Here is a 141151-nt window from a genome sequence, read left to right as displayed (position 1 = left end):
TTGGCCAGGCTGGTCTTGAACTCCTGACCTTGTGACCCACCCGCCTCGGCCTCCCAAAGTGCTGGGATTTCAGGCGTGAGCCACCACACCCAGCTTACTTTTTGTATTTTTAGTAGAGATGGGGTTTCACCATATTGGCTAGGCTGGTCTCGAACTCCTGACCTAGTGATGTGCCTGCCTGGGCCTCCCAAAGTGCTGGGATTACAGGCACGAGCCACCGCGCCTGACCTATTACCCATATTTAAAAGACTTGTTCAAAAGACAAATTCCCAGGGCCCCTTCCCAGCCCTCTTATGCCAGAATTCCCAGGGGGTTTGCCCTGAGAAACTATAGGCTTAAACAAGGGCCCTCATATGATTCCTATCATCAGGGAAATGGGGAAACATCAGGCCCAGCTCTTCTCTGAGCATGGTGACAGGACTATCAGAATCACCCAGAGGAGCTTCATAAAACGCAGATTCCTGGGCTCTCCCCCCAGGAGCTACTAAATCAGAATTTCTGGGAGGAGGCCCTGGAATATGCATTTTTACAGGCACCAAAGGTGATCTGTATGGGTTGGATGTTTCCTTGCAGGCCCTCCTGCAGTGTGAGCTACTGGTCACAAGGGGCCAGGTCAGAGTGTCTGCTCACAGTAAAGCTTTGGGTGGCAGGGTGGAGGGAGATGATTCAAATCTCTAGCCTCCTTCTTTAGACAGTCAAGCAGCACAGATCCCTTAATTCCACAGCTCTATGTTGTATGGTTCTCCCAAGTTCTTACATATAACTTTCCCTCAGAAGCACTGAAGTTCAGATGGAGGGCATCCTACCATCTCCTGGGGCCTTTTGCACGGTGGAACCAAAGCTTCTCAAAGGCCTTTGGTTCCACATCTCAGTCTCTGCTGCCCTGTTGCTCTGTGCCCTCAGCACACTCCATTACAGGGCCAGCCTTTGGGGCAAGTGATCTAGGCCTAGACCAGGCAGCATAGCTTGAAGGGTGTGAAAATCAACCCATCATGGTTGACATGCTTCTACTTCTGGGATCTCCATATATGACTATCTCAATTTTAGCCATAAGTGGAAGACAAGGCAAAATGCCTAGTAGGGGCAGATCAGTTCTATCAGAAATATATTAATACATAGCAAGGGGGTCACTTTTTTTTTTTTTTTTTTTTTTTTTTTGGAGACAGAGCATTGCTCTGTCACCCAGGCTGGAGTGCAGTGGTGCAATCCCTGCTCACTGCAACCTTGAGCTCTGTGTTCAATGAATCCTTCTACCTTGGCTTCCCAAGCAGCTGGGACCACAGGCATGCTCCACCACACCCAGCTAATTTTTAAATTATTATTATTACTATTATTTGAGACGGAGTCACTCTGTCACCCAGGCTGGAGTGCAGTGGCGCGATCTCAGCTCACTGCAACCTCTCCCTCCTAACCCTTCCCTCCCTCTCCCTCCCTCAGGAGGCAAGCCTCAACCTCCTGAGTGGCTGGGACTACAGGCATGTGATACCACGCCCAGCTAATTTTTTGTATTTTTGTAGAGACAGGGTTCCACTGTGTTAGCCAGAATGGTCTCAATTTCCTGACCGCATGATCAGCCCACCTCCGCCTCCCAAAGTCTGGGATTACAGGCGTAAGCCACCACACCCAGCCTAATTTTTAAATTTTTTGTAGAGACAGGATCTTGCTATGTTGCCCAGGCTGGTCTTGAACCCCTTGCATCAAGGGGTCTTCTCGCCTCAGCCTCTCAAGTAGCTGGGACCACAGGCATGTGCCACCACACCCAGCTAATTTTTAAATTTTTTGTAGAGATTCGGTCTCTCTTATGTTGCCCAGGCTGGTCTCAAACTCATTGGCTCAAGGGATCCTCCTGCCTTGGCCTCCCAAAGTACTGGGATTATAGGCATGAGCCATTGCGGTCAGCCAGGGTCACATTTTGACTAAGTCTTCATTGTCTACTTACCTGTATGTCTTTATCAATCCATCCATCCTCCTACCTATCCAACATTCCAGAAAAACACAGAGCATCTGCCAACGCACCAAATGCATTAAGGGAATATGTGTGGGCCTACCTAGCTCCTCTAACATCCTTTTTGGCCAGAGATCAGGCAATGGCTGTATGCTTCTTGATCCTGCATACACGGGTCCCTCATAGCATTTGTGTGGCTTCTGCAAGGCCTTGGATCCAGTCGGGCTGGAGTAGTAATCACCAGCAGGTCCCTCAGAGTAACATTATAGCTCTGAGGACCCTGCAAGAGGAGGGAGGGCATATCCAGCTGCCTCTTCTCGCCAGAGCTGTCACTGCAGGAGTGGCACTCCCCAGGCAGGGAGGCGTTTTCTGGAAAGGCAAAGTCATAAGCATTAGTGATTTGTGCTGCTGGATTCAGCACAAATTCCTGGCGAAGACCACCTCCCAGTAGGTTTCCATGGCCTATAACTGGCTGAAGCTCTTTGAGCCAGAATCAGCCATTGCTCCTTTGCTCCAAATAGTTTTCCTTCCCCATTTTTTCATACTTAACATCAATAACTGGTGCAGCCTCAGCTGAATGAGCCTCATGTGAATGAGAACTAGGAAATGTTGAAGAAGGGACTTGGACAGCATTCTGTTTTTATCTTCTTTGTCTTCCCAATCAGACTAGAGGCCTCCTAATGGTACCAACTGTGTCTCCACCATCAGACTGGGGTTTCCCTGAGGACAAGGGCTGTCCCCCCTCCAAAGACTGGGAGCTCCCCACAGATTAGGACTGGTTCTATCGGTCTGTCTCCCCTTTAAGCTCCTGGCACATCCCTGAACACACTGGCACTCACGTGACAGGCTATTCATTCCCAGCTTGGGGTTGTAGTGAGCTGGGAAGAAGGAGAGCTTTCCCCTCAGTTGAAGCTTGGTCAGTAGCTCGGATAGCAATTGTGGCTTCTTCATGTCACTCTTCAGCAAACTCCAGTTTGTGTTTGGACTCCCCCAGAAGCTCTTGGGTTTTGTGGGCAGAAGAGGTTTTAACATTTCCTTCTGGATTAACTGTGGAGGGGTCTGCTGCTTCTTGCATTTAAAGGATACCACCCTATCCATCTCTGGGCCACTGTACTCAGAGCTGGTGGTCACGGCCAGGGTTGGTGGAGACTTTGGGGAGATTGAGACTTGGATGGTAGATTCTGGGGCGGTTTCTACTGAGGTTAAGTGCTGGAAGAAAAGACAGTTCAAAATGAGACTGCGGAAAGCTAAGGGTTCCTTCCTATGCTATTCTTTTTTTATTTTTATTTTTTGAGACAAGGTCTTGCTATGCTGCCCAGGCTGGTCTCGAATTGGGCTCAAGTGATCCTCCCGCCTCAGCCTCCCAAGTAGCCGGGACTACATGTGAGTGCCACCATGCCCAGCTCCCATGCTATTCTTGATTAAAATAAACAGATTAAGAGCTGATTCATTAGCAGCAAGAAAGATTAGGTTAGAATAGTCTCCTCACCATGAATTGGTTAAACAGTAGGGCAGAAGATGGTAGAAGACTCTACAGCCTCCTCTAAAAGTCTCTAAACATGAGACAGATTATAAACAACAAAGATTGGCCATCAGAACAATAGGTATTATTATTGTTATTGTTATTGTTATTATTTGAGACAGGGTCTCGCCCTGTCACCCTGGCTGGAGCACAGTGGTGCAATCTTGGCTCACTCTAACCTCCACCTCCTGGGCTCAAGCAATCCTCCCACCTCTGTCTCCCAAGTAGTTGGGACCACAGGCATGCACTGTCACGTCCAGCTTTTGTATTTTTTGTAGAGATGGGGTTTTGCCATGTTGCTCAGGCTGGTCTCAAACTCCTGGGTTCAAGTGATCAGCCCACCTCAGCCTCCCAAAGTGCTGGGATTACAGGCATGAACCTGTAATCTCCTGCCTCCTGGAGGCAGTAGAATCACTTGAACTTGGGAAGTGGAGGTTGCAGTGAGCCAAGATCGCACCATTGCACTCCAGCCTGGGTGACAAGAGTGAAACTCTGTCTCAAAACCAAACAAAAAAAAATCAAACAAACCACTCCTGGCCTAGGTATTATTTTACAGCCATCAAACTGGCAAAAAATAGAAAGTTAGGTAATGCCAGTGTTGTGCAGAGGAAGAGGAACCTCCTGCTGCTGAGAATTTAGGCTGCTATAGGCATTCTGAACCACCTAGAAATATTTGGCAAAGTAAAATTACAAATATTCTGTGACCTAGCAAATCTTCTGCTAGGTATATATAGTTAATAAGTTATTAGACAGCTCTTGAAAAATACATACACTGTGGCCGGTCATGGTGGCTCACATCTGTAATCCCAGCACTTTGGGAGGCTGAGGCAGGCAGATTGCTTGAGTATAGGAGTTTGAGACCAGCCTGGCAGACATGGCAAAATCCTGTCTCTACCAAAAATTAGCTGGGCATGGTGGTGTGCACCTGTGGTCCCAGCTACTTGGGAGGCTGAGGTGAGAGAACTGCTTGAGCCTGGGAGATGGAGATTACAGTGAACCAAGATGGTGCCACTGTACTGCAACCTGAATGACAGAGTGAGACTCTGTCTCAAAAAAGAAAAAAACAGGCTGGGTGCCGTGGCTCATCCCTGTAATCCCAGCACTTTGGGAGGCTGAGGTGGGCGGATCACCTCAGGAGTTCGAGACCAGCCTGGCCAACATGGTGAAACCCCATCTCTACTAAAAATACAAAAACTAGCCAGGCATGGTGGCGGGAGCCCGTAATCCCAGGTACTCGGGAGGCTGAGGCAGGAGAATCACTTGAACCTGGGAGGCAGAGGTTGCAGTGAGCCAAGATCGTGCCACTGCACTCCAGCCTGGGGGAAAAGAGCAAGATTTCATCTCAGGAAAAAAAAAAAGAAAAAAGAAAAAAACATACACCAGTGTTTACAGCAGCATTATTCACAATAGCTAAAAAGTAGAAAACTCAAATGTTCACAACAGATGAAGGGATAAACAAAATGGTATAAACCCTAAATATATATAATGGAATATTATTCGGTCTTCAAAAGGAAGGAAATTCTGACACATGCTGTAACATGACTGAACCTTGAAAACCTTATGCTAAGTGAAATAAGCCAGACGCAAAAGCACAAATACTATATGTTCCACTTATATGAGGTCCCTAGAGTAGTCAAATTCCTAGAGACAGAAAGGAGAACAGGGGTTTCCAGTGGCTGAGGGGAGGGGAGAATGAAGAGTCATGTTTAATGGGTACAGATTTTCTGTTTAGGGTGATGGAAAAATTCTGGAAGTAGATAGCGATGATCACTGCACAAATGTGTGTCTGTCCTTAATGACACTGAATTATACACTTAAAAATAATTAAAATGGTAAGTTTTATGTGATATATATTTTATCATAATAAAAAAACATATAGATGGATGTTCACTGCAGCATTATTTATAGTGAGGGAGAAGCAAAGGCAACCTGTATGTCCCTACCTTGGAGAACTGATAGGGTGAAACGGGCAGTTGAAACCTAGTCTTAAGGCCAGGCAAGGTGGCTCACGCCTGTAATCTCAGCACTTTGGGAGGCTGAGGTGGGCGGATCAGCTGAGATCAGGAATTCGAGACCAGCCTGGCCAACATGGTGAAACCCCATCTCTACTAAAAATACAAAAATTAGCCAGGTGTGCTGGCAGATGCCTGTAATGCCAGCTACTCAGGAGGCTGAGGCAGGAAAATCACTTGAACTTGGGAGGTGGAGGTTGCAGTGAGCTGAGATCACACCATTGCACTCCAGCCTGGGTGACAAAGGTAAAACTCTGTCTCAAAAACAAACAAAAAAACCAACCAACCAAACAAACAAACAAAAGCTAGTGTTGGGGAACAAAAGAAACTGCACTTGATGAGATCTGCGGCTTTGCAGCTTTTTGTCCAAGGACACCCACAATCCACATGGCGTGGGCAGCAGAAAGCCACAGGCTTACTGGCTAGAGGTAAAGTTTGAGACAGTCAGAGAAGCCAGAGATGCAGAGTGTAAATTGTGAAAGTGTGAAATCCTTTTATGTGCAGTTTGGCATGACTGATAAACTACACATGCTGGGGGGTGTGGAATGGGGAGGAAAGGATCTCAGGGAACCCAATAAAAAAAAAGCACTAGAGGCTGAAATAACTAATAAGATTTCGATTGCTGCTGACCACAGTAGATTTAGAATGTGAAGTTAATGGATTGTTCATATAAAAATCACTCTTTAGGCTGGGCAAGGTGGTTCATGCCTGTAATCCCAAGTATTCGGGAGGCAGAGGTGGAAGGATCACTTGAGGCCAAGAGTTTGAGACCAGCCTGAGCAACACAGCAAGATCCTCATCTCTAAAATAATTGTTTAAAAATTAGCCAGGTTGGCCGGGCGCAGTGGCTCAAGCCTGTAATCCCAGCACTTTGGGAGGCCGAGACGGGCGGATCACTAGGTCAGGAGATTGAGACCATCCTGGCTAACACGGTGAAACCCCGTCTCTACTAAAAAATACAAAAAACTAGCCGGGCGAGGTGGCGGGCGCCTGTAGTCCCAGCTACTCAGGAGGCTGAGACAGGAGAATGGCCCGAACCCGGGAGGCGGAGCTTGCAGTGAGCTGAGATCCGGCCACTGCACTCCAGCCTGGGCGACAGAGCGAGACTCCGTCTCAAAAAAAAAAAAAAAAAAAAAAAAAAAAAAAAAAAAAAAAAATTAGCCAGGCATGGTGGTGCACTCCTGTAGTCCTAGATACTCGGGAGGCTGAGGCAGGAGGATCCCTTGAGCCTGAGAGTTTGAGGTCATAGTGAGCTATGATCACACCACTTCACTCCAGCTTGGGTGACAGAGCAAGATGACCTTGACTAAAATATATATATTTATCTAGATAGATAGATAGATAAATAGATAGATAGATAGATAGATAGATAGATAGATAGATAATGCTCTTTAGAACAAACAGAATCCAGAGATTCTACAATGAATCACTGCATCATGCATAATTCGTGATGTCCAGCATCCAAACTTAAAACCACTAGATATAGCCAGGTGCGGTGGCTCACACCTGTAATCCCAGAACTCTGGGAGGACAAGGCAGGAGGATCACTTGAGGTCAGGTGTTTGAGACCAGCCTAGCCAACATGGTGAAACCCCGTCTCTACCAGAAATACAAAAATTAGCCGGGCATGGTGATAGGCACTTGCAATTCCACCTACTCGGGAGGCTGAGGCAGAAGAATCACTTGAACTCGGGTGGCAGAGGTTGTGGTGCACTCCAGCAGCCCGGGTAACAAAGCAAGATTCTATCTGAAAACAAAACAAAACAAAAACCCCCACTAGATATGAAAAAAAAAAAAAAACGGAAAAATATAATCCACATTCAAGAGAAAAAAGTAGTCTACTCTAAGACCAGCTGGCTGCAGTGGCTCACACCTATAATCCCAGCACTTTGGGAAGCCAAGGCGGGTGGATTACTTGAGGTCAGGAGTTCTAAAGATTACAGGCATGCACCACCACATCCAGTTAATTTTGTATTTTTAGTAGAGACGGGGTTTCTCCATGTTGGTCAGGCTAGTCTCAACCTCCCCACCTGAGGTGATCTGCCCGCCTCGGCCTCCCAACGTGTTGGGATTACAGGCATGAGACACTGCACCCAGCCTCATCCATCCATTATTTTTAAAAACTCTCAGCAAACTAGGAACAGAAGTGACCTTTTTCAATCTGATAAAGGGCATCTACAAACACCTGACAACGAACATCATACTTAATAGTAAAAGATGGAATGTTTCCCCACTAACATTGGAAACAAGACAAAGATGTTTGCTGTCTCCACCGCTATTCAACATTGTACCAGAAGTCCTAGCCAGTGCAATAAAGCAAGAAAAATAAAGAGCCTAATGCTTGGAAAGAAGTAAAACTGTTTTTATTTGAAAATGACATATGATGAAAATCCTAAAGAATCAACAAAAAAACTAACTAGAATTCATAAGAAATTTAAGTCTCAAAATTCAGGATAGTATACATTAATCATTATTTCTATATGCTAAGAACAAACAACTGGAAATTTAAATCTAAATAAATCATTCCATTTACAATATTGTCAAAAAACAAATAGGAATAAATTTAACAAAAGATGTGCAGAATGTCTACATTAAAAACTATAAAACTTTGTTGAGGAAATGAGAGAATATCTAAATAAATGGAAAGATAAATCATGTTGGAAGATTGGAAGATTCACTATTTTGTTTTGTTTTATTTTGATTTCTTGCTGCATAATACCAAAGATTCACTATTGTTAAAGAAATTGTTTCTCCTCAAAATTTTCTGCAGATTCAGCACAATGCCAATCAGAATCCCAGCGTGCTTCTTTGCAAAAATTGATAATTTAAGTGGAAATGCAAAGGACCTAGAAGACCCAAAACAGTCTTGAAAAAGAACAGCAAAAGTGGAGGACTTATATTATCTGATTCCAAGATTTTCTATATAGGGTTCAGTAATCAAGACAATGTGGTATTGGCATAAGGATAGACACACACACACACACACACACACACACCCCTAAAAAATCAAAGGAACAGATTAGAGTACAAAAATAGATCTACATTTACATAGTCAATCACTTTTCAGTCAAGTTACCAAAGCAATTCAATGATAAAGGAAAGTCTTTACAATAAATAGTTTTGGTACTACTGAACATATATATGGCAAAAACAAACCTTGGATCTCGTCATCTAACATACTTAAAAATTAATTTGATGTGAATCATGAACCTGAAACACAAAGCTAAAGTTATAAAACTTCTAGAAAAAACATAGGAGTGGCTGGGTGCAGTGGTTCAGGCCTGTAATCCCAGCACTTTGGGAGGCTGAGGCGGGAGGATCACCTGAGGTCAGGAGTTCGAGACCAGCCTGACCAATATGGTGAAACCTCATCTCTACTAAAAATACAAAAATTAACCAGGAATGGTGGTGGGTGCCTGTAGTCCCAGCTACTCAGGAGGCTGAGACAGGAGAATTGCTTGAACCTGGGAGGCAGAGGTTGCAGTGAGCCGTGACTGTGCCACCACACACCAGCCTGGGAACAGAGTGAGACGGTCTCAAAAAAGAAAAAACATAGGAGAATATATTTGTGACCTGAGGTACATAAAAATCTCTTAGATAGGATATAGAAAGCAACAGTCATGCTGGGCACGGTGGCTCACGCCTTTAATCCCAACACTTTGGGAGGCCCAGGCGGACAGGTCACTTGAGATCAGGGGTTCAAGACCAGCCTGATCAACATGACGAAACCACGTCTCTACTAAAAATACAAAAAGTAGCCAGGTGTGGTGGTGTGTACCTGTAGTCCCAGCTGCTCGGGAGGCTGAGGCAGGAAAATCACTTGAACCCGGGAGGCAAAGGTTGCAGTGAGCCAAGATCATGCCACTGCGCTCCAGTCTGGGCTACAGAGCGAGACTCCATCTCAAAAAAAAAAAAAAAAAAGACAAGAAAGAAATAAAGAAAGAGGGAGGGAGGAAGGAAGGAAGGAAGGAAGGAAGACATATACAAGAAAAATTGATAAACTTTATCAAAATTAAAATTTTTCACTAATCAAAAAACACTATTAGGAAAAAAACAGGCAAATTTCCAGAATATATAAATTAAGTAATTCCCATAATGGAATATCAAAAGACAAACAATCCTACCCAAAAAGGGGATCAGGCACAGTGGCTTGTGCCTGTAATCCCAGCACATTGGGAGGCTGAGGTGGGAGGATTGCTTGAGCCCAGGAATTTGAAACCTGCCTGGGCAACAAAGCAAGACTCAGTCTCTTAAAAAAAAAAAAAAAAAAAAAAAATTGCCAGACGTAGTGGCTCACACCTATAATCCCAGCACTTTGGGAGGCTGAGGCGGGCTGATCACAAAGCCAGGAGTTTGAGACCAGCCTGACCAACATAGTGAAACCCCGTCTCTACTAAAAATACAAAAATTAGCTGGGGGTGGTGGTGCTCATCTGTAATCCTGGCTACTCAGGAGGCTGAGGCAGGAGAATCTCTTGAACACGGGAGTTGGAGGTTGCAGTGAGCTGAGACCACACCATTGCACTCCAGCCTGGGTAACAGAGTGAGACTCCATCTCAACAACAACAACAACAAAAAGATTAGCCAGGAACAGTGGTGAGGGCCTGTAGTCTCAGCTACTCAGGAGGCTGAGGTGAAAGGGAAGATCCCTTGAGCTCAGGAATTTGAGGTTGCAGTGAGCTATGATAGTGCCACTGCATTCCAACCTGGGTGACAGAGTGAGGTTCTGTCTCAGAGGCTGGGGAAAAAAGAGAGGGGATGAAAACTTGAACATACTTGACAAAGAAAGATAAATAACCAGTAAACATCGGAAATACAAAGTAAAACTACAATGAGATATCAAAACATAGCCATTAGAGTGGTTCAAATTTAAAAGCTGAGGCATGAGAATTGCTTGAACCCTGGAGGCTGAGGTTGCAGTGAGCCAAGACTGTGCCACTGCACTCTAGCCTGGGCAACAGAGCGAGACTCTATCTCAAAAAAAAAAAGACAGATAACACCAAAACGTTAACAAAGATATGGAGCTATGGAGCAACTGGAACTCTCATAAATTGCTAGTTAAAATGTACAATAATACAGTCACTTTGGAGTTTCTTGTAAAGTTACATATAGATTTACCTTTTGATCCAATGATCTTTCTCCTAGGTAGTTATACAAGGAAATGAAAACATTTGTCCACAAAAAGCTGTTTACAAAAATGTTCACAGGAGCTTTAATGACCATAAAATGAACAACCAAACAAAAAACTGGGAACAACCCAAAAGTCTGTCAATAGGTGAATGGATAAACAAACTGTAGTATGTCTGTACAGTGAAATACAATTTAGCAAACTACTGATTAGCTCAACAACATGGATTTATCTCAGGGATATGGTACTGAGCCAAAGAAGCCATACACAAAAGAATATATACTATATTATTCCATGTACGTAAAATTCTAGAACAGGCAAAACTAAGGTGAAAAAGTCAAAGAAGTCAGAGTTAGGGTAGCAGATGCCTTGAGGAGGGATGAGGGGGGGGAAATTGCTTGGGAAGAAACAGGAGGAAACTTTCTGGAGATATCAAAATGTTCTGTATCATGATATATCATTATAGCCTGTAGGTTATAGGGTACATTTATTTGCCGAAATTGTACAGTTAAGATTTGAGGGCCGGGCGCGGTGGCTCAAGCCTGTAATCCCAGCACTTTGGGAGGCCGAGACGGGTGGATCACGAGGTCAGGAGATCGAGACCATCCTGGCTAACACGGTGAAACCCCGTCTCTACTAAAAAATACAAAAAACTAGCCGGGCGAGGTGGCGGGCGCCTGTAGTCCCAGCTACTCCGGAGGCTGAGGCAGGAGAATGGCGTGAACCCGGGAGGCGGAGCTTGTAGTGAGCTGAGATCCGGCCACTGCACTCCAGCCTGGGCGACAGAGCGAGACTCCATCTCAAAAAAAAAAAAAAAAAGATTTGAGTAAATGTAATCTTAGGAAAAAAACAGGGCTCAGAAAAAAAAAAAAAAAAAAAAGAGGACATAGAATGAGATGTATAATCAAATTATATTTAAATACATTTTGTTTATTTATTTTGAGATGGAGTTTGGTTCTTGTCGCCCAGGCTGGCGTGCAATGGCACAATCTCAGCTCACTGCAATCTCTCCCTCCGGGTCCAAGCGATTCTCCTGCCTCAGCGAACTCCTGACCTCAAATGATCTGCCCACCTCAGCCTCCCAAAATGCTGGCATTACAGATGTGAGCCACTGCGCCCAGACTCTATTTTTAAAAATCCATTCTTTAAATGGGAAAACCGAGGCTTAGAGAATTTAAAGTGACTAAAAGGAAGTTCCGTATCTACTAAAAGGAGACTCCAGGATCCAATCGAAGGCAGCCAGATCTCCAAAGCATAAACTCTATTTCAAATTGTGGTTAAAATAAATAAATAAATAAATAAATAAATAAATAAATAAATAACATAAAATCTACCATCTTAGTCATTTTAAAGTGTTCTATATGTAGTAGTGTTAACTATATGCACATTTGTTGTGCAAGAGATCTCTAGAACTTCTGCACCTTGTGAAACTTAACTTCTGTATTTATTAGACAATTCCCCTTTCTCTCCCTCCGCCCAGTTCCTGGCAACCATGATTCCACTTTGTAAGAGTGGCTACTCTAGATACTTCACAGAAGTGGAATCATAACAGTATTTATCTTTCTGTGACTAGCTTCTTTCACTTAGCATAAACATCCTCAAGGTTAAGTCCCATTGCAGCATTTGACAGGATTACTCTTTTTTAAGGCTGAATAATATTTCATTATATGTATATACCACATTTTCTTTATTCATTTATCTGCGGTTGATGGACATTTTAGGTTGCTTCTACCTCTTGGCTATTATGAAAAATGCTGCAATGAACATGGGTGTGCAAATATCTTTTTGAGATCCTGTTTTCAATTATTTTGGATATATACACAGGAGTGGGATGGTTAGTGGGATGGTAATTCTATTTTTAATTTTTTTTTTTTTTTTAGACAAGAGTCTCACTATATTGCCCAGGCTGGAGTGCAGTGGCGTGATCTTGGCTCACTGTAAACCCGCCTCCCGGGTTGAAGCAATTCTCCTGCCTCAGCCTCCTGAGGAGCTGGCATTACATGTGTGTGCCACCACACCTGGCTAATTTTTGTATTTTTAGTAGAGATGGGGTTTCACGATGTTGGCTAGGCTGGTCTTCAACTCTTGGCCTTAAGTGATCTGCCTGCCTCAGCCTCCCAAAGTGCTGGGATTACAGGCATGAGCCACCGCACCTGGCCCTATTTTTAATTTTTTGAGGAAGCTCTGCATTGTTTTCTTAGAGGCTGCAGCATTTTACACTCCCATCAAGAGTGCAGAAAGATTCCAATTTCTAGGCCGGGCACGGTGGCTCATGCCTGTAATCCCAGCACTTTGGGAGGCCGAGGCGGGCGGATCACAAGGTCAGGAGATTGAGACCATCCTGGCTAACACGGTGAAACCCCGTATCTACTAAAAATACAAAAAATTAGCCGGGCGCGGTGGCGGGCGCCTGTAGTCCCAGCTACTTGGGAGACTGAGGCAGGAGAATGGCAGGAACCTGGGAGGCGGAGCTTGCAGTGAGCCGAGATCGCACCACTGCACTCCAGCCAGGGGGACAGAGCGAGACTCCGTCTCAAAAAAAAAAAAAAAAAAAAAAAAAGATTCCAATTTCTCCACATCCTCACCAAGGCTTATTTTCTGGTTTGTTGTTGTTGTTGTTGTTTTTGAGGCACAGTCTCGTTCTGTTGCCCAGGCTGGAATGCAGTGGTGCGATCTTGGCTCACTGTAAGCTCCACCTCCTGGGTTCACGCCATTCTCCTGCCTTAGCCTCCCAAGTAGCTGGGACTACAGGCGCCTGCCACCATGCCCAGCTAATTTTTTGTATTTTTAGTAGAGATAGGGTTTCACCGTGTTCGCCAGGATGGTCTCGATCTCCTGACCTCGTGATTCACCCATCTCAGCCTCCAAAGTGCTGGGATTACAGGCGTGAGGCACTGCGCCCGGCCCCTCTGTTTTTCATTTTTTTTAAAGTAATGACTATCCTAACAGCTATGAGGTGATATTTCATGGTTTTGATGTGCATTTCCCCGATGACTAGTGATGTTGAGCATCTTTTCATGCTATTGGCCATTTGTTTATCTTCTTTAGAAAAATGTTCGTTCAAGTCCTTTGTCTATTTTTAAATTGTATTTTTGTTGCTGTTGAGATGTAGGAATTCTTCATATATGCTGGATATTAAGCCTGCTATGGTGTGAATGTTGATATTCCCCCAAAATTCATGTTGAAGTCCTAACCCCCAAGGGGATGATAGTAAGAGGTGGGGCCTTTGGGAGATGACTAGGTGATAAGGGCAGAACCCTCATGAATGGATTTGGTACCCTTATAAAACAGGCCTCAGAGAGTTAGCTAGCTCCTTCCACCATGTGAGGACACAGCAAGAAGCTGCCATCTATGAGGGATAGGCCCTCACCAGACATCAAACTTGCCAGCGCCTTGATCTTGGACTTCCCAGCCTCTGGAACTGTAAGAAATAAATTTCTATTGTTTATAAGTTACCCAGTCTAAGGCATTTTGTTATAGTAGCCTGAACAGACTAAGGCAAATCCCTTATCAGACACATGGTTTGTAAATATATATACTTTTTTTCTTTCTTTCTTTTTTGTTTGTTTTGTTTGTTTGTTTGTTTTTGAGACAAAGTCTCACTCTATCACCCAGGCTCGATCTCGGCTCACTGCAACCTCTGCCTCCCAGGTTCAAGCAATTCTCCTGCCTTAGCCCCCCGAGTAGCTAGGATTACAGGCACGCACCACCATGGCTGGCTAGGTTTTGTATTTTTATAGAAATGGGGTTTCACCATGTTGACCAGGCTGGTCTTGAACTCCTGACCTCAGGTGATCCACCCACCTTGGCCTCCTAAAGTGCTGAGATTGCAGGAGTGAGTCACTGTGCCCAGCCTTAACTGGTACTTTTTCAAAGAATAGAACAGACAGAATAGCACGGTATATAAAATGTTAATTGAGGTATCATATGTAGTATGCCTAAGCACTGTTTTAGAAACTTTTTTCCAGGTGTGTGCGTGGGAGGTGGGGCAGGGTGATGGATTGTGAAATAAAGTGGATTTCTTACTGTGGCCTATGGCTAAAATTTTGAAAAACATTGCCCTACTCTCTACTGCACTTGGTCCAAATGAAGGCCCAACAATGCTGAAGATTTTCCAGTAATTACAGCAGAGTCAGCCCTTGGTGGGCTTCAGCGGGAGGAACACAAAGAGATCTGTGCTAGGGCACTTAGTACCATATTCATGTGGCAACTTTGTTTCTGCAAAAATAGAAAGTCAGCTGTCACCTTAAGTGAATATTTTTTATTTGATCTTTTTTTTTTTTTTTTGAGATAGAGTCTCACTCTGTTGCCCGGGCTGGAGTGCAGTGGCATGATCTGGGCTCACTGCAACCTCCGCCTCCCGGGCAAGCAATTCTCTTGTCTCAGCCTCCCAAGTAGCTGAAATGACAGGCATGCACCACCACACCTAGCTAATTTTTGTATTTTAGTAGAGACGGGGTTTCACCATGTTGGCCAAGCTGGTCTCAAACTCCTGACCTCCAGTGATCCACCTGCTTCGGCCTCCCAAAGTGCTGGGATAACAGGCATGAGCCACTGCGCCCAGCTTTTATTTGAATTTCATTGGTGCTATTTGTTTTGGTTTGGTTCTATGGTTGCCTAAGTGCTCTAAGTATAAATATTTTATATCTGGTTTTATGCTTGTATATATTCATAAAAATAATTTAAGTCTACCATGGGGGTCTGAGAGAGTTTTCTTTCCTTCAAAACAAGGTGTCTGTATATCAACAGAGTTTGAGAAATACTGTTAAGGCTGTGCTGAGTTCAAAGGTGTACTACCAAAACCTTATTTGGAGACAGGGTCTTCACAGGTATGATTAGTCAAGTTAAGATGAGATCACACTGGATTAGGGTAGGCCCTAAATCCAATGACTGGTGTCCTTATAAGAAGACCATGTAAAGATACACAGAGGAAGGCCAGGCGTGGTGGCTCACATCTGTAATCTCAACACTTTGGGAGGCTTGAGCTCATGAGTTCAAGACCAGCATGGGCAACATGGTGAAATCTTCTCGACAAAAAATACAAAAATTAGCCGGGCGTGGTGGTGTGTGCCTGTAGTCCCAGCTACTTGGGAGGCTGAGGTGGGAGGATGGCTTGAGCGTGGGAGGCAGAGGTTGCAGTGAACAGAGATTACACCACTGCACTCCAGCCTGGGTAACAGAGCCAGACCTTGTCTCAAAAAAAAAAAAAGAAAGAAAGAAAGAAAGAAAGAAAAAAGAAAAGATACACAGAGGAGAAGCACAGAGAAGAAAGTCACGTGACACCAGAGGTAGAGATTGGAGTTATGCTGCCACAAACCAAGGACTGCCAAGCACTCAGCATGCACCAGACAGAATCCAGCAAGAAGCAAGGAAGGATCTTCCCCCTAGAGCCCTGAGATGGAGCATGGTCCTGCCAACACCTTGGTTTCAGACTTCCAGCCTCAAGAACTGTGAGAGAATAAACGGTGTTGCCTCCACCAAGTTGGAGGCAATTTGCCACAGCAGCTCTAGGAACCACTCCAGAGGATAACCTGCTTCCCAAGAGGGGACTCACAAAAGCGCCTTCCTAAATGCCCGTCCTCCCAGCAGCTATGCCATTCCACAGTGTGGGCTTCTCAAGGGGAGACACCAAGGCCCAGAGAGGCTCAGTGGCCTACTCAAAGGGTCACAGCAAGTTGGGGGTAGAAAAAGGACCAGTAAGCGAGACTCCCACCACTCCCTCCCAGAGCTCGGCTCACTACTTACCACAGTGCCAGCGAAAACGTTCACTGCAGAGGCAGACTTGGCCTCCTTTACGCTGAAGTTGGGTTTACTGGGCTCCAACTCGGAGCTGCTGAGACTGATATTCCTCAGGTCTGGTACAGAACTGGAGGGCCTCGCAGACGTCGGCTTGGCGGAAACAGGGCCGGCCTCCTTCATGGGGGCTTTCTCATTGAAGCTGCTGTCTGTTTCATTTTTCCTTTCATCTCTGACACTCGAGAGCAAGTCAGGTGCGTAGGACACTAATGTCAATGGCTGGATGTACTGGGGAGGAGGAAACCACAACACACAGCCCATGGGAACCCAGCTCTATCCACTTCCAGATTCATCTGCACCCAGGGGTAGGTGCAAAGGAAATGAGGAGAAGGAAAGCAGTGGATAGCAAAATTTCTCTAACATGGGGCTCTCAACCTGGAATTCTGGGACTCTTACAGGACTCGTGGATAGCTTCACAGGGTCTGAAATTGCACTTTTAAAAAGTGCAAATTTTTTCCACTTGAAATTGCAGTTTAAAAACTGTGCATTTTGTACTTTCTGGCAAGAGATTCCATAGCTTTTATCAAATTCTTAAAGGGTCTGTGACCCTAACAAAGTTAAATAATATGAAACAAAAATCTCTAATCCAGGTGAGTCTTTGAGACAAAGGAGATGGATTGAAAACTCAGCTGAATCTTCCCACTGAGCTAGAAGAGAGTGCTAAGCAGAGAAGGCGAAGACAGACCACAGGCCAACTGGACAGCTGACCCACAGCCAAGACTGGTCCACGCTTTGCATAGAGGATAGACCCAGCCATGATCAGCATCCCATGTAATGTTCTGAGAGTCCTGCTCCCAGAAGCTCTTCCCCATAGCCTGCTCTCTCCACTGTGCCCTGGCCTACTAGAGGGGAGCATTCCAACCCAAGCTGCAGTTGAGGACCAGGAGTATATGCACTCCTGAAGCCCTGAATAAGGTTCCCTAAATAAGGTTCGTGCTCAGCCTCCCAGCATGGCCTGGCTGCTCTTACTCCTACTGGAGGAGGCAAGCAGGACAGACCGGTGAGAGTCCTCTGTTGCCTGGATGGAGGGATTCTCTAAAAGATGCCAGCTCTTGTGTGCCTTCAGGGCTCCCCGCACCACCCCATCATTGCCAAGCCCTCTGTGCAGCCCTTCAGTGTGTCTGGGCTCTGAGCAGTGGTCTCCTCAGCACCCTCCACAGATCAGGCCCAGGTGGGGAAAGGTGCTGGCTACGTGTGTTCCCCATGATCCGGGTTTACCTGTTTGGAGGCTTGGGTGGCAGCCTTGTCTTTCTGCTGCTGTTTCTGTTGCCAGCCCCTCACGCCCTTCTTTCTCACTTGCTCGCCTGCCGATTCCCCCTGCATCTCTACCTTCTTCTTCATTTGGAAGGGCTTTTTTTCCCGTTTTAGTCTCAGCTCCTGGATCAGCTGCCTGCCCATGAAGAACAAGTGAATGTCATGGGGGTTATGGATGCGCTGCGCAGGCAAGCATTCTCCTTGAGGGATGGACATGACTGGGCGAAGAGGTAGCAAGTTCCACATTCCCTCCTCCAACATATCCAGTCTGCACAAGTGATTGAAGGTTAAGGAGCAGGGTGTGGAGGAAAGCATCATTCTGCCAAGCATACCATCCCCCGTGTGGGAACAGCATCCAAGGAGAGATGTGCAGTAAGGGGGCTATTCCCTAGTCCACCACACCCCTATCTGTTCCCCACTTCCCAGCAGGCCAGTTCCCATCCATGGCAGGTACCAGGAAGAGGGTCTGGGTAGGAGGCTAAAGCCAAAGGCTCTCATATTGGGCCATTTCATGTGCTGGGCCTCTGTAGCCAATGGATGCTGAGAGTGGACAAAAGGTGACATAATATAGCAGAAATAACTCAGTCTCATGAGTCAGGACACAGGGGAGTTCTGGTCCCTCTTCCGTCATCATCTTTATATGTGATCACTCCTCTGCTCTGCCCTCTCTTTCCATAAAATGAGCTGGTAGGAGAGGACTGCACTCAGTGGATGACTCCCTCCAGCTCCTGGAGTTTATGCCTGTGTGAATCCATGAGGCAGCTTTGAGGGGGTGGCTATCCTCGGGAGTCAGTTTCTAGAAAGAGTTACCTCTCTCCACTTCACACAGGGAATCTTCCAATTCCTTGTCCTTGTGAGACCAGGGCAGATGTTCATCTGGCAACTTTCTGTTTTTGCTTTTCTTTGAGACAAGGTCTGACTCTGACACCCAGGCTGGAGTGCAGGGGTGCAGTCACAACTCACTGCAGCCTCCACCCCTCTGCCCTGAGCTCAGGTGATTCTCCTACCTCAGCCTCCTGAGTAGCTGGGAGTATAGGCACAGGCAACCATGCCTGGCTAATTTTCCTTTTTGTTTTTTTGCAGAGATGGGGTTTCGCCATGTTGTCCAGGCTGGTCTTGAACTCCTGGGTTCATGCCATCCACCTGCTTTGGCCTCCTAAAGTGCTAGGACTACAGGCATGAGCCACGGTGCCTGGCTGCTCTGGCAACTTCCATGGTTGGGGACTCTCCCTGCCACTCCAGGCCAGTCAGCCAATAGATCACAAACAATCCCCAGAACCCCCCACCAACCTCATCCCGGATGCCTTCCTACCGGGCATACTCCTCCCGAGCCCTGGAAGCAACAGTATTTTGGAAGAGGGAGTTGTTGTCCTGGAAAAACTTCTCATACTTCTCCGAATTCAGACTGGGATAAATCAGTCGGAACCCTCCACAGTTTTCCTTCTCATATGTTTCAGTTTTCTTTAACTGCATGGCCCGGAAACCCTTGACTTCCTCAATCCTGTTGGGAAGCAGAACATGGGGCTGCTGTCAGGTTTTCTTGGGACAAAGCCTGGAAGGGACATGTCCAAGCTGGAGGTCGTCTAGGGCCCGATGGAGGCCTTGCACATAATGGTGGTCAATCAGGGTTTGCTGAATAAATGCATGACTGTTTCCCTGAAAGGAGATTCTAGCCCTCCTGGGACAGCCAACGTCATATGCACTAAGAGCTGGTTAGCACAGTCTTTTTGACAACTCACCAAATTCTGTCCTGTTCCAAGTAAAACCCATTTTCCACTCGGCTTAGTTCTGACTAGGCAGACTGTCACCACCTTCCCATTCACAGTCCTGATTACCCTTCTCTACAGAATAGCCGCTGTACTTTTGCTGAATTTGAGGGCTTCCTGGATGACCTTGATGACCGTTTATGAGCTGCAATGATCTCATTCTTCCTCACAGCCCCCTGGGGAAGTGGGGGTCAGGTAGGGAGAAATGATAAGCCCCCTTTTACAGCAGGGAAACCCAGAGCCACAGAAATATCCAAGGAAAAATAATGAGGAGACTGATTCAGAGAAGGCCCTTAACCTGACAGCTGCTCCTCAACAGGACACTGCCTCCTTCTCGGGGAGTATAGAGATGGCAGGACATGGCGAAAGGCATCCTGGAATCCCAGGCAGCAGACCCACTGGGCATTGGGTCCAGAGCTGTCATTTACCAGCAGGGTGACCTTGTACAAGTCAGTTCCCTTTCTGGCGTCTTGGTTTCCTTGGCTTCCAGAACAAGGCCACATGGCACTCCACCCTACCTAGCTGCCCACTCCTTACAGGGAAGACAGTGCAAGTGCCTGAGAAACATGGTGCTTTCCAAACATAAATGCTATTTATGGCATCAGTTCCAGAAACTCAACCCCAAAAGATTAGACTGGCTCTGCCCATGAGGAGTGCAGGGGGCTGTAGTGGGGTCTGAAAAGCAACAAAGAATCCCCTTGACTAGGCTCAGAGTCTCCGGACACTACAATCTCTCTACAGAATGGAAGCCCCAGTTACAAGGCAAGTGCTGCCCAGCAGGAAGCAGGGGACGTTAGCTCCTGGCAACATGGGAACATGGAGAAGGACAGACACATCTTTCTTTATAGTAAAAATAAAGGAATGGTCTTATTTTTATGCTGGTAATTCCTAAAGCTTCACATAATATTAATTAATTTCTATCCATTATATATAGCTATATATCTGTAACTTAATCTCCTATTTCTAGGAACAAAGGAATATTCCAAGTAAAACTATTCAAACTGCTACATTCTGCCAGTATAAGCTCATTTTCCAAATGGGATTATCATTTGTTAAAATGACCCCCTCCAACTCCAGGCAAGATTATAATAGCCTTCGATATGTATTATAGTGCCAAGTGCTTTGCTAAGCCTTTTATATGCATTATCTCATTTCATTCACCCAACAACCTTATGTATCATAGCTCCATTTCATAGAAAGATCACTGAGGCTCAGAGAAGTGACAGAAAGGCCACATAACTAGTAGGCTGTCGAGTCATAATTTGGACCAAGACAGACCGTTATTTTATTTATTTATGTATTTATTTATTTACTTGAGATGGAGTTTCACTCTGTCACCCAGGCTGGAGTGCAGTGGTGTGATCTCGGCTCACTGCAACCTCCGTCTCCCAGGTTCAAGCAATTCTCCTGCCTCAGCCTCCTGAGTAGCTGGGATTACAGGCGTGTGCCACCACGGCCAGCTAATTTTTTTGTATTTTTAGTAGAGACGGAGTTTCACCAGGCCAGGCTGGTCTTGAACTCCTGACCTCAGGTGATCCTCCCGCCTCAGCCTCCCAAAGTGCTGGGATTACAGGCGTGAACCACTGCACCCGGCCCGGGACAGACCATTCTTACTGGGAGCAGGGGAGTCAGAGAGAGAGAGAGACCCCCAAGGCTGGGGAGTGCTACTGTACCTCATCTCCCGAGAACAACACTGCTGCAGGAACTGCCCCCGTTGTCTCTCCTCCTCCAAGACTTTCTTCTTGTCACAGCTTTCCAGGTTGATCAGGACCAAAGTGTCATACAGCAGACCATCTTTCACCTCTTTATCCAACCGAGAGTCGGTGGAGAAGCTTGGAGAGTGGTTGACCTGTGAGGGCAAGATGGGCAACTGGTGACAAAGCCATCCAAAGCGAAAACAGAGAGTGAGGCCGAGATGCCACCTCCAGGGTGCTACCACAGCCCACCTCAGGGCCTGACTACCAAGATGAGAGGAAGGGAGGGGAGAGCATCTGGACTGGAGCCGTGGTGAAAAAAGGAGGAAGCATAACTCCCTGTAGTTAAACCAGCTTTTATCTCAGGCCTTTCTTCTTTGGGAGCATCAGGGCTACCCTCTCTTTGGTGTGTGTGTTCCACTCCATCTGGGGTGCATGTGTTCCCTCATGTGCACTGGGCATCCAGAGAGCAGAATGGAAGGGGTACTGCCCAAAGGGACAGGCTCGGACACAGGAGGTAGAGAGGAGTGGCATTCAGGAGCCTGGCCAGGGTGGAGGGGAGACAGTGGGAGGAGGGAAGGACTTATTCCTGCACACTGAAAAGTCTGTATTGTTTGGAGGCACCATGTGACATTTGCAGATTTCTAGAAGTTTCTGAAGGGCTTGCTCCTGGTGGCTCATTCTGCTCTTTGGGTAAGGGCTGCAAACAGGCACATCCCTCTTCCTCCCGCCATACCTGGAAACAAGGACTGGGAATGAAAGCAGGGCAAAGCTGCAGGAATCTGACCTGTAGTCCTGGGTTCTCCACCCCAAAGTCTGACCTGTGTCACCGAACCTGGCACTAGCACCCTTTGCTCCTCACGACGCTCCCTGAAGGGCCATGTGAGAGGGCTCCTGGGGACAATTCTTTCAGGAAGAGAGGCAGCTGCCAGGAAAGCTTCTCCTCCTCCTCTCACCACCCATGGGTCTCAGGGAGGCAGGAAACTCACTGCATGGCCCCCTACCCATTTCAGTGGCAGTAAGCCCCAGGACACTCTCTGCTGGTGTGTGTGAACTGAGTAGTCCAGGCCCCTAAGAGTGGGGCACAGTCGCTCCTGTCTGATACTGAACGTTGCCAACCCAGCTTTGACGAAGAACGCCCCTTTCTGGGAGACAACTCTGTTACAAAAGGTCGAGCTGTCTTTAGAATCACTCTGTGCCTGAGATCAGCACTTCCTTGTCTGAGAGGACCTCAAGAAGGCAAAGGAATTATCTAATTCCCAGCTGTCTACCCCCCTCTGGTGGCCACTTCTCAGCTAAGAGAGAAGCCCCATGCAGCAGGCACCATAGGAGGAAGTGGCCTGGGAAGTTGAAACAATTCAGGTAAGCCAGGAGGACAGGACGGAATCCTTGAAGCGAGCTGGCCCCAATAACAAGAGTCCGTTTTCGCCCCTCGCCCAAACTTCCCTACCTCCAGCAGCCAGGGTTTGAGTCTGCGGTCCAACAAAATGTCGAAGCCCAGGACCTCAAAGCAGGCGCTGCTGAGTGTGTGGCTGGGGAAGCAGGTGTGGTAGTTATGCCTGACGATGGGGTGCGCCGAGATGAGGGTCTTGATGATGACGTCCTCAATATCTCTCCATATCTGCTCCACATTGTAGCTGTGGTCCTCCATGTATGCATTGAAGGTGGAGAGTTTCCTGGAAGGGAACCACAGGCCAGGAGGCAGTGTAGCTGACCTCTGGTCACCCGAGGCCATGGCATGCCGGAAACCAGAAACTCCTGGTGGAGACAAGGCTCCAGAGCCAGCAGGGACGAACACCCAGGAGCCAGGGTGACACCTGGGCTGTGTCAGAGCCAGAGGAGGTCCCAGGAATCCCAGGACTACCCCCTCCAAGTCTCCAGAGCCCTGGGGTGGGTGCGGATGCAGTCACATAAGACATGGTCGGGACACTCTCACTGTGACCCACAAAACATCTATCCGCAGGGGAAGGGATGAGTCAAGAAAACCCCCCGACACCATGGTTTTACTTTGGCAGCAATGATTCCTCAGCCTCTGGGGTTTATTAGAAGCATGTGGGCAGCCTTTTAAGAACGCTGATGCCTGGGTCCCACCTCAGCCATCTGAGGGGATTCTGGGGATATTAATGACACAGAAGTCTTGTTTTAGGGCTGCCCACAAGGAAAAGGCACCCCAGGGCATGTCCACAGATAAGGTTACCAACTGTGCCAGGCAAACCGGACTGTCCCAGTTTTAGAACTGCAAGTCCTGAATTCTAGGAAACCCCTCAGTCATGGGCAAACAGAGACAGCTGGGGGTCGCCTGATCACAGAGGAACTCAGAGATGTCTACCTCATGTGGAACAGTTCATGAAGAAATACCTGAGTGGGTGCTCAGCCAGCTCTGAGCTGGGCATTACCGAGAGAGGACGGATCTCACAAATCCAAGAGGCAGTGGTGGGGACAGACATTTGCCCCCTCACATGTATATACATGTGCACAGAGAGCCAAAGTGGAAGTGGCAATGTGGAAGGAGGAGGTGCAGGGGAGTGAACAGCAGAAATAATGAAAAAGACAAGAGACACGGCTCATCCAGGCCGTTTCAAAAGCTCACTAGACCCCAACCCAAGGGGTCAAGGAGGAGGAAGCAGGGTCGGCCAGACAATGTGCATTTGATAAGGGCCTTTGGTGCATGCAAAGCCTCATGCAAGGAGGGGACACTAGAAACTGTCACCTCTGTCATGGGAAGCCTCAGGACCATTCAGGGAGTCAACACACATGTGAAACAACCAAGGATGCATTTATATAAAGACAGATAAGCCAAGGCTACTCAATATACAGGCCACCTCCTCCACCTGCCATTGTCAGAAAACAGTATTGCACATAAATGGATTTTCCAGATCGCTTTAAGCCAATTTTTTTCAAGCGGAAAAAAATGTATTTAATTTGCCTAATTGGGAAATAAATTTTCCTGAAATAGATTATATAATTCCCCGACAACATATAACATAACCTTTTCTTGATGACTCAGGACTCATCACAATGAATATACTTTATTGTATAATTTCATAATGCCCAGTGGCGAGTCAATTCAATTTAATACCAGCCATGTGCTGAGCACACTGAAAGATGAAGATGGCTTGGTGTCTGCCAGAGAATCCTGCCAGGTTTTCAGGTTTCCTGTCTTCTCCTTCACTGTGACTGCAGCACTACTCCTGAGTTTGTGCCCCAGTGGGGTATTGACAGGGACGGCAGTTGACCTCAACTGCCAACTTTGGGACAGATGAGACAGTCAGTATGAGAAGCAGATTGTCTCAAAAGATGGAGAGGAGGAAGAGGAAAGGAGAAACAAAACGGGAGGGAAAGGAGGAGATAAGAACTCTGCCCAGCACTATAGGAAGAACCCCAAAGGCCAGGGCACCATTGTAACCCTCAAGGAGCAAAGTACAACTAGGGACAAAAGACAAATGTGCCCTGGTAAAGAACAGCTATGGGCAATGGCTGATATTGACCGTGAGGGTTGTAAAAATACAAAAAAATAGCCAGGCGTGGTGGCAGGAGCCTGTAATCCCAGCTACTCGGGAGGCTGAGGCAAGAGAATCGCTTGAATCTAGGAGTCAAAGGTTGCAGTGAGCCGGGATTGCACCACTGCAATCCAGTCTGGGTGACAAGAGCAAGACTCCGTCTCAAGAAAAAAAAAAAAAACGACAGTGTCCTGCCCATGGAGTGGATGGCACGGGCAGCATGGCTTAGTGGGTAAGGGCACCAGCTCGGGGGTTAGACAGCCCTGGTTTCAATCCCAGCTTCCTAGCTGTGCCACCCAGGGTAAGTTACTTAACTTTTTCACACCTCAGTTTCCTAATATGCAGAATAGGGACGATAATAATGCTGACTTCATAGTGTTGTTTTGAGGAGGATTAAGTGGTTTCAAGTATGTAAATTATCACTAGGAAAAGAAATGTCCAAGCTCTCCAGCCCTGGAGATGAGAAGGTAGAGATGAGGAAGTTGGGCAGGGAGACCAATTTGGAGTGCTGGGGTGGAGGCAAGGAGAGAGAACACACCCACACTGGGAAATGCTGAGTTGAAGACGTCCAGGTGGAAATGAGGAGAGATGGACCTGGAGCCCAAGGGAGACAGGCTGAGCCCAGCAAGGGCAGGCGGAGGCCACGGGGGCAGGCAGCTGCTCCAGGAGAGAGTGGATGGAGAAGCACCGTGGGGTGAGAGGGAGATGAACAGAGGAAGAAGGAAATGGAAGAGGCAGAACAACACTTGAAGCCTTTGCAACCTCACCTTAGTTCTGCTACCCCAAGACACTCCTCCATCACAGCCGAGGGCCCAGAGCCTGCTGTTGGGGTGCCAGTTCTCATTGGAGGAGGGAAATGAGAACCTTTCCATTCTGTGCCCTTAGGCTAATGAAAAATGACAGTAACCACGCACACTGTCTGTGTTGCCATCACAAGTCATTTGAACCTCACAGAGACCCTGTGAGGTGTCAGGGCATGGCAGGGAGTCTCATCACATTCATCCTCCAGACCAAGAAGTGCAGGCTCAGAGAGATGAAGTAACTCGTCCAAGCTTAGTTGGCAAGTGTCAGAGCCGGGACTACAAGCTAGACCTCCCAGAGTGCCAACACTCAGAACGCAGCAATGCAACAGGCCCAGCTGGTGCCCATAGCCCAGGTGGGGAGGAGAGGAGGAAGTGGCAGAGCTTCAGGCAGCACAGGTGGCTGACATCTCTTGAAAATGGGGAGACTGCGTCCCACCAGTCTTCCACATCCCCTTTAAGCAGCCTTAACTTAGTGATTTTCCGTGTGCTTTTTGGAATGCTGCCACTGGGGGGGTCATGAAATGTCACATGCCTCTCTGATGGTCTGAAGCCAAACTGATAGCCTGTTCAGTGGTCCTTTGAAGCTTGGTGCGTTAGAAAAGAGAATGAGCTCTGGGGTCTTACAGACCTCGCTTCTCCACCCAATCTAGCAGTCACAGCTGTGGGACCTGGGGTAACTCACGCAACCTCTGAGACTCAGTTTCCTCATCTATAAGATGGAGATGGCACCTAACTCACAGTTCTCCACCTACAGAGAGCAGATAGCAATGCCTTTGCCATAGTGTTGCTGTGAAAAATTCAAAAACAGGCCAGGCGTGGTGGCTCACGCCTGTAATCCCAGCACTTTGGGAGGCTGAGGCGGGCAGATCACGAGGTCAAGAGCTCAAGACAATCCTGGCCAACATGTTGAAACCCCGTCTCTACTAAAAATACAAAACTTAGCTGGGTGTGGTGGCGCATGCCTATAGTCTCAGCTACTTGGGAGGCTGAGGCAGGAGAATCGCTTGAACCCGGGAGGTGGAGGTTGCAGTGAGCCAAGATCACGCCACTGCATTCCAGCCTGGGTGACAGACCGAGACTCCGTCTAAAAAAAAAGAAAAGAAAAATTCAGCAATAAAAAATGCACAGAAAGCACCAAACACAGACCCCAACACACTTGAAGCCTCAGAAATACTTGCTCCTTTTCCCTTTCCCCCTTCACCTGGTCAAGTTCACATTCTTCAGTCTCCCATTTTCTTAAAACTCAAATGAGACCTGATTAGACAATAACAGGAATGGAAAAGCCTGTCATGAAGATACTGTCGTGAACCGCTCTCAATTTCCCCCCTTCTGAGGAATCTTCAAGCCAGCTAGCCACATGTCAGGGTACTGTGACACATCATTTGGGAATCTCTAATGGAGCAACACCCAGGGGAACACGGGCCAAGCAATGACTGCTTGGCAAGTCCTTCTCACGTGGCAGATCAGTAAATATCTGTTGCTTTGGAAATATCAGAAGGGCCAACTGTAATAAGGGTATGTTTTGGTGTGTGTATATATTCTGCTGGGGAAACAGCTCATGTTTATCTCTCCTCCTCCCAGCCTCCCAGGGTTTACGATGGGGCCTTCTTTTAATGATTAACAGCCAAGAGGGCAGAGACGAAGGAATTTGTTCTGGGTTGCGAAGCAAAGAAGTACTTTCTCAGACCGTGTGACCCAAGATGGAAACACTGATGGGGACTGACAGGGTTTGGGTAGAATCCCAGAAAGCAGTTCTGAGGTTGGTAGGGAAAGGAAAGAAAAATGAAGCCTCTTCCTTACCTCTTACTGCCAGAGTGAGCATCTCGACTGAAATTTGAACTGTGCTTATTAATGGAATAATTAGTCAGGTGCATGCAGATATCATCCTGGGGAAAGAGACACACATCTGTGGGGTCAGCTCAGAAGGGCAGGCCCCCTGCTTCCTCTCTGTGCCCTCCCATGGCCCCTGGAGCTTGAAGGGATGGAAAGAAAAGGAAGTTTTAGGGCTTATTTAGTGTGGCAAAATAGAGGAAGTAAGAAGGGGTGTCCTGCAGCCTCAAGCCTAAGAAACTCCAATTCTGCTGGGCGTGGTGGCTCATGCTTGTAATCCCAGCACTTTGGGAGACTGAGGTGGGCAGATCACGAGGTCAGGAGTTCAAGACCAGCCTGATTAACACAGTGAAACCCCATCTGTACTAAAAATACAATAATTAGCTGGGCCTGGTGGTGCGCACCTGTAATCCCAGCTACTTAGGAGGCTGAGGCAGGAGAATGGCGTGAACCCGGGAGGCAGAGCTTGCAGTGAGCTGAGATTACGCCACTGCACTCTAACCTAGGCGACAGAATGAAACTCCATCTCAAAAAAAAAAAAAAAAAAAAAAAAACTCCAATTCTTTATGAGATTGGGTTGTGCCCAGCCTGAGAAAAACTTCAGGAGTCCTGGGGGTCCAGGAAAGGCGGGGATGGCAGGGTTGCTCACCCATGGCCTTTTCTCCTTGAGTACCCCCGAACTGTGGTTCTGGCTTTGGAGTCAGGCAGACCTGGCCACAAGCCCCAGACTCACCTCTTCCTATCTATGTGACCTTGGACAAGTCCCTTATGCTCTGAGTTTTAATCTCGTCATTCGTAAAATGGGGATAATCATCCCTCTCTCTGAGGGTTCCTGGGAGGGCTAAATGAAACCCGGCACATAGCAAGCGCTCAACAAATGACCCTCACAATGTCTTGAGAATGTGGATTTAACTAGGATTTTTTTTTTTAATCATGCTATGGGGATAGGGTGAGGTAGTGTGTCCCCTTAGCTCACCAGGTTGTCTGTGCAAGGGCGGGAGTAAGAGGTCGTCGCAAAGCGGGCCAGTCCTTCATTGTACACAAAAATCCTGAGAGGGTCACAGGATGTCACCAGTACATAAATCCGTAGGTCAAACTTAAACCCATCAATGATAAAGGGCTGGAAGGAGAGAACAGAAGTCAGACATGCATTAGGGGAGAAATTTACACTTGAAAATCACTAGCTCCTGCCTTGTTTCCATGGAGTTGGCTCCAACATTGCCTAGTGTTGTGGAGGGAAGGCTTGTCCAGGGTCAGAAAGAAGAACAAGGAGACTTGGGCTCTGGGTCCCAACATGTGACCCTGTGGAGGTCACTAAACCACACTGTGCCTTGGTTTCCTGATCTGTCAAGTGACACAAGTAACCACCTCTAAGAGGTATCTTGGCAATTAAACAGAGAAACATTAAACAGTCCTCTGAGGCCGGGCTATAATCCTAGCACTTTGGGAGGCTGAGGCAGATGGATCATCTGAGGAGTTCGAGACCAGCCTGGCCAACATGGTGAAACCCCATCTCTACTAAGAATACAAAAATTCACCAGGCGTGTTGATGGGCACCTATAATCCCAGCTACTCAGGAGGCTGAGGCAGGAGAATCGCTTGAACCCCAGGGGTCAGAGATTGCAGCGAACCAAGATCACGCCACTTCACTCCAGCCTGGGCGAAAGAGCGAAACTCCATCTCAAAAAAAAAAAAAAAGTCCTCTGATGGGCCAGGTGCAGTGGTTTATGTCTATAATCCCAACACTTTGGGAGGCTGAGGAGGGAGGATTGCTTGAGCTCAGGAGTTCAAGAACAGGCTGGGCAACAAAGTGAGACCTTGACTCTACTAAAATTCAAAAAAAATTAGCCAAGTGTGGTGGTGCAAGCCTGTAGTCTTAGCTACTCAGAAGGCTGAGGTGGAAGGATTGCTCCAGCCTAGGAGGTCGAGGCTGCAGTGAGCCCTGATCACACTACTGCACTCTAGCCTGGGTGACAGAGTGAGACCCTGTCTCAAAATAAATAAATAAATAAAAATTCTTTGATAAGCCAGGCACGGTGGCTCACACTGGGAATCCCAGCACTTTGTGAGGCCGAGGCAGGAGGATCTCTTGAGCCTAGGAGTTTAAGACCAGCCTCAGCAACATAGAGACCCTATCTCTACAAATAAAATTTTTTTTAATAAAAAATTAGTCTGGGCACAGTGGTTCACACCTGTAATCCCAGCACTTTGGGAGGCCAAGTCAGGCAGATCACTTGAGGTCAGGAGTTTGAGACCAGCTTGGTCAACATGGTGAAACCCCGTCTCAACTAAAAATACAAAAATTAGCTGGCTGTGCTGGTGGGTGTCAGCTACTTGGGAGGCTAAGGCAGGAGAATCACTTGAACCTGAGAGGCAGAGATTGCAATGAGCCGAGACTGCACCACTGCACTCCAGCCTAGCAGCGGAGTGAGGCTCTGTCTCAAAAAAATAACAATTACAAATTAACCAGATGTGGTGGCGTGTGCCTGTAATCCTAGCTCTACTGGGGAGGCTGAGGTGGGAGGATTGCATGAACTCAGGAGTTTGAGGTTACAATGAGCTATGATTGTGCCACTGCACTCCAGTCAGAGTGACAGAGCAATACCCTATCTCTAAAGAAATAAAAATAAAATATAGTCTTTTGATGCATGGACATATTGTCACCATTCAGGGCTACATATTGTTGCAGTTCTTTTTCTTTTCTTTTCTGTTTTTTTGTTTTGTTTTGTTTTGTTTTTTGAGACCGGGTCTCCAGCATCTCACCCTGTTGCCCAGGCTGGAGTGCAGTGGCACAATCTTGGCTCACTGCAACCTCTGCTTCCTGGGCTCAAGCGATTCTCCAGCCTTAGCCTCTGGAGTAGCTGGAACTACAGGCATGTGCCACCACACCTGGCTAATTTTTGTTGAGAAAGGGTTTCGTCATGTTTCTCAGGCTGGTCTGAAACTCCTAAGCTCAAAGCAATCCACCTACCTTGGCATCCCAAAATGCTGGGATTACAGGCTTGAGCCACTTTGCGCAGCCAACACACAGTGGCAGTTCTACAAGAGTCCTCCCTGCAATGTCATCTCCTGGCCATTTCTTCCCAGAGAGATCAGTGTGTCCCACTCTGTCCACGCTCCTAGAGGGCTCCCTCCCCACAGTGGGCTGTGACCGACGACCTCCAGTCAAAGAGAAAAGCTGATTGCTCTCTAGTACCATGCCCTTTTCCCACATGAGGGCTGTCCCAAACCGAAGGTGCTCCCCTAGCCCTAACGTGTTAGAGGAAAAGGGCCAGCCTGGTAGGGCCAGACCAATTGACAAGGGTAAAAGGATAAGAGACACTCTGGCCCAGGCACGTGCCAGCACCCCTGGTCAGAACGTTTGGTCTGACAAAGTGCAAGGCAGAAGCCAGGTCAGCTCCACCTCCGTCTTCACCCTCCATTCCCTCATTTCGCATTCTGTCCAGTAGAGCTGAAGCCCGCGGTTGCTGTGGGTGATAAATAAATAATCACAATGAGGAAGTACCTTTGAAATATAGAGCTGACAGATCATATCCTCCCCTGGTTTGATTTCTTTCACTGTCCGGGTGATGAATATACCTTTCCCTTGGCAGCCCGAATCCGGCTTACAAATGTATGTCTTATTTTTTCTTGACCTGCTGTAGGTCTGCAAATCTCCCCAGCTACCAGAGCAGGGAGGGAACAAGATACATCTTTAGCTGGGGAACAATGAAAAGGAAGGCTAACTCTTTATGAAGAAAAGAAAGAAAAGCTATCTAATGTGACAAAGCCCTGGCATTGACAGATGCCCAGAGGTCCAGCAATGGGAGGCAGTAGAGCACACACAGCAGGGAGTGTGGGCTTCAGAGGGAATTCAGGCCTGGGTTGAAGCCCAAGCAACACCACTTACCAGCGGTGCAACCCTTTGCAAGGACTTGACCTCTCTAAACCTCAACTTCATCATCTGTACAGTAAAGATAATAACGACACCCATCTGCTGTGGTGCTTAGCTGCATGACATAATGCGGGCACAGTGCTGCATGCCCCATCAAGGTGACCATGGCACGGGTAGTTTGGTCTTCTGGGCTTGCATGTAGGAGCTTTGGAGTTCTGGACCTGGCTCAAGCCCTGACAAGTGATGTGACTTTGGATCCATCAGTCTCTCACCCCGCGCTGGGCTTCAGTGTCTCATCTGTGACGCCTCCATTTTAGTCAGAGTATGAGAGAGCAAATCATATATTTGAACATATTTTGTGGAAAGTATATTCAGAAGAAAGAAAGAAACTAAATGAGTGGATTCTGTCTCTCAGTCTCGCTATACTTCTGTGTTTTAACTCAAAGGAACCTTGTAACCATTGGAAAAATCACCTAACTGCAATGTTCCTCAGTAACCATGAAATCTGGAGCTCCTGTTAACCTGATGGCAAATACATTTCCTTCTAATTTGCTGCTAAGCCCTGAAACTTGTTCCAGACAAGCGAAGGAAAGTCTGAGAACCCTGGAGCTCTTGGTTTTGGAAAGCACTGGGTGGAGAGGGGAGGATGGAATTCCTCTGATGCCCCTGCCATGTGAGTATAATCTGATAGTGGCACTGTTCACTGTCTCAGCCCTGTCTCAGCCACCAGATTGCACCCCAGGTCATGTATGTCATCTCACATTTCTCCTGTTCCTCGGTGGTGTGGTCCAGAGCATTTTACATACCAGGAACTGATGTCGTTTTGAAATGGATATAAAGAGAGCAGAGAAGGGGAAGTGCTGACTGCTATCCATAGCATTGCATGGGACAGAGGTCAGGCATCCCTCCCTGCTCCTAACCTGGGTGCTAACCACTACCACACTCTCTCCAGAGGTGCTCATGGTCCTTAAAGATTCAGAAACTGCACAGTTACGTGGTTGGAATGAGTTCAAAATCAACAGCTTTCAGCGTCAGAACAAACTCTAACCCTAACTGCAGGTACAGGTTCCAGGGCACCCAGCCCCTAAATGTCATCTAATTTTACAGGCAGAGCCTTGTGTTTTCTCAACCTTGGACACACCCTTTATCCCTTCTCTTCCTGAACAGGAGCCAGAGAGATGGGAGATCATATGGGCAGGGAAAGTGGCAACCAGGGAATCAGGGGCAAGAGGAAACATAAATGGGGAGAGGACTGGAGAAGGAAGCACAGGGCAGGGGGCACTCACTCAGCAGGAAGACACCAGGTCCTAGGGAAAAAGTGGAAATCTTTAGGGAACATCTTTAACATGCGGCTCATATTCCTGGCCAGCAAGTCCTTCCGGCAGATTTCACTCATCCCGGGAAAGTGATTGATCTTCTGCAAGGGAAGCGGAATTCATGAGCAATCGAGGGACATGGGAGTACCACAAAATCTCCTTGGGACACAGGTGTAAAAATGGGGCCCCACCGGGTAAGATGCTGCACTTAAACCAAGGACCATCACTAGCCCAAATACCTGGTAACTTTTCATTTCCATCACCCGCTCCAGTGATACTGAGTAATCTGTCCAATAGAGAGTCCAGTCATCGTTTTCCCCTCCCTCTCTAAGGCCGTACTGTTGGGCGGCCCTGCGCACTGTTGAAGAAAGAAAGGCCTATTAGCCCGGGAAGTGGGGGAGGAGCATGGGGTGGGGAGGTTCCATTACTAGGTGCTCCCAGACCAAGTACTGAAGCGAGAGAACTCAGCTCCTTGAGACTGGAAGCCATCTTGCCCTGTCTCCATTAATGCAAGAATGGAGAGTCAAACACTGCCACTGCATCACTTGAGCCCAGGAGTTCAAGACCAGCCTGGCCAACATGGCAAAACCCCGTCTCTACTAAAAATACAAAAAATTAGCTGGGTGTGGTGGGGCATGCCTGTAATCCCAGCTACTCAGGAGGCTGAGGGAGAGAATAACCTGAGCCCTGTAAATCGAGGCTGCAGTGAGCCGTGATCATGCCACTGCACCAGTGAAGGTTTCATGTCACATGAAGTGCTCATGGCACTTCAGCCTGAGCAACAGGAGACCCTGTGAGAGAAAGAAAAGAAGGAAGGAAAAGAAAGAAAGAGAGAGAGAGAGAGAAAGAAAAAGAGAAAAGAAAGAAAAAAAGGAAAGAAAGAAAGAAAGAAAGAAAGAAAGAAAGAAAAAGAAAGAAAAGAAAAGAAAGAGAGAGAAAGAGAATAAATAAAGGAACACAGAGTTGAAAACTACTGAAAAATCCAGCCTGTACTCAATGATCCCCATAGAAGGTTATCTGGGGTGAATGATTTGCCTGTTCTGGCTTCCCTTTGCCAGAAAGCAAGCTTCTGGCTTTCCTCCAAACACCAAGCTCTGAATGTTCAGGGAATATAAACTAATCCTTAACATTAGTCAGAGCCAAGCTTAATTAGTATATGGTATATTAAGCATACTTTTTTTAAAGTACACACTGGATTTCAAAACTATATCTGTGATGTCATATCCTTTCTGTCCCTGTTAGGATTAATAAGTAGGAGCTGACTCCAACACAAACTCAAATGCCTTCAAGGGCCTAGAATGGGAGAAGTGCCTGCAGTAACCGGGACAGTACAAGACTACCCTAAAGCATTCACATTTGAATTTAAAATACAGCAACAGTCTGGGCACAGTGGCTCATGCCTGTAATCCCAGCACTTTGGGACGCCAAGGCGGGCAGATCACCTGAGGTCAGGAGTTCGAGACCAGTCTGGTCAACATGGCAAAACCTTGTCTCTAATAAAAAGACAAAAATTATCTGGGCATGGTGGTGTGCACCTGTAATCCCAGCTACTTGGGAGGCTGAGGCAGGAGAATCACCTGAACCTGGGAGGTGGAGGTTGCAATGAGCTGAGATCACGCCACTGCGCTCCAGAGCAAGACGCCGTCTCAAAAAAAGAAAAAAAAAAAAAAGCAACAGCAACACTGTGCTCTGAAGTACAAAATAGGTCTGTAGATCAGGTTCAGTTCACGAACTGCAAGTTTGTAACTTGTGCTCTAAAACAGAGCCACTGGCTGCAGCAACAGCTGTCTCTTACAATTAGATCCCCAAATCACTATATATAAGAATTACAGATAGTTGAAGTACACACCATTCTGGTGAAAACCCATGACTCTTGGAATAAGATTCCCAACTTCCTTAATTAAGTAGTTCATTGAGCTAGGAGAACTGAAGGACAGGATTTGGAGACACACACTTCCATCCTCACAAATACACAAAAGTGACTCTTCCCAACGCTTTGGGAGAATCCGATGGGTCCCCATTATAGATCCCCTGAATGTAGATGCTCACCACTCTCATACCGGCAGCTGGATAGATTGATCACCAATCATCTGGAAAAGAGAAAAAGGAAAGCAGCAAGACAGAAACACATTTGCCGGAACAAGTGACTGTGCCCAGAAACATCCTGTCCCAGGTGGAGCTCTCTGAAATCTAGCCTGCCATGCTAAGCCTGGTTTGACCACCCCTGTTGCTGAAGACACGAGTCCAAAGGGGTACAGCATGGTGGAAAACATGGCATCAGGGTACTGTTACTCTACCCGGAAGGTAGAAATTCTGTGTTGCCATTACAGCTAATCTCGCTTGCAGCTTCTCACTAACATATTGCCTCAAGCCTTTTACTCCACTGGCTCATCAGGGACAGGAATTGAACACCTTTTTGGCCAAAATACTTGTCTCTTTCCTCTTCCCCCCATTAAGGGAAGCTATGAATAAGAAAGTGGACAAGCTTTTCCATTCATCAATCAGTCTGAATGGAGCAAGGCATGGTGAAATATTAAACAAGAACCGGAATGCACAAGCTGCAGTTGGATCCTGATAAGTCAGTATGGTGCTATCATATTGAAGGTGCACTAAATTTCCAGGACAAATAAGCGCCTTCTTAAAACAAGGAAATCTTCTCTTCCTGCTATTTTTTTAAAGGCATCCTAAACACAAATAGAATGAAAATTAGGACAAGGTGTGGTTTTTTAGATTACACACACGATCATTTGATTCTATAAAACAGATCATCAAAAGTAGATTCTTTTTATATGAACCAAAAGTGGTGAGATATTGACAGTCTCGGCACACAGCTTCTCCTTGACCTTCTCATCATCAGCCAAGACCCCCTTCCCTCCAGGTCCTTCCTGTTCTTACCAACATGGCTCCCCATTCCCCAGCTTTCAATCCTAACCTCTTTTTCTTCCTCTTCTTCTTGCCTTGCTGCTGGGCATTCTGAAGTCTGTTTTGTGCCCCTGGGTTCACTCTCACAAAAGCCAGCGCGATGGTTTCTTTTGGATCTTCTATGGAACTGTCCCCCTTCTCTTCGGAGTTTGCCCCTTCCTGGCTTTCCAAAGTCCGGCACCGTGGCATCTCCCTGGCCTGAGAGGAGGCTCTGGGGAAATACCAGGCCCCTAGAGAGAGGGCAGAGGGAGCCGCAGTTACAGGAATCCACCTGCAGGGGGACCCCCTCCCTCGCTCATGTGGGTGGTGACCCAGGGTTCTAATTCAAGGCAACAGGTTGCAGTTTATACAATGCCACCCGGCCTCCGTGGTTTGATGCAAACTCTGGGAGGGAGCTGATTCCACCTTTTGCCATTGGCTGTGACCTTGGAGACTCACTCAGCCAACCCTAGCCTTGGTTTTTCCCTCCTGGGATTTTCAGGAGAAGCCAGAGATGCTATGCATGGCACCACCTGGTAAACAATATTAAAGTGAGTGAGTGTCTGAAGACAGTGAAGCCCCAAGCCTTCCTAGCTGAGAGAGTTAGTCCCAGAGGGTGCAGGTAGAGGTGCTTTGAGGAGGTCTGTTAACTGTTTCAGCACTGCAGTGAACCTCCCCCACAACAATATGCTGGCCTGAAAATGAATGCAACTGCCGCTCGTGGAGTACAGGACTAATGTATAACTGACTGAACAGTAAGATTCAAGCCCAGGGCCAGATGCAGACCTTCAGAGACACCAACCACAGAGAAGACTATGTCTCCCCCACCGTCCATTCCAAAATAAAAACAAGATCAAATTATAAAATACATATAAGGAAGTCCAGCAAAGATCTCATCCTCCCTGGCCCCATGAGATTTCTTTCATGTTTGCTCAAAATGGCAAATATTGCTGGGCACAGTGGCTCACGCCTGTAATCCCAACACTCTGGGAGGCCGAGGCAGGCAGATCATTTGAGGTCAGGAGTTTGAGACCAGGCTGGCCAACATGGTGAAACCCGGTCTCTATTAAAAATACAAAAAAAAAAAAAAAAAAAAGGGCCAGGCGCAGTGGCTCACGCCTGTAATCCCAGCACTTTGGGAGGCCAAGGCAGGCGGATCACCTGAGGTCGGGAGATTGAGACCAGCCTTACCCACATAGAGAAACCCCGTCTCTACTAAAAATACAAAAATTAGCCGGGCATGGTGGTGCATGCCTGTAATCCCAGCTACTCAGGAGGATGAGGCAGGAGAATCGCTTGAACCTGGGAGGCGGAGGATGTTGTGAGCCAAGATCGTTGCACTCCAGCCTGGGCAACAAGAGAGAAACTCCGTCTCAAAAAAAAAAAAAAAAACGAAAAATAAATTAGCTATACGTGGTGGCAAGTACCTGTAATCCCAGTTACTCAGGAGACTGAGGCAGGAAAATCGCTTGAACTGGAAGGCAGAGGTTGCAGTGAGCCAAGATCATGCCACTGCACGATTTTTTTTGACTCCGTCTCAAAAAAAAAATTAATTAATTAATTAATTAAAAAAATAATAATAATAATTTCTCTTTTGTTGTAGTTTTTTGTTTTTTGAGAGGGAGTTTCACTCTTGTTGTCCAGGCCGGAGTGCAATGGTGCGATCTTAGCTCACTACAACCTCTGCCTCCCAGGTTCAAATGATTCTCCTGCCTCAGCCTCCTGAGTAGCTGGGATTACAGGCATGCACCACCATGCCTGGCTAATTTTGTACTTTTAGTAGAGATGGGGGTTTCTCCATGTTGGTCAGGCTGGTCTCAAACTCCCAACCTCAGGTGATCCGCCTGCCTCGGCCTCCCAAAGTGCTGGGATTACAGGTGTGAGCCACCTCACCCTGCCAAAATAATAATTTCTAAGCATACTTATTCTAATATAATTGTAATCAATTTTGTATTTGCTTTTTGCCCACTTAGTAGATCATAAACAGCCTTTTCATTGTAACAGAGTTTACATGTTTCTGGGTTTTTTGGTTTGTTTGATTGTTTGTTTGTTTGTTTTGAGACAGAGTCTTGCTTTGTTTCCCAGGCTATAGTGGGTACAATCTCGGCTCACTGCAACCTCTGCCTCCTGGGTTCAAGCAATTCTTGTACTTCAGTCCCCCAAAAATCTGGGATTACAGGCATGCACCACCACACCCAGCTAACTTTTATATTTTTAGTAGAGACAGGGTTGCGCCAAGTTAGCCAAGCTGGTCTTGAACTCCTGACCTCAAGCAATCTGCCTGCCTCTGCCTCTCACAGTGTTGGGATTACAAGCATGAGCCACCACGCCTGACCATTTCTAGTTTTTAATGGCTGTATGTATTCCATTGAAAGAATGCACCTGAATGTAACCAATCATTGTCCTATTGTTGGAAATGTAAGTCGCTGCCAATTTTGATATTATATAAATAGCTCTAAAATGCACTCTTGCATGTGCAGAAGGCCTTTTACTTACTTAGGGTTATTTTCTTAATATCTTGATATTACAGGGTTAATGAATATGCAAATTACATCACTTCTCATATGTATATATATAAAATATCATGTTGCTTCCCAGAGGGATTGCAATAATTTGGACTAGTACCAGCAATATGCAACAAGAGTAGGCTCACCAGAGCCCCACAATGTCTTGGGAATCACCTCCCCTCTATATACAAATTTGCTATTTCTGTTTTGGTTTTTTTGGCTTTGTTTTGTTTTGAGATGGTGTCTTGTTCTGTCACCCAGGCTGGAGCACAGTGGTGCAACCTCAGCTCACTGCAACCTCCGTCTCCCGGGTTCAAGTGATTCTCCTGCCTCAGCCTCCTGAGTAGCTGGGATTACAGGCATCCGCTACCATGTCAGGCTAATTTTTTTGTATTTTTAGTACAGACAGGGTTTCACCATATTGGCCAGCCTGGTCTCAAACTCTTGACCTCAAATGATCTGCCCGCCTCAGCCTCCCAAAGTGCTGGGATTACAGGCGTGAGCCACCGCACCTGGCCCAAACTTGTTAATTCTTTTTTTTTTTTTTTTTTTTTTGAGACGGAGTCTTGCTCTGTCGCCCGGGCTGGAGTGCAATGGCCGGATCTCAGCTCACTGCAACCTCTGCCTCCCGGGTTTACGCCATTCTCCTGCCTCAGCCTCCTAAGTGACTAGGACTACAGGCGCCCGCCACCACACCCGGCTAATTTTTTGTATTTTTTAGTAGAGACAGGGTTTCACCATGTTAGCCAGGTTGGTCTCGATCTCCTGACCTCGTGATCCGCCCGTCTCAGCCTCCCAAAGTGCTGGGATTACAGGCTTGAGCCACCGCGCCCGGCCCCAAACTTGTTAATTCTAGACAACCTTTATACCCTATGGCCAATGTCTTTAATATCACTGCACCCTTCCACCTCTCTCTATTCCTTTCTTTTTTTTTTTTTTTTTTGAGATGCAGTCTGGCTCTATTGCCCAGGCTGGAGTGCAGTGGCCGGATCTCAGCTCACTGCAAGCTCCGCCTCCCGGGTTTACGCCATTCTCCTGCCTCAGCCTCCCAAGTAGCTGAGACTACAGGCGCCCGCCACCTCGCCCGGCTAGTTTTTTGTATTTTTTTTTTTTAGTAGAGACGGGGTTTCACCGTGTTAGCCAAGATGGTCTCGATCTCCTGACCTAGTGATCCACCCATCTCGGCCTCCCAAAGTGCTGGGATTACAGGCTTGAGCCACCGCGCCCGGCCTCTATTCCTTTCTAAAACCAAATTTGGTGGTGTGGAGCCCTTTAACTATGGAAGTTACCTATAAATAATATAATAATAAGCTTTTATGTGGGGATAGTTCTCTGGGCTTTTCAAAGAAGTTTCATATACATGCTTCCATTGAATGCTTACAATGAGAGGGAGGGCAGAATTGTTAAGTCAGCCAAGGATTGCCACTTGTTTCTTTCTCTTTCTGAAGAGGGCTGCCACTTATAGGCAAGACCCTTTGTGGTGACACCAGAGCAGGAGGAAGAAGAGATGTGCTCAGGACAGATAAGCCCTGGGTCTTGTGAGTCAATTGTTTCCAGTGAACAGGCACATTCTTGGCAAAGTTCAGGGGAACTAAGGTATATGAAATCTTGACCTTGGGCTGCTCCCTTCCTTGCAGGTAAACGGCCAGCTCCACTCCCCTAGCCCTCCACAACGGCTCCTATGTACCAAGCCCTCAAGGAGGAGTGGCTCTGTTTACCTAAAGGTTAATGTTAACTTGGGGAGAGAAAACTGACCCTGAATTTGACCTCTGGAAGTGCGAATTCTCTTTGCCCATTTTTGAGTCCTTGCCTGAGTGATAAGAACAAGTCGTGGCTCCTTTTATGTGTCTGTCTCAAAGAGTAGGCCAGGTGCAGTGGCTCATGCCTGTAATCCCAACATTTTGGGAGGCCAAGGTGAGAGGATTGCTTGAGCCCAGGAGTTCAAAACCAGCCTGGGCAACAAAGTGAGAACCCATCTCTATTAAAAAAAAAAAAAAAACAACATTAGCTGGGTACAGTGCCACATGCCTGTAGTCCCAGCTACTCAGGAGGCTGAGGTGGGAGGATTGCTTGAGCCTAGGAGTTTAAGGCAGCAGTGAGCCACAGTTGTACCACTGCACTCCAGCCTGGATGACAGAGACCTTGTCTCAAAAAAAGAAAAGAAAGGCCGGACGCGGCGGCTCACGCCTGCAATCCCAACACTTTGGGAGGACGAGGCGGTTGGATCAACTGAGGTTGGGAGTTCAAGACCCACCTGACCAACATGGAGAAACCCCGTCTCTACTAAAAATACAGAAAATTAACCAGGCATGGTGGTGCAGGCCTGTAATCCCAGCTCCTCAGGAGGCTGAGGCAGGAGAATTGCTTGAACCTGGGAGGCAGAGGTTGTGGTGAGCTGAGATCGTGCCATTGTACTCCAGCCTGGACAACAAGAGCAAAACTCTGTCTCAAAATGAAAAAGGAAAAGAAAATAAAAAAAGGTCAAATTATATTTGCTCTTGCATGAGAGGGCCTCAACCATGTAGAGTAAAAAACTGAGCCCATGCACTTTTAGATGAACTGGGTCACCATGGAATTATTGCCTGCATTCCCTTGTATTCTAGGCTGCCTATGACATAAGAGCCATCTTGGATGGTACCCGAGACAGGTGCAAGATGGCAAACAGTACTTGCCATGTGACCATTTTTGCTTTGTCTTTGGCCTCCTTGCTTTCATTTCCCCCAAGCTTCTCTCCCTGTTTAATCTCCAAGGCTGAATCCTGTCTCTCCGAAGATCCTGAAAGAGAGTATCTCCTTCAAAGTTTGCCTACTGGGGACATACACGCTGAATCTAGCTTGCAGAAATGTCTACTTCTGGGGCACAGTAGCTCATGCCTATAATCCTAACACTTCAGAAGGCCGAGATAAGGTAATCACCTGAGCCCAGGAGATTGAGGCTGCAGTGAGCTGTGATCATGCCACTGTAACTCCAGCTGGGTGATGGCGAGACCCTGTCTCAAAAAACAATCAAACAAAAAAACCTATGTGTATATATAGTATATGTGTATATATATATATAGAGAGAGAGTACATATATACACATATATAGTAGGTATATGTATATAGTGTGTGTATATGTGTGTGTGTATATATATAGTTGCCAACTACTAGAAAATGCAGATTTCCGTTTCTTTTGGAGAAGTGGGTCTCTATTCCTTCACGTCAGCAATCAACCAGAGCTCAGTAATGCCTCCTGTAGACACTTTCCAGTCTGCCCCAATGTCCAACACTCCTTTTTGTCTCCCTGACACAGGAGCCAACTAACAGTTATCCTTGTGCTATTATTTTTCCTTTTTTTTTTTTTTTTTTTTGAGACAGAGTCTCACTCCATCACCCAGGCTGGAGTGCAGTGGCGTGATCTTGGCTCACTGCAACCACTGCCTCCTGGGTTCAAGTGATTCTCTTGCCTCAGCCTCCTGAGTAGCTGGGATTACAAGTGCCTGCCACCATGCCTGGCTAATTTTTTTTTTTTTTTTTTTTGAGACAGAGTCTCGCTCTGTCGCCCAGGCTGGAGTGCAGTGGCCGGATCTCAGCTCACTGCAAGCTCCGCCTCCCGGGTTTATGCCATTCTCCTGCCTCAGCCTCCCGAGTAGCTGGGACTACAGGCGCCCGCCACCTTGCCCGGCTTGCCTGGCTAATTTCTGTATTTTTAGTAGAGAACGGAGTTTTATCATACTGGTCAGGCTAGTCTAGAACTCTTGACCTCAGGTGATCCACCCACCTTGGCCACCTGAAGTGCTGGGATTACAGGTGTGAGCCATCGCGCCCAGCCTATTTTTCTTATAGCAGCATTGAGACATCTCTTTTTTAGAGACATGGTCTTGCGATGTTGCCCAGGCTGGTCTCAAACGCCTGTGCTCAAGAGATCCTCCTGCCTCAGCCTTGGAAGTAGCTGGGATTACAGCCATGAGCCACTGTACCCAGCTCAAGAGAGGTGACATTTTCTTAAACCCAGCCCACTTCTTTCATTTAAGCTACAGGCCTAACCCTATAGACACCTGAATTTATACCAGTTCTGCTCTAGTATCTCTGGCCTCCAAGTAGTTTCCAGTGAAAACAAAAGCTACTTCCACCAGGGCCGAGCAGAAAGCTTTTTTTTTTTTTTTTTTTTTTTTTTTTTTTTTTTTTACACAGGAGAGTCTCGCTCTGTCACCCAGGCTGGAGTGCAGTGGCGCGATCCTGGCTCACTGCAACCTCCACCTCTCGGGTTCCAGTTATTCTCCTGCCTCAGCCTCCCAAATAGCTGGGATTACAGGCACCTGTCACCGTGCCGGCCTAATTATTTTTGCATTTTTAGTAGAGATGGGGTTTTGCGGCATGAGCCACCACGCCCAGCCAGAAAGCATTTTAATTCCCTGGTTTTCAGAACAAGAATTAAATCTGACCCAGGTGAAACTGGGACCCCTCTCAGACTTTTCAGATGTGGACTTTATTTGGTTCTACAGGACTTATCTTACCAGTCTTAGCAACCATTCCCTGCTCACCTACTGCCCTGCTTACCAATTTTGTTGGTGCCAACACCAAAAGCAGCCTTACAGCCTTGAGGAATAAAAGGAGGAAAGGCAAAAGACATGGCCTAAGGAGAATACAAAGGAGTGAGAGGAGCTGCTGGTGGCATCCTGAAATATACATACATCATGGTGTAAGGGCCTCTGCTGTCAGCTATAGGTGACTAAGTCACTTATTAAGAGGCAGCTGCAGTGTAGTGGCTAAGAACTCAGATTTCAAAGTCTGTCCTTCTGGACTTAAATCCCAGCTCTGCCACGTCCTAGTTGTCTGACCTCAGGCAGCTTATTTAACCTCCTGCCTTAGTTTCCTCGTCTGTAAAGTGGCTTCTCCCAGTTATAGAGATTAAATGAGTTTACTCATTTGACTTAATGCAACACAAAGTTCTTAGAACAGTGCCTGGCACATAGTAGGTACTCACAAAGTGCTCTCTACCACTATCAGCTATGTAACCCTGGACTGTGAACTTCCTGGTGGAAGAGGCTGTGTCTCTGCATTCTCAGCTCCTAGCAGTGTCTAGAAAAGATACTGAAAATGAGATGTCCATATGTTCCTTGAATTAATGGGCTGGAAGAATGAATAAATGCATGAACTGATTAAGCTTCTCCAAGGTTCATTTTCCTTAGCTATATAATAGAAGTGTTGTTGTGAGCATTAGGTAAATAACATTTGTTATTTACATTGTTAAAGCATCAACCTTGGGTCCTTCTCATATAGCTGGCACTTAAAATGCTTGTTTCATTCACTTGCAATAGACTACTGACAACCCACTTACCAAGTAGCAGGCATTACACTAAAGCATTTATACACATAATGTCTCATCCTCATAATATCCTATCATAGATACTCTTTCCTCTATTACAGGTGAGAAGACTGACACAGAGAGGTTAAGGTAAGAGGCACAGCTGGGGTTGGGAGACATGTCCATCTGACCCCACAGCCTGTCTCTCCATGCTCCCCTCACTGCCTTTTCCTCTCTGCTGGCCATCCATAAACGGTGTGACCACAAAGTAAAGTAACTGATCTTTTAACTCCCAAAAGCAATCTTAGTTTAGTCCCTTAAGAATTAGTTAGGGACAGGCACGGTGGCCCATGCCTGTAATCTCAGCACTTTGGGAGGCCAAGGTGGGCAGAGCACTTGAGCCCAGGGGTTTGACACCAGCCTGGACAACAGGGTGAAACCCAATCTCTACCAATTAATCAATCAATAAATAAGCCAGGTGTGGTGGTGTGTGCCTGTAGTCCCAGCTACTTAGGAGGCTGAGGTGGGAGGATCACTTCAGCCCAGGAGGCTGAGGTTGCAGCGAGTACAGATCACACCACTGCACTCTAGCCTGGAAGACAGAACTAGACCTTGTCTCAAAAAAAAAAAAAAGAAAAAAAAAATCAGTTGGTTCCATATCATTTTCCTTAAAGCCAACTGCTTCTAAATTCCCATCTCCAACAAGGGCTTGGATCTCTCCAGATTTGCCATAACCTGGTAACAGCTGTATTGTTTCTACTTGTATTTATTTTCACTCTCTTTCCCTTCTTTTCACCAATGTCCACATTGTACCAGGACTCTTATTAAGGGTGTAATTAGAATATTTTCTAAACTTCTATGGAATTCCTGAATGTTAGAGCTGAAAGGAATCTTTTTAGAAGAGGTTTTGAACTCCCTGCCCTCTACCAGTCTGTGCTAGGGGAGGGGACTTGTACATAGCCAGAGAGCAAGTAATCAGAAGCACCATCAAAACCCCAGCTTCCTGGTCCCAAAGTCATCTTCCCATTATGCCGGGTTAGTGGACATGCAAAGTGGACTAAGTGCCTTAGAGAGTTTAATAAAGACTAAGGCCGGGTGCGGTGGCTCACACCTGTAATTCCAGCACTTTGGGAGGCTGAGGTCCCTTGAGGTCAGGAGTTGGAGACCAAGCTGGCAAACATGGTGAAATCCCGTCTCTACTAACAATACAAAAATTAGCTGGGCATGGTGGCAGGCGCCTGTAATCCCAGCTATTCGGTAGGCTGAGGCAGGAGAATTACTTGAACCTGGGAGGCGGACGTTGCAGTGAGCCGATTTCGCATCACTGCACTCCAGCCTGGGCGACAGAGGGAGACACTGTCTCAAAAAAAAAAAAAAAGAGAAAAAAAGAAAAAAAAAAAAGAAGACTAAGAGCTGTACTACCAATGTAACAAACACAGTAAATAGCAAAATAGCATCTTCAGTTTTTCTTTCTTTTTCTTTTTTTTTGCGACGGGAGTCTCACTCTGTCACCCAGGCTGGAGTGCTGTCGCGCCATCTCTGCTCACTGCAAGCTCCACCTCCCGGGTTCTCGCCATTCTCCTGCCTCAGCCTCCTGAGTAGCTGGGACTACAGGCGCCTGCCACCGCGCCCGGCTAATTTCTTTTTGTATTTTTAGTAGAGACGGGGTTTCACTGTGTTAGCCAGGATGGTCTCGATCTCCTGACCTCGTGATTCGCCTGCCTCGGCCTCCCAAGGTGCTTGGATTACAAGCGTGAGCCACCGTGCTCGGCCCATCTTCAGTTTTTCTTAATGACACAAGAAAGGGCATTGTGTCATTAAGGAAGGGTATCAGTTCACCTTTCCAAGTAGGATAGTTAAGACACTGAAAAAATTCTCATGTTTCCTTCCATTTTAGTACAGAGTTTGATCTTGAGATCTTCCAAACCAGAGGCTGACAACCAGATCCTGGTTAGACAGCATGAAAATGTCCTACATTGGCCACCAGGGGGAGGGAATAAGCAGTGGGAAGGGTTCACTGGGACGGGTCCATTCATGGTTATTTGGAAAAAACTCAGAGGAGGGTCCGTGTCTCATTTCCACTTCTGAAGGACTACACTTGTTGACTACTCTCCTTTCCCCTGGAGGTGTTGCAGAGGGTGGAAAATGTTTAGTGCTTTCTTTTTTCTTTCTTTCTTTTTTTTTTTTTTTTTTTTTTGAGACAGAGTTTCAAAAAAACTCCAGCCTATTGCCCAGGCTGGAGTGCAATGGTGCGATCTCGGCTCACCGCAACTTCTGCCTCCCGGATTCAAGTGATTCTCCTGCCTCAGCCTCCCAAGTAGCTGGGACTACAGGCATGCGCCGCCATGTCCAGCTAATTTTTGTGTTTTTAGTAGAGACAGGGTTTCACCATGTTGATCAGGCTGGTCTCAAACTCCTGACCTCAGGTGATCGGCCCACCTCGGCCTCCCAAAGTGCTAGGATTACAAGCCTGAGCCACCGCTCCCCGCGGTTTAGTGCTTTCTTTTGCAAAACTGAATGAACACGGGTATCCTATAAATGATACAAAACAATAATTTGGTGGTTGATTAAGAGAACCATTGGAGAACATATTTCAAGTTGTAGCCAAGTTTTTTCATCTCTGACCTTCACCACCTGGACTTTTTTTCTAGTCTATAGGAATATACAGAGCGCTGAAGGGTTCGCCTATTGTGTCTGTCTGTGAAGTCCCTCTCTTTCCCCAGATAATAGGTTTTCCTTCACATACCTCCTTTTCATCTTTTGGTCCTCATTTCCCTACTGGAAGCATCCCTCTGAAGGCCTCCAGTGGCTAGCTCTTGGAAAATGTCAAAGTGGATGGGGGAAGAAAAGACGTGGAGGTAAGACCTCTGGATCTTGCTTTCAGCTTTGCCCCTCCAATTCAGTATGTCATAAAAATCCGAGCAATTATTTCCTCTCCCATTCCCTATCTTCTCTATAATTACAGGACCACTAGGAGGATAAAAGCTTCACATCTAGAAAAGTGCTTTGGGCTTTGATTCAGACAGGATAAAATAAGATGTTTTTTGTGGTCTTTTGACTTTTCATTTTAGTCACCCTTTGAATTTCAGCCCAGGGCCTGAAAGGGTCCTAAGCAAAATACGGACTAACAAGGGAGGGATGGGGCACCCAGTTGCTCAAGGGCTTTGCCAATAAGAAGAGTTGAGAATGACAGGTCACATGTAGTGGGAACAATAAGAATCTTGCTGACTTATATACTATCTTTTATTCTGCTAGAAACTGAGAAATTCTGCAAGATTGGAAGATGCAATATTCAGATCAGGCTCATGCCCAGTAATTTTCTCCACAATATTCAGGGCATTGCTAGCAAAGACAGATGGATCTGGATCCAAATCCCAGCTCTACTAGTTTCTAGAACGCGTGACCATGGGTGAGTAACTTAGCCTCTCTGTACCTCAGCTTCTGTGTAAGTAAAATAGCGATAATAATATTTATTTTAGGCCGGGCGCGGTGGCTCAAGCCTGTAATCCCAGCACTTTGGGAGGCCGAGACGGGCGGATCATGAGGTCAGGAGATCGAGACCATCCTGGCTAACACGGTGAAACCCCGTCTCTACTAAAAAAAAAAATACAAAAAACTAGCCAGGCAAGGTGGCGGGCGTCTGTAGTCCCAGCTACTGGAAAGGCTGAGGCAGGAGAATGGCGTAAACCCAGGAGGCGGAGCTTGCAGTGAGCTGAGATCTGGCCACTGCACTCCAGCCCGGGCGACAGAGCGAGACTGCGTCTCAAAAAAAAAAAAAAAAAAAATTCATTTTATAGAGTCGTTTTAAAGATTAAATGAGTTAATATTTCTAATATCCTTAAAGCAGTGCTTGGTTCAAAATAAAGGCTATATTGTAAAATGAAAATATAAGCCAGGCGTGGTGGCTCATGCCTGTAATTCCAGCACTTTGGGAAGCCAAAGTGGGAGGATCACTTGAGCTCAGGAGTTCGAGACCAGGCTGGGCAATAAAGTGAGACTCTCCCCCCCAATCTCTTAAAACAAATAAACAAAAAAGAAAATACAGTAATAAGATTGGCATAAATATTAAATATTTTTTGGAGTGCCTCACACATACTGGTGCTTTTAAAAACATTAGCTCCCTTCCCACTTCATCCCCCATGTGATATTTTTCCTAGAGTTCAAATCATAAAGGAGAACCTTCTGCAAAACCAGAAGAGTCCTCTTTCAGGAGGGGTGAGAAATAACAACTGGAAATGAAAGAACACCACGCCGGAAGGGGGTAGGGGCATCAGCAGAGGACTATGCCAGCCATGAAAAATGGAAAGAGTCTTTCTGGATGGTTTCTCCAGACAAAGGAAGAACAGTGATAAAGAAAATGACCCAATGATGGGGATGAAGGGGGTGAAGAGAGTTGTGTGAGTCCCAGGGATCGCTGGTGTCTAAGGGACAGCTCCTTGGTGGACTGTGGCTTAGGAAATTGGGGGAGGGCAGGAAATGAACGTTAGTAAGAGGGACTGAAAAGGGGGGAGCCCCGGAGCCGAGGAACCGTGAGGGTGAGTGCCTGGCGCCGTGGAACGCCACTAGGAAGGGCAGCGGGTTACCCTGGGGACCTGGGTCCCATGTAGGTTTAAGGAGACATGTCTAGAGAGGTTTTCAGGGGACAGGCACCAGGAGGCTGCGGTCTGGAGCCAGCACCGGGCTTTGGGGCTCTCTTACCAGCGATTCCTACTCTCCCGTCTCGCCCCGCTGGGCTGCTAGTCCAGCTTGCAACCACACCTGCCGGCCCCCTCCTCGAAGGATGAAGGAGTAACGCTCCCATTGGCTGCCCGACAGCCCCAACCCCAACCCGCGCTCGCCCTAACTTTGGGTCTACCCGGCCCTCATATTTGCATACGGGGCCTTCTAGGCCTTCGATTGGCCCCTGCAGTAGCTGCCATGCCCCCTCCCTCCCGAATCCAATCAACCGCCCAGGCGGTAGGGGAGGGGCGCACCGACGGTTGTCCCGGGAGACGCGCAGGACGCGCGCACAGCGCACGCGGGCGCCAGGGGCTGGACCGCCGGTCGCCCCCGCCGTCCTACCTGTGCCCAGCTAGCGGAGCCGCAGCCCCAGCCCACCCGCGCCAGTGCCGTCGGGCGTCTTGCGCGGGCGCGGCCGGAACGTCTGGCTCCAGAGGTCCTGCTGCGCTGGGCTGCGGTGAGGGAGGGGGGCACCTTGAATTTAGGCCTTTAGGAGAGGGCAAACCTGAAGCAGGAGGCCATGTGGGAAAACTTTGGTTGGAGACTTAAATCAGCATCTCAGACAAATTAGTGCCAGTGTGACCTTGGGCAGGCCACATTACCTCTGTGAGACTTAGCTTCTTCAACAGGAAAATGCGCATTGCAAACCTGTCATGACCGCTCAGGTGTATTGAATCCTGACCTCACCTCCAGAGGGTGGGGGGTCATGGCCTCCAGTGAACTGATCAGTAAGAAAGGGCCGCCTAGACCGACTGAAGAGTCAGTGAGACTTAAGGAGTCAGGGGTCTGGGCTTCTCAGAGCAACCATTTGGTCCTCAGGTGGAGAATCTGTAGTAGTGACTGGATTCAAATTATTGTAGACGGCCGGGCGCGGTGGCTCACGCCTGTAATCCCAGCACTTTGGGAGGCCTACTGGTGGATCGCTTGAGCTCAGGAGTTCAAGACCAGCTAGGCGACATGGCGAAACCCCCTCTCTACTAAAAATACAAAAATTAACCGGGCGCGGTGCGCGCGCCTGTGGTCCCAGCTATCTGGAGGCTGAGGCGGGAGAATAGTTTGAACACGGGAGGCAGAGGTTGCATTAAGCTGAGATCGTGCCACTGCACTCCAGCCTGGGCAACAGAGGGAAACTCTGTCTCAAATAAATAAGTAACCATTGTTCATTTGGGCCTGGGGTGGTAACCTAAATTCCTCCCAACACAGATCCCCTTCATCTGCTGATGTGCACAGGCAGAACACCAGAGGCAAGGGTGTAGCTCAGCCCCAAGCCGACCCTGGAAGCCTACTACGTGGTGCTTACAGTTACCCCGGAGTGAAGAGAGGGCCCAAGGTGGAACCAGTGGCCCATCTGCCGCTCTTTCAGAAACCCCTCTGCCATTCAGTCAGCCCTCTTCTCTTTTCCCTCCGCAGGTGGGCCCCGTGCTGTGGTGCCCCTCCCCCCGGGCCCTAAGGGGCCAGGTGACCATCATCAACTGGTCACCCAGCAGATGCTTCCCTAATACCAACTGTCCCAGCCCTGTTCCCCTCCCCCATCCCACTGTTTTCTTTACCCAGCGTCCTACCAATCTGTTCTGCCTAGCTCCTGTTTGGTCTCCGGTCCCTCAGGAGTGATATTGTGATGGAAATGAGGGAGAGGATGCAGGAGAGAGCAGCAAAGATTTACGGCTTTCAGAGGGTTTCCATTAAAATCCCTGACAACCGGTTATTTATGAGAGGATGCAACGGGAGCTCATAGGTCAGAGCCTGGCACTACTGTCCTTTCGTGGCTGATGACAGGAGCAAACACAGGGTGAACAGTGGAGCTGCCCTCACCGTACAGCAAAGAAAGCTTCAACCCAGTGACAGCCAGGAAAGCAGAGAATATCAGTGATTTGTGCCTGGCAAACCCTAAACAGACAAATCCACAGGGTAAATACTGAGGGACTTACTGGGCATGAAAAACTGAACCAGAATGATGGAGGCTCCTAATTGTCAAAAAATTTGGACCATGTCCTAAGAGCTCTCACAGGCAAGAGTGTGTGGAAAAATCCAGGTGCAACCCTGTTGTTTTCACTGTTGTTTTGTTCCTAAGGCACCCACCTGACTAAATAAATAGTAAAACAACAGTAAAACCTCCGTAAGGTTGTTTGATCTGCACTTCACACACAGCCTTTTCTCAGTTTGGGGTTCTTCCTTCAAGTAGTTAATGAAACAAAGACAGATCCTGCTTCTGCTCACTGAACCAAGGTCCCTCCTAGAAGCCCTTTCTTCCTATGCCAGTCAAAATTATTATTTTTTTTTTTTTGAGATGGAGTCTTGCTCTGTTGCCCAGGCTGGAGTTCAGTGGTGCGATCTCAGCTCACTGCAACCTCTGCATCCTGGGTTCAAGCAATTCTCCTGCCTCAGCCTCCCGAGTAGCTGGAATTAGACACCTGCCACCACGCCCGGCTAATTTTTGCATTTTTAGTAGAGACGGGGTTTCACCATGTTGGCCAGGCTGGTCTCAAACTCCTGACCTTGTGATCTGCCCTCCTCAGTCTCCCAAAGTGGTGGGATTACAGGCGTGAGCCACTGCGCCCGGCCAAAATAATTTTATTTTGGTTTTTTTTGAGATGGAAAAAAACTTGCTCTGTCGCCCAGGCTAGAGTACAGTGGCATGGTCATGACTCATTGAAGCCTCAAACTCCTGGGCTCAAGCAATCCTCCTGAGTAGCTAGGATTACAGGCTAGGATTACCACCATGCCTGGCTAATTTTTTAAAAAACAATTTTGCAGAGACAGGATCTTCTTTTGCTGCCTCTCAAAAGGTTGGGATCACAGGTGTGAGCCACCGTGCCCAGCCAAAATAAAGTCTTGATATATGTACCAGGAATGAGATAAGGAGTGGGAATGAGGCAAGGATGCTTAGGTAAAATTTTGCATACCCCAGATTTGTTTTGCTTTAAGTCTGCAGTGCATGAGAGAATGTCGTAGAAGTGTGTATAATCACAGAATCGGGCTTCTTTTAAATCAGAAGAGTTATTGGAGACCTCCATGGCATTTGTCCTGTTTTCAGATGAGGAAGCTGAGGCCCAGGAAAGTGAGATGGCTTGCTTAAGGCTTGCAGTAGGGTCATAGAGTCCACTACCCCATCCTCCATACACTCCATTATTAGTGAAATAGAAATAGCAATAGAAACTGCTGCCAAGCACCTCTTCTGAATCCTCTCCATTTTGATTTGTAACTGTATCTGATGGGGCTGAAAGAGCCCCTGGACAGGGGACTGCCCATCCATGAGCAATGGAGCTTCCAGGTTTCTGGGGTTTTTTTGTTTTTGCTTTTGTTTTTTTGAGATGGAGTCTTGCCCTGTCACCCAGGCTGGAGTGCAGTGGCACAATCTCGGCTCTCTGCAACCTCCACCTCCCGGGTTCAAACGATTCTCCTACCTCAGCCTCCTGAGCCTCCCAAGTAGCTGGGACTACAGGCAACTGCCATCACGCCTGGCTAATTTTTGTATTTTTGGTAGAGATGGGGTTTCGCCATGTAGGTGCCTCAGCCTCCCAAATGCTAGAGTTATAGGCGTGAGCCACCGCACCCAGCTAATTTTTTTGTATTTTTAGTAGAGATGGTGGTTTCGCCATGTAGGCCAGGCTGGTCTCTAACTCCTGACCTCAGGTGATCTGCCCACCTCAGCCTGCCAAAGTGCTGGGATTACAGGCAGGTTTCTGTTTTTATTTTGCCTTTCTTCTTCATCCTCCTCCACCTTCTGGGAAAACAAACTTCCCTGTTCATAGATTTTTTTGTTGTTGTTTTTCTTTTTGCCCTGTAAGGAAACAACATGGCTGTGTTTAAAGCATCCTTGTCTTAGTATAGATGGCCTTCAGACAAGTTCCATAGAAAGTGCCCTGATTAGCTGGGCGCAGTGGCTATGCCTGTAATCCCAGCACTTTGGGAGGCCGAGGGGGGCAGATTACTTGAGGTCAGGAGTTTGAGACCAGCGTGGCCAATATGGTGAAACCTCATCTCTACTAAAAATACAAAATTTAGCCTGGCATGGTGGCAGGCGCTTGTTAATCCCAGGTACTCAGGAGGCTGAGGCAGGAGAATCGCTTGAACCTGGGAGGCACAGGTTGGCAGTCAGCCGAGATCTTGCCACTGCACTCCAGGCTGAACGACAGAGCGAGACTCCGTCTCAAAAAAAAAAAAAAAAAAAAAAAATTTGTTTGGGCACCGTGGCTCATGCCTGTAATCCCAGCACTTTGGGAGGTCAAGGCGAGCAGAGTGCTTGTGTCCAGGAGTTCAAGACCAGCCTGGACAATATGGAGAAACCCCATCTGATTTTTGTAAAAATACAAAAATCAGCTGGGTATGGTGGTGCACACCTGGAGCCCCAGCTACTTGGAGGCTGAGGGAGGAGGATCGCTTGAGTCTGGGAGGTAGAGGCTGCAGTGAGCCGAGATCACGCCACTGCACTCCAGCTTGGGTGACAGAGTGAGACCCCAGATCAAAAAAATAAAATTAGGCCCGGTGCGGTGACTCACACCTATAATCCCAGCACTGTGGGAAGCCAAGGCAGGCGGATCACTTGAGGTCAGGAGTTTAAGACCAACCTGGCCAACATGTTGAAACCCATCTCTACTAAATATACAAAAATTAGCTGGGTGTGATGTCGGGCACCTGTAATCCTAGCTACTCGAGAGGCTAAGGCAAGAGAATTACCTGAACCCAGGAGATAGAGGTTGCAATGAGCCAAGACGGTGCCATTGCACTCCAGTGTGGGCAAAAAGAACAAAACTCCGTCTCAAAAAAAAAAATTTTTTTTAAATAAACAGCTTAAATATTCAATTGTTAGAAAATGGTGAAGTAAATTACGGCAGAATCACTTATTATAGCAAAAAAGAAACTAACACATACGAAGTTTTTTACTTTCTCGGTGCAATGAAACTTCATATGTGTTAAAAAATACAAAGGCTATGACTATGTCAAACATGTATCTACATGTTAAAAAAACTGAAAAAAAATGAGAATTTTCTTAATAAAGATAAAACCAAACTCTCATGTAGATATAAAAATGAACACATGTTAAGGATTTTACAGTTGACCCTTGAACCATGCAGGGGTTAGGAGCATCAACCCCCTATGCAGTTGAAAATCTGCAGATAACTTTTTTCTTTTTTTGGCAGACCTGGTGAACCAGAAGTTTTGGGTTGGTTTTTTGTTTGTGTGTTTGTTTTGTTTTTTGTTTTGCTTTTTATTTTTGTTTTTGAGATGAGGTCTTACTATGATGCCCAGGGTAGTCTCTAACTCATGGGTTTAAGTGATCCTCCCACCTCAGCCTCCCAAGTAGCTGGGATTAAAAGTGTGCACCACAGCACCCAGCTCTCCCAGTACTACTTTTGTTTGTTTAGTTTTTTGTTTTTATTTTTTGAGATGGAGCCTCACTCTGTCGCCCAGGTTGGAGTGCAGTGGTGTGATCTCAGCTCACTACAACCTCCACTCCCCAGGTTCAAACCATTCTCCTGCCTCAGCCTCCAGAGTAGCTGGGATTACAGGCATGCACCACCCTGCCCAGCTAATTTTGAATTTTTAGTAGAGATGGGGTTTCTCCATGTTGGTCAGGCTGGTCTTGAACTCCCAACCTCAGGTGATCCGCCCACCCCAGCCTCCCAAAGTGCTGGGATTACAGGCGTGAGCCACCATGCCCAGGCACAGATTCTCTTTGACCAAACTTTAGTTAGCCTCCTCTGAGCCCTCTTTGACCTTGGGCTTCCATGTCTGTCCCTGCTGAGTCTGATTTTAGCAAGAATTTTTTTTGTTTTTTGGCTTTCTTTTTTTCCTTTTTGTGGAGAACCGAGTGTGGCTATATTGCCCAGGCAAGTCTCAAACTCCTGAGCTCAAGCTATCCTTCCGCCTCTGCCTCCCTAAGAGGTGGGATTATAGACATGAGCCACTGCACCCAGCAGTTTTGGCAACATTCTTAAGGTAGTTTAAAGAGAACCCTCCACCCTTGATAACTGATCACCCTCAAAAACTGATCAAATTCCTCATCCCCCACTATTTTTTTTGAGATAGAGTCTCTCACTGTCGCCGGGGCTGGGGTGCAGTGGTGTGATCTTGGCTCACTGCAACCTCCACCTCCTGGGTTCAAGTGATTCTCCTACCTCAGCCTCCCAAGTGGCTGGGATTACAGGCGCCCACCACCAAGTCCAGCTAATTTTTTGCATTTTTAGTAGAGACCGGGTTTCACTATATTGGCCAGGCTGGTCTCACACTCCTGACCTTGTGATCCTCCCACCTCCGTCTCCCAAAGTGCTGGGGTTACAGGTGTGAGCCACTGCGCCCAGCCACCCCCACTCTTGATATGTGATCAATCCCTAGCCTTCCTTTGGCAAGAATCCTGTTAAGTTGGTTTAGCAAGAATCCTGCCCCCTACTCTTGATGTCTCCTCTTAATAATTTTCCATCCATGGATTTTCCTCACTCTGCTCCTTGGCTGTACATCCCATTTGTCCTTATTGAATTTGGAATTGAGCACACTGCCTTTCGCCTATTGTAATGTCCCTAATGCAACAGTCCTGAATGAAGTCCTCCTTACTATTTTAACAGGCTTCAGAATGATTTTTTCTTTAACATCTCTCCCATGAAGCCTTCCTTCTTGCCCCTAGAAAAAATTGATTCTGTGCTCACTTATCACTGTGTGAAACTTCCTTTTCTAAAGCCAGTATCTTGGCCGGGCGCAGTGGCTCAGGCCTGTAATCCCAGCACTTTGGGAGGCCAAGGCAGGCAGATCACCTGAGGCCAGGAGTTTGAGACCCACCTAGCTAGCATGGCGAAACCCCATCTCTACTAAAAAATATAAAAATCAGCCGGGCATGATGACGCATACCTGTAATCCCAGCTACTCAGGAGGCTGAGGCAGGGAGAGTTGCTTGAACCTGGGAGGCAGAGATTGCAGTGAGTGAGCCGAGATCACACTGCTGGACTCCAGCCTGGGCAACAGAGTGAGACTACATCTCAAAAAAATAAATAAGTAAAGCCAATATCTTGTGGTATTACAGTCATTTATGTGTTTGTCTTCCCTTATGGCTTGCTGAACTCTTCATTAAAAACATAATAAAGATAGTGGTTAAGAATGGGGCCAGGCAAGGTGGCTCACACCTGTAACCTAGCACTTTGGGAGGCTGAGGCAAAAGGATCACCTGAGGCCAGGAGTTCGAGACCAGCCTGGCCAACATAATGTGAGACCCCATCTCTAGAAAAAATAAAAAATTAGCCAGCTTCACCGGGCATGGTGGCTCACGCCTGTAATCCCAGCACTTTGGGAGGCTGAGGTGGATGGATCACAAGGTCAAGAGTTCGAGACCAGCCTGACCAACATGGTGAAACCCCGTCTCTACTAAAAATACAAAAATTAGCTGGGCCTAGTGGTGCGCACCTGTAATCCCAGCCACTCGGGAGGCTAAGACAGGAGAATCGCTTGAACCTGGAGGCAGAGGTTGCAGGAGCCGAGATCGCGCCATTGCACTCCAGCCTGGGCAACAGAGTGAGACTCTGTCTCAAAACCAAAAAAAAAAAAAAAATTAGCCAGCTACAATGGTGCATGCCTATAGTCCCAGCTACTCAGGAGGCTGAGGTAGGAGGATTGCCTGAGCCCCAGAGGTTGAGGCTCAGTGAGCAGTGACCATGACACTGAACTCCAGCCTGGTGACAGAGTGACATCCTGTTGTTACTGGAAAGGAGTCCTGATCCAGACCCCAATGGAGGGTTCTTAGATATCCAGCAAGAAAGAATTCAAGGTGAATCCATAGAGTGAGAACAAGTTTATAAGGGAAGTAAAGGAATAAAAGAATGGCTATTCCATAGGCAGAGCAGCTCGGTGGGCTGCTGGTTAGATTTTTTTTTTTTTTTTTTTTTTTTTTTTTTTTTTGAGACGGAGTGTCGCTCTGTCGCCCAGGCTGGAGTGCAGTGGCCAGATCTCAGCTCACTGCGAGCTCCACCTCCTGGGTTTACGCCATTCTCCTGCCTCAGCCTCCCGAGTAGCTGGGACTATAGGCGCCCGCCACCTCGCCCGGCTAGTTTTTTTTTTTTTTTTTTTTTTTAGTAGAGACGGGGTTTCACCGTGTTAGCCAGGATGGTCTCGATCTCCTGACCTCAATGATCCGCCCGTCTCAGTCTCCCAAAGTGCTGGGATTACAGGCTTGAGCCACCGCGCCCGGCCTGGTGAGATATTTTTATGGTTCTTTCTTTCTTTCTTTTTTTTTTTTTTTTGAGATGGAGTTTCACTCTTTTGCCTAGGCTGGAGTGAAGTGGAACAAGCTCGTCTCACCGCAACCTCCACCCGCCAGGTTCAAGTGATTCTCCTGCCTCAGCCTCTCAAGTAGCTGGGATTACAGGCGCCTGCCACCACACCCAGCTCATTTTTGTATTTTTAGTGGAGACAGGGTTTCACCATGTTGGCCAGGCTGGTCTCAAACTCCTGACCTCAGGTGATCCCCCTACCACGGCCTCCCAAAGTGCTGGGATTACAGGTGTGAGCCACTGAGCCCAGCCTCTTTTTTTTTTTTTTTTTTTGAGATGGATTCTCACTCTGTCACCCAGGCTAGAGTGCAGTGGCACGATCTCAGCTCACTGCAACCTCCGCCTCCCAGGTTCAAGTGATTCTTGTGCCTCAGCCTCCCGAGTAACTGCGACTACAGGCGTGTGCCACCAACGCTCAGCTAATTTTTTGTATTTTTAGTAAAGACAGGGTTTCACCATGTTAGCCAGGATGGTCTCGATCTCCTGACCTTGTGATCCTCCCACCTTGGCCTCCAAAAGTGCTGGGATAACAGGCGTGAGCCACCACAGCCAGCCAGTTGTTTCTTGATTATATGCTAAACAAGAGGTGGATAATTCATGAGTTTTCTGGGAAAGGGGTGGGAAATTCCTGGAACTGAGAGTTCTTCACCTTTATAGACCATATAGGGTAACATCCTGACATTGCCATGGCATTTGTAAACTGTCATAGCGCTGGTAGGAATGTCTTTTAGCATGCTAATTAATTATAATTAGAGTATAATGATCTGTGAGGATGACCAGAGGTCACTTTCATCACCATCTTGATTTTGGTAGGTTTTGGCTGGCTTCTTTACTGCAACCTGTTTCATCAGCAAGGTCTTTATGACCTGTATCTTGTTCCAACCTTCTATCTCATCCTGCGACTAAGAATACCTAACCTCCTGGGAATGCAGCCCAGTAGGTCTCAGCTTTATTTTAGCCAGCTCCTATTCAAGATGGAGTCACTCTGGTTCAAACACCTCTGACACTGTCTCTTTAAAAAAAAAAAAAAAAAAAAGTGAAGAGTACAGTACTGGAGTCAGAATGCTTTGCTCAAATTCTTCTGATGGCACTTATTAGCTATGTGAGTGTGGGAAAATAATGTTATGTCTCTAAGCCTCACTTTTCTCATCTATAAAATGAGAATAATAAAAATACTTCCCTTAGAAGAATGAAATGAGGTAATCTACTGTGTCATGCACAGAGTAACCACATACCCCCTCAATCTTTTTCTTTTGCCCTGAGATTTAGCAGTTGAAGATAGAAGTGAAAGATTTTCTCTGTAGGTCTGAATATAAATTCCTATTCCTTCAATATCCAGCTATAAAGGGGTGCAGCTGCAGCCCTCCCTTGACATTTCTATTAGAAATAAATCAGATTAAGACCTGGCTCAGTTGTTCACGCCTATAATCCCAGCACTTTGGGAGGCCGAGATGGGCAGATTACTTAGGTCAGGAGTTTGAGACCAGCCTGGCCAACATGGTGAAACCCCGTCTCTACTAAAAATACAAAAATTATCTGGGCATGGTGGCACACACCTGTAATCCCAGCTACTGGGGAGGCTGAGACAGGAGAATCACTTGAGCCCAGGAGGTGGAGTTTGCAGTGAGCTGAGATCATACCACTGCACTCCAGCCTGGGTGACAGAGCAAGATTCTATCTCAATAAATAAATAACTACGTAAATACATAAATCAGACTAGCCTGGGCATGGTGGTTTATGCCTATAGTCCCAGCACTTTGGGAAGCTGAGGCAGGAGGATCACTTGAGCCCAAGAGTTCGAGACCACCCTGGGCAACACAGTGAGACCCCATCTCTACTTAAAAAAAAAAAAAAGACCAGGTGCGGTGGCTCATACCTGTAATACCAGCACTTTGGGATGCCAAGGCGGGCAGATCACTTGAGGTCAGGAGTTCAAGACCAGCCTCAGCCTGGCCAACATGGTGAAACTCCGTCTCTACTAAAAATGCAAAAATTAGTCATGGTGGCGGGCACCTGTAGTCCCAGCTACTCAGGAGACTGAGGCAGGAGAATCGTTTGAACCCAGTAGGTGGAGGTTGCAGTGAGCCCAGATCATGCCACTGCACTCCAGCCTGGGCAATAGGGCGAGACTCTGTGCAGGAAAAAAAAAAAAAAAAAAAAGGAAGGAATGCTCATTTCCCCCTGCCTGAAATCTAAAACTGCTTCACAGAGGCATAAATTTTCTGGTCAGATGGCACAGAAAAATTTCTTTCCACATTTAAACAGTGGAAGAAGGGGCACTTTCGAATTTAATCTTTCATAGACAGCATATACAGTGTTTAACATCTTCTGGATGTTAAAGAAAAAAATATTCTGACACTTGTTAAAATGGCAAGGAAGAATTTATTCAGTACCAACGGGGAGACTATGCTGTGCTCTGAATACAATAAAGACAAGTGGGATTATAGCCAACTAGCAGAGTGAGGGGTCACTGCATGGAAAATTACTAAAGGAGATTCTTGTTAAACCGACTTAACAGGACTCTTGTCGAAGGCATGTCAGGGTGATTAGATATTAAGGATGGGGGATTCTCTTTAAATTGACTTAGCAGAATTCTTTTCTTACTGAGTTTATTCTTTATTTGGGGGGCGGGGAGGGTCTCGCTCTGTCTCCCAGACTGGAGTGCAGTGGTGTGATCACTGCTTACTGCAGCCTCCACCTCCTGGGCTCAAGCGATCCTACCACCTCAGCCTCCTGAGTAGCTGGGACTACAGGGGAGCACCGCCACGCCCGGCTAATTTTTTGATTTTTTTGTAGAGATAGGGTCTCCCCATCTTGTCCAGGCTGATCTGAAACTTCTGGGCTCAAGAGATCTCCCACCTCGGCCACCCAAAGTGTTGGGATTACAGGCGTGAGCTACTGTGCCTGGCCATGAGTTTATTCTCTTTTTTTCTTTTCTTTTTTTTTTTTTTTTTGAGACGGAGTTCAAGGTCAGCCTGGCCAACATGGTGAAACCCCTTCTCTACTAAAAATACAAAAAAATGAGCCGGGCATGGTGGCGGGCGCCTGTAATCCCAGCTACAGGGGACGCTGAGGCACGAAAATAGCTTGAACTCAGGGGAGGCAGAGGTTGCACTCAGCCGAGATCGCCCCGCTGCACTCCAGCCTGGGCGACAGAGTGAGACCCTGTCTCAAAAAAAAATAAAGCAAAAAAAAATAAAGACTCTTAGTGAAGTAGTGTTAAGTGGAGCCAGGAGAAAAATGAAGATGACCTCTTAATGGCCCTTCAAATGTATAAAGCTTTCTCGTTCAGGGATGAAAGACATAAAGGTGTAGCCTGGGCGCGATGACTCAGGTCTGTAATCCCAACACTTTGGGAGGCCGAGGCGGTTGGATCTCTTGAGCCCAGGAGTTCAAGACCAGCCTAGGCAACATGGCAAAACCCAATCTCTACTAAAAATACAAAAATTAGCCTGGCGTGCTGGCGGAGCTCTACGGGTACCATGGTTGTCCCAGCTACTCAGGAGGCTGAAGTGGGAGGATCACCTGAGCCTGGGAGGTCGGGGCTACAGTGAGCAGTGTTCGCACCACTGCACTCCAGCCTGGACGACAGAAAAAGAAAAAAGACATAGGCCGGGCGCGGTGGCTCAAGCCTGTAATCCCAGCACTTTGGGAGGCCGAGACGGGCGGATCACGAGGTCAGGAGTTCGAGACCATCCTGGCTAACACGGTGAAACCCCGTCTCTACTAAAAAATACAAAAAACTAGCCGGGCGAGGTGGCGGGCGCCTGTAGTCCCGGCTACTCGGGAGGCTGAGGCAGGAGAATGGCGTAAAAACCCGGGAGGCGGAGCTTGCAGTGAGCTGAGATCCGGCCACTGCACTCCACCCTGGGCGACACAGCGGGACTCCGTCTCAAAAAAAAAAAAAAAAAAAAAAAAGAAAAAAGAAATAAAGGTATAAAAGAAAAAAAAAAGTAAACAGCTTCTTCCAGGGGATGAAGTAGGTTTCTTTGGGTGAGATCACTGCTCAGGACTTAGAAGAGCTATCAAGGGCAGAGTTCCACTCCTGGGGCCCGGTCGCCTGAGCACTACAAGTCCCAGCAAGCGCCGCGCGGGGGCGGGGCTTGCTGACCGTTGTGACGTGTGGGCGGGGCCAGGCAGGACGGGCTCTCCCTCGGGTGCTTAGCCCCGCCCCCGTCCCACTCTGCCCTGTTGCTGTCGCGCCGCCGCTGGCTGCTGTCCCTGGTGAGTGCCTCAAGTGGAAAGGGGCAGTTAGGCCCTCGGGGTGCCCACATTCAGACCTGCAGTCCTGAGAAGGGGCCACGGAGGGTAGATATGTGGCCGGTTTCGGTTCTCACCGCAGTTCACCCTCTGGGTTGATAGTGGGAGTGGTGTCCTGAAGGCCCTGGAGCCCCTCCCTCGGTCCGGGAGGGTTGCGGGGCAGTTTTGTCGTGCGGAGGGCAGCGCTGCAGTGCTGTGTGGCTGGGTGGGAGGCTCCTCGGGCAGAAGAGACACCCCTGGCGGCGGCTGCCGCCCCACGGGTCGTGGCGTCCCGTCCCCTCCCGCGGGCCCAAGCTGTGGTGGTTCCGTAATCCCTCGCCTGGATGTCATCGCCGTTGGCATCGAGGCGGAGGTGGGGCCTTGCTGCGTCACCCTGAGCAGGTTACTTTCTCTTTGGGCCTCAGTGTCCCCCTTTACGAGTAGGTTTGATCCCTGAAGCGCCTTGCCTTTTGCATGCTGCAACTGTCGGAGAAGGCGTTCTAGGCAGGAGGAGAGAAGTTGTCGTGACCTGTCTCTTTACTGTTAATCCATTGCCCCACCACCACTGACCCAGCTTAGTTTGGGAGCTAATGTTCCCACTTGTATATTATTTCAACCCCACTGGACGTGTTAACTCTTTTCTATCACTTGGATTCTTGCTTCAGATGCAAGCCAACAAGTGGCCATGAGCTGAGTAAAATATGGATAATATAACTTATTCTATTATTGGAAACCTCCATTGCAAGTAAAGGACTTTATGTGGTAGGTCTTTGTAGCTTGTGGAGAATACATGATTAAGGAATATCCAGATGGCTCAGTTTCCCAGGTATTTTCAAGGGACCTGGAAACTCTATCCTTTGGCAGACATGACAGCTGTGGAATGGAAAGGGCCTTGAAAAAGGTAGTCAATAATCCTGAGTTACCTGGCACTAACAGGTCATATTGTCTTTCGAGTCAGATAGTGCATCTGTGGCTCTTTAAAACTTTAATTTGGGGAGGGATTGCATTGGGAGTTATACCTGATGTAAATGACGAGTTGATGGGTGCAGCACAGCAACATGGCACAAGTATACATATGTAACAAACCTGCACGTTATGCACATGTACCCTACAACTTAAAGTATAATAATAATAAATAAATTAAAAAAAAAAAAAACTTTAATTTGGCTGACTAGGTGTGGTGGCTCACGCCTGTAATCTCAGCACTTTGGGAGGCCCAGGCTGGCGAATCACCTGAGGTCAGGAGTTCAAGACCAGCTTGGCAAACATAGCAAAACCCTGTCTTTACTAAAAATACAAAAATTCGTGGGGCGTGGTGGCGGGCGCCTGTAATCCTAGCTACTTGAGAGGCCGAGGCAGGAGAATTGCTTGGACCCAGACGGTGGAGGGTGCAGTGAGCTGAGATGTGCCACTGCACTCCAGCCTGGGCAACAAAGTGAGACTCTGTCTCAAAAAACAAAAAACAAACAAAAATTTAATTTGGCAGTATGTAATGATAGAATGTCATGTAGCCTTAATTTTTTTTAGATGCAAAGGGAGTTAAATGAACTCTTTCACTTCTTTTTTCCTTCATTTAGGATCATCATTATATTAGGCAAGGTCCTTGAAGATTTTCTAGCCTGAGCCATGCATTTTACTGATGAGGAAACAGGCCAGAAAAGGATAGTGTGACTTGGCCAAGCTCTCAGAGTGGCAGAACTAAGATAGGAACCCAGCTTTCTTGGCTGTTAGCCTAGTCCCCTTTCCACCACACTTCAAACACTGTCACTGCCCATGTCACAGGGACATGGCATGTCAGAATCACCCCTGTCAAGGGAAAAGTGGATGGTCTCAGTAAAATGGAGATTAGTACACAGCTTTGAGCCTTTCAGAGTTTCCAGTTAGTTGCCCACACCTGATGTCCCAGAACTATTTTTTCCATCTTCCCCTAGAACTGGTGCCGGCACTATGGTGGTATGGATGTGAGATGAGGGCCTGTTTAGAACAAGCTGTACACCAAATTCAAACAATTGCTAATGAGTAGTAATAAAAGGCCTCCTAGGGTGTAAAATTTTTATAAGACACTCTGAAACATGTTCATATTTTAGGTAAGGGTCTAGAATTAACTTGGAAATTTTGGGCTGGAGCAAATGGCTCGATAATTTGAAGACCAGTGATTGTGTCTTTGCTTTTGCTACCTGTTTCAGGGCCATCTACACATACCCATAGTATCCACTGCCGGTATTCTTTAAGGCTGGTTATGTGTAAGCATCTCTGCCAGGGCCCGGGAGAAATGGGATTCAAATCAATTCATCCATTTTTGCTAATTGCTAATTGTTTAGAAAGAAAAGTAATCAGAAGGCCAGGCTCACTGGCTCACACCTGTAATCCCAGCACTTTGGGAGGCCAACGTGGGCAGATCATGAGGTCAGGAGTTCGAGACCAACCTGGCCAACATAGTGAAACCCAGTCTCTACTAAAAATACAAAAATTAGTCAGACATGGTGGCACATGCTTGTAGTCCTGGGAGGCTGAGGCAGGAGAATCACTTGAACCCGAGAGGCAGAGGTTATGGTTAGCCGAGATCACACTACTGCACTCCAGCCTGGGCAACAGAGAGAGACTCTGTGTCAAAAAAAAAAAAAAAAAGTAAGCAGAAAGATAAAGGAATCCAATTAAATTGGGTTTGACTTTTATCTTCATTTTTACTGTTCTCAAATGAAGAATTGATTTGCATTTCTTTCTTGGTTGTAGAAGCATTTGATTTCCTTCTGTGAAGTAATCTGTAGTCTTCATTTCTCTTGAAACATACGCCCACTGGTATAAAAGGCTAATGTAAAAATGTTGGCCATTTAAAAAATTTTCTGCTACAAAGCCTATCAGTGTAGTTTGCAGATGCAGTTAGAAAGAGCAGAAGTAGGCTGGGCATGGTGGCTTACGCCTATAATCCCAGCACTTTGGGAGGCCGAGGCGGATGGATCGCCTGAGTCCAGGAGTTCAAGACCAGCCTGGGCAACATGGTGAAACCCTGTCTCTACAAAAATACAAAAATTAGCCAGGCGTGTGCCTAGGGTCCCAGCTACTCCAACTGAGGTGAGAGGATCGCTTGAGCCAGGGATGTCAAGTCTGCAGTGAGCCGCATTCATGCCATTGTACTCCAGCCTGGATGACAAAGCAAGACCCTGTGTCAAAAAAAAAAAAAAAAAAAAAAAACAGCAAGAGCAGAAGTAGAACAGGCTGCTGTTCCTTTTCTTCAGGAAGACATAAGAGGATCTATGTCCTCATGGAACAGCCCTGGGAGTAGTATATTAGGCCTGAAAAGCTCATTAGATGAAAATGTGTCAGGTTTTCTTGGAAGCTAGGAGACAGTTCAGGGGACTCATTTAAAAATACTTTCCCATTATTGCCTGCTCCTCTGGGGGCCCTAATCCTTTTGGAAACTGAGCTGAAAAAAGGTAAAGACTATGTCAGAGGCCAAATAAAGTTGCCTCTGACACTTTGTGGAATCTGTGCATTATTTTCCCCATGCTTGATAGTTTTGTTTTTGAAAATCCCTATTTGTTTTCTCTGTTCACTCCTTATGTGAACTACTCCTTTGATTTGAGGGTAGGAGTAAGGAATTAGGTAGAATACCACTTTATAATTTCTAGAGGACCTAGTTCATCCCACTAATTTTTCATAACTCAGTAGTTCTCTGGGCTTCTAAATTTAACTTTTGCTCTTCTTATATTTCTTCTCTTTTCTTTAACTCTATGAATTGCTGCCAAATTAGAAATAAATGGTAGACAGGTTCTATAGTGGGAAAGGTGGTTAAAGGAGGGGAAGTTGATGCTTAAGTCATTTTAATTTTCATGGCCAGGTGTAGTGACTCACGCCTGTAATCACAGCACTTTGGGAGGCCAGTGCGGGAGGATTGCTTGAGTCCAGGAATTCAAGACCAACCTGGGCACATAGGGAGACCCCATCTCTACAAAAATACAAAAATTAGCTGGGCATGGTGGCACATACCTATAGTTCCAGCTACCTGGGAGGCTGAGGTGGAGGATCACTTGAGCCTGGGAGGCTGAGGCTGCAGTGAGCCATGGCTGTGCCACTGTACTCCAGCCTGGGTGACAGAGTGAGACCCTGCCCCCCCCACCAAAAAAAATAATAATTCTTTTTACATATCTTCCCTCCCCTTTCCCCAAATACTCATTTCTAGACTACTCTGTCAGAAAGGTAATTTCCCAAGAAATTGTTGGAACCCATTTCTCCCAGGAATTTCATCACTGGGAGGAAGGGAAGACTAAAGATTACTGACCTTAAAACTCAGTAGATGCCCTCCCTCCAGGAAAAACTGGAGTGCTTCCTCACTGACCCAGTTCGGGTTGGCATGGTTATGTTCTAGTTTACTCATGGCCCTTTGTGTCCACAGCTTGGTAAAAAGGAGAAAAGAGAAGCCACTGCTGTTTTCATCTACTTGCCTCCTCAAACCCTTCCCCAGTCTTGGCAGAGGAGAATTTTAACCTTATTTCAAGAATGATTGAGTTCTCAATACCCCAAGTGCCATTGGATGCCCTCTGAATCCCTTCTGGGAAGGTGATGAGATTTCTGAAATGGGAAACTCTGTGGGGTCTTTTGCATTTTTAATAAGCAAGGAACCAAAGCTGTTGACTTTTCCAGACACATTATTAGGTTTTCAGGTGAATGAAAAGAGCTAGAATTTCCTTTGACTATATACTCAAGCCTCAGAACGTGAGCTCTTTCGTGTTGTCTATATATGTGCTGTCCTTTCTTAAGCGTTCTGCTTATGAGCTAACTTAGATTGGTGGTTTTTCTTTTCTTTTTTTTTTTTTTTGAGATGAACTTTTTTGCTCTTGTCGCCCAGGCTGGAGTGCAATGGCGTAATCTCGGCCCACTGCAACCTCCGCCTCCTGGGTTCAAGTGATTCTCTTGCCTCAGCCTCCTGAGTAGCTTGGATTACAGGCGCCTACCACCACATCCGGCTAGTTTTTTTGTGTTTTTAGTAGAGACAGGGTTTCACCACGTTGGCCAGACTGGCCTCAAACTCCTTACCTCAAGTAATCCAGCCGCCTCGGCCTCCCAAAGTCCTGGGGTTACAGGTGTGAACCACCGCACATGGCTGGATTGGTTGTTTTTCTAGTAAGAAAGAGAGACTGTACCAAGCCACCCCATGCCCTTAGCTCGTCTTGCCTTTCAGAGTAGCATCTATTTTCACAACAGCTTGCCAGTTTGAGTGTGTGTAAGGTAGGTAATGGAGTGTGAATTTGATGGGTTCTTAAGGAAATCAAATCTATGCCTTTTGGGTTTTTTTTTTGGTACCATGCCACTTGAACCAACCATGCCAGCTGAACCAGCCATACCAAGAAGTGATTTAGCACTTGAAGATTATCATCTCCTCACCCTATTTTAGAAAAGAGAAAACTGAGAAACAGCAGTTTTTCCAAGGTAACCAACAAATTAAGAGGGCTTAAAAAAATAAAACACACACACTCTTAGCCCCAGAGTCACCCTTACCATTGTTTACCTACAAAGCCGTTCCTTTTTTACTTTTTGATGAATGATGTGCATATCTTGTTAGTTCATTTATCCAACAAATACTTAATCAGTGATTACTACACCTTAGGCATTGTGTTATGTATACAATGGTGATAGTGTTGTGAAGGAAAAGAAATGGGAGTAAGGTACTTGGGTTCATTGAGGGGCAGGTCCTGAAGTCACTCTTTTTCTTTTTTTTTTTTTTTTGAGACAGAGTTTTGCTCTTGTTGCCCAAGCTGGAGTGCAATGGTGAGATCTCAGCTCACTGCAACCTCCGCCTCCCAGGTTCAAGCTATTCTCCTCAGCCTTCCAAGTAGCTGGGATTACAGATGTGTGCCACCACTCCCAGCTAATTTTTTGTATTTTTAGTAGAAACGGGGTTTCACCATGTTAGCCAGCCAGGTCTTGAACTCCTGACCTCAGGTGATCTGCCTGCCTTGGCCTCTCAAAGTGCTGGGATTACAGGCATGAGCTACTGCACCTAGCACTCTTATCTGAGTGTTCTTCATGATCCGCAAAGGACAGGTTAAGTAATTTTACATGCACAGATAAACTGGTTCTCCAGGCTTAGGACAGAGGGGATATGCTGGCCTCCATATGACAGTAGATCACTTGGAAATAAAGGATCTGCAAGCTGAGAAACCTCCCTGCCCACTCTCCCATAGCATCCAAGAGAAACCCTCATTGTACACAGGTAACAGTTTATTATAGGGAAAAGTCTTGACCTAGATTGGAATGTGACCTCTCCCCCATCTTTGAAAAACTCTTTTGAGCCAGGCGTGGTGGCTCACACCTGTAACCCCAGCACTTTGGGAGGCTGAAGTGGGTGGATCACCTGAGGTCAAGAGTTCAAGACCAGCCTGGCCAACATGGTGAAACCCCCTCTGTACTAAAAATACAAAAAATTAGCCGGGCATGGTGGCTTGCACCTATAGTCCCACCTACTCCGGAGGCTGAAGCAGGAGAATTGCTTGAACCCCGGAGGCGGAGGTTGCAGTGAGCTGAGATAGCGCCACTGCACCCCAGCCTGGGCAACAGAGCGAAACTCCATCTAAAAAAAAAAAAAAAAAAAAAAGGAAAGAAAAACTCTTTTGAGGTTTGAGGTTGAGGATGTGGCTAAACTGTGTCACAAACCAGAAAGTCAATGCATTTTTTTAGTTCCTTAACTCAATTTCAAGAACAGACAGTTTAGTCCTCCAAAGTCCCATTGCCTTCTTTATGAAAAAACTGACTACTGGGGAGTTGAAAGAGCAGGCCTGGTTGCTTAGACTTCAAAGTAAAACCAGTAAATAGATAGGATGGGGCTAGAAGAAGTATTATGGTTGTTTGGGGAGGTCTTGTTTTTTGGTTATCATACTTATTTATTTTTTTATTTTTTTATTTCTATTTTTATTTTTTTTGAGACGGAGTCTGCTGTATCTCCCATACTGGAGTGCAGTGGCGCCATCTCGGCTAGGCTCACTGCAAGCTCTGCCTCCCGGATTCACGCCATTCTCCTGCCTCAGCCTCTTGAGTAGCTGGGACTACAGGCGCCCGCCACCACGCCCGGCTAATTTTTTGTATTTTTAGTGGAGACAGGGTTTCACCGTGTTAGCCAGGATGGTCTCGATCTGCTGACCTCGTGATCCGCCCGCCTCGGCCTCCCAAAGTGCTGGGATTACAGGCGTGAGCGCCCGGCCTGTACTTACTTATTTTTAAAAATTATATATGTGGGCCGGGCGCGGTGGCTCAAGCCTGTAATCCCAGCACTTTGGGAGGCCGAGACGGGCGGATCACGAGGTCAGGAGATCGAGACCATCCTGGCTAACACGGTGAAACCCCGTCTCTACTAAAAAATACAAAAAACTAGCCGGGCGAGGTGGCGGGCGCCTGTAGTCCCAACTACTCGGGAGGCTGAGGCAGGAGAATGGCGTGAACCCGGGAGGCGGAGCTTGCAGTGAGCTGAGATCCGGCCACTGCACTCCAGCCTGGGCGGCAGAGCGACACTCCGTCTCAAAAAAAAAAAAAAAAAAAAAAAAAAAAAAAAAAAATTACATGTGTGCCTGTATGTGTACAAAATCTTCCAGCTTATACCGATAGCTGAATTTATAAGATATTATATAGTATTTGCATGTGTATAGCCCTTTCTTCATCTTCTGTGTACAGCTGAAATATTTTTTTCATGTCCTAGTAAAACCCTAAATTGAGAATTATGGACTCATTAAATGTTAGACCAGCTAGTCATTTAGAAAACAGTGCATGTGATTTGTTTAAGGGGCAGGAAGTATTAGGTGTCAACAATTAAAAACACTTTGTTTCTTTTCTTTTTTTTTGAGATGGAGTCTCGCTCTGTGGCCCAGGCTGGAGCGCAGTGGCACAATCTCGGCTCACTGCAAGCTCTGCCTCCGGGGTTCATGCCATTCTCCTGCCTCAGCCTCCTGAGTAGCTGGGACTACAGGCACCCGCAATCACACCCAGCTAATATTTTGTGTTTTTAGTAGAGATGGGGTTTCACCGTATTAGCCAGGATGGTCTCAATCTCCTGACCTCATGATTCACCCGCCTCGGCCTCCCAAAGTGCTTGGATTATAGGCGTAAGCCACCGCGCCTGGCCCACTTTATTTTATGTACTCTTTTTGCCTCTAAAATGGTTTCTCTCTCTTTTTTTTCTTTTGTTTGTTGTTGTTGTTGTTGGCAGAGTCTCACTTTGTCCCCCAGGCTGGAGGGCAGTGGCATTATTTGGCCCACTGCACCCTCTGCCTCCTGGGTTCAAGCGATTCTCCTGCCTCAGCCTCCCAAGTAACTGGGATTACAGGCGCCTGCCATCACGCCGGAGTAATTTTCGTATTTTTAGTAGAGACGGGGTTTCACCATGTTGGCCAGATTGGTCTCAAACTCCTGACCTCAGGTGATCCACCCACCTCAGCCTCCCAAAGTGTTGAGATTACAGGTGTGAGCCACCGTGCCTGGCCTTTTTTTCTTCTTCTTTTTTCTTTCTTTTTTTTTTTTTTTTTTTTTTCGTGTGTGTGTGAGACAGAGTTTCACTCTTCTTGCCCAGGCTGGAGTGCAGTGACGCGATTTTGGCTCACCGAAACCTCCGCTCCCAGGTTCAAGCAATTCTCCTGCCTCAGCCTCCCAGGTAGCTGGGATTGCAGGCATGTGTGACCATGCCTGGCTAATTTTGTATTTTTAGTAGAGACGGGGTTTCTCCGTCTTGGTCAAGCTGGTCTCGAACTCTTAACCTCAAGTGATCCACCTGCCTCGGCCTCCCACAGTGCTGGGACAGGTGTGAGCCACCACGCGTGGCCTTTTTTTTTTTTTTTTTTTTAATACAGTCCCACTATATTGTCCAGGCTGGACCTTAACTCCTGGGCTCAAGCAGTCCTCTCACCTCAGCCTCCTGAACAGCTAGGATTACAGGCATGCACCACCCTAATTTCCTATTTTGTTGTTGTTGTTGTTATTGTTTTGAGGCAGGGGCTTGCTCCCTTGCCCAGGCTGGAATGCAGTGGCACAATCTTGGCTCGCTGCAGCCTTGTCCTCCCAGGCTCAAACAATTCTCCCATTTCAGCCTCCCAAGTAACTGGGACTACAGGTGTGCACCACCACGCCCAGTTAATTTTTGTAGTTTTTTGTAGAGATGGGGTTTTGCCGTGTTGCCCAGGGTGGTCATGAACTCCTGGACTCAAAAGATCCACCTGCCTCTGCCTCCCCAAGTGCTGGGATTACAGGTGTGAGCCACTGCGCCCAGCCACAACTTTCCTATTCTTGATCACATTTTATGGGTACTGTAACCTAGAAAGGTGAAACACAGGGTATTATCCCCATGTATAGCTAGGGATCCAAATTTGTTTGCTGTCTTCCAAATGTGGGTTGTATTTTTCTGTTTCTTTGTTGTTACTCATGCTGTTTCCTTCACCTAGAATGCCCTCACTCAAAAACCCAGTTGTCAAAATCCTAATCCTCTTGGAGGGCTAATCTAAGATTCTTCTCATTCCCTGAAGTTTTCTTTATTTTCCTAAGCAGTTGCATCTCTCCCTCTTTTGAACCCCAGAGCATTTTGCACTTCTTATTCGATTCATTTGGCAGTCATTTTTATACTCATCTATTCTCTCAATTGGATTGAGACCCCTTTTAAGGTTGTACCAGGAAAAAAAACCCACAACTACAACAGTAATAACTATATAACTAACTATAACTGACGTCTCTTAAACCCTTTATGCAGACTCTGTGCTAAGTACTTTGTCATTCAACATGCATATACTTGGTGGGAAGTGCCTACAATGGCAGACACTGATTTAAGGGCTGGACATTTTACATTATTTCACTTATGCCTCACAAAAAACTAAATGGGATAGATGTTATTTTTAGCCCCATTTTACAGATGAGGAAACAAGCACAGAGCCCAGCAGATTAAATAAATTGCCCAATGCCACAAATTTAATAGGTGGTGAAACTGGAATTTGAACGCCAGCATTCTAATTTAGAACCCGTGCTTGTCACTACTGCATGTCAGATAATTTTCTCTCATTCCTTTCTTCTCATTCCCATCCCCAGGTCCTAGCAGAGGATCTTACATATGGAAGGTCCTGATAATTATAGGATAAATGGGATTGAATATAGAAGATGAAATCCAGAGAGATGGACTTTCCTAAAGTCATAGGGCTTGTTGGGATGAAAAATCTAGAATTTAAGATTCACAGTTCCCAGCTCAGGCTATTTTATCTATGCTGCCTTGTTTATTTAAGTCAGTTAGAGAAAGGGGAACCAAAGCAGCTATAAGCCTCTGTTCATGTGAGAGTTGTGGTGCCTGTGGTGAAGAAGTTAAAGATATTGTCAGAAAATTCTCGTAGCATAGGAAGTTGTGACTGAGATGGCTCAAAGTGAAACAGAAAGCAAGTTGTGTAATCTCAGTATTTGTCAGGATTTTGCTTTTCCTGGCTTGCTTTGCACAGAATGTTCTCTGGATGAAAGCCCAGAAATCGCCAACATTTCAGACAATGCTTTCTGAGCCTTACTCTATTCCACATTTCATAACAGGATCCCTACCATGGAGAAGACCATCGAAGATCCCCCCACATCAGCTGTCTTGCTGGATCACTGTCATTTCTCTCAGGTCATCTTTAACAGTGTGGAGAAGTTCTACATCCCTGGAGGGGACGTCACATGTCGTTATACCTTCACCCAGAATTTCATCCCTCGTCAAAAGGATTGGATTGGCATCTTTAGAGTAAGTGATTAATTTAGTACCAAGTGATCAGAAACTAGAGGTGATTCTTAGTTACCTGACTGTGTGACTCTCTTTGTATTATAAGCATTTTGTATAATATGTGTGGGCAATTTTTAAATTCTAGTCAAGCTCCACAGCACTTCTCTCTTCACACACTCGTGTGCTGTGGGACTCAAGTTTTCATTTCAGTGTCAAGCTAAAATAAGATGGCAAATCATGTAATCCTCAAATTTTGTTTTCTGGGTTTTTTTTTTGAAATAGAGTCTTGCTCTGTCACTTAGGCTGGAGTGCAATGGCATGATCTCAGCTCACTGCAACCTCCACCTCCCGGGTTGAAGCAGTTCTCCTGCCTCAGCATCCCGAGTAGCTGAGATTACAGGCACCTGCCACCACATCTGGTTAATTTTTGTATTTTTAGTGGAGATGGAGTTTCAGCATGTTAGCCAGGCTGGTCTCAAACTCCTGACCTCAGGTGATCTGCCTGCCTCAGCCTCCCAAAGCTCTGGGATTACAGGTGTGAGCCACCATGCCTATCCTTATTATGCTGTCAAACACCAAATGTAAATGCTTTCTTGTTGTTGTTGAGATAGGGTCTTGCTCTGTCTCTCAGGCTGGAGTGTAGTTCACTGCAGCCCCAACCTCCCAGGCTCAGTGATCCTCCCACCTCAGCCTTCTCAGTAGCTGGGACTGCAGGTGTGCAGAACAATGCCTAACTGATTTCTTTCTTTTTTTTTTTTTTTTTTTTGAGACGGAGTCTCACTTATTGCCCGGCTGAAGTACAGTGGCGCAGTCTCGGCTCACTGCAACCCAACCTCCCGGGTTCAAGCTATTCTCCTGCCTCAGCCTCCAGAGTAGCTGGGATTATAGGCGAATGCCACCACACCCTGCTAATTTTTGTATTTTTAGTAGAGACCAGGTTTCACCATGTTGGCCAGGCTGGTCTCGAACTCCTGACCTTGTGATCTGCCCGCCTCAGCCTCGCAAATTAAATGCTTTTTAAATGATCCTATTTTGAAATATTTATGTATGACTTGACTGAGATGGTTGACCTCATATGTCACTTCTGAGAGTAAACATTACTTCCTTACTTGGTATGGTGTTTAGTTTGTTTTGATACAAATACCATAAATCTGGAAAGGATATTGAGGATATTGGCATTCTGTGTTCAAAAAGTTTATTCCTGAATAAGTGCGTCTGACTACTTTATGATGATTTCCAAGGTTATGAGCTCCCTTAGTGACCTCTTCCAGTGTCTGATCACCCCATCAGTTCAAGTACAGAATGGTATTTTTAAGTTTTAATTAGCTTACTCTCTATGTCCCCTTCGCTCTCCCATCCGTGTCTTTCTCTCTCATACATCTCACATACACCATAATGACAAATCTTCCTATTTCCAGAGACAGGAAATAAAGGTCAAATTTTAAGTAATGTATACTGCCAACTCCCAATGTCAGTGACCTTTGGTTTGACACCTCAGTATGTCATGTGCCTATTTGCCAGTGCTGTTCATCCTGAAATCAGACACCGTTCTCAACTGCACTCAGAAGGAGCTATTGCTTATTTATATCCTTCATTGAATTCCTTTGCCTTTATTGTTTGGAACATCAAACTTATTGATGAGCAATTTAAGCTGGAGGTAGCAAGACTGGTGTTTGGAGATAGGGATAGTGGCCAACAGCAGGACGCTGGCAAGTGTTGTGACAGCTCTTGAGACTGCAGAGTATTGAGTCATCAGACTAAAAGGTGTGCCAACACACCAGAGTGTTTTCTGTCTTAGAAAGAAGATGGTAGTTGCTTTTCTTCTTCCTCATATGTAGCAAAGCATATAGGTCACATTGCCTGGTAAGAGTTTTCCATAATGGAGCTATAGCTTCACTGTCTAGTACTGCGGCTACTAGCCATGTGTGGCTGTTAAGCACTTGAAATGTGGTTAGTGTGACTAAGTAACTGGATTTTATTTTATTTTATTTATTTATTTATTTATTTAGAGACAGAGTTTCGTTCTGTTGCCCAGGCTGGAGTGCAATGGCGTGATCACGGCTTACCGCAACCTCCGCCTCTCAGGTTCAAGCGATTCTCCTGCCTCAGCCTCCTGAGTAGCTGGGATTACAGGCATGTGCCACCATGCCTGGCTAATTTTGTATTTTTAGTAGAGACAGGGTTTCTCCATGTTGGTCAGGCTGGTCTTGAACTCCCAACCTCAGGTGATCCACCTACCTCGGCCTCCTAAAGTGCTGGGATTACAGGTGTGAGCCACTGCACCAGGCCCAAGTAACTGGATTTTAAATTTTACTTAATGTTAATTAAAGTTTAAATAGCTTCATGTGGCTAGTGGCTATCATTGGTTAATGCAGGTACAGATCATGAAAAAGAGAATGATTCAGAAATTACTTACCAGACTTTAAAATGTCGTTTATAACGTCTTTTTTGTTTTTGTTTTTGGAACATCGTTATATTTCTGTTTTGCTTAGACTTAGCAACCACCAGTAAAGACTTCACCATATACCATATGAAAATCTTGGGGTTTTTTTTTTTTTTTTTTAAGATGGAGTTTGCTCTTGTCACCCAGGCTGGAGTGCAATGACACGATCTTGGCTCACTACAACCTCCACCTCCCTGGTTCAAGCAATTCTCCTGCCTCAGCCTCCCAAGTAGCTGAGATTACAGGCACCCCGCCTCCCCGGTTCAAGCAATTCTGCTGCCTCAGCCTCCTGGGTAGCTGGGATTACAGGGCCCCACCACCATTCCCGGCTAATTTTTGTATTTTTAGTAGAGATGGGGTTTCACCACGTTGGCCAGGCTGGTCTCGAACTCCTGACCTCATGTGATCCACCTACCTCAGCCTCCCAAAGTGCTGGGATTACAGGCGTGAGCTACCGCGCCTGGCCAATCTTGGGCTTTTTAAAAACAAATGTTTAAAAATATTTTGACCAGGTGTGGTGGCTCACTCCTGTAGTCCCAGGAGGGAGGCCAAGGCAGACGGATCACTTGAGGTCAGGAGTTCAAGACCAGCCTGGCCAACATGGTAAAACCCCATCTCTACTAAAAATACAAAAATGAGTCAGGTGTGGTGGCACCCACCTGTAGTCCCAGCTACTCAGGAGGCTGAGGCAGGAGAATTGCTTGAACCCAAGAGGCAGAGGTTGCAGTGAACCAAGATTGTGCCACTGCACTCCAGCCTGGGCAATAGAGTGAGACTCCATCTCAAAAAAAAATTTTTTTTAATGTGTCTATATTTGGAATACTTCATACATTTCAGAGGTATTACCATATCCCAATAAATAAATAATTGTTAAGCTAAAGAAGGGCTTCTAATGTCCATTGTCCATAAAGGTATTGACTTGAATGCCTACCCTGAGGACATGCTTTGCTAGGCCTTTGTTGAGGATGTGTATGTGTGTGTGTGTGTGTGTATTGCCTAATTAAATCCTCACAGTGGGCCGGGTGCAGTGACTCATTCCTGTAATCCCAGCACTTTAGGAAGCCAAGGCAGGTGGATCACCTGAGCTAGGGAGTTCAAGACCAACCAGACCAACATGGAGAAACCCTGTCTCTACTAAAAATACAAAATTAGCCAGGCATGGTGGCACATACCTGTAATCCCAGCTACTTGGGAGGCTGAGGCAGGAGAATCACTTGAACCCGGGAGGTGGAGGTTGTGAGCCAAGGTCATGCCATTGCACTCCAGCCTGGGCAACAGAGCAAGACTCCATCTAAAATATAAAAAAAGAAAAATTCTCACAGTGCAGTAGCCCCCTGAGGTGGGTAGTAGTATCTCTTGGGCGTAAGTAAGTAAAATGAATATCTTTGAGAGATGGTGACTTTCCCAAGGCCTCACAGTGAATAAGCCGTGAAGCAGGTTTGGCTCCCAAACCTCTGCTTTTTCTCCTCTACTCTGCTGAATTCCTTTGAGCAACAGATAGTAAATTAGAGAACGAAGAGTTGACTGTAAAGTTTCGTCCTTCACATCTCACCTCAAACGCTCTCCCCAGTGTTCTTTCAGTGTAGTCTTAATTGGACTATTCAACTCCTCATCACCCCCAGACACTGGTAGTATCTGGCACCAGGTAGGTACTCAGTAAATCTTTTTATTTTTTATGTATTTTTAAAAATTTATTTTAAGACAGTCTCGTTCTCTTCACCCAGGCTGGAGTGCAGAGGTGCAATCTGGGCTCACTGCAGCCTCTACCTCCTGGGTTCCAGTGATTCTCATGCCTCAGCCACTGAGTAGCTGGGATTACAGGCATGCACCACTGTGCCCGGCCAGTAAATGTTTTTAATACGTACAAATACATTACATCTTCTCTATAGTGAAAGTCACCACCAATGATGGAGCCTAAAGCAGGAAGTAGTCTGCTTTCCTTCCCTCAGTGTATAATCCTATGTTTCATACTCTCCTTGACTTGGGCATTTAAATGTTTCCAAGACAAACTGGAACAAGGACTACTCAAATGGAGGAGCCAAGGACAGACATTGCAGGTGGCTAGAAGTTGTTTCCCTGTTCCAAGGCAGCAATAATTCTTAGGTCTTCCCAATGATATTTCGGTCACAGTGCATTAAGAAGCTCCAGGATGTGAATGAGGACTCCATAAAATTCCTGCTTCCTGTACCACCACAGGCTGCAGTGGCTCTGAGATGCTTACAGCAGTGGGGTGTGTATTAATGAGACTCTAAAACATGCCCTAGGATGTTCTGATGAGTTTTTGGTATAGCCTTTTCCACCCTGCTTTGATTCCTTAATATATAAAAATGGGATTTATTTTTAGTTCTCTTCTTACTGAGCTCAGGCAGGGTCAAAATATGGCAATAAATGTAATTTTGCTTCTCATTTGCTGAGTGTTGTCCCCTTGAAGACACAATAGCTGGCTTTCTATTCTCTGGTGTGCTTTTATTTTCTAGATAAGATTTGAGCAATCTTTTACCCCCTTCACATTTGTGAGAATATTTTCCACTTAGCCAGCTTTCTGCTCTGAGGCATGTTTTGCTGCATCCTTATGTCTTATGATTTATTGTATTCAATACCTAGAAGAGGCCTTTATGACTACCAGATTGTTGTTAATATCTTTATTGCCAAAAAGCCATCATTAAGCATGCATGAAGAAAAACAGTAAAGAAAAAAAATTGTATAGACCTGGAATCTCTTATCTGGTGCCTCATAATCTAAGAACCCTGTTCTCCCTCTGCCCCCAAAACAGACATTATAAAGAAGAATGGAGTTTTTTTTTAATGCAGTAGGTTGATATATGACAGGGCTTAATTGGACATAATAGAGGTTACACCAATAGAGAGGGCAGGTCAGAAGTGATTTCTGATTTAGAAGCCCAAAGAACACCATTGTAAGAGGATCAGGGTTCCTATTCCCAGAACTTTCCCCTTAAATCAGTCTCAGCTCTATCTCTGACTTGTAGATAGAATTTTTGGAGCTTTTCTCCTGGGTGGTGAGGAGCTAGTTTTCAAATCTTTCCAAGACTTGTATTTTGAGCTGTGTATGTGCACCCCAATTTTTGGTTATATCAGACGTTTTCCCATATGTAGTTATCATAAGTGAAAAATAAAATAAAAAATTAAAAAAGATTTGAGCCCTGGTGTGAGAATCTTGTCATAATGAACTCATTCTATTATATTTTATTTTTTCTTTTTTTGGAAATGGAGTCTCACTCTGTCACCCGGGCTGGAGTGCAATGGTGCAATCTCGGCTCACTGCAACCTCCACCTCCTGGGTTCAAGCAATTCTCCTGCCTCAACCTCCTGAGTGCTGGGATTACAGGCACACATCACCACGCCTGCCTTATTTTTTGTGTTTTAGTGGAGACGGGGTTTCACCATGTTGCCCAGGCTAGTCTTGAACTATTGAGCTCAGGCAATCCACCCGCCTTGGCCTCCCAAAGTGCCGCCACACCCGGCCTATATTTTCAATATATACAAATAAAAAGTGATTTTAAGAAGATGTAGCCCAATTAGGATTTTCCCCACACCCCTTTCAGGTACTAAATAAGAACTTCTTGTCATTGCAGGTGGGATGGAAGACAGTCCGTGAGTATTACACCTTCATGTGGGTTACTTTGCCCATTGACCTAAACAACAAATCAGCTAAACAGCAGGAAGTCCAATTCAAAGGTGAGAAAAATACTGGATCAAAGGTGTTGAAGACAGTAGCCAAGACTAATTAATTCCCTTCAGCTTGAGCTTTCTGGGGCAGATGAAAAGACTTCCAGAATTTTACTTTTCTGAATAGATCTTATTTTGGATTAAAACTTATGTTGTGTTTTCAGCTTACTACCTGCCCAAGGATGATGAGTATTACCAGTTCTGCTATGTGGATCAGGATGGCGTGGTCCGGGGAGCAAGTATTCCTTTCCAGTTCCGTCCAGAAAATGAGGAAGACATCCTGGTTGTTACCACTCAGGTTTATAAAACTTCTCACCTCAATCCCTTACTGCTGTTATGAGTAGCAATGTAGGATAGGGTGGAATTTGAGTTAATAAGGCTTTATTGAATATCTAACGGTATCGTTGGAAAAAATGCATATAGTACTCATGCGGACTCACTAAGGAATGACTTGGGAATGTTAACAAGAATCATAACAATAGGTGATTTCTTCCTTTTCTAAAACTTCTTTAACTCAGCTGGCATTCAGTTATTCTTTTAACTTTTCCAGTTGTTTAATTTTTGTCATCTACACATCTTATCACCATGGTAAATGTAAAAGCTCCTTTGAGGAGAGAAGCACCAAATATTTTTATCTCTTTCAGTTCTGGCCTACAGCCTGTCTGTCATACATGAGTATTAGATTCATTTTCTTACTTCATCATTTAACAGGACACCTACTCTTCATCCAGCACTACGGTAGGCACTGGGAACACAATGAAGAATCAGTTGAAACACTGTCCTTGGCCTCAAGGAGCTAAGTCCATTGGGAGAGACAAGCAATATGGTCTGCAAGAAGAAGCTACATTCTTGTGTCAATTTTCCTTTTAACTTTTAATGGCTTTTTTTTGGTATTGCTGCAGTTATAAAGACATACCTCTGTTATACCCTTACCTAGGTATTAAGGAGCAGCCCCCATTTGGGGTACGTAGATGTCACTGCAGTGAATGGCAATCAGCCAGTCCCTCACCATCCTAACCTATGGGAATTTTCTGCTAGAGGGACTTGGAATATAGTTTATGGAATGTTCTTTTGTAGGGAGAGGTAGAAGAGATTGAGCAGCACAACAAGGAGCTTTGCAAAGAAAACCAGGAGCTGAAGGATAGCTGTGTCAGCCTCCAGAAGCAGAACTCAGACATGCAGGCTGAGCTCCAAAAGAAGCAGGTATGGCTGCTGGTTATAGGTGACCTTGGACCATGGAGATCAGAATTGGATGGTGCCTCATATCCAGCACCATATTCTGTTTTGCCTGTGATCTCACCCTCTTATACCAGTATCTTTGAACGGGCATTAGTTTTGTTTGTTTGTCTGAAATGGAGTCTCACTCTGTCACCCAAGCTGGAGTGCAAGGGTGCGATCTTGGCTCACTGCAACCCCCGCCTCCCAGGTTCAAGAGATTCTCCTGCCTCAGCCTCCCGAGTAGCTGGGATTACAGGTAATCGCCACCACACCCAGCCAATTTTTATATTTTTGTAGAGACAGAGTTTTACCATGTTGGCCAGGCTGGTCTCAAACTCCTGGCCTCAGGTGATCCACCCGCCTCGGTTTCCCAAAGTGCTGGGATTATAGGCATGAGCCACCTTCCCCAGCTGAATATCTCCTTTTAATTGTTTATATGTTGAAATGGTATTTTAGCTACATTGGGTTAAATATACTATCATTTGGCTAGGTGCAGTGGCTCACACCTGTAATTCCAGCACTTTGGGAGGCTGAGTCAGGTGGATCACAAGGTAAGGAGTTTGAGACCAGCCTGGCCAAGATGGTGAAACCCTGTCTCTACTAAAAATACAAAAATTAGCCAAGCATGCTGGTAGGTGCCTGTAATCCAAGCTACTCAGGAGGCTGAGGCAGGAGAACTGCTCAAACCTGGGAGGCGGAAGTTGCAGTGAGCCAAGATCACACCCCTGCACTCTGGCCTGGGTGACAGAGCAAGACTCCGTCTCAAGAAAAGATTAGGCCGGGCGCGGTGGCTCAAGCCTGTAATCCCAGCACTTTGGGAGGCCGAGACGGGCGGATCACAAGGTCAGGAGATCGAGACCATCCTGGCACGGTGAAACCCCGTCTCTACTAAAAAAAAATACAAAAACCTAGCCGGGCGAGGTGGCGGGCGCCTGTAGTCCCAGCTACTCAGGAGGCTGAGGCAGGAGAATGGCGTGAACCCGGGAGGCGGAGCTTGCAGTGAGCTGAGATCCGGCCACTGCACTCCAGGCTGGGCGACAAAGCAAGACTCTGTCTCAACAAAAAAAAAAAAAAAAAAAAAAAAAAAAAGAAAAGATTAGCCAGGCATGGTGTCATGCGCCTGTAATCCCAGCTACTCAGGAGGCTGAGGCAAGATAATTGCTTGAACCTGGGAGGCAGAGGTTGCAGTGAGCCAAGATCACACCACTGCACTCCAGCCTGGGCAACAGAGCAAGACTTTATCTCAAAACAATAAAATAAATAAAATAAAATAAAGTAAGATAAAATAAAATAAAATTTTAAATAAATATATATATATACACACACTATTATTAAAATTAATCTGTTTCTTTTTACCTTTTTAAAAATGTGCCTACTAAGATTTTAAAATTATATGTGGCTCTCACTTATTGAACAGCACTGTTCTAGGAAAAGGGCAGTTTTGTCTATTTTGTCCACTGTTGTGTCTGCAGTGCAAGAACAGTGTCTAGTATGGAATAGGCTCTGAGTAAATATTTATTTAATGAACAAATTATAAGCTCCAATGGAATGAGAAATTAAGGTGATGCATTTTTAATATAGAAAGAGCATTTTGTGGCCGGGTACAGTAGCTCATGTCTGAAATCCCAGCACTTTGGGAGGCTGAGGCAGGAGAATCGCTTGAACCCAGGCGACAGAGGTTGCAGTGAGCCAAGATCACGCCACTGCACTCCAGCCTGGGTGATAGAGTGAGACGCTGTATTAAAAAAAAAAAAAGAACATCTTCCTTTTATTTGAGTATTTCATTTACTGCTGTGTCATGCTATGCCTGACATATAGTAAGTGCTCAATAAATATTTGTTGCCTGCCTAAGATACTCATTCAAAAGTCATAGAAATAGTCTGTCCCTCTGATGGTGTTTCAATCTATAGGAGGAGCTAGAAACCCTACAGAGCATCAATAAGAAGTTGGAACTGAAAGTGAAAGAACAGAAGGACTATTGGGAGACAGAGTTGCTTCAGTGAGTGTGTCCCATAATTCTGGGAGGGGAAGAGTTGCTGTACCATCGATACCCTTAAATATAGTCAGATTAGATTTCTGGAATTTGCGAGAAAACACTGTTATGACATTGAAGGTGTGACTCTCTGCCCTTTGAATCATGGATTAGAAAATTGGTATCAGAATAGTCAGGAAAAATGATCTGATTTCAAATATTAACTTTAAGGATTGAATACTTGCAGTTTTTTGGAGTCAGGAAGCCAAAACAGGACTGCAGTGGAGACTAGTAGATTTTTAAATAACTCTGCAGGCTTAGGGCCAAGCCAGCCTTAAATCATTTAAGGCCAGGGGTAGCTGACCTGCAGTGAGTGAATTTTTCACATAGTTATCTCCACCTCCACAGACTGAAAGAACAAAACCAGAAGATGTCCTCAGAAAATGAGAAGATGGGAATCAGAGTGGATCAGCTTCAGGTAGGTAATGCCATACCTTTGTCAAAGGATATTTTCTTAGCCTTACCATGGCTCCAATTTGGTGGCCTAGAAAGATGTATTTCATTGCAGTGAGTGCCTAATGGCATACTTTTCAAAGTATCACACTAAAGTTTCAGGTTATGTATTTTCCATTCTTGAACCAGGTAAGCCTCCACCCTACTCATGCCCCCCCACTTTAAAAAAAAAAAAAATCATGATTCACAGCCAGGTGCAGTGGCTCACATCTGTAATCCCAGCACTTTGGGAGGCCGAGGCAGGTGGATCACCTGAGGTCAGGAGTTTGAGATCAGCCTGGCCAATATGGCAAAACCCCGTCTCTACTAAAAATAAAAAATTAGCTAAGCGTGCTAATTTACAGGTGCACCTGTAATCCCAGCTACTCAGGAGGCTGAGGCAGAAGAATCACTTGAACCCCGGAGGCAGAGGTTGAAGTGAACAGAGGTCGCACCACTGCACTCCAGCCTGGGCGACAGAGCAAGACTCTGTCTCAAAAAAAAAAAAAAAAATCGTAATTCACAAGGAACTTAGTGATTTGTTCATGTATTACTAAGTTAATTTACCATGAGCTCTTAATATAGATGACAATCATCTATATCAATAATCAAACTTTAATCTTTTCAAGCAAAATCGTACTCGAAAGTCCGGAATATAGAGCAGATAGCAGAACTGCTCTCATTTTTAGGAAGCTATGCCTTAAAGAGGTGCTTTAAAGAGTGGTTTGTCTAATTGTACTCAGTTGAGCCTTAGATTCTTAGGCTATAAGGTTGAGCTGAAAAGTAAAGGAGTTCTACAGGATATTTGGCAGTTGGGAGTTGCTAGGGAAACACATCTCTTTGTTATTGTACATTAAAAAGCATTGTTCCCGTTTTGTTTTCCTTCTTTTGTATCTTGGTTATGTTCACTATTTTTATTTTAGGCCCAGTTGTCAACTCAAGAGAAAGAAATGGAGAAGCTTGTTCAGGGAGATCAAGATAAGACAGAGCAGTTAGAGCACCTGAAAAAGGAAAATGGCCACCTCTTTCTCAGTTTAACTGAACAGGTAGAGTCATGGGAGAAAACAATACTTTTAGGCGTTTGCAAGAAAATATACATTGTTCTTTGTATAAAGAACATTTTAATGTTCTTTAATATGCCTGGATATCACTGGCTCTAGGAAAGGGCTCAGAGGAAACAGTCTGAAATGAGATAGCTCATGGCTTTCTTTAGAAACTGACAAGAGAAGACTTGCCTCTCCCTCTGCATCCTGCTTGCTCATTAGCTTAGCAGGCCCTTCCATGGTGTATGTGTGCATGTGTGTGTTTTCCCAGCAATGGTACTGAAATCTGTTTTTGTGCAGAGGAAGGACCAGAAGAAGCTCGAGCAGACAGTGGAGGAAATGAAGCAGAATGAAACTACGGCAATGAAGAAACAACAGGAATTAATGGCACGTCTGTCTTTGGATGGTTATGTGGGAGGGAGCCTATAGGGATATAGAAGAAAGGGATATGGGCCTATTTTCAGGTGATGGACAGGATAAGTAAGAAAGTGTTCACCTCTAGATGTTTTGCTTTCTAGCCAAAAGGACAGAGATTTACAAAATGTTTAGAAGTGGGCATTTCTAATGTGTAATAAGTGATAAAGGAATACTGCAAGTTAAACTTCATGACAAGATGTAGTTAACTAGATCCTTGGACTAGGGCTCACACAGAATAACCCCTACCCTCTTCTTATAGAGTTACAATGGGGGCAGACAAATGAATGGTTATAAAGGGCTCTATAACAGGAAAATATACCACCCAAAGCAAATCTTGTTATAATTAATATATTAGCATTATCATCATTATCAATTACGTAGGAATGAAAGCCTAATTGACTAATAATTTCCTGTAATATATGGTTGAAGAAGAGGCCCCCTGGTGTTGACAGGTGCCAGGAAGCCCCATTTACTTAGTTGATCCAAGGACATGAGAAATCCTGATGTCTGAGGGATATCCAGTCATTGGAATTGTAATTCACATCATATATGCACCATCCAGTCAATCACTGAGTACCTACTATATCTAAGATACTGTATGCTTTAGCATGATATAGGAAAGACTAGAACAAAGTTTGCAAATCAGCAGATCATAGGTCAAGGTCAGACACAGATATGTTTTATAAAGTAGTTATCAACATTTAAAAATAGGAATATTTCCCATAAAAATTTGTATTTCCAGCTTCCTTTGAGAAATGAGAGGACCTAGCAATGCTGAGCCCACATTCCTGTGCAGCAGCAATAGCTAGAGCTAAGTAACTGCTGTCCCCTGTAGGTGGGTCATGAGCTCTCCATCTAGCTGCAGTCTGCACTGTTTTGTTGCATTCAACTCCTTCATTCGATTACATTTCTTGCCTGCTCTCTATAGGCACATTCCAGTTTGTGACCTCTGATGTAGCAAAGAAATTACTGTTTTAAATAATCTATAGTACCGGCCGGGTGCAGTGGCTCACGCCTGTAATGCCAGCACTTTGGGAGGCTGAGGCAGGCGGATCATGAGGTCAGGAGTTCGAGACCAGCCTGACCAACATGGCAAAACCCCATCTCTACTAAAAATACAAAAATTAGCTAGGCATGGTGATGGGTGTCTGTAATCCCAACTACTCAGGAGGCTGAGGCAGGAGAATCACTTGAACCCGGGAGGCAGAAGTTGCAGCGAGCTGAGATCGCGCCATTGCACTCCAGCCTGGGCGACAGAGTGAGACTCTGTCTCAAGAAAAAAAAAAAACTATAGTCATTCAAAGATTTGAGCCACCTTGTGATGGGTATGGATTTCCTTGGTTTTCTTTTATATACATATATACATTTATATATATATATACACACACACATATACACACACACACATATATATTTTTTTTTTCTTTTTTCTTTTTTTTTTTTGAGACAGTCTTGCTTTGTCGCCCAGGTTGGAGTACACTGACCTGATCTCAGCTCACTGCAACTTCTGCCTCCCGGTTTCAAGCTATTCTCCTGCCTCAGCCTCCTGAGGGATTAGCTGGGATTACAGGTGGCTGCCACCATGCCCAGCTAATTTTTGTATTTTTAGTAGAGATGGGGTTTCACCATGTTGGCCAGGCTGGTCTCAAACTCCTGACCTCTGGTAATCCACCCACCTTGGCCTCCCACAGTGCTGGGATTACAGGTGTGAGCCACTGCACCCGGCCAGTTTTCTTAGTTTTCATGGGATATTTTTCAATACCTAGGGGCTCCCCACCTGGCTGATAGCAATCCTAATTCCTCATACATCCTAAAAGGCCGCTAAATATGAGGACTGTGTATCTTATGCTTCAGGAGCCTAGGAACAAGAAAGCGGCACTAACTGTGGAGGAGCAGTTAGCACGAGAGGTGGAACGCCTTAAGGCAAAGGTAGAGGCCGGGAAAGCCTGTTTCTTAGAGAAGTACAAAGAGTGTCAACGACTTCACAAACAGATCAGGCAACTCAGGGCGGCTGCACTGGTAGGTGACAGAGATAAGGGGGCCCAGGAAAGCAAGGGGTGCGAAGGTTAGTGGTTTTTAGACCAAGCCCAGAAGGTTGTACACCCTTGTTAAGGTGAGAAAGCTATCTTTCCACTAAAAAGAGGGATGTAGTGTACGGCCAGAAACTAGCGTGGGGGTCCCTGAAAATATAGGCCCCAACTTAGCCACAGGTCTAAGGGAAGGTTTTTGTAACTATCAAGCAGGTTTCTGTGCAGACTCAGAGAGCCCTTTCTTATTTCTGCCTTTTGAGGAAGTGAAGCAGGACCAGAAGAGCCAGCAGGAGCCAATGGGGATGGGAAGCAAGGAGCCTGCAGTCAGCACTGTCACCGGGTAGCCCCCTCTCGCATTACTACCTCAGGGTCGGCTAGACACGCACAGCAGTTTGGGCACCAGCATTCAAATAAAAAAATCTTGGATCAAAAACCACAACTAGTAGGCTTAGCTTAAGTGTGTTTGTGAGGTATGCGCATGTGTATGTATGCAGGTAGAAGATGGGAAACTCTGAAGCATGAAACCAGTTAGGTCAACCTATCACACTGGGATGCTCAAGACCGCAGTCTGAGCTCCTTGTATCCTTGAACAAATGCCCTCCTGTGTTCCCTCTTCCTTCATGTAACTTGAGCTCAGATACCTATCCTCACACTGTAGGAAGGAATCACATCAACCCAAACCTAAGTGCTTCAGGCCTCACTGAGTGAGATGTTTATTCAAAACAAAGATAGTTTTCATGGTTGGGTGGGATTAAACAAGGTTTCATTTATCCCTAATTCTGATAAATCAGTCTTGAGATTTTCCCCAAGGTTGCTTTTTCCCTCCTTGGTCACTTATACCCTCAGTTAAAAAAAAAAAAAAAAAAAAACTGGCATCTTGATGCCAGCTCAGGCCTTCAAGTGTTTTTTTCAAGTCACTTTAATTTAGCACCCTGCCCATAGTACCATTGCTTCCTCCCATTTGCCTTCTCCTCCATCTCAGTCTCCCCTCTTTGCAATGCCAGATCCTCTACAATTTCCCACCTTGTACCCAGACTGCAATATGTGATCCTAGTCCTAATTTTTTTTATTGTTGACAGGATGAAAACTTTGACCTGTCAAGAAGACTGAGTGAGAAGAAAATGATATATAATGCTCTGCAGAGAGAGAAAGAGAGATTGGAAGGAGAAAATGATGTAAGTGTGTGAAAGAGGGTAGAAAACCCCAAGGTTTTAAGGGGAAGGAGCAGGGTGGCCCAGAGATGCAGTGATAAAAATAAGAAATTAAGGGCCATTTCTGGGACAGTGGGTGAAACAGTTGTTCCTAAACAAAGAGTAAATTTAATCTAATTTCCTAATCTACCACAAAACCCTGTCTTTATTCTACAACTGAAACTTGTTTGGCATGGCAATAGTCACCTTGAAAGAAGCCACACTGATGAAGAGCTAACTTATTTTTGCTTTTAACTTTACAGCTAATATGTGTTGCCTTGGGGGATATGGGAATAACGTCCTACATAACTTTATGCTAGCAGGGAACTCCTTTCCTTCAGCACAACTTTTTCCTTTTTCTCTGCTGCCAAACCAGGAGCAGAAGTGGTGGTCTGTACCAGTGCTGGACCCATGGTAGGCCCCTAATAAATGCTGTGCATTCATTGATTCATTGATTCATTGGTTCATTCATTCATCCAACCAACATTTATTATTGATTGACTGAAGATGATATGGCAGAAAATAAAGTGGTTGTATTTGAAGTCAAAGTCATTCTCATGTTCTTTTTTTTGTTGTTTTTGTTGTTGTTGTTGTTTTTGAGACAAGGTCTCACTCTGTCACCCAGGCTTGGGGTGCAGTGGCACAAGCTTGGCTCACTGCAGCCTTGATCTCCTGGGCTCAAGTGATCCTCCTGCCACAGCCTCCCAAGTAGCTGCTACTATAGGCATATGCCACCATGCCCAGCCATTTTTTTTTTACTTTTAGTACAGACAAGGTCTTGCTATGTTGCCCAAGCTGGTCTTTTTTTTTTTTTTTTTTTTTTCCATGAGGCATTTTATTTGTAAATGTATGTATTACATCCCTAGAAAAAGAATCCCGGGATTTTCCCTCCTGTGTGTTTTCGTCTTGCTTCTTCATGGTCCATGATGCCAGCTGAGGTTGTCAGTACAATGAAACCAAACTGGCAGGATGGAAGCAGGTTATTCTGCCATTTTTCTAGATCTTTGAGTTGCACATCAAATCTGGGGCTGATCACTCCACACTTGTTTAGCCTGCCTGTAAGGTTCACAACAATTTTCCCAGCTCTGTGATCATCAATGATTTCAAATTCGCCAATGTAACCATGCTTCATCATCACAGTGAGAAACCGGACGATGACTTTGGAGCACAGCCTAATAAGCACCTGGCGTTTGCCTCTCTTTTCGGCATTGTTGATGCTCTTGAGAGCATCAGCCAGGACATTCATGCGCACCATTGTGGCGGCGCGGAAAGATGGCGGAAAGGGAAGCTGGTCTTAAACTCCTGAGCTCAAGCAGTCCTCCTGCTTTGGCCTCCCAAAGTGCTGGGATTACAGACATGAGCCACCGTGCCCGGCCCATTCTCATTTTCTTGCTCAGCATCAAAGAATAGGTGTCCATGCATTCTGGCTGCTACTCCTGTATCTGTACTTCCATCAGTTCATCAGTTCTTCATCTTTACCCTCTTTTTTTTTTTTTTTGAGATGGAGTCTCACTCTGTCGCCCAGGCTGGAGTGCAGTGGTGCGATCTCGGCTCACTGCAAGCTCCGCCTCCCGGGTTCAAGCGATTCTCCTGCCTCAGCCTCCTGAGTAGCTGGGACTACAGGTGCCTGCCACCACGCCTAGACTGGAGTGCAATGACACAATCTTGGCTCACTGCAACCTCCCCCTCCCAGGTTCAAGCAATTCTCCTGCCTCAGCCTCCTGAGTAGCTGGGATTACAGGCAAGTGCCACCACGCCTGGCTAGTTTTGTATTTTTGTAGAGATAGGGTTTCTCCATTTTGGTCAGGCTGGTCTCGAACTCCCGACCTCAGGTGATCTGCCCACCTTGGCCTCCTAGAGTGCTGGGATTACAGGTATGAGCCATGGCACCCAGACTTATCTTTTTTTCTGAGACAGAGTCTCACTCTTTTGCCCAGGCTGGAGTGCAGTGGCGTAATCATGACTTACTACAACCTCTGCCTCCTGATCTTTACCCTCTATAATTCTTCTGGCCTATGCCTCCTAGTGATCATTTTTACTATTTTTTTCTTTTTAAAATTGTGGTTAAAACACACAATGTGGCCGGGTGCGGTGGCTCACGCCTGTAGTCCCAGCACTTTGGGAGGCTGAGGCGGGCAGATGACGAGGTCAGGAGATTGAGACCATCATGGCTAATACGGTGAAACCCCATCTGTACTAAAAATACAAAAAAAAAAAATTAGCAGGTGTGGTGGCGGGCGCTTGTAGTCCCAGCTACTCAGGAGGCTGAGGCAGGAGAAAGGCATGAACCTTGGAGGCGGAGCTTGCAGTGAGCTGAGATCGTGCCACTGCACTCCAGCCTGGGTGACAGAGCGAGACTCCGTCTCAAAAAAAAAAAAAAAAAGCATAGAATTTACCATCTTAATAATGTAAAAGTGTACAGTTCAGTAGAGTTAAGTGCATCACAGTGCTATGCAACAGATCCCCAGAACTTTTCCATCTTGCAACATTGAAACTTCATACCTACTAAACAATAATTCTTGCTCAATTTCTACTTTTGATTATATCATTTATGCCAATGTGTTTCATAATTGCAGAAGGCTTTTTGGGTTCTCTTTCTAGTCTTGTTATTCCCATTCTCTATTTATTTGTTTTGTTTTGTTTTTTTTGTTTGTTTGTCTGTCTGTTTTTTAGACAGAGTCTCACTCTGTCATCCAGGCTGGAGTGCAGTGGTGCCATCTTGGCTCACTGCAACCTCCGCCTCCCAGATTCAAGCGATTCTTGTGCTTCAGCCTCCCAAGTAGCTAGGATTGCAGGTGCGCACTACCATGCCCAGCTAATTTTTGTGTTTTTAGTAGAGAGGGGGTTTCACCATGTTGCCCAGGCTAGTCTCGAACTCCTGGGCTCAAGCGATCCGCCTGCCTTAGCCTCCCAAAGTGATGGGATTGCAGGCATAAGCCACTGTGTTCGGCCTATTCCTATTCTCTTAATATATACCTTGAGTTTGAAATCCCTTTTTTCTAGGTTAGTTGATTGATTGTTGGGGGCAGGTGCACACACAGTTTGCAAAACGAAGGGAAAGATTTGGTATTTGGAAGCTTTGTTAAGAACCGTAGTAAAACCCTCTTAAGACGATAAGGGAAATTTGCTTATTTCCCTTTTCCTAAGAATTTTAAATGCTGTCTGTGCCACTTTTAGTAATTTTCTTCTTTTTCCTTACCTCCCTCCCACCCTGCCTTCTTACTCATTCTCTGTGTTGGTATATCCATTTGAATGGGATAAGACATGAAGAAGGAAAAATTATTTCACGTGAATATTTACATTATGTAAGAAATTATTCTAGGAAGGAAATTGAAAAAATATGCTGCTCTCAATAATACACAACACTGGGAGGCCAAGGCAGGACGATCACTTGAAGCCAGGAGTTTGAAACCGGCTTGGGCAACAAAGCAAGAGTCTATAATCTCTACAAAAAGTTAAAAAGTCAGCCGGGCATGGTGTCATGCACCTGTAGTCCCAGCTACTAAGGAGGCTGAGGTGCGAGGGTTGCTTGAGCCTATGAGTTCAAGGCTGCAGTGAGCTATGATCGCACCCTGCACTCCAGCCTGGGTGACAGCGCAAGACCCTGTCTCTAAAAAAAACAAATTTAACAACAATAATAATAATACACAATAGTTTCAATGTTGATATATCTATCAGAATAGTTGCAGTATTAATATAGCTCCTGCCACTTTCATATATTCACACATTTGTTCCTCCCTTTAGTTGGCATGTATTTAGAGATTTAAAATTCTTTTTTGTATTAATATAAACAAAATGTAGTAAATATATTTAAATTCAGGTATAGGCTGGGCACAGTGGCTCACACCTGTAATCCTGATACTTTGGGAGGCCAAGGCAGGCGGATCACTTGAGGTCAGGAGTTCGAGACCAGCCTGGAGAACATGGTGAAACCCCCATCTCTACTAAAAATACAGAAATTAGCTAGGCGTGGTGGTGGGTGCCTGTAATCCCACCTACTTGGGAGGCTGAGGCATAAGAATAACTTGAACCTGGGAGACAGAGGTTGCAGTGAGCCAAGATGGTGCCACTGCACTCTGGCCTAGGAGACAGAGCAAGACTCTGACTCAAAATAAATAAATAAATTCAGGTATAAAGAACTTAGATCTTTGGAATATTGAAACTGCTGCCTTCCCTTCTGAAGAATTATGGATTGTCGATTATTGAGTTTCTCCAGTGCCACATTGCTAATTGAGAACTACCTGGGAGGGACATCTCCTAGCCAGTTCCTGGTAGCCATTCTTGGTATTGTCTTTCAACATGTCTATACATCCTCTATCCTTAGCTTTTGAAGAGGGAGAACAGCAGATTGCTCAGTTACATGGGTCTGGATTTTAATTCTTTGCCGTATCAAGTACCTACTTCAGATGAAGGAGGCGCAGGACAAAATCCAGGACTTGTCTATGGAAACCCGTATTCTGGTAAGACAACTTTCCCATTCCAACTGGAAGGACCCTGCCTGCATCCCTTTCCCCTACTAAATTTTTGTTTCTGAGGTGCTCATTAAGACCAGTCTCATTGTTAAGACTTGCTGGGCAGAAGCTGAGGACCCAATGGAAAGATTGCCAGGCGAGAAGTGTTAATTGAGAAATAAATCTGAATCCAGAAGACACAAATCAGATCACTCGCCTAGAGGCAGCAGACACAAATTGAGTCCCGTGGCTATATTCCAAATGTGTAAATCAGAGAAATGTCTTTATGTAGAAGATATACACATACAAAGCTGAGGAAGCTAATTAAGGTTTTGAAATGGTAGCAAGAGAGGCAAGTTATGCCGCCCAGGAACTAGTGGATACAGCAGCCACCCTGATGGCTGACCAAGGACAGCAGAAACATGCTCCGCAGAGATTCCTCGGTGGTAGGACAGGAAATGGGGGTGAAAAGGACTTAGGGTAACATGTCCTTGCCAAACAGGGAGCTTTTCTCATTTGTCTCCAAAAGCAATATGAGATCTCATTTGCTTTTTGTGGCATTTTAAAGCAGCAGCATTATCTTTAGAGTTACAACCAGATGTTTATAACAGGTAACAAATTTATTTTTTCTTTAAAATTAAGTTTGTAGCCATGCGCAGTGGCTCATGCCTGTAATCCCAGCACTGTGGGAGGCCAAGGCGGGCAGATCACCTGAGGTCAGGAGTTCAAGACAAGCATGGCTACCGTAGTGAAACCCTGTCTGTACTAAAAATACAAAAATTAGCTGGGCGTAGTAGTGGACTTGGCTCACTGCAACCTCCGCCTCCTGGGCTCAACAGATCCTCTCAGCTCACTGCAACCTCCACCTCCCGGGCTCAACCGATCCTCTCACCTCAGCCTACCAAGTAGCAGAGACTACAGGCGCCAGCTACCACGCCCAGCTAATTTTTGTATTTTGTGTAGAGTTGGGGTTTTGCCATGTTGCCCAGGCCGATTTCGAACTCCTGAGCTCAAGCAATCCACCCACCTCAGCCTCCCAAAGTGCTGGGATTTTAAGTGTGAGCCATTGTACCTGTCTGTGGATACAGTCTTAAAATCTATTCTCAGATTGTCCTTAAATTGTTACTATTTTTATTAAAATCTCATTTTCCCTACTCTGAAAATAGCTTTATTGTTTTTCTGACTGTATAACATATATATACACATATATATATATAAAGCCTGTGTGTATGTGTGTGTGTGTGTATATATATATAATATACACACGCACAGCTAATGAAAATACAATTTCAGCCGGGCACAGTGGTTCACGCCTGTAATCCCAGCACTTTGGGAGGCCAAGACAGGCAGATCACGAGGTCAGGAGATCGAGACCATCCTGGCTAACATTGTGAAACCCCATCTCTACTAAAAATAGATAAACAAAAAATTAGCCAGTCGTGGTGGCAGGCGCCTGTAGTCCCAGCTACTTGGGAAGCTGAGACAGGAGAATGGTGTGAACTCAGGAGACGAAGCTTGCAGTGAGCTGAGATCGCGCCACTGCACTCCAGCCTGGATGACAGAGCAAAATTCCGTCTCAAAAAAAAAAAAAAAAAAGAAAAAAAGAAAAAAATACAAATTCAGGCTGGGCGTGGTGACTCACTCCTGTAATCCCAGCACTTTGGGAGGCCGAGGCAGGCGGATCACTTGAGATCAGGAGTTGGAGACCAGCCTGACCAACATGGAGAAACCTTGTCTCTACTAAAACTACCAAAAATTAGCCAGGCATGGTGGTGGGCACCTGTAATCCCAGCTACTCAGGAGGCTGAGGCAGGAGAATTGCTTGAACCCAGGAGGCAGAGGCTGCAGTGAGCCGAAATCACGCCACTGCACTCCAGCCTGGGGGACAGAGCGAGACTCTGTCTCAAAAAAAAAAAAAAAAAAAAGATTTCATTATTTATGTTTTCTTTTCACCTTATCATTGACCTAGATCCCCTCTATCAGCAGTACATATGAGAAGAAGCTAGGGTGGTGTTTTCTCATTGAATGAGATCTTTTTGATTCTTCTCAGGTATCCAAGAAAGTTCTTCCCCCAGCCAGGTAAGTATTTGATTCATGAGAATACTCCCACAAAGCCCCTGAAAATTTCCCTTCCTTTTCCAGTTCATGGGAGAACCATAGGGAGACAGGTTCATTTTGATAACTCCGGAAGTCAGCTGGATCCGTTTGTTCTGGGCCCAAGGCTGAGCCAGCCTGTTGTGGAAGGGAGAAGAAAGCACAGTTCATCCATCAGCATTTTGCTTAGGATCTATACCTTTAAGCTGTTTGGTAGCATAAGTAGGGAGGAGATCTGAACCAGGCAGCTAGCCAAACAAGTTCTGTCCAGTGCCGCTTCTAGGCTAGAAGCTGCTTTGGCTACTCAGCAATATTAGGCCCTTTCAATTCTGGGGTTAGATGAAGCCTGGTAAGTATCTCCAAATGTGCATTCTCTTCATTCATTCACTATTTCTTGAGCGCCTAACCATGTGCCAGTCATTATGCTAGGCACTGAGGATATAGTGGAAGACAGGATGGCCACATCTGTGCCACATATAGCTTACATTTGTACTGACCTCTTTACTCTTCCTCCCAGCTCTCCATCAAGAAATGCCCTATCTGCAAAGCAGATGATATTTGTGATCACACCTTGGAGCAACAGCAGATGCAAGCCCTTTGTTTGAATTGTCCAATTTGTGACAAGATCTTCCCAGCTACAGAGAAGCAGATCTTTGAAGACCATGTGTTCTGCCACTCTCTCTGAGTGTCCCAACCTCCTGGATGTATACAGAGATTTTATAGAGTAGAACCTGTAGCTTCTGCCATGAGTTATATGAGTCTAGATCCTGCCTAACCCGAAATTATTAGGGATTTACTCAGCCCTGCTGCCACTAACAGTGGAGTTGTGTCACTGATCTGAAGGTCACTGTTAAGGACTTCTGCTGCCATCCTTGTGGGTTGCTACCTTTAAGTCACATAACTCTAGCTGTATCATCCTCTCACCTATCATTCTTCCGAGGGTCTCAGTACAAGGGCCCTGGGATGGAGCCAACCTGGGTATTCACAACAGGCCTGACTTGATACTAAGTGATTGGTTTTCCTAGTTGTCCCACTGCCATTCAAAGTCAGCCCTTGAGTGTATTTGTTCTCAGTCCTAACCCTGGGGCCAGAGATTGGTCCGAGGTTGAGAATTCTTCCACCTCATCCTCGGTGTTGCTTTCTCCAAATGATTGCGTTAGACTAGCCAAAAATGCCATGGCAAAGAGCTCAGAAGTCTAGTTTGGATACCAAAGGTTTCTCATGTTAATTTCTCAGCCCCCAAAGAAGCATCTTACTCAGAAAAGATGCCTTACTCATCTTACTTAGACAGAAAGTATTATTTCAGTCACAGGAAGCTTTTCTGGGTACCTCTGGTTAGCACTTTCTACTCTCTGATATTTCCTATGTACATAGCTTGTATTGTTGTAAATCCTTTCTTAATGGTTAAATACGGATTGTTAGCAACTCTGGATTTGCAGTTTTCTGAATAGGTGAGTTTTGAATATGGATAAGTCAGAATAATGAGACAACTTGTTAATCTCTTTAATACTAAAAATAAATTACTCTTCTATTTCAGGGACTTAGGTAATTTAAAGTAAACCTTCAGTTTATAGTCTTTTATTTTGAAGCTCATGGGAAAACTGTGATCAAAAGGACTATGGGAAGGACAGACCCCACGAATGATTTCTCTTCACCTTTCTTAAGTATTAAACAAAAAAGAGTGTCCTAGTGTCCTGGCAGTTATCTTGAGGTGGGGAAGGAGGTGATGAAACATTAATTTGTGAAATCCAAGGCCCTGGCTTCTTTTTTTTTTTTTGAAACAGAGTCTCGCTCTGTCACCCAGGCTGGAGTGCAGTGGCGCAGTTAGCTCACTACAGCCTCCACCTCCCAGGTTCAAGCGATTCTCATGCCTTAGCTTCCCAAGTAACTGGGATTACAGGTGTGTGCCACCATGCCCAGCTAATTTTTGTATTTTTAGTGGAGACAGGGTTTCACTATGTTGGCCAGGCTGGTCTCAAACTCCTGGCCTCATGTGGTCCGTCCACTTCAGCCCTTCAAAATGCTGAGATTACAAGCGTGAGCCACATGCCCAGCCTGAGGCCCTGACTTCTTGCTGTAACTTTTCATGCATTTTTTTTTAAAGGAGCAGTGTGGATTTTGGCACCCTTTGTGAACTAAGTTCAATACCCTCTATCCACATTTGCCTAATTGAACTATAAGAAAGCAATAATTCCATTTTCTGTCCCCTCAAGGACTGAACAAATGGAAATAACTCCCAGGAAGTATCAGCTGGTCACTACAGAGACTTGTACAAAAACTTTTGAATGATGTGAAACACGTTGTCATGAATAAGGGTTGAGCCAACTATAGCCCTGTGTTCCTACTGGGCTTTCCCCAACATGGTTGGGAGTTATGCCCTAGACTAACTGTATTGTCCTAGTCACAGCTCCTTGCTTTGATTTCATCCTTGATAAAATGAAGATGAAACTTATACTACTTCTCCAGGCCTTTTGCTGCCTTAAGAATGAGACCTGACATTAACACTAACCCTAGAATAGAAATATATAATAGGGAGATGGTAATAAAGGAGTTTTTCTGGCACATACCCTCCCTGCAGAATTTCTGTTGCTCCCCAGATAGTTCTAGTGAAGAATTGCAGTTTCATTTATTTTGTACTAGTCAGCTCTTAATTAAGCACATGAATGGAGAGGAACAGTGGTGCACATAATCCAAATCAGTGAATACCATTTTGTGGTGAATTATCCACCCCTTTACCCCTGCTACCCCGAGGGTTACCATGATTGTCAACAGCAGCAGGAGCCCTTCCACAGGGCTTGGTAAAAACAAACAAAAACAAAAACAAAACAAAACAAAAACAGTTGAGGTGTTAATGACCCTTTTTGCTGGGTGTAAAACAAAGCATTTTTAACCACTGTTCCCCAGCTGCTCTTACCAAGGCTTTGAACGGGGAAATTATGCTCTAGGCAGCCACTAGTAGTAAACGATAGTTCTTTTTTTTAAATTTTTTTTTTTTGAGACAGAGTTTCCCTCCGTTTCCCAGGCTAGAGTGCAGTGGCTCAATCTCTGCTCACTGCAAGCTGCACCTCCCGGGTTCACGGCATCCTCCTGCCTCAGCCTCCTGAATAGCTGGGACTACAGGCGCCTGCCACCGCGCCCGGCTAATTTTTTGTATTTTTAGTAGAGATGGGGTTTTACCGCGTTAGCCAGGATGGTCTCGATCTGCTGACCTCGTGATATACCCGCCTCGGCCTCCCAAAGTGCTGGGATTACAGGTGTGAGCTACTGCACCCAGCCAACAGTAGTTCTTATATAACCCACTGCCCACCCTGGCCTTCCTCCATCCCTCTCTCACCCACACATTATATAGCTTACAGCTATATACCTGCAAAAAATAGGAAGTTATGGGAGCAAATGGTATATATCTGAGTTGAATTTTTGAATCTTTGTACTTGTTATGGCAACAGGTTTTCCTTCCTAATTTCTTTTTTCTTGGTCTAATATTAAAATGTTTTTGCATTACCTTAGCATGCTTACTGGATGGGCAGTGAAGGGCGAAGAAAGTCACCCTGGCACACGTGAGTGTGAAAGAAAGCTAACTTAAAATTAAAAAAGGAGGCTGGGCACGGTGGCTCACATCTGTAATCCCAGCACTCTGTGAGGCCGAAGCAGGTGGATCACAAGGTCAGGAGTTCAAGACCAGCCTGGCCAAGATGGTGAAACCCTGTCTCTACTAAAAATACAAAAAATTAGCCAGGTGTGGTGGCGGGCACCTGTAATCCCAGCTACTTGGGAGGCTGAGGCAGAGAATTGCTTGAATCCGGGAGGCAGAGGTTGCAGTGAGCTAAGATCGCACCACTGCACTCCAGCCTGAGCAACAGAGCAAGACTCTGTCTCAAAACAAAAAAAAAAAATCGAGAAAAGGAGAGTTGGCAAGATATTTGGGAAACCTAGGCCTTAACACCTATAGCTTCAGCCCTTTTCCCTGGTCTTGCTAAAAATTTGGATGAAATATGACTGCCTTGATGTTCAAATATCATTCTCCTGTGATTTGATTTTCTACGGTGGCAGTAGCTTACACTGAAGTAAGCATACTCTAACCTGGTCTCCTACGAACAAATGTGGATAAAATGTGGATGCAGTCCATTACCTAGGAAAAAAGCAAAATGGACTCCACATAGAGACAAGACCCAAAGAGATATTCAACTGATTGCCCTGAGTTAACCAACAATAGGGCATAAGCTCAGTGAAGTTACACTGGCCCCAGTGCTTTCCTTAGCTGCTCTCATATAAATATTAAAAAGTCTTAGCCGGGCACAGTTGCTCACACCTGTAATCCCAGCACTTTGGGAGGCCCAGGCGGGCGGATCACGAGGTCAGGAGATTGAGACCATCCTGGCTAACATAGTGAAACCCTGTCTCTACTAAAAATACAAAAAATTAGTGGGGCTTGGTGGCAGGCGCCTGTATTCCCAGCTACTCAGGAGGCTGAGGCAGGAGAATGGCATGAACCCGGGAGGCGGAGCTTGCAGTGAGCCAAGATTATACCACTGCACTCCAGCCTGGGAGACACAGTGAGACTCCATCTCAAAAAAAAAAAAAAAAAAAAAAGTCTTGGCCGGTTGCGGTGGCTCATGCCTGTAATCCCAGCACTTTGGGAGCCTAAGGCAGGCGTATCACGAGATCAGGAGTTCAAGACCAGCCTGGCCAACCTGGTGAAACCCCATCTTTACTAAAAATTCAAAAATTAGCTGGGTGTGGTGGCGGGCTCCTGTAATCCCAGCTACTCGGGAGACTGAGGCAGGAGAATCACTTGAACCCGGGTGGTGGAGGTTACAGTGAGCCAAGATCACACCACTGCACTCCAGCCTGGGTGACAGAGCAGGACTTCACCTTAAAAAAAAAGAAAGTCTTTAGGGCCAGGCGTGGTGGCTCACATCTGTAGTCCCATCACTTTGGGAGGCCGAGGTGGGCAGATCAGCTGAACTCAGGAGTTCAAGACCAACCTGGCCAACATGGTGAAACCCCATCTCTACCAAAAATACAAAAAATTAGCCAGGTGTGGTGGCTCACGTCTGTAATCCCAACACTTTGGGAGGCCGAGGCGGGCAGGTCACAAGGTCAGGAGTTTGAGACCAGCCTAGCCAATATGGTGAAACCCCGTCTCCACTGAAAAAAAAAAAATACAAAAATTAGCCGGGCGTGGTGGTGGGTGCCTGTAGTCTGAGTTACTCAGGAGGCTGAGGCAGGAGAAGCACTTGAACCCAGGAGGCAGAGGTTGCATTGAGCCGAGATCGTGCCACTGCAATCCAGCCTGGGCGACAGAGCAAGACTGTCTCAAGAAAAAAAAAAAAAAAGCTGGGTGTGGTGGGCATGCCTGCCTGTAATCCCAGCTACTTGTGAGGCTGAGGTTGCAGTGAGCTGAGATCGCGCCACAGTACTCCAGTCTGGATGATAAAGTGAGACTCCATCTCAAAAAAAAAAGTCTTTAGGCCAGTGTGATGGCTCACACCTATAATACCCTATGCTGGTATTGTTTGAGGCCAGCAGTTGGAGACCAGCCTGGTCAACATAGCAAGACCTCGTCTCTCCAAAAAAAAAAAAAAAAAAGCCAGGTATGGTGGCATGTACCTGTAGCCTCAGCTACAGGGGAGGCTGAGGCAAGAGGATCCCTTGAGCACAGGAGGTTGAGGCTGCAGTGAGCCATGATTGCACCATTGCACTCCAGCTTGGACCACAGAGTTGATACCCTATCTCTGAAAAAATTAAAGTAATAAAGTATCTTTACATTCTTGTACCACTTTATAGTTTAGAATGTATTTCACATATTCCCTGTGTGCCTCTCATAATCCTCCAAGACAAGGCAGCTGTTAAGTCATTTTTATGGATGAATAAGCTGAAACATGCAAAAATAACTTGCTAAAAGTAGAAATAACCCAAATGTCTATCAGCTGATGAATGGATAAATAAAATATGGTATATCCATACAACGGGATATTATTTGTCAATAAACAGGAAGTAGTCATATATGTTGCAATATGGATGAGCCTTGAAACTATACCAAGTGAAAAAAGCCAGTCACAAAAGACCACATTATTGTGTGATTCCATTTATTTGAAATGTCCAGAATAGGCAAATTTGTAGTAACAAAATAGGTTGGTTTCCTAGGGCTGGGGGTTGGGGGAAATGGAGACTGACTGCTAATAGGTATGGAGTTTCTTTTGGGAGGGTAAAGAAAACGTTCTAAACTTGATTGTGGAGATGGTTACACCACCAAATATACTAAAAACCATCAAGTTACATACCTTTTTTTTTTTTTTTAAATGAAGTCTCACTCTGTTACCCAGACTGGAGTGCTGTGGCATGATCTGGGCTCACTGCAACCTCCACCTCCCGGGTTCAAGTGATTCTTCTGCCTCAGCCTCCTGAGTAGCTGGGGTTACAGGTGTGTGCCACCACACCCAGCTAGTTTTTGTATTATAGTAGAGACGGGTTTCACCATGTTGGCCAGGCTGGTCTCGAGCTCCTGACCTCAAGTGATCCCCCTGCCTCAGCCTCCCAAAGTGCTGGGATTACAGTCATGAGCCACCGCACCCAGCCGAGTTACATACTCTAAATGGATGCATTTTATGCATTGTGAATTAGATCTCAAATTATCATTTGAGACATGAAGGATGTCTCAAATACAAACCCAGAGCAAGTTAAACACTGTTGAACTTGGATAGATTACGCTGATGTCAGTACAATCACTACCACAGCTGTGCTGTGTTCTCCCCCTATCTTGGACTGGACGCAGCAGCTTCAGTGCGATAGAATCAAGATTAATAGGGTCAAGGGAATTAGTGATAGCCCATCATTTGGCCAACAGCATTAGTGGTCTCTGTTTGGTAATATCTATTCTGTCGAGATGGATGTACCCAATAAAGTTGGGGGACAGAGTCACTGGCCCACAAATCCCAGGTAATCACATTAAGAGATCCAGCCTGCTCTGCCTAATGTTATTACTTTCTCCCTGTGGAAAGGAGGAATATGACACTCCAGGGGACTACGTTCATTGTTTACTCAGTCAATCAACATTTATTGAGCACCCACAGTGTGCAGAGCTAGTATCAGACCAGGATTTATAAAGTAAAAAGTTCTTCCCCTGAGGGATCTACAAGATTAACCAAGTCTCTGCCCCTGGGAGCTCGGAAACTGCTGGGGGAGAAAGTCTTCGGTTTCAGGGCTCTCCCAGTCAGATGGGGAAAGGAGAAAACCACCCAGAAAGGCAGTGTAAAGATACTTCCAGCACTACACTCTGATCAGCTGAGCTAACTGGCAGCCCTCAGGATACTTAAAAGATAAGGGAAGTCATCCTGCAAATTAAGGATTTGGCAGCTGTGGGACCTCAGTGTTAATTAAAGGTGTTTTGAAAGCTCAAGTTAAGGATGTTCAAGAAGTGTGCTTTGGAAGAGGCAGAGGGACAGAGATGGCAGACAGACACGCGGAATGTATTCTGAGGTTCTCTGCAAAGACAGAAGGAGAAGCAGTACCAGAATGCAAAGGACTTTTAAGCAAAAATACTAGAACATGAAAAGAAACTAGTTTCTGTCCTGAAAGAAAACACAACCTAGTTGAGCTACATTAACAAGCTTATTTGTGCTAACAAGGGGTAGGGTGAAGGTGGGGAAGGATTGTGTTACGAGGATGTAGGAGTGGCTCAGAATCCCAGGTTGCAAGCCTCCCAGCACTGCACCCAGCCTTAAACCGCATGTGAATCTATAATTATCTCAAAAGCTGAATTTTTTTTTTTTTTAAGGAAGAGCTTCAAAGAGCATGTTGAAATGAGGGAATTGCAACCATGTGTGAGGTGAGGGTATGTGTTCTAGTGGGGCATAGTGAGAGACAAGGCTCCATCGCGAAGCTGTAGGGGACAGTCCATTATTTCAGTGGTTGTTGGTGTCCCTTGACTTGTGGCATCACTCCAAAACCTGCTTCCATGGCCACAGTGCCTCCTCCCTGTGCCACCGCCTCTCCTCAGTGTGTGCGCTCTGTGTGCCCTTTTATAAGGACATATGTCATTGGATTTAGGGCCCAGTTGGCTAATCCAGGATAAGTCTTTTCAAGATCCTTAACTTAATCACCTTTTGTCATATAAGGCAATACTTGTTCACTATATAAAGGGTATGATAAGTCTGTGCAACATGGCAAGACCCCTATCTACAAAAAAAGAAAAAGCCAGGCTTGGTGGCATGTGTGGACATCTCTTTTTGGGTGGGAGGGCACCATTCAACCCACTACAGAAAGGTAGGCGCAGATAAATGATTACTAGGATTCTGACCCAGCCAGTCAAGATAGAACACACAGAAGGAACAGCAGCCTTCAGGGAGGGACGTTCAAGTTTTCACTGAATTTGAGGGTCTTGTGGGGATACTCAGTAGGCAATGGGATAAATGTTTCAGCAAAGAACTGGGTTGGAGCTGCAGGTTATTCCTGACATGAGTGGCATAGCTGAAACCAAGGGAGTGGACGAGCTAATCTGGAGAGAAAAGATAGGGCAGGCTGAGGACAGAGCCTGAATAATGCTAACTTTACGAGTCAGGCAGGGTACCAGAAGCCATCCATGAAGGGAAGAAAAACCAGGAGAAAATGGGCAGCCTGAAAGCCAAGCAAGAAAATAGTTTCAGAAAATGGGTTCAATAGTGTCAAATACTAGTAGGGTAGGACTGGAAAGAAACCTTTCATTTTAGGAACTTAACGTTGACAGGCAGATAACCTTTTTTCTCTCTTTAAAAAAATGTATTCTCATTAGAGAACATTTAAAATGCATAAAGTACAAAACTTAAGTATAGTTACATCAACCAAACACAATTATTAGCATTCCCATCCATTTTTAAAAACATCGTTTTGAGTCAGGGTCTATGCTCTGTCATCCAGGCTAGAGTGCAGTGACACGATACTTCACTGCAAGCCTCACCTCCTGGGCTCAAGTGATCCTCCCACCTCAGCCTCAGAGTAGCTGGGACTGTAGGCGTATACCACCATGACCCAGTACATCTAGTTGTTTCTATGTATAGGTGAGCTTGTGATTTTTTGGGGGGCGGGTTTTGAGACATCTCACTCTGTCTCACCCAGGCAGGAGTGGTATGATCAGGGCTCACTGCAGCCTTAACCTCCTGGGCTCAAGCAGTCCTCCTCCGTCAGCCTCCTGAGTAGCTGGGACTGCAGGCACATGCCACGATACCTGGCTAATTTTTTTTTTTTAAATTTTGTAGAGACAGGGTCTTGCTATGTGGCCCAAGCTGGGCTTGAACTGGCCTCAAGTGATCCTCCTGCCTCAGTTTCCCATGGTGCTGGAATTACAGGTGTGAGCCACCATGCCTGGCCTAGGTGAGCGTTCTTTTTCTTTTTTCTTTTTTTTTTTAAACACAAACAGAACTAGGTGAGCCTTCAAGTAAAGAAAAAAGGCTATGTGTGCATGTGTGGGTGCATGCCCGTGAATGCCTGCCTTGATTTCCAACACAGGCATCCTCCTTTAAATCCTCCCTGAGCTGGAGACTGACTTGTGGCCCCTGGGAGAGTGTGTGGGAGTGTGGAGAGTGACCTCCGGACCTGGGCACTTTCCGGCCCCTCCTCCCATGGAAGCTGCTGCACCGATTTGGCCTCTGTGCAAACACCAGGCACTTTTCACTGGGTCAATATTTCACATCCGTTGTCAGGGTCTAATCCATCTTCAACATCTGTTCCCTGGGATGTTGTGCTCTGCTCTGCCACCTATGACCCCTCATGGTCTTTGTCCCCAGAAGAGGAGCTCTACAAGGTCCCCAGGGCTTTCTCCAGCTTGAGGCTGCTCGGTGCTTCTCTTTTTCTCCTCTTTAAACCCTCTCACCTTTGCCTGAGCCAATAATCTCCCTCAAATTTCAGGGAGAAGCCCCCTCTGTCTGGAAGCTTCCCCAGCTCCAGAACACAGAAGGATGTGGTAGCTGCTGTTGTGTGGAATTCAGCAAACCTCACCTGCCAGTGGGTCCAGAACACGTTCCGACCCGGTGTCCTGCTTGCCACCTTGCACTTCCTGACTGCTGCTTCCTGCTGTGAGCCTGCTGGAGCCCTGGGGACACACATTTACTTGAACAACATCTCAAAATAGACTGGGAAGACAAAATGTACTACAAGGGGCCAGGCGCAGTGGCTCATGCCTGTAATCCTAGCACTTTGGGAGGCTAAGGCAGGCGGATTGCCTGAGCTCAGAAGTTCGAGACCAGCCTGGGCAACAGGGTGAAACCCCATCTGTACTAAAATACAAAAAATTAGCCGGGCGTGGTGGTGTGCGCCTGTAATCCCAGCTACTCAGGAGGCTGAGGCAGGAGAATTGCTTGAACCAGGAGGCAGAGTTTGCAGTGAGCCGAGATCACGCCAGTACACTCCAGCCTGGGTGACAGAGCAAGACTGCATCTCCAAACAAATAAACAAGAACCCAAAATATACTACAAGGTGTAATTAGAAATTGTTTTCAAGATTGGTGCTTTTGCACCGTTGGTTAGATGAGGCAACCAAGTGCATTTATTTTGATGCATGCCTGTCTTGTTCCTCTAATCAGCATCCAAGAACAGGGACAGACCGGGCGCGGTGGCTCATGCCTGTAATCTCAGCACTTTGGGAGGCCGAGGTGGGCAGATCACCTGAGGTCAAGGGTTTGAGACCAGCCTGACCAACACGGTGAAATCCCATTTCTACTAAAAATACAAAAATTAGCTGGGCGTGGTCGTGGGTGCCTGTAATCCCAGCTACTTGGGAGGCTGGGGCACAAGAATCACTTGAACCTGGGAAGTGGAGGTTACAGTGAACTGAGATTGCACCACTGCACTCCAGCCTGGGCTACAGAGCAAGGCTCGTCTAAAAAAATAAATAAATAATAGAAGAAGAAGAATAGGGACAGATTTCTGTTCATTCTCCTCAGTGCAAATCTCTGGCCCCAGCTTCCTCCTCATTATTCAAACCCAACATATATTGGGCATTTACTATAAGCAAGTGCTGTTATTAAACCCATTTGTAGATGAGGGAGCCAAGGCTTAGCAAGGATAAAGACTTGAAGGCCACACAGCTGCAGGAGGCCAGGTTGGACCAGGGTTTATGTTGTTAACACTAAACTGTTTGGAGAAACAGCAAACCCAGCTGTGGGGGAATGGGAGCGGTGGGTGTGGAACCTGAGGCTAACTTCCTCCCACCCAGCCATTCTGTCCTCTCCGCAATAAAGTTCATAGTCCAGGAAATTCCCTGCAAGTGACAATGACTCTTAAACTTTCCTGAAGATAAGAATTGCTGGGCCAGAGCCTCCCTCACTGCTTGCCATCCCTTCAGCTGATGCTCAGTAACTCTTTCTTTGCCAGTAGCCAGCCCGGCCTTCCAGTTTACCAGAGAGGCCCTGGTGATGAACCAGTCCCACCTCCCATTTCCTGGAACCCATCCCTGCCGCCTCACCCAGCCCCACCCTCCTTCGCTCTTTCACTCTGAGAGTTTTTGCCGTACATCTGCTCAGCCAAAGAGAAGCAACTGCTAATGTTAAGCCGAAATTTGGGTCGGGCCAGGAGGCATCTTTAAAATGAAAAATTTACTCGGGTACAGGAAACAGCTATAAATGATCTTGGAAATGCAGGCACTCCATCTCCTGGTTACACACCCCAGGCAATACCCAACAGAGCATCTGAAGGGGCCTTGTTTATCAACTGTCATGGATTCAGGAAGCCAAACAGACCTGCCTGTTACCAGGGCGTCTCCTGCAGGCCCCTGTCTCCAGAAATGACCACCCCTGAGATGAAAACTTCTCTTGGGAAGAAACTGAGGAGGAGCTTTTACAGTTTGCTCAGGGCTTCCCATTCTTTGTTGCTGGGAAATTCTTCCTGTAGCCAGCTTCAGTCCCTGTTAACACATACTGAACAACAGGATTATTTTTGTTGTGTTCTGCATCTGCCGTATATAATCTTTTATTTTTTTCTGAGTTAACTTTGTTTTTTTTTTTTTTTTCTGCTGACTACCTACTTTTCTGTCATAACTTTGTTTTCATTGTGGTAAGAACACAATATGAGATCTACCTTCTTAACAAAATTTTAAGTGTAACATCTCCTTTTAATTTGGATAAAATAGTAGGCATTGGGCCAGGCGCAGTGGCTTATGCCTGTAATCCCAGCACTTTGGGAGGCCGACACGGGCGGATCACCTGAGGTCAAGAGTTTGAGACCAGCCTGGCCAACCTGGTAAAACCCTGTCTCTACTAAAAATACAAAATTAGGCTGGGCGCGGTGGCTCAAGCCTGTAATCCCAGCACTTTGGGAGGCCGACACGGGTGGATCACCTGAGGTCAAGAGTTTGAGACCAGCCTGGCCAACCTGGTAAAACCCTGTCTCTACTAAAAATACAAAATTAGGCTGGGCGCGGTGGCTCAAGCCTGTAATCCCAGCACTTTGGGAGGCCGAGACAGGTGGATCACTAGGTCAGGAGATCGAGACCATCCTGGCTAACACGGTGAAACCCCGTCTCTACTAAAAAATACAAAAAACTAGCCGGGCGAGGTGGCGGGCGCCTGTAGTCCCAGCTACTCAGGAGGCTGAGGCAGGAGAATGGCGTAAACCCTGGAGGCGGAGCTTGCAGTGAGCTGAGATCCGGCCACTGCACTCCAGCCTGGGCGACAGAGCAAGACTCCGTCTCAAAAAAAAAAAAAAAAAAAAAAAAAAAAACAAATTAGCCGGGCATGGTGGCACGCCCCTGTAATCCCAGCTACTCAGGAGGCTGAGGCAGGAGAATCGCTTGAGCCCTGGAGGCGGAGGTTGCAGTGAGCCAAGATCGCACCACTCACTGCACTACAGCCTGGGTGACAAGAACAAAACTCCATCTCAAAAAAAAAAAAAAAAACATAGGCCAGGTGCGGTGGCTCACGCCTGTAATCCCAGCACTTTGGGAGTCAGGAGATCGAGACCATCCTGGCTAACACGGTGAAACCCCGTCTCTACTAAAAATATAAAAATTAGCCGGGCATGATGGCAGGCACCTGTAGTCCCAGCTACTCAGGAGGCTGAGGCAGGAGAATGGTGTAAACCTGGGAGGCGGAGGTTGCAGTGAGCCGAGATCGCACCACTGCACTCCAGCCTGGGTGACAAAGCCAGACTCCGTCTCAAAAAAAAAAAAAAAAAAAAATAGTAGGCATTGAGTGCTTATATGGTAAGCACTGTGTTAAGCACTTCGTATTTGATCATTTTAACCCCCACAACAAAACATTAATCATTAATATGTGATAATTAACAAAGGTATTAATAAACCCATTTCGCAGATGGGCCACGGAGAGAGGTTGAGTAAATCACTCACGGTCATACAGTTACAGAGTTGGGACTTTTTTTTTTTTTTTTTTTGAGACAGTCCTGCTTTGTTGCCCAGGCTGGAGTGCAGTGGCATGATGTCAACTCACTGTAGCCTCTACTTTCTGGGCTAAAGCAATCTTCCCACCTCAACCTCCTGAGTAGCTGAGACTACAGGTGTGCACCACCATGGCCAGCAAATTTTTGTGTTTTTTGGTTTTGTTTTTTTTTTTTGAGACAGAGTCGGGGTTTCACCATGTTGGCCAGGCTGGTCTCACCCACTTTGGCCTCGCAAAGTGCTGGGATTACAGACGTGAGCCACCACGCTCCACCAGAATTTTTGTATTTTTTGTAGAGACAGGGTTTCACCATGTTGTCCAGGCTGGTCTCGAACTTCTCGGCTCAAGCGATCTGCCAGCCTCAGCCTCCCAAAGTGCTGGGATTACAGGTGTGAGCCACCATGCCCTGCCTACGGAGTTGGGATTTGAATTCAGGCAGAACAACTTCAGAGCTCTTGCACTTAATTACAGATGCTCTGTGTCTCTTTCTAGTTCTCCTTTCTCCAAATGGAATCATTCTACCTCCGTAAACCTGTCCTTATGATTTCCAGTTGAGTCAGGAAACCTAGGGCCAATGCCACGACCCTGAATAGATTTATATTAGGGACCAAAGCCATGGAACATTCCCTTTCCACCACTTAATTCAATCTCTGATGAAGTCCACACCAGTCATTCCCCCTGCACAGCCATCTTGCTCATATCCTTCTCAACAAAGTGGCTCCTAACCCTATCTGGAGGACTGGCTAGCCATTCTGGCAGAACAGTGACCCTAGTCACAAGGGAAAAAGGAACCCGTTTGCAAAGCAGCTGTATTTGCTAAGTAAGACACTTTGACAGCCTGAGCACGGCCTGTAATCCCAGCACTTTGGGAGGCCAAGGTGGGCAGATCTCTTGAGGTCAGGAGTTCGAGGCCAGTCTGGCCAACATGGTGAAATCCCAGCTCTATTAAAAATACAATAATTAGGCGGGGCGCAGTGGCTCACGTCTGTAATCCCAACACTTTGGGAGACCGAGGAGGGCGGATCACGAGGTCAGGAGATGGGAGACCATCCTGGCTAACACGGTGAAACCCCATCTCTACTAAAAATACAAAAAATTAGCCGGGCGTTGTGGTGGGCGCCTGTAGTCCCAGCTACTCGGGAGGCTGAGGCGGGAGAATGGTGTGAACCCGGGAGGCAGAGCTTGCAGTGAGCCGAGATGGCGCCACTGTGCTCCAGCCTGGGTGACAGAGCAAGACTCCATCTCAAAAAAAAAAAAAAAAAAAAATACAATAATTATCTGGACATGGTGGCAGGTGCTTGTAATCTCAGCTACTCAGGAATCTGAGGCAGGAGAATCGCTTGAACCTGGGAGGCTGAGGTTGCAGTGAGCCGAGATCACACCACTGCATTCCAGCCCGGGCAACAGAGTGAGACCCCATTTCTTAAAAAAAAGACACTGACAAAATGCCTTTTAAGGAAATGATATTTGGGGAGATATGCTGTCAGTAGTTTTGATAGGAACTCAGCATTGAGTTCCTACTGAGGAAACAGCAGAGAATATCTGTGAACCTCTGTGGCTGGGTTCTCCTTCATGTTCCACCTCTTTCACATACCTCACACACCCCTGCATCCCTCCTGCCCATCCTCTATTCTATTTGTCCTGTCATTTTTGACCCTGAGTTTTGACAGCCCCAAACCTTGTCCCTCCATAAAGTAGACAGGCTAGTAGGTCATCATGGTGAAGAGCCCAGACTCTGGAACTAGACTGTCTGGTGGCAACTTTAGACAAATCACTCAACCGCTCTTGGCTTTGGTTTCCCCATGTGTAAAATGGCATTGACAATTATAGTCCCTGCTTCAGCTAGATGAGTTAAAATGGGTAGAGCATTTAGAACAGCGCCTGACAAATGCTGATTGTAAGCACTCAATAAGCGTTCTGCCCTGCCACCTGATTAACAGCTTTGTGAAATTGGGCAGGTCACTCTGAAAGAGGGTATGATTATGATGTAGTGATTAAGAGCACTAGGTTAAACATCAGATGTCCTTGAATCTTGACTTTTTTTTTTTTCTGGAGACAGGGTCTCATTCTGTCACCTAGGCTGGAGTACAGTGGTACAATCTCGGCTCACTGCAGCCTCAATCTCCCGGGCTTAAGTGATCCTCCCACCTCAGTCTCCTGAGTAGCCGGGACTACAGGCATGCGTACACGACACTTGGTTCTGTTCTTGTCTCTTGTCTATTCCACTCCCGAGCCAGCAGTCCCAGGAGACACAGCCTCTTCCTATTCAGTATCTCCCCCATGTAGGAGCTTAAGTAAACGAAATACCACCACCCTCTCCCATCTTACCTTGAGATTAGGAAAGACTATGGTTGAGGGCAGCCTGTGTTACTGAATGTTATCTTCGCGGGTTTGGCTCCAGAGCCCTCAGTAGGAAGAGGGACTGGACCTGCAGTCTCCGACTCAGAGCAGGGACTTATAATGAGCAGAGTCCTGAGCCCCCTGGTGGGGAGTCTTGGGTTCCATTCCGCTTGGTCCTTGCAGGGCCTTTTCAATAAGTCAAGGGCCCTTGACACTTAGGAGTGCCCACATCATGTCAAAAATATTAAAATGCATTCACATCCCACAGAAGGGTTTTTTGTTTTTTGTTTTTTGTTTTTTTTTTTGAGATGGAGTTTCTCTCTTGTCGCCCAGGCTGGAGTGCAGTGGTGCAATCTCGGCTCACCTCTGCCTCCCGGGTTCAAGCGATTCTCCTGCCTCAGCCTTCCGAGTAGCTGGGATTATAAGCATGCACCACCACACCTGGCTAATTTTTGTATTTTTATTAGAGATGGGGTTTCTCGGCCGGGCGCGGTGGCTCAAGCCTGTAATTCCAGCACTTTGGGAGGCCGAGACGGGCGGATCATGAGGTCAGGAGATTGAGACCATCCTGGCTAACACGGTGAAACCCCGTCTCTACTAAAAAATACAAAAAACTAGCCGGGCGCGGTGGCGGGCGCCTGTAGTCCCAGCTACTCGGGAGGCTGAGGCAGGAGAATGGCGTGAACCCGGGAGGTGGAGCTTGCAGTGAGCTGAGATCCGGCCACTGCACTCCAGCCTGGGCGACAGAGCGAGACTCCGTCTCAAAAAAAAAAAAAAAAAAAAGAGATGGGGTTTCTCCATGTTGGTCAGTCTGGTCTCGAACTCCTGACCTCTGGTGATCTGCCTGCCTCAGCCTCCCAAAGTGCTGGGATTACAGGCGTGAGCCACCACGCCCCGCCTGAAATGTAGTTTATACATAAACTATATATGCAAACTGAGTTGAGTTGCAATTGGTTGAGATTTTGTTTTGTAGCCATTTATTTCAATATTTATCCAATGCCATTTTGCAACTTTTTTTTTTTTTGGAAAACAATAACTTTTTTCCAGGTTTCAATAATAAGCCTAGCCCCTAAGCCACTGTGTCTAAGGGATGGGCCAGCAGTGCCTCCAGTGCCTAGGTTGACTTGGTTAGATTCCCTGGTCCCAGAGTTTGTCAACTCCAGAGCCCATGTGAATCATGCCCACCCTATCTATTCATCCACCCATCCATCCATCCGTTCGTTCGTCCATCTGTCCATCCATCCATCCACCCACCCATATATATCTGAGCTGCCTATGGTAGAAAAAAAGCAACTCGGGAAAAGGCTAGAGAAGACAAGCATGGTGTGAGACTGCCCTCTAGAGATTGCTCCAGGAAAGTGCAGCTAGGGCGCTCCCTCTTCCAGGCTCAGATCAACCCCACCCCTCCTTCACTCATTCACACTTATTGAGCGAGTACCTACCTATACCCGGCACCACGTACTTACCTGTTCTGGGAACAAAAGACAAATACAAAGAGAAACAGCACACATCCCCATTCTCCAGGAGGTCACCATGTATAACAAATGATTACTGTTCTGTGCAATGACTACTGGAGTAGGTGTGCACCAAGTTCTATGGGAGCACTGAAGACAAGGAAATAAGTCTGGGGCAATAGGGGAAGTCATCACAGGGAAGGTGGCATTCAAGATGGGCCTTGAAGGATGTGTAGGAGTTTGCCATACAGTGCTGGGGAGGAAAGGCATTCGGGGCAGAAGGAATGGCAGTGTAGAAATGCAGGTTTGTTGAGGGCCAGTGAGAGGTGTGGCAAAGCTGGAGCATGCATAGCACTGAACAGTCAAGACCCAGCTAGAGAGGCAGGTGGGGCCAGATAGTGAAACTCCCACTCAAAAAACAGGAAGTGAGCCAGGTGTGGTGGTGATCGCCTGTAGTCCCAGCTACTTGGGAGGCTGAGATGGAAGGACCGCTTGAGGCCAGGAGTTTGAGACTGCAGTGAGCTGTGATCACACCTGTGAATAGCCGTTGCTCTCCAACCTGGGCAACATAGTGAGACTCTGTCTCTTAAAAAAAAAAAACAGAAAACAGGCCATGCCCAATGGCTCATGCCTGTAATCCCAGCACTTTAGGTGGCCAAGGCAGGAGGATGACTTGAGGCCAGGAATTCAAGACCAGCCTGGGTAACATAGAGACTGCATCTTTACCAAAAAACAAACAAACAAACAAACATTAGCAGCAGGGCATGGTGGCATGAGCCTGTAGTCCCAGCTACTTGGGAGGCTGAGGTGTGAAGACCACCTGAACCCAGGATGTCAAGGCTGCAGTGAGCCATGACTGCACCACTGCACTCCAGCCTGGGTGAGAGAGAGAGAGACCCATCTCAAAAATTAAACAAAGCTGGGTGCAGTGGCTTATGCCAGCACTTTGGGAGGCTGAGGTGGGCGGATCACCTGAGATCAGGAGTTTGAGACCAGCCTGGCCAACAAGACAAAACCCCATTTCTAATAAAAATAAAAAAAATAGCCAGGTGTGGTGGTGGGCACCTGTAATACCAGCTACTCAGGATGCTGAGGCAGGAGAATCGCTTGAACCTGGGAGGTGGAGGTTGCAGTGAGCCGAGATCGTATGCCATTGCACTCCAGCCTGGGCGACAGAGTGAGACTCTGTCTTAAAAAATAAAAAATCAAAATCAAAAAATAAAATATATAAAACAAACAAAAAACAAAAGTAGGACATGTCGCACTTAAACTCAACACTCTTTTTCTTGCAGCAGTGGTTTAAACAGAGGAACAAACAGGAAGATCTTGTCACCTTTGAGGGGCTGTGGTTGTGCCCCTCAAAGTGACTTTGGAGGTTCTACACCACTCGTGGTCACCCAGTCCCCCAGTTAATCCCAAGTGGGGGCTCCCAGGCAATTGATGTGCCTGACAGAATGTGCCAGGTACTTGACAGGAGGTTTGCCAAATGCCCAGATCCCAGTGATTACAGTCACCCTGCCCTCTCCTGTTTTCTGCAGACCAAGACGTGGGCACCCAGCATCACATCTGGGCCCACTTGATCCAGATCATGAAGGTGGAGGAGACCAGAGCCAGCAAGCGCAACCGGCCAGCAGTCACGCAGCTCCATGACTCCAAGGTTGAGTCCTGCTGCCCCACTGGGTCCTCTATGGCCAGCAACAAGCCACGTGTCACCACCAAGAGGCCCGACATCTTACAGGTGCAGGGCCCTCTCACCCTGGGTCTGCCCAAATAAACTCCTCAAGAACACCAAACCAGGCCGGGCGCGGTGGCTCAAGCCTGTAATCCCAGCACTTTGGGAGGCCGAGACGGGTGGATCACGAGATCAGGAGATCGAGACCATCCTGGCTAACACAGTGAAACCCCATCTCTACTAAAAAATACAAAAAACTAGCCGGGCGAGGTGGCGGGCGCCTGTAGTCCCAGCTACTTGGGAGGCTGAGGCAGGAGAATGGCGTGAACCCGGGAGGCGGAGCTTGCAGTGAGCTGAGATCCGGCCACTGCACTCTAGCCTGGGCGACAGAGCGAGACTCCATCTCAAAAAAAAAAAAAAAAAAAAAAAAGAACACCAAACCAAACAAAACAGGATGTGATGCTCTGGCCAGAACTCTGTGCCAAACAGAGGGAGACCTGACCCAGCCATTCAGAATCTCCGTGGAGGGAGAATCAGGCATATCGAGGACCAGGACCACAGACACTGAGACACAGCACCTGCCTCTCACATGGTCTCAGCTGAAGACATTAGTGCTGAGTTGATGAGGCCAGGGTGGGTGGGGAACTTTCAGGTGGGAGCAGGGGTGAGACAAGGGAGCACAGCATGCTGAAAGGAGCCAGGAGAGCTTCCAGAATACCTCTGGCTCTCCTACCTCCCTAACAACTCCTGCTTCATTTATGAGTTTCCTTCCTGAGCAGGAATCCTGTCTTCACCATCAACTGGCTGTGAGACTTTGAGAAAGTCACTTAATGATGCACTGGCTGGCGAGGTGGCTCACGCCTGTAATCCCAGCACTTTGGGAGGCCAAGGCAGGAGGATCACTTGAGGTCAGGAGTTTGAGGCTGCAGTAAACTATGATTATGCCATTACACTCCAGCCTGGGCAACAGAGAGAGACCTTGTCTTTGAAAAAAAAAAAAAGGCTGGGTATGGTGGCTCATGCCTGTAATCCAAGCTCTTTGGGAGGCCAAGGCAGGCGGATCACCTGAGGTCAGGAGTTCGAGACCAGTCTGGCCAACATGGTGAAACCCCCATCTCTACTAAAAACACAAAAATTAGCCAAGTGTGGTGGCACATGCCTGTAATCCCAGCTACTCGGGAGGCTGAGGTGGGAGAATCACTTGAACCCAGGAGGCGGAGGTTGCAGTAACCAGAGATTGCGCCATTGCACTCCAGCCTGGGTGACAGTGTGAGACTCCATTTCAAAAAAAAAAAAGTAATGGAAAGCCCATCCTTAAGCTTTTGTAGGATACATGGTGGCCCAGCCAGAGACTGGACTTAATAGCCCTCCTTGCAGCTAGTTGTGGCCATGAAACTAAGTTCTGGCCAATGAGAGGTGAGCAGTAGGGAGTTGTGCAACTTCTAGATCTCATGCTTAGAAGGAATAAAGTTGCTTGCTCTTCACTTTTCTCCTTCCTGCTGATTGAGAAGTGGTAACACCTGGCGTAGCCACCTTAGCCACAGAGATGGAAGCCACATGTTGAGGATGGCAGAGTCACTCTGAAAACCCCGGGCTGCTCACCTCTTACTGCTACATGAAAAATAAATGATCTTTTTTCGGATCTGTCTTACCTAAGCCACTGGATTCTGGCGCCTCTTTGTTATAGCAGATTACCATGTACCTTTAATTAATGCAGCATGTTTTTTTAAAATAATCCTTTCCTATTAGAAAAGTGGGCAAAAGGCAATAGCTGATGGTTTACTCACACAAAAAAGGGCTACAAATGGCCTTTACATATGTGAAAATATGCTCAACTTCACTTAGAAGAGAAATGCAAATTAAAACTGCACTATGAGACTATTTCTCATTAATCACATTGGCAGAAATTCAAAGGCTCGACCATACACCCTGTGGCAGAGGCTGTGTGGGAAATAAACATGCTCATAGTTGGCTGGTGGGAGTGCAAAATGCACCAGGAGCGGTGGTTTATACCTGTAGTCCCAACACTTTAGGAGGCCAAAGTGGGAGGATCGCTTGAGGCCAGGAGTTCCAGGCTGCCATGAGCTATGATTGCACCACTACACTCTAGCCTGGGCAATAGAGCAAGACCCCAACTCTAAAAAATAAAAAATAAATAAATAAATTTTAAAAAAGAAGAAACTAAACGTATCAGAATTGGCACTATCTTCCTCCAAGAGGGCAAAAGCTTGTCCCCTTGCTCCATGAGGGGAGTATTTCATGCTCTGGAGCTCCCCATGGGCTCAGGCTGCATCTGATCTCCAAATGAGAGCAGATCCTTGCTTCCCTTTTCCCCGCTTCCCTTATGTCCTGCTCCGGAGAACAGTCTGTCCATCAATCACTTGCACAAGCATCCCTGTCTCAGGCTGTGCTCTAGTGAACCCAAACTAAGATACATGACCCTTACTAAACCAGTCAATAGCAAGGAAATGGAATGGCCAGCTCTCGCTTCAGGCTCTGCCTCTGTGTGAGCTGCCGACACACAGAACATCGCAGAAGAGGAACACCAGGCTCAAACTGGTGAGTGATTAAGAAGTAAGAAGAAAACATGGTTCTTGGTAAGGCAATCAAACTAACAGAGGTGCTCTGGCAAGCCACACTCCTGGGGGAAGTAAAGAAGTAACTCTTGACCAGGCGCGGTGGCTCACCCCTGTAATCCCAGCATTTTGGGAGGCCGAGGAGGGTGGATCACTTGAGGTCAGAAGTTCAAGACCAGCCTGGCCAACATGGTGAAACCCTAACTCTACTAAAAATACAAAAATTAGCTGGGCATGGTGGTGAGTGCCTGCAATCCCAGCTACTCGGGAGGCTGAGACAGAAGAATCACTTGCATCAGGGAGGCGGTGGTTGCAGTGAGCTGAGATCGTGCCACTGCATTCCAGCCTGGGTGACAGTGAGACTGTCTTAAAAAAAAAAAAAGAAAACTGTAAGATATTTTCTTTGTTTTCAGACAGAGTCTCACTCAGCTGCCCAGGCTGGAGTGCAGTGGCATGATAATAGCTCATTGCAGCCTTGATCTCCTGGGCTCAAGCGATCCTCCCATCTCAGCCTCCTGAGGCCTGGCTTTTTTTTTTTTTTTTTTTTTAAGTAGAGATGACGTCTTGCTATGTTGCCCAGTATGGTCTCAAAATCCTGAGATCAAGTGATCCTCACGCTTTGGCCTACCAAAGTGGTGGGATTACAGGCGTGAACTACCGCATCTGGCCAGATCTTAGCTGTTGGAATAAGAGTATTGATTCATTAATTGAATAATTTACTAATCGAGCACCTACTCCATGCCAGGTACTATCCTAAGCACAGTGAACAAAACAGGCAAAGACCCCTGCCCTAAAGGAGCTTAAATTATAGAAAGAATAAAGATGAAAAATATAATAGTAAACATATCAAATAATGATATTCGTTGGTTACCATTGCAATAGAATAGTATGTTAGGAAATGCTAAGTACTCTGGAGGAAATAATGGAGCAGGGTAAGAAGTTCGTGGAGACTAGGGAAGAGGCAATTGCAATCTTAAATAGGGAGGTCAGGCAGGTCTCACTGAAAAGGCAAGATTTGAGCAAGACATGAAAGAAACTAGGTGCCGGGCGCGGTGGCTCACGCCTGTAATCCCAGCACTTTGGGAGGCCGGGGCAGGTGGATCACCTGAGGTTGGGAGTTCGAGACCAGCCTGACCAACATGGAGAAACCCCATCTCAACTAAAAATACAAAATTAGCTGGGTGTGGTGGCGCATGCCTGTAATCCCAGTTACTCCAGAGGCTGAGGCAGGAGAATCGCTTGAACCCGGGAGGCAGAGGTTGCGGTGAGTCAAGGTTGCCCCACTGCCCTCCAGCCTGGGCAACAAGAGCAAAACTCCATCTCAAAAAACAAAAAAGAAAAGAAAAACCCAAACCTCAGGGCTCTCCAAAGTATCTCCCACTGAGCTCCCTCTGCTGGACAAATGTGAAATTGCTTCCCCCTTTAAAGATAATCTACCGATAGTTGTGGAATGCAACAATCATGTAACGCTAATCTTCCAAAATGGATTAGAGGCCGGTTGCGGTACTTTGGGAAGCCGAGGCGGGCGGATCACTTGAGGTGAGGAGTTCGAGACCAGCCTATCCAACATAGTGAAACCCCGTCTCTACTAAAAATATTAAAATCAGCCAGGCATTATGGTGCACACCTGTGATCCCAGCTACTCGGGAGGCTGAGGCAAGGGCATCACTTGAACCCAGGAGGCAGAGGTTGCAGTGAGTCAGGATTGAGTCACTGCACTCCAGCCTGGGTGACAGAGTGAGACACTCCCATCTCAAAATAAACAAACAAAAAAGTGGATCGGGGAGAAAGGCTCCCATGAGACACCTCCAACCCCATTATTCACCATCCATACCATGGGGCTAAGGCCCTTAACTGGAGAGGAATTGGAATGGACGAAAGGACCCCCCTGGGCCAGGCGCAGTGGCAAACACCTGTAATCTGGCACCTTGGGAGGCCAAGGCCCATGGATCGCTTGAGGCCAGGAGTTCAAGACCAACATGGCAAAACCCCATAGGAAGGGAGGGAGGGAGGGAGGGAGGGAGGGAGGGAGGGAGGAAGGAAGGAAGGAAGGAAGGAAGGAAGGAAGGAAGGAAGGAAGGAAGGAAGGAAGGAAGGAAAGGAAACCGCCCTAAGCAAGCCTTGCTCAAGGAAGGAAGGAAGGATAGAAGGAAGGAAGGAAACCCCCCTAAGCAAGCCTTGCTCTGAATCCTTACCAGGCCTGGAAATTCTCAAAGAAGACAAGCTTACTGGGTTGAGTTTTTTAGCAGTGACTCCCCCAAAATGAAATGCTCAAGCTACCAGGTTTTTTAGGAGTTGTTGCACCAGGAAAAAACAATACATAGTGCTGGCCAACCAAGGCCTGAGATTTTTTTTAAGCCAATGTTGCAGGAAGACTCAACCCCAGACAGACATACAAAAGATTCCCGCAATCATAGGAAGTGGATGGTTCAAATTACACAGTTCCCAACAGGAAACCCTACTCATTGCTCGTCTTTGGAGCATTCCTGAAGGATGCTTGTCATACAAGGGAAGTCTTCCAAACAGGTAGACCACAGGGACTAAGGAACTCACTGTCCAGGAAGTGAGTTACACAAAAACGAGGCTTGTGAACTTTGTTGGTTCTGTCATTGACTGCTTCTATCATTTATCTGTACAGCCTTATCCAGCAAGACACAACACAGTTCCTGGACCAATGACCAAGTATGGTGCTTCCGTGGAGGTGTCCCTTTTCTTTATGGTAGCTATTGTGAATGTCCCTTTTTTTTTCTCCCCCTATTGCATGTGAGTAGTGATTAATAGTAGGTATTGCCAATCAATTAAAATTGGGAAATTGTAGTGGTAATATATAAGGAAATATACCTTAAAATTGATACTACATATGTGTGTATATTTAGGAATATTTTGTGTTAGGAAAAATTCAATGAACCAATAAAATTAGATTAACATGTCTTGGTCACTAAAATGCTGGCAAGTGCAAAACTGATTATAGAAATAGATTGGGAGGCTGGGCACAGTGTCTCATGCCTGTAATCCCAGCACTTTGGGAGGCTGAGGCAGGTGGATCACGAGGTCAGGAGTTCAAGACCAGTCTGGCCAAGATGGTGAAACCCCGTCACTACTAAAAATACAAAAATTAGCCAGGCATGGTGGTGGGTGCCTGTAATCCCAGCTACTCAGGAGGCCAAGGCAGAATTGGAATTGCTTGAACCTGTGAGGCAGAGGTTGCAGTGAGCCGAGGTCACACCATTGTACTCCAGCCTGGGCGACAGAGCAAGACTCCATCTCAAAAAAAAAAAAAAAAAGAAAGAAAGAAAGAAAAGATTGGGCTGGCCGGGAGCGGTGGCTCACACCTGTAATCCCAGCACTTTGGTAGGCTGAGGTGGGCAGATGACGAGGTCAAGAGATCGAGACCATCCTGGCCAACATGGTGAAACTCCGTCTCTACTAAAAATCCAAAAATTAGCTGGGCATGGTGGCATGTGCCTGTAGTTCCAGCTATTCGGGAGGCTGAGGCAGGAGAATCGCTTGAACCCAGGAGGCAGAGGTTGCAGTCAGCAGAGATCGTGCCCCTGCACTCCAGCCTGGCAACAGAGTGAGACTCCATCTCAAAAAAAAAAAAAAAAAAAGAAAAAGAAAAGAAAATAAGAAAAGAAATAGATTGGGTTGGGTGCAGTAGCTCACACCTATAATTTCAGCACTTTTGGAGGCTGAGGCAGGAGAACTGCTTGATCCCAAGAGTGTGAGACTAGCCTGGGCAAGATAGTGAGACTCAGTCTTTACCAAAACATTAAAAAACTGGGTGTGATGGTGTGTGCCTGTGGTCCCAGTTACTCAGGAGGCTGAGGTGGGAGGATTGCCTGAGCCTGGGAGGTCAAGGCTGCAGTGACCCATGATTGTGCCACCGCACTCCTGCCTAGTTGAAGGAGAAGATCCTGTCTCAAAAAAAAATTACTGTACCATTCGACTTGTTTTTTTTTTAGACAGAGTCTTGCACTGTCGCCAGGGCTGGTGTGCAGTGGCACAATCTTGGTTCACTGCAACCTCTGCCTCCTGGGTTCAAGCGATTCTCCTGCCTCAGTCTCCCGAGTAGCTAGGATTACAGGCGGCTGCCACCACGCCTGGCTAATTTTTAAATATTTTTAGTAGAGACGGGGTTTCACTATGTTGGCAAAGTTGGTCTCAAACTCCTAACCTCATGATCCGCCCACCCTGGCCTCCCAAAGTGCTGGGATTACAGGCGTGAGCCACCGTGCCCAGTCCATTTGACTTTTTTTTAAAGACAGGGTCTCACTGTGTTGTCCAGGCTTCAGTGCAATAGCAAGATCATAGTTCACTGCACCCTCAAATCCCTGGCTCAAGCAATCCTCCCACCTCAGCCTACCAAGTAGCTGGGACTGCAGGCATGTACCACCATGCCCCACTAACTTTTTGTAGAGATGGGGTCTCACTGTGTTATCCAGGCTGGTCTCAAACTCCTAATCTCAAGCAATCCTCCCACCTAGGCTTCCCAAAGTGCTGGGATTACAGGTGTGAGCCATTGTGCCGGCCTCACATTTTTTAATTTTTTAATCAGGAGAGGGAGAAGGAACTTGGAGATTAATGCAAAGATAATGACTGAGAACCATAGACTGAAGGTCTAAGTTGTTGAAAAAATGGAATGCAGGCTGGGCGCGGTGGCTCATGCCTGTAATCCCAGCACTTTGGGAGACCGAGGCAGGTGGATCACAAGGTCAGGAAATCAAGACCATCCTGACCAACATGGTGAAACCCCGCCTCTACTAAAAATGCAAAAATTAGCCAGGTGTGGCAGCACACACCTGTAGTTCCAGCTACTCAGGAGGCTGAGGCAGGAGAATTGCTCGAACCCGGGAGGCAGAGGCTGCAGTGAGCTGAGATCGTGCTACTACACTCCAGCCTGGCGACAAAGCGAGACTCCGTCTCAAAAAAAAAAAAAAAAAGAAAAGAAAAGAAAAAAAGAAAAAAAAATGGAATGCAATGAACAAAAATGCTCAAAATATTGGCACTGCACCTGCATAAATGAACTAAGTGTCCATCAGTTCAATCGATCTGTCCTGATCCTTGCACAATCTGAGCGCTTTCACGCATGGAAGGAAACCCAAGTGGGCACAGGGTGGAGGCAGTTGGCAGTTTTATTTTTTAGTCCTTAGATGGTGGAATGAGGCCAGACACAGTGGCTCATGTCTGTAATCCCAGTACTGTGGGAGGCCAAGGTAGGCAGCTCACTTGAGGTCAGGAGTTCAAGACCAGTCTGGCCAACACAGTGAAACCTGTCTCTACTAAAAATACAAAAATTAGCCGGGTATGGTGGTGCACACCTCTAGTCGCAGCTACTCAGGAGGCTGACACTGGAGAATCACTTGAACCCAGGAGGCAGAGATTGCAGTGAGCCAAGATTGTGCCACTGTACTCTAGCCTTGGTGAGAGAGTAAGATTCCATCTCAAAAAAATTTTAAAAATTAGATGGTGGAATGATGTAGATCCATGCCAAGGTAGGAGTGAACCTGAACTAGAAGAGTAGACATCCCTAAGACATTATGTACTTGATGTTGCCTTTGGATACTAGCTGGACATGACTTTGAATAATTTTTCCTTTAGGAATAATATGAATTGGGCCGGGCGTGGTGGCTCAAGCCTGTAATCCCAGCACTTTCAAGACGGGAGGATCACGAGGTCAGGAGATCGAGACCATCCTGGCTAACACGGTGAAACCCCATCTCTACTAAAAAAATACAAAAAACTAGCTGGGCGAGGTGGCAGGCGCCTGTAGTCCCAGCTACTCGGGAGGCTGAGGCAGGAGAATGGTGTGAACCTGGGAGGCGGAGCTTGCAGTGAGCTGAGATCCGGCCACTGCACTCCAGCCTGGGCAATAGAGCGAGACTCCATCTCAAAAAAAAAAAAAAAGGAATAATATGAATTGTGGTTGTCCTTGAAGTTTTTGGGTCATGCTTGGTGACGTCATCTTAGGCTGTACTGGGACAAGGGTGTGTGTGTGTGTGTGTGTGTGTGTGTGTGCACGCACGCACGCGGGCATGCACTGGACAACATGGCCTAGAATGTGGTACAGACTTTTTGGGGTATCTGCCTGGCTATGAGTCTTCATTCCCTCTTCTGAAGATACTTCCCCACAACTCTTGGCTTGGACTCCAAGTTTGAAAGTTTATTTTTTATGGCCGGGCATGGTGGCTCACACCTGTAATCCTAGTACTTTAGGAGGCTGAGGCAGGCAGATCGTCTGAGGTCAGGAATTCAGGACCAGCCTGGCCAACGTGCTGAAACCCTGTCTCTACTAAAAATGCAAAAATTAGCCGGGTGTGGTGTATGCCTGTAATCCCAGCCACTCGGGAGGCTGAGGCATGAGAGTCACTTGAATCCAGGAGGTAGAGGTTGCAGTGAGCCAAGATCACGCCACTGCACTCCAGCCTGAACAACAGAGGGAGATGCCGTCTTAAAAAAAACAAAGAAATGGCCGGGTGCGTTGGCTCATGCCTGTAATCCCAGCACTTTGAGAGGCCGAGGCGGGTGGATCACGAGGTCAGGAGATCGAGACCATCCTGGCTAACACGGTGAAACCCCGTCTCTATTAAAATATGAAGAATTAGCTGGGCATGGTGGCGGGTGCCTGTAGTCCCAGCTACTCAGGAGGCTGAGGCAGGAGAATGGCATGAACCCAGGAGGCGGAGGTTGCAGTGAGCCAAGATCAGGCCACTGCACTCCATCCTGTGCAACAGAGTAACATTCCATCTTAAATAAATAAATAAATAAAAAGATAGAGGAAGAGGAGGGGAGGGGAAGGAAGAGGAGGGGAACGAAGGGGAGGGGAGGGGAGGGGAGGGGAGGGGAGGGAAGGGAAGGGAAGGGAAGGGAAGGGAAGGGAAGGGAAGGGAAGGGAAGGGAAAGGGAGTTCATTTTTTGTGCCTAAATGCATAGTTTTTGTTTCTGTTTTTGAGATGGAGTCTCATTTGCCCAGGCTGGAGTGCAGTGGCAGGATCTTGGCTAACTACAACCTCTGCCTCCTGGGTTCAAGCCTCTCCTGCCTCAGCCCCCCCAGTAGCTGGGACTACAGGCACGCACCGTCATGCCCGGCTACTTTTTGTACTTTTAGAGGAGACGGGGTTTCACTATGTTGACCAGGCTGGTCTCGAACTCCTGACCTCGTAATCTGCCCAACTTGGCCTCCCAAAGTGCTGGGATTACAGGCGTGAGCCACTGGGCCCAGTTCTAAATGCATGGTTTTTAATGTTTTGATTTCCTACTTAATTATGTTGTGGCCAGAAAATGTGGTCTATGTGATATTGATTCTTTGGTATTTATTGAAGCTTGTTTTGTGGCTAAGTGGTCAATTTTGATAAGTGTCCCGTGTATGCATGAAAAGGATACATACTGTCTAATTGCTGGGTGCAGGGTTCTACATAAGTTCAATAGATTCAGGTAGTTAATTGTTCAAATCTTCTATGTCTGGCCAGGTGCAGTGTCCACACCTGTAATCCCAGTGCTTTGGGAGACTGAGGCAGAAGGATTGCTTGAGCCCAAGCAAGACCAGCCTGAGCAACATAGGGAGAGCCCGTCTCTACAAAAAAATTAAAAATTAGGGCCAGGCACAGTGGTTCATGCCTATAACCCCTGCACTTTGTGAGGCCAAGGTGGGCAGATATCCTGAGGTCAGGAATTTGAAACCAGCCTGGCCAGCATGGTGAAACCCTGTCTCTACCGAAAAAAATACAAAAATTAGCTGGGCATGGTGGTGCACAACTGTAGTCTCAGCTACTCGGCAGGCTGAGGCAGGAAGATTGCTTGAACACAGGAGGCAGACATTGCAGTGAGCCAAGATCATGCCACTGCACTCCAGCCTGGGTAACAGAATGAGACTCTGTCTCAAAAAAAAAAAACAAAAAACAGAGCCAGGTGCAATGGCCCACGCCCATATTCCCAGCACTTTGGGAGGCCGAGGCAGGCAGATCACTTGAGGTCAGGAGTTCGAGACAAGCCTAGCCAACATGGTGAAACTTCATGGTGAAGCCAACATGGTGAAAACCCATCTCTACTAAAAATACAAAAATCAGTCAGGCATGGTGTTGCTGGTGTTACCCAGCTACTCAGGAGACTGAGGCATGAGAATCGCTTGAACCCGGGAGGCGGAGTTTGCAGTGAGCTGAGATCACGCCACTGCACTCCAGCCTGAGTGACCAAGCGAGACTGTCTCAGAAAAGATAAATAAATAAAAATTAATCTGGCATGGTGACACATGCCTGTAGTCCCAGCTACATGAGAGGGTGAGGTGGGAGGATTACTTGAGCCCCAGGAGGTTGAGGCTATAGTGAGCTATGATAGCACCACTGCACTCCACCATGCACATCCTAGGCCAGGTATGGTGGCTCACACCTGTACTCCCAGCCTTCTGGAAGGCTAAGGCAGGTGGCTCACCTGAGGTCAGGAGTTCAAGAAAGGCACGCACCACCACCCCCAGCTAATTTTTTGTATTTTTAGTAGAGATGGGGTTTTACCATGTTGGCCGGGATGGTCTCAATCTCCCGACCTCGTGATCCATCCATCTCAGCCTCCCAGAGTGCTGGGATTACAGGTGTGAGCCACTGCGCCTGGCTGACCTCATCTCTTTAAAAAATGTTTAAAAAAAAAAAAATTAATGGGGTCAGGAGCAGTGGCTCATGCCTGTAAACCTAGCACTTTGGGAGGCCGAGGCAGGTGGATTGCTTGAGCCCAGGAGTTCAAGACCAGCCTGTGCAACGCGACAACACCCCCATCTCTACCAAAAATACACACAAAAAATAGCTGGGCATGGTGGCATGCGCCTGTAGTCCCAACTAGTTGTGAGGCTGAGGCGGGAGAATCACTGGCGCCCAGGAAGTCGAGGCTGCAGTGAGCCATGATTGCGCTGCTGCAAGTGAGCCTGGCTGACAGAGACTCTATCTAAAAAAAAGAAAAAGAAAAAAAAAATTTGACTGGGCACCGTGGCTCACACCTGTAATCCCAGCACTTTGGGAGGCCGAGGTGGACAGATCACCTGAGGTAAGGAGTTTGAGACCAGCCTGGCCAACATGGAGAAACCTGTCTCTACTAAAATTATAAAAATTAAGGCTGGGTGCGGTGGCTCATGCCTGTGATCCCAGCACTTCAGGAGGCAGAGGCGGGCAGATCACCTGAGGTCGGGAGTTCAAGACCAGCCTGACCAACATGGAGAAACCGTATCTCTACTAAAAATACAAAAATTAGTTGGCCGTCATGGCACATGCCTGTAATCCCAGCTACTCAGGAGGCTGAGGCAGGACAACTGCTTGAACCCAGGAGGTAGAGGTTGCGGTAAGCCAAGATTGAGCCATTGCACTCCAGCCTGGGCAACAAGAGCGAAACTCCATCTCAATATATACAATATATACAAAAATACAAAAATTAGCCAGGTATGGTGGCAGGTGCCTGTAATCCCAGCTACTTGGGAGGCTGAGGTAGGAGAATTGCTTGAACCCATAAGGCAGAGGTTGCAGTGAGCTGAAATTACACCACTGCATTCCAGCCTGGACAACAGAAGAAGACTCTGTCTCAAATAAATAAATAAAATTTTAAAAAATTAAAATTAAATTAGCCTGGTGTGGCGGTGCATACCTGTAGTCCCAGCTACTCGGAAAGCAATCCTTGTAAGGATTGCTTGAGCCTAGGAGGTTGAGGCTGCAGTGAGCTGTGATGATGGCGCCACTGCACTCCAGCCTGGGAAGGAAGGGGGGAGGAAGGGAGGAAAGAAGGAAGAGAAGGAGGTGGGGGAGGGAAGGAAGAATGGAAGGAAGGGAGGGAGGGAGGAAAGAAGGAAGGAAGGGAGGAAGGGAGGAAGGAAGGGAGGAAGGGAGGAAGAGAGGGAGGGAGGGAGGAAAATTAATTTATTTTCTCAGTTCTGGAAGCTGAGAAGTCCAAGATGAAGGCTCTAGCAGATTCAATGTCTGGTAAGAGCTTGGGCCCTGCTTCCAAGATGCTACCTTGTTGCCACATCCTCACATGCAAAAGGGGTAAGGAAGCTCTCTTCAGCTTTTTCTTTCTTTTTTTTTTTTCTCTTGAGACAGAGTTTTGCTCTTGTTACCCAGGCTGGAGTGCAATGGTGCGATCTCGGCTCACCACAACCTCTGCCTCCTGGGTGCAAGCGATTCTCTCCTGCCTCAGCCTCCAAGTAGCTGGGATTACAGGCATGCGCCACCACAGCCAGCAAATTTTGTATTTTTAGTAGAGACAGCATTTTCTCCATGTTGGTCAGGCTGGTCTCGAACTCCCAATCTCAGGTGATCCGCCCACCTCAGCCTCCCAAAGTGCTGTGATTACAGGCATGAGCCACTGCACCCAGCCTCAACCTCTTTTATAAAGGCAGTAGCTCTGTTCATGACAGATCAGATCCCTCAAGACTTAATAATTTCCCAAAAGTCTCCACCTCCTCAAAACTTCACCTTAGAGGTCAGGTTTCAACATATGAATTTTGTGAGGACACCAACATTCAGATCATAGCATGTTGTATATTTCATATTACATCTCATCATAAAACACACTATCTAGTGACACCTTGGTTGTAACAACATGAATGGCCACTGGTTCAGAATAAGGACAGTGTAATGCAACCTTCGCCTCCCAGGTTCAAGCAGTTCTCCTGTCTCAGCCTCCCGAGTAGCTGGGACTACCAGTGCATGCCACCACACCCAGCTAATTTTTCTATTTTTTTTCTGAGACAGAGTCTCACTCTGTCGCCCAGGCTGGAGTGCGGTGGCGCAATCTTGACTCATGGCAATAACCTCTGCCACCCAGGTTCAAGCGATTCTCCTGCCTCAGCCTCCCAAGTAGCTGGGATCATAGGTGCCTGCCACTGCACCCAGCTAATTTTTGTAGTTTTAGTAGAGATGGGGTTTCACCATCTTGGCCAGGCCGGTCTTGAATTCCTGACCTAGTGATCCACCCACCTTGGCCTCCCAAAGTGCTGGGATTACAGATGTAAGCCACCGGGCCCGGCCTAATTTTTGTATTGTTTTAGTAGAGACGGGATTTCACCAAATTGGTCAGGCTGGTCTCAAACTCCTGACCTCAGGTGATCCACCGGCATCAGCCTCCCAAAGCGCTAGGATTACAGGTGTGAGCCACCTCACTCGGCCCTCCTGATGATTTTAAGCCAATTAACAATCTGTCCTAATCAATAATTTCATGAGGTTTGCAAAATGATAATGTTCAAATTCTAGTTCATTCCGTAAAGCTTTTCTTTATCAACAGAATATTTGATTATCCTAAAACACAGTTCCTACCAGAAAGGCAAGATAAATGCTTCTTTAATTATCAATTTTCAAAGACAGTGTTAAATAGTAGAAAAAAATTCTTTTTTTTTTTTTTTTTTTGAGACAGTCTCACTCTGTTGTCCAAGCTGGAGGGCAGTGGCATGATCTCGGCTCACTGTAACCTCTGCCTCCCGGGTTTAAGCGATTATCTTGCCTCAGCCTCCCACGTAGCTGGAACTACAGGTGTATGCCACCATGCCCAGCTAATTTTTGTATTTTTAGTAGAGACGGGGTTTTGCCATGTTGGCCAGGATGGTCTCAATCTCCTGACCTCATTATCCGCCTGCCTCAGCCTCCCAAAGTGCTGGGATTACAGGCGTGAGCCACCGCACCCAGCCGGAAAAAAAAACCTGCTTATTCTTAAACCTGCTCCAATCAGCTTTTACCTCCACCAATCCACCAAAACTTCTCTTGTGAAGTTCACCAATGACCTTCAGGTTGCTACATCTAGGAGGTGAGGTGAGAGAATCGCTGGAGCCTGGGGAAGTCAAGGCTGCAGTGAGATGTGATCATGCCACTGCACTCCAGCCTGGGTGACAGAGTAAGTCCCTATCTCCAAAAAAAAATTAAAAATAAATAAAATTAGCCTGGCATGGTGGTGCACACCTGTACTCCCAGCTACTAGTTGTTCTGTTCTCCTAATTCTCATCTGACTTGACCTATCAACACCATTTAAGATGTTGATCACTCATTCTTCCTTCAAATACTTTCATTTTGCTTTCATGTCACCATCTTGCCTCAAATCCTCTCCTTGAATTTCTGATCTATACTCATTCTTTTTTTGTTTTGTTTTAACCTTGAGCCAAAAGATATATTTCATTAATTTATATATTTGATTTTTCAAAGTAAATGCAGTATGTATGAATTACATACAATTTAGAAAATGCAGGCTGGGGGCTGGGCGAGGTGACTCATGCCTGTAATCCCAGCACTTTGGGAGACCGAGGCGGGTGGATCACGAGGTCAGGAGTTCGAGACCAGCCTGGTCAACATGGTGAAACCCCCATCTCTACTAAACGTACAAAAATTAGCCAGGCCTGGTGGCTCGTGCCTGTAGTCGCAGCTACTCGGGAGGATGAGGCAGGAGAGTTGCTTGAACCCAGGAGGCAGAGGTTGCACTGAGCCGAGATAGCGCCACTGCACTCCAGCCTGGGTGACAAAGCAAGACTCCGTCTCAAAAAAAAAAAAAAAAAAAAGTTTTTAAATATCTTTAAAATATTTCATGTTGGTACTCAGATTAAATTTTTTTTTTTTTTTTTGAGACGGAGTTTTGTGCTTGTTGCCCAAGCTGGAGCGCAATGGCACGATCTCAGCTCACCACAACCTCCGCCTCCTGGATTCAAGCAATTCTCCTGCCTTAGCCTCCCAAGTAGCTGGGATTACAGGCATGTGCCACCATGCCTGACTACGTAATTTTAGTAGAGATGGGGTTTCTCTATGTTGGTCAGGCTGGTCTTGAACTCCTGACCTCAGGTGATCCACCCTCCTCAGCCTCCCAAAGTGCTGGGATTACAGGCATGAGCCACCGCGTCTGGCCTCAGATTGAATTGTTTTTCAAAAAAATCATAATTCAGCTGGGCACAATGGTGCACACCTGTAATTGCAGCTACTTAGGAGGCTGAGGCAGGAGGATCCCTTGGGCCCAGGAGTTTGAAGCTGTAGTGCCCTACGTTCTTGCCTGTGAATAGCCACTGCACTCCAGCCTGGGCAACATAGCAAGACCCCATCTCTAAAAAATCCCAGCTACTCGGGAAGCTGAGACAGGAGAATCACTTGAACCTGGGAAGCACAGGTTACAGTGAGCTAAGATCACGCCACTGGACTCCAGCCTGGGCGACAAAAAAAAAATGAATACATGTAGACTGAATCAGGAATGATCCACATAAAAATATAACTTGTTCTGGCCGGGCGCGGTGGCTCAAGCCTGTAATCCCAGCACTTTGGGAGGCCGAGACGGGCGGATCACGAGGTCAGGAGATCGAGACCATCCTGGCTAACACGGTGAAACCCCGTCTCTACTAAAAATACAAAAAACTAGCCGGGCGAGGTGGCGGGCGCCTGTAGTCCCAGCTACTCCGGAGGCTGAGGCAGGAGAATGGCGCAAACCCGGGAGGCGGAGCTTGCAGTGAGCTGAGATCCGGCCACTGCACTCCAGCCCGGGCTACAGAGCAAGACTCCGTCTCAAAAAAATAAAAAATAAAAAAATAAAAATAAAAATATAACTTGTTCTAGAGTAATAACAGAGAGGGAATATTCACTGAACACCAACGTGTGCCTGGCATCTATTTTATTTCATGTTTCTGCAAGATAGTAGGTAGTATTAATCCTATTTCATAGGTTCCTCAGTTTTACAGAATCATTAAGAGCGTATGCTTTGGGCCAGGATTGGAAGCTCACACCTCTAATTCCAGCACTTTTAGGAGGCCAAGATAGGTGGACCACTTGAGCCAAAAGTATCAGACCAGCCTGGGCAACATAGCGAAACCTCGTCTCTTCAAAAAATACAAAACTTAGCCAAGCTTGATGGCACACACCTGTGGTCCCAGCTACTCAGGAGACTGAGGCAGATTGCTTGAGCCCAGGAGGTGAAGGTTGCCATGAGCCACTGCACTCTCCAGCCTGGGCCACAAAAGGAGATCCTGTCTCAAAAAAACAAAAAACAAAAAAAAACAAAAAATCAACAAAAAAAACCAGGCCAGGCGCGATGGCTCACGCCTGTAATACCAACACTTTGGGAGGCCTAGGCAAGAGGATCACCTGAGGTAAAGAGTTTGAGACCAGCCTGGCCAATATGGTGAAACCCTGTCTCTACTAAAAATATAAAAAGTAGCTGGGCGTGGTTGTGGGTGCCTGTACTCCCAGCTACTTGGGAAGCTGAGGCAGGAGAATCGCTTGAACCCAGGAGGCAGAGGTTGCAGTGAGCCGAGATCTCGCCACTATACTCCAGTCTAAGGGAAAGAGACTCACAAAAAAAAAAAAAAAAAGAAAGAAAGAAAATGTGCTGGGCACAGTGGTTCATGCCTGTAATCCCAGCACTTTGGGAGGCCGAGGTGGGCGGATCACAAGGTCAGGAGTTCAAGACCAGCCTGGCCAACATGGTGAAACCCCATCTCTACTAAAGATACAAAACAATTAGCCAGGCATAGTGGCGTGCACCTGTAATCCCAGCTACTCGGGAGGCTGAGGCAGGACAATTGCTTGAACCCAGGAGGCTGAGGTTGCAGTGAGCTGAAATCGTGTCATTGCACTCCAGCCTGGGCAACAGAGCAAGACTCTGTTTAAAAAAAAAGAAAAAAAGAAAATGTTTTTCTGGCCAGGTGCACGTAGCTCACATCTGTAATCCCAACACTTTGGGAGGCTGAAGTGGGAGGATCCTTGAGGCCAGGAGTTTGAGACCAGCCCGGACAACATAGCAAGATCCCACCTGTAGTCCTAGATACTTGGGAGAGTGAGGAGGGAGGGTTGCTTGAGCCCAGGAGATGAAGGCTATAATAGTGAGGGATGACTGCACCACTGCACTCCAGCCTGGGCAACAGAGTGAAACCCTGTCTCTTAAAAAAAAAAAAAAAAAAAAAAAAAAAAAGAACGGCCGGGCGCGGTGGCTCACGCCTTTAATCCCAGCACTTTGGGAGGCCGAGACGGGCGGATCACGAGGTCAGGAGATCAAGACCATCCTGGCTAACACAGTGAAACCCCATCTCTACTAAAAAATACAAAAAACTAGCCGGGCAAGGTGGCGGGCGCCTGTAGTCCCAGCTATTCGGGAGGCTGAGGCGGGAGAATGGCGTAAACCCGGGAGGCGGAGCTTGCAGTGAGCTGAGATCCGGCCACTGCACTCCAGCCTGGGCGACAGAGCAAGACTCCGTCTCAAAAAAAAAAAAAAGAAAAGAAAAATTATTTAAAAAAAAAAAGTTTTCTTAAGAGTCTAGATTTGTGACTTGCCAGATTAGTGTAATTTTAAAGTATTTTTCTATTATAAAGTATCCATACTCATAAAAACATAAATCAATGTATTATACCCTCTAGAATTAACTATTAATTTTTAATATTTTTTCATTCTTTTTCCATGTGTATTTTTTCACAATTCTATGCATAGTTTTGCATTATAAAACATTTATCAATATAAAATCTTCTTCAAGGTCAGGCGCAGTAGCTCATGCCTGTAATCCCAGCACTTTGGGAGGCCAAGGCGATCGGATCACTCGAGGTCAGGAATTCAAGACCAGCCTGACCAACATGGTGAAAACCCTTCTCTACTAAAAATACAAAAATTAGCTGGGCATGGTGGTGTGCGCCTGTAATCCCAGCTACTTGGAGAATTGCTTGAACCCGGGAGGCAAAGGTTGCAGTGAGCAGAGACCTCACCACTGTGTTACAGTCTGTGCAAGACTGAGACTCCGTCTCAAAAAATAATAATAAAAATAAAATATTCTTCAAAAACATGGCCAGGCACGGTGGCTCACACCTGTAATCTCGACACTTTGGGAGGCCGAGGCGGGCGGATCACGAGGTCAGGAGATCGAGACCATCCTGGCTAACACGGTGAACCCCTGTCTCTACTAAAAATACAAAAAAATTAGCTGGGCGTAGTGGTGGGCGCCTGTAGTCCCAGCTACTCGGGAGGCTGAGGCAGGAGAATGGCGTGAACCTGGGAGGCAGAGCTTGCAGTGAGCCGAGATCGCGCCGCTGCACTCCAGCCTGGCGACAGAGCGAGATTCCGTCTCAAAAAAAAAATACGATTTTATTTCCCGTTTTATTTCTGCTTATTTCATTAAGTGAAAATATCATAACTTATTTCACCTTTTACTGTCAGTGGTACATTTACTTGTCTCCAATTTCGACAAACTCTGCAAATGCACATCTTTTTAAAAGAATCTGCATTTCTGATTCTTTAAAATAAATTTCTAGAAGTGATATTACTAGATGAAAGTGGATGGAGAGCTTAAAGGCTCTCAGTTACTCAAGAATTACTGGGTCAAAGAGGATGGCCCATTCATAGCCTTCGAATAAAAATAAATATTGCCAAACTGCTTTCAAGGAAGGTTTTCTAGTTCACCCTCTCACCAGCAATATAGGAGAGAGTGTGGCTTACATTAATAAAAAGAACTCTGCTGTTTTGAGCAATACTAAGTGGTGCATTTAAACTTATATTTCTTTGATTAGGAAGGCTGACATTCGTTCCTGAAATTCATATTTCTTCCTTAGTGAATTGCCTGTTCCTATCCTTTGCTCGTTTTTCTATAGGGATATTATTTCATCCTTTCAGTGTTGTTTTTACAAAATAAACAATTTTTTGTTTGTTTTTCCCCCGAAACGGAATCTTGCTCTGTCATCCAAGCTGGAGTGCAGTGGCGCGATCTCGGCTCACTGAAACCTCGGCCTCCCGGGTTCAAGAGATTCTCCTGCCTCAGCGTCCCGAGTAGCTGGGATTACAGGCACGCGCCACCATGCCCGGCTAACTTTTGTATTCTTAGTAGAGAAAGGGGTTCACCATGTTGGTCAGGCTGGTCTCGAACTCCTGATCTCAGGGGATCCGCCTGCCTCGGCCTCCCAAAATGCTGGGATTACAGGAGTGAGCCACCGCGCCCGGCCCAACAAATTTTTTAGAAAGCCATCTGGATGCTAGTCCATGACTGCTGAACACCGGCTGAGGCTCACAAAACTGCGCTCACCGCTTGGGGACTTTCCAGCCGGCCTTTACTCTCCATGGCTAAAGCGAACTTTCCACAAATCTCCACAGTGGGAATTACCGCAAAGGCGTCGGCTCTCCCGGCCTCGAATGTCTCGCGGGATCTCAGCTGTCCTTGGGGCGGCCCCCCCAGCACAACTACAAATCCCAATATGCAACGCGCCCCGTGGCCCAAGCGCCCGAATGAAGGCTCGGGGCCAAAGTCATGTGTCTGACTGCGTCACATGTCCCGTCCTCTCTTCCACGCCTTTTTCTTCAGCTTCCACCTTGGTCGCCATCTTGTGCGCGAGGTTATGGAACCTCTGAGTCCCGCCAACTCTATGGTCGAGCGTTTCAGGGATCAGCCAATCGTAATCCAGATCTCGCAGTAAAGCCCAGCCTCTATCCGCATGGAGGCGGGAATTGCCACGAAGCTCCTGTGGAGAGAGAGGAAGCAGCTGCGGAAAGCCAGTAAGAGTGGAGGAATCGATGACGCAAACCAATGGGGACGCGGGGATATTACGGCCAATGAGAATGGAGGAGGTCTAGGACACGTGGGTGGGGGAAGCTGAGAGCTGAGACCAAGGGCTAAAGCTGGGAGGTGAGTCTGTCACCTTGAGCCCGGCGAGTGCTGTGGGCCGAGCAGGGGTTGCAGGGCAGTGGGAGTGCAGGTGACTTGGGACCGGGAGCCAGCATAGGCAGGGTTGTGGGCTGGGCAGTGGGGAGGGGTATTTCCCCCCAGAGCTGGGATAAGCGATGGCAATCTAGATATGGCCTTATCAATGAATGTTAGTTACCAACGGTAATGAACGATTGACTGCCTCGGCTGGGGCGGGTCGACGACTGCTGTGTAAGATGGGCAGGACCCTGCGCGACACCTGCCCAGTGTCCGCCTCCAGTCTTCCTGGGAGACCATTCCCTTTCGCAACATTTCCCTCCTGGGGCTTGGACCCCTTTCCTTGACTTCCGATCTCCATGACTTTCCCTTGAAGACCCGCCGCTCTGTCCCTCTGACCTCTAATGCCCTCCTCAGCTGGGGCACGGTGCAAGGAAAAGAGTGGTCTAGGGAGGACGGGCGGGGGTGAAGGGGACGACCAAAGGTCGTCACTATAAGCAAACAACCAGGCTCTCAATGGGATAATTATTACTTTTTTTTCCCCTCTGCAGACTGAAAAAATGCAGACTACCGGGGCATTACTCATTTCTCCAGCTCTGGTAAGCTGCCGCGCCGCGGTGCTCTGTAGTACCAGGTGTATGGTGTGGGCGCCATCAGTGTTTAATGAATGAACCCAGGGGAACTTGGCGTCCTGATGATGTAGGCTCTTTGAGGTGGCTGTAGGATGTGATGAAGGTAACTTCTAGGCCTGTGAACCAAGCTATCTTGGCTTTGGAATGTGGTCAGAGAGTCTGGATTTGATTTTTATCCCCAGTCTGGCTTGGCCATAGAGACAGCCCACTAAAACAGTGGTTTTCAACAGTGGCTGCGTGTTAGAATCATCCAGGGAGCTTTTAAAAATCCTGATGCCTAGGCTGCACCTTAGACACCATTTGCATCAGAGTTTGGGAATGGGGGTGGAACCCAGGCATCTGTATCTTTTAGACTTCTCCAGATGATTCCACTGTGCAGCCAAGTTTGAGAACCACTTCACTAAAAAGTATTTCAAAAACGCCATGTTACAGATGGCTCTCCTGGATGGCTATTCCAGTCGGTTTCCAGGGCTGATTGGCCCACTCCATTTAGGGTATGCAGCTGTGAGTGTATTTTAGCGGAATAAAATTTGCCCCATCTGATTACTCGGTGATCTAGGTATAAACCTTTACTGTACCTGCTTTGGTATTAGTGTGGGTTCTTGTTCCATTCTGGAAAACCGATTAAGGCTGTGCCCAAAGGAGTGAACTTTGGTATGGTTTTGAATGGTGAAGGTTGCCACTGCTGACTACATCAAGCTATCAAGACAGCTGTCTCTGGGGCAGGCCTGATAAAAACAGGAATAAATTGACCTTGAAATACATTGAACTTATTCTGTTCATGAAATCTGTAGTCATTTTTGACAGCTCAGCAATTAGGGTTTTTTTTTCCTTGACTGATTTGGTAGGATGTGGCTTTCTGATTTTACAGATCCGCTGTACCAGGGGTCTAATCAGGCCTGTGTCTGCCTCCTTCCTGAATAGCCCAGTGAATTCATCTAAACAGGTAAGGGAGGAATAGCCCTCTTAGGAATGTTCCCAAGGCCCAGGGTGGTGGCTCACACCTGTAATCCCAGCTCTTTGAGAGTCTGAGGCGAGACGATCACTTGAGCCCAGTAGTCGAGACCAGCCTGGGCAACACAGTGAGACCCCATCTCTACAAAAAAATATAAAAATTAGCCGTGTGTGGTGGCATGTGGCTGTAGTCCCAGCTACTCCAGGGCTGAGATGAGAGGACTGCTTAATCCCAGAGGTTGAGACTGCTGTGACTGTGCCACTGCACTCCAGACTGGGTGACAGAGCAAGACCCTGACTCAAAAAACCCCATTCATTCATTAATTTTTTAAAAATCAAGGAATGTCCCCAGACAGGGGTCCTTCAGGTTAAGTTGTCTTTAGACCAAAGTGGGAGGACAGTTGGAGAATCTGTGTGCTTTAATAGTTCTAAGTCCCCCATGGTGAGCCTTGTGAGGTCTGCCTAACCCATGAAATTTCCCTAGTCCTGTCTGACAACAGACCCGAAGACTAATTCCCAGCATACTCTGCAATCAGAGTATTCTGCATTTACCAGGCAGTTTGCCAACAGTTTCAGAGCTCAGGTGGGTGGGGTGAGGGAGGTAGAGTCAGCCACCTTTCCTTATGCCATACTATCTCTCTGCTATCTTGCCTGCCTTGCTTCTCTTTCTAGCCTTCCTACAGCAGCTTCCCACTCCAGGTGGCCAGACGGGAGTTCCAGACCAGTGTTGTCTCCCGGGACATTGACACAGCAGCCAAGTTTATTGGTGCTGGGGCAGCCACAGTTGGTGTGGCTGGTTCAGGGGCTGGCATTGGAACGGTGTTTGGCAGTTTGATCATTGGCTATGCCAGGTAAGTTTGGGTGGCCTGGAGCATCTCCCACTGGAAATTCCACCGTTTGGGGAAGCCTCAGCTGAAGAATCTCCCTTAAGGAGCCTTCAGGTTGATTTCATCTACATCATAGTTTCTCCAGAGAAAGCATGTGTCCAGCCTGGCTCACTTAAACTTACCAGGTTGGTCCACTCTGCTTGTCCATCCAAATCCCCAGGATCTGTGCAGGCTAGGCCCTCTCCCAGGAGTAACACTCCACTCCCCATTCACCTCACCCTCCTATGCCCTCCCCTCCCCTCACCCCTTCCTCTCCCTCAACTGGCAGTTATCTCTGTCCCTGGCAGGAACCCATCTCTCAAGCAGCAGCTCTTCTCCTATGCCATTCTGGGCTTTGCCCTGTCTGAGGCCATGGGGCTCTTCTGTTTGATGGTCGCCTTCCTCATCCTCTTCGCCATGTGAGGCTCCGTGGGGGTCACCTGCCTGTTGCCGCTGTGACTCCACGCCATTCCTGGTGCTGGGGTGTACTAAGCTTTACCATTAAACACAACGTTTCTCTAAACCCCTGTCGGTGCTTCTGTCCTTTGACCTTCAGGAGGGCCTTGGTAGAGGGTGAGGAGAGGGAATTTGGTCAACCATTGGTGATTGGGAACTCCTCCAGGCTGAGAAGGAGCACTGCCATGACTGTAAGAACACAGAGGGTTCTCATGTTCTCCCAGGAGGATGTGGGTTTGTCTGAGTAATGAGATTCTTGCCTTTTCCCTTCAGATTTAGTACAGTTGGCCCTCTGTATCCATGGGTTCCATATTTGTGGATGCAACTAACAGTAGGCAGAAAATCTTCAGGAAAAAAAGTGAATGGTTGTGTCTGTACTGCACATGTACAAGACTTTTTTCTTGTCATTATTCCCTAAACAATACAGTATAGCAATTATTTATATAGCATTTACCTTGTGTTAGGTATTATAAGTAATCTAGAGATGATTTAAAGTAGATGGGAGGATGTGCATAGGTTATATGCAAATACTACACCATTTTATATAAGGGACTTGAGCATCTGGGGATTTTGGTATCCACTGAGGTCCTAGAGCCAATCTCCCACAGATACCAAAGGATAACTGTAACAACTGTATATTAATACATATATTCACAACTGTATATTAATATTAACACACAACTATATATATATATATTTTTTTTTTTTTTTTTGAGACGTAGTCTCGCTCTGTCGCCCAGACTGGAGTGCAGTGGCGCGATCTCGGCTCACTGCAAGCTCCGCCTCCCGGGTTCACGCCATTCTCCTGCCTCAGCCTCCGGAGTAGCTGGGACTACAGGCGCCCGCCACCACGCCCGGCTAATTTCTTTTTTGTATTTTTAGTAGAGACGGGGTTTCACCGTGTTAGCCAGGATGGTCTCGATCTCCTGACCTCGTGATCCGCCCGCCTCGGCCTCCCAAAGTGCTGGGATTACAGGCTTGAGCCACCGCGCCCGGCCAACACACAACTATATATTAATAAGCAATTATATTAATAGGTTAATTAATATACTGTATGTTAATAGGTTAATAAATTACTAAAAATTAATAATTTGAAGGGCTTAATTTGAACCAAGCATTTTACATTCATTACCTACACAACCCTAAGAGTTATAAGCACAACTTTAAAACTGTTTTGCAAATGACAGACCCAGGGTTTGGGGAAGCAAAATAACTTATCTAGTATCACAGAGGTGGTAAATGGCAGATTGGGGATTTCTCCCCTCAGGCCAGCTTAAACCTTAACTGCAGTGTTGTTCTATCTATTTCCTTTTTTTTTTTTGGTCCCATCTATTTTCATTCCGGTCACACAACAATTAAGGTGGCGCAGATGTAATCCCAGCACTTTGGGAGGCTGAGGCGGGCGGATCACGAGGTCAGGAGATCGAGACCATCCTGGCTAACACTGTGAAACCCCATCTCTACTAAAAATACAAAAAAATTAGCCAGGCATGGTGGCGGGCGCCTGTAGTCCCAGCTACTCGGGAGGCTGAGGCAGGAGAATGGCGTGAACCCGGGAGGGGGAGCTTGCAGTGAGCTGAGATCACGCCACCACACTCCAGCCTGGTCGACAGAGCAGACTCCGTCTCAAAAAAAAAAAAAAAAAAAAGGTGGCGCAGAAAGGGAAACTTGGTCCCAAAGAAGTTGTATAGCAGGTGAAAGGTAGGTTTCTGTCTGCCTGTGTTTAGCCCCATTTGTAGGTTTCATTTTCACTATCAATTAGTCTTTCTCAGAGTATCTAAATGTTCTTAAAGCAGATAAAGTACACAATCCTAGTTCTTGGAGAATTTATCATCTTAGTTTTGCTAGGGATAAAAGACTATTTGGAGCCAGGCACGGTGGCTCACGCCTGTAATCCCAGCACTTTGGGAGGCCGAGGCAGGCGGATCACCTGAGGTCAGGAGTTCGAGACCAGCCTGTACAACATGGAGAAACCCTGTCTCTACTAAAAATACAAAATTGGCCAGGCATGGTGGTGCATGCCTATAATCCCAGCTACCCGGGAGGCTGAGGCAGGAGAATCACTTAAACCCAGGAGGTGGAGGTTGTGGTGGGCTGAGATCACGCCATTGCACTCCAGCCTGGCCAACAAGAGCAAAACTCCGTCTCAAAAAAAAGATGATTTGGGGGTGTATGCCAATGAATGAATTCCATTGAGAGCTTCGTCCAGCATCTTCCTTGAGTTCTTAAAGTCTATGCCCACCAGTCTTGCTGCTCTTGGCTACAGTGGGACTGATAACCCATGTAAAATTAGCTAAGTTGACATATCAACAGTTGCTGCTTCTCTAAGTCCTTGCAGGAGAAAGCCACGGACAGAGAACTCATGCAAAGAAGCTGGGAACATGGTCTGTCTCAAATTGGATGGCTTTAAAGGGAGTAGTAACTTAAAAGTGGGATCCATTCTGTGAAAACCTTATACCTCAACTGCAAAATGTGAAATAGTGAAACCAAGAAAATATCTAATTGGTGTTAAGAACACTTTCTAACTGAAAGGCAACTAGCAAAGAGTTAAAACATACAGAAAATTTGGATTCCATTTACATGCAATTTAAAGACAGTCATGTAGGTATTTAAACATCTTCCTAGGGACCTTAGGGGAAGCAAAGAAATCTAATCCTAACGTCCCTGCCCTCAAGGAGTTTGGGGCACCAACAGAGTAGAAATAAGTACACCATGCCCTATATCATTGTATATGTGGGTACATGAGCTCTGTGCTATAGAAGTTCCCAGAGGAAAAAGGCTGGTGAGTTGTAATAACATGGGCTAACATTTGAGCACCTGTGTGTCATACACAATGCTAAGCACTTTCCATGATTAACTTCCAACATCCCTACAGAATAAGTCAGTTTACAGATAAGCAAGCAAATGAAGAGGCTCAGAGAGGTGAGGCATCTGCCTAAATTCTACTAAACCAGAGCTGGTTAGTAAAGCTGGGATTCAAACTCCAGAATCTGTGTTCTTAGCTTTATGCTGACTCATCTGAGGTTTGCGCAAGTGTCGTGACTTGCCCAAGGTCATACAGCATGCCAATGATTCGAATCCCAATCTGTCTGACACTTATATAATCATGGCCTTTCCACTCCAGGACTTCTTAACCTTGGCATATTTGGGGCCAGATAATTCATTGTCGTGGAGGGGACTCCCTTGTGTAGCATATGTTTAGCAGCATCCCTAACCTCTACCCGTTCAATGCCAGCAGTAACTGACATCCCCACCCAAGTTGTGACAAATTGCCAAATGTCAGAATATTGACAAATGCCCCCTGGCTGGGGGGCAAAACCATGCCCAGTTGAGAGCTACTGGTCTACCACAATCTGCTGCATCTCCTCAGCCTTTTCACCTTAAGAAACTCCCTCAAGGTTGCCCACAGCAAGCCAGTGACAACCTGAAGTAGAGCCCAGGAATCTCATGGCCGAAGAGGAAATGGAACTGAGGTTGAACTAGTGACCGATGTTTCACCAAGGGAGCAATGGATCAACTGCTAATGCTGTTATACAAACAGAATGGCACAGCTGGCTTCCTACCAGCTCACTTCCTACTACCTCCAGTGGCAATCAAGAAGCAGCCCCCAGGGAAGGTGGTTGCCCTATCTTTCCTGTGAAATTCCAGGAATCCAGTTTTTGCCAAGAGGATAGTAAGAATTTCCTGCTCTTTGGTCTCGGCTGCAGAAGCAAGATGAAGGGAACATCATCGCTTGGCAAGCATTGCAATAAGACACACAAGTCGTGCCACCACTATGGCTCTAAGGCCTACTACCTTCAGAAGTTGACCTGTGGCAGGCCAGGCACGGTGGTTCACGCCTGTAATCCCAGCACTTTGGGAGGCTGAGGTGGGTGGATCATGAGGTCAGGAGTTCAAGACCAACCTGGCCAACATGGTGAAATCCCATCTCTACTAAAAATACAAAAAATTAGCCGGGAGCGGTAGTAGACGCCTGTAATCTCAGCTACTTGGGAGGCTGAGGCAGAGAATTTCTTGAACCTGGGAGGTGGAGGTTGCAGTGAGCCAAGATTGTGCCACTGCACTCCAGCCTGGACAACAGAGCAAGACTCCGTCTCAAAAAAAAAAAGAAAAGAAAAAGAGAAGTCGACCTGTGGCAAATGTGGCTACCTTGCCAAGCACAAGAGGATGTATAACTGGAGTGCCAAGGCTCAAAGAAGAAATGCTCACTGGGACCGGTCGAATAAGGCACCTAAAAGCTGTATACCAGATTCAGGCATGGATTTCGTGAAGAAACACCTAAACCCAAAAGGGCAGCTGTGGAAGCATCTGAGTCATCTTAACAATTTCAACCATTAGGCTGGGTGCAGTGGCTCAAGCCTGTAATCCCAGCACTTTGGGAGCCGAGGCGGCTGGATCACGAGGTCAGGAGATCAAGACCATCCTGGCTGACACGGCGAAACCCCGTCTCTATTAAAAATGCAAAAAAAAAAAAAAAATAGCCAGGCATGGTGGCACATGCCTGTAGTCCCAGCTACTTGGGAGGCTGAGGCAGGAGAATTGCTTGAACCTGGGAGGCAGAGACTGCAGTGAGCCGAGATCGCGCCACTGCACTCCAGCCTAGGCAACAAAGCGACACTCCGTCTCAAAAAAAAACAAACAAAAAAAATTCAACCATTAGTCATGCAATAAATATTCCGGTTTTTAAAAATAATAATAAAAACTGGCCGGGCATGGTGGCTCACGCCTGTAATCCCAGCACTTTGGGAAGCCGAGGCAGGCAGATCACAAGGTCATGAGTTCGAGACCAGCCTGGCTAACACGGAGAAACCCCATCTCTACTAAAAATACAAAAAGATTAGCCGGGTGTGGTGGCGGGCACCCGTAGTTCCAGCTACTCGGGAGGCTAAAGCAGGAGAATGGCATGAACCCAGGAGGCGGAGCTTTCAGTGAGCCAGGCTCGCACCACTGCACTCCAGCCTGGGTGACAGAGCAAGATTCCATCTCAAAAAATAATAATAATAATAATAACAATTTAAAAAGAATTTCCCTTCATGAAGGGCTCCAAACAGCCTTGGAATGGCTGCATTTATAAACTCAAGTCAGCAGGATTGGGAATGTGCTTGGTGGGCCCAGGGGGTCCTGGAGAGTCAGGGAAGAATGCTTCCTTACCCCCTACCAGGCTAGTTAGTCCAAGAACTTTATCATTAAGGTTCTTTATCTAAGGTCTATGGACTGGTCCATAGATGAGACCATTTTTATTTTACACATTTTGTTTAGTGTAAAATATTTTGAGTGGATACAGCAATGCATTGTTCTTGGGAGAGGACCCATTGTATTCATTATATTCTCAGAGGAATAGTGAGCAGAAAACAATTAGCAACCATTACCTTAAGAGTTCAGCAATGGTGGAAAAGAGGAAATCAACGGGATAATATAATACAGATATTATTAAATTATTAAAAACAGATGTCATGGCTGGCGCGGTGGCTCATGTCTGTAATCCCAGCACTTTGGGAGGCCAAGGTAGGTGATTCACGAGGTCAGGAGTTAAATACCAGCCTGGCCAACATGGTGAAACCGAGTCTCTACTACAAATACAAAAAATTAGCTGGGCGTGGTGGCGGCCGCCTGTAATCCCAACTACTCGGGAGGCTGAGGCAGGAGAATCGCTTGAACCCTGGAGGCGGAGGTTGCAGTGAGCCGAGATCACGCCACTGCACTCCAGCCTGGGTGACAATGCGAGACGCCATCTCAAAAAACAAAAAACAAACAAAAAAAAAACATGTTATAATCAGAAGCTTCAAAACATCTAGTCCAAGTTCTGATTATTCTCTTTAGTGTAAAGTTTATGACCTGGTGGGAATTATTTTTCATTTATCCCTGGCATTTAACCAAGACAAAAGGCTGGGCCCTGGAGGTCTACCCCAGAGGGCCATGGGACCCAGGATTTTAGGGAAGGGAAGGAGAAGGATCTTCATAGTGTATCTTCTCAGACGATTGAGGCACAGCAGTGACCTGAACCCCAGGACACTTGTTAACGCCTGTCAGGTGGAGGGCACTTGCCTAGGTGCCATGAGCAAGGTGCTACCAAACCTTGTTGCACCAAGAGACAGCCCAATGCAGGGGAGTCGGTGCTAAGGAGATAGAGGTTTGATCCAGGTTCCTGAAGGAGGCCCACTCAGTTGTGTCAATTACCTGAAGGCATGGGAGTGGCTCCAAGGATGCATATGTTTGCCCTCTGCCCAAGGGGCCAGGGGAAAGCAGCTAAGTGTTGGCCTTGAAAAAGTGAGCACTGAACTAAGAAGCAGAAGCTTAGGTTCTGCTGCCTCTGTCTGGCCTTTCCTCTCTCCCCCAGCTTAGAGGCCTCCCAGAGGTAAACTGGTCCTTTAAGCGGCTGCCATCCCCTGCAGCCCTTCAGGCCCTGACTTGCAGGTTCTCTGTGCAAACTTGGCTCAGCCTTTTTGGAAATGTAATAGGTATAGTACTGTTAAAATGAGAGCACTGGGGAAAAAAAGAAGGAAAAATAAGCATAGCAGAGGAGGAAGAAGTAAATGCTAAGATATATGGCTGCCAAGCATAGTGGCTCACGCCTGTAATCCCAACACTTTGGGAGGCTGAGGCAGGACAGTCATTTGAGGCTGGAGTTCAAGACCAGCCTAGGCAACAAAGTGAGACCTTGTCTCCATATATATATATATATATGGCAACAAAGTGAGACCTTGTTTCCACATATATATATGGCAACAAAGTGAAACCTTGTCTCCACATATGTACATACATACATATATATAGAGAGAGAGAGAGAGAGACTGAGTTTCACTCTGTCACCCAGGCTGGAGTGCAATGGCAGGATCTCTGCTCACTGCAACCTCTGCCTCCCGGGTTCGAGCTATTCTCCTGCCTCAGCCTCCCAAGTAGCTGGGATTACAGGCACACACCACCACGCCCGACTAATTTTTGTATTTTTGGTAGAGACGGGGTTTCACCTCAAACTCCTGACCTCAAGTGATCCACCCACCTCGGCCTCCCAAAGTGCCAGGATTACAGACATAAGCCACTGCACCTGGCCTCTAAACATGCTTTTAGATAAAAACTATAAGATCTATGGCCAGGGGAAGGGCAGCTGGCTACCATGTTCTTATTTGCATTCTGATCACCAGTTAAGCAACACTC

General features: G+C 46.6%; 5 protein-coding genes and 1 non-coding gene across 15 annotated transcripts in view; 4 read left to right on the top strand and 2 right to left on the bottom strand.

Annotated features, from left to right (window-relative positions):
• The window catches only part of TTLL6 (tubulin tyrosine ligase like 6), a 53744-nt gene extending 5786 nt beyond the window's left edge, over positions 1-47958 (bottom strand). The window contains exons 1-15 of one of the 5 annotated variants that reach the window (XM_065531376.2): positions 47832-47958; positions 35373-35591; positions 34489-34527; positions 32679-32797; positions 32410-32540; positions 30755-30911; positions 28226-28369; positions 27220-27305; positions 22567-22792; positions 21096-21271; positions 18969-19157; positions 17621-17792; positions 16352-16630; positions 2785-3154; positions 2049-2314 (exon numbers count right to left, since the gene is read on the bottom strand). In XM_065531376.2, coding sequence (XP_065387448.1) covers positions 2058-2314; positions 2785-3154; positions 16352-16630; positions 17621-17792; positions 18969-19157; positions 21096-21271; positions 22567-22792; positions 27220-27305; positions 28226-28369; positions 30755-30911; positions 32410-32540; positions 32679-32797; positions 34489-34527; positions 35373-35591; positions 47832-47934 — 2667 coding nt within the window. In that variant the 5' untranslated portion in view covers positions 47935-47958 and the 3' untranslated portion in view covers positions 2049-2057. Of the gene's footprint in view, positions 1-2048; positions 2315-2784; positions 3155-16351; positions 16631-17620; positions 17793-18968; positions 19158-21095; positions 21272-22566; positions 22793-27219; positions 27306-28225; positions 28370-30754; positions 30912-32409; positions 32543-32678; positions 32798-34488; positions 34530-35371; positions 35592-47831 lie in introns of those variants that run through there. The other 4 variants (XM_074019381.1, XM_065531377.2, XM_065531379.2 and 1 more) reach the window with 4 other exon arrangements.
• A 12324-nt stretch (positions 47959-60282) lies between these two features.
• CALCOCO2 (calcium binding and coiled-coil domain 2) lies at positions 60283-93647 on the top strand. Of its 4 annotated transcripts, XR_012425701.1 has the most exons (14): positions 60283-60331; positions 70883-71072; positions 77087-77189; positions 77345-77478; positions 78258-78383; positions 80309-80397; positions 80779-80848; positions 81786-81908; positions 82206-82292; positions 85432-85527; positions 85919-85956; positions 89867-90002; positions 92044-92072; positions 92605-93647. XR_012425701.1 is itself a non-coding variant. In XM_005583585.4 (13 exons), exons 2-13 carry the CDS (start codon positions 70893-70895, stop codon positions 92770-92772), a joined length of 1341 nt encoding a protein of 446 aa, XP_005583642.1. In that variant the 5' UTR covers positions 60283-60331; positions 70883-70892; the 3' UTR covers positions 92773-93647. The 4 variants fall into 4 exon arrangements, 2 of the variants coding, with proteins under 2 accessions (XP_005583642.1, XP_045230887.1); XR_012425702.1 differs by lacking the exon at positions 81786-81908; XM_005583585.4 differs by lacking the exon at positions 85919-85956.
• Positions 86338-86827, bottom strand: LOC102138338 (small ribosomal subunit protein uS8-like). Its single transcript, XM_045374954.3, has one exon. The coding sequence runs from the start codon at positions 86795-86797 to the stop codon at positions 86405-86407; it is 393 nt and encodes a 130-aa protein (XP_045230889.1). The 5' UTR covers positions 86798-86827; the 3' UTR covers positions 86338-86404.
• Positions 93648-94178: 531 nt separating the features above from the next.
• On the top strand, positions 94179-111028 carry LOC107127806 (uncharacterized). Its single transcript, XM_065531375.2, has 3 exons — positions 94179-95644; positions 101321-101435; positions 110783-111028. The coding sequence occupies exons 1-3, from the start codon at positions 95575-95577 to the stop codon at positions 110892-110894; spliced, it is 297 nt and encodes a 98-aa protein (XP_065387447.1). The 5' UTR covers positions 94179-95574; the 3' UTR covers positions 110895-111028.
• Positions 110503-110630, top strand: LOC123569611 (small nucleolar RNA SNORA68). Its single transcript, XR_006693426.2, has one exon. It is a non-coding gene; the product is annotated as a small nucleolar RNA SNORA68 (small nucleolar RNA).
• Positions 111029-130738: 19710 nt separating the features above from the next.
• Positions 130739-134063, top strand: ATP5MC1 (ATP synthase membrane subunit c locus 1). 3 transcript variants are annotated; one of them, XM_005583589.4, is made up of 5 exons: positions 130739-130943; positions 131640-131687; positions 132592-132666; positions 133347-133525; positions 133849-134063. In XM_005583589.4, the coding sequence occupies exons 2-5, from the start codon at positions 131649-131651 to the stop codon at positions 133961-133963; spliced, it is 408 nt and encodes a 135-aa protein (XP_005583646.3). In that variant the 5' UTR covers positions 130739-130943; positions 131640-131648; the 3' UTR covers positions 133964-134063. The 3 variants fall into 3 exon arrangements, with proteins under 3 accessions (XP_005583646.3, XP_005583644.3, XP_005583645.3); XM_005583587.4 differs by lacking the exon at positions 130739-130943 and adding an exon at positions 131025-131073; XM_005583588.4 differs by lacking the exon at positions 130739-130943 and adding an exon at positions 131025-131143.
• Positions 134064-141151: the final 7088 nt, after the last annotated feature.

This window comes from Macaca fascicularis, chromosome 16 (assembly GCF_037993035.2).
Source record: "Macaca fascicularis isolate 582-1 chromosome 16, T2T-MFA8v1.1".
Taxonomy (NCBI): Eukaryota; Metazoa; Chordata; class Mammalia; order Primates; family Cercopithecidae; genus Macaca; species Macaca fascicularis.
The sequence above is the reverse complement of the archived record's forward strand: the minus strand, read 5'-3'. Positions and strand labels throughout refer to the sequence as shown.

Coding starts and splice junctions, on each gene's coding strand:
- CALCOCO2 (XM_005583585.4), top strand. CDS start 70,893: ATGGAGAAGACCATCGAAGATCCCCCCACATCAGCTGTCTTGCTGGAT. Junction 81,909..82,205: donor TTCTCAGTTTAACTGAACAG/GTAGAGTCATGG, acceptor GTTTTTGTGCAG/AGGAAGGACCAGAAGAAGCT. Junction 85,528..89,866: donor GATTGGAAGGAGAAAATGAT/GTAAGTGTGTGA, acceptor CTCTATCCTTAG/CTTTTGAAGAGGGAGAACAG.
- LOC102138338 (XM_045374954.3), bottom strand. CDS start 86,797: ATGGTGCGCATGAATGTCCTGGCTGATGCTCTCAAGAGCATCAACAAT.
- LOC107127806 (XM_065531375.2), top strand. CDS start 95,575: ATGTTTTTGCATTACCTTAGCATGCTTACTGGATGGGCAGTGAAGGGC. Junction 95,645..101,320: donor AGAAAGTCACCCTGGCACAC/GTGAGTGTGAAA, acceptor TAAATTTTGTAG/AGACAGGGTCTTGCTATGTG. Junction 101,436..110,782: donor AGCCACCATGCCTGGCCTAG/GTGAGCGTTCTT, acceptor TGTTTTCTGCAG/ACCAAGACGTGGGCACCCAG.
- ATP5MC1 (XM_005583589.4), top strand. CDS start 131,649: ATGCAGACTACCGGGGCATTACTCATTTCTCCAGCTCTG. Junction 132,667..133,346: donor CAGTGAATTCATCTAAACAG/GTAAGGGAGGAA, acceptor TTCTCTTTCTAG/CCTTCCTACAGCAGCTTCCC. Junction 133,526..133,848: donor TTGATCATTGGCTATGCCAG/GTAAGTTTGGGT, acceptor TGTCCCTGGCAG/GAACCCATCTCTCAAGCAGC.